General features: G+C 32.1%; 1 protein-coding gene across 3 annotated transcripts; it reads right to left on the reverse strand.

Annotated features, from left to right (window-relative positions):
- Nucleotides 1-35,991: 35,991 nt before the first annotated feature.
- LOC143058975 (E3 ubiquitin-protein ligase DZIP3-like) lies at nt 35,992-115,921 on the reverse strand. Of its 3 annotated transcripts, XR_012973312.1 has the most exons (8): nt 115,791-115,921; nt 108,252-108,838; nt 107,370-107,599; nt 103,563-103,659; nt 78,537-78,610; nt 63,427-64,116; nt 39,576-39,691; nt 35,992-36,286 (listed from the first exon to the last, which is right to left on the reverse strand). XR_012973312.1 is itself a non-coding variant. In XM_076232458.1 (6 exons), the coding sequence occupies exons 2-6, from the start codon at nt 108,487-108,489 to the stop codon at nt 55,497-55,499; spliced, it is 747 nt and encodes a 248-aa protein (XP_076088573.1). In that variant the 5' UTR covers nt 108,490-108,838; nt 115,791-115,921; the 3' UTR covers nt 54,049-55,496. The 3 variants fall into 3 exon arrangements, 2 of the variants coding, with proteins under 2 accessions (XP_076088573.1, XP_076088574.1); XM_076232458.1 differs by lacking the exons at nt 35,992-36,286; nt 39,576-39,691; nt 63,427-64,116 and adding an exon at nt 54,049-55,604; XM_076232459.1 differs by lacking the exons at nt 35,992-36,286; nt 39,576-39,691 and having other exon boundaries at nt 62,991-64,116.
- Between the last annotated feature and the right edge of the window lie 28,258 nt (nt 115,922-144,179).

The raw sequence follows: 144,179 nt of genomic DNA on the forward strand, positions 1-144,179 counted from the left end.
AGATGGAGAGTTGTCTCATTGGCACTCACACCACATCTTCCTATATTTATTAACCCCGCCGCATTTTTGCGCCTGTCTCAAATCAGGAGCCTCTGGCCTTTGTTAGTCTGTTATTAATTTTAATTTTAGTTTCTTATGTATAATTTGGAGTTTAGTATGGCGTTCATTATCACTGAACTTGTATATATTTGTTTAGGGGCCAGCTGAAGAACGCCTCCGGGTGCGAGAATTTCTCGCTACTGAAGACCTGTTGGTGACCTTCTGCTGTTGTCTTTTCTATGGTCGGGTTGTTGTCTCTTTGACACATTTCCGATTTCCATTCTCAATTTTATTATGGATACATGTAAGACAGAGTAACACTCTGATCGATTTTTACCTATAATTCGATATAAATATAAATCACTTTACACTGCAATTGTGATATTGTAAATTCAGATATTCTTGCGTGCATTTATTATGCCGATTTTGTCATTTGAGACTAACATTTGATTTTAATGTTTGCGATGTTCAGAAAAATCCCGTTCAATTCATATAAAAAATATCAAAATGCGAATTTAAGTTATTGCGATTTTTACCCTGTCACAATAATAAAAACCTCGCAATAACCTCTGAATTTGCAGTATTTGTTAAGTCAAATTGTTTATCATATATGTATCCATTGGTATAACTGACCGTTTATTGCCCTCTCTCTGACATTGTTTTTTTTCTCCAATTTAAACTAAACGTTGACTTTTTTTCTTCAAAATACCATTTGGAACCCTCTTAAGCGTTTCAATCTAACGTAAAACAACCATTGCTACGGTATCCCCGAATTTAGTTTTTTTTTCTCGGCTACAAAACACCTACAAATTGCATGAGTCTGAAAAGATGAGGATCGAAATGCTCTGCAAGTATACGATTTGTTTCTAGGCATTAAACACACACATTTGATAATTTGGAAATTGTATACTTATTCTAAATAACCTATATTTGAGTAAGTTTGTTGGGGATTACAGATATGTTCCAATCATGTCACAACCATTAGATGTGCTTGTCCCAAGTAAGGAGCTTATGATTCAGTACTTAACTACATTGGCCTAGTATGACTTTGTTTTTCTTATATAAGGCAAGACAATGATTATTCTATTTTTTTATGATTATGTGCGGTCTTTGTTCTGTATTACAGTTGATGGTGCTGATTATTGGCCTACTAGTTTTCCATCAATCTTCTTAGTATTATGATTGCCTGCAATATTTATTCATTGCTTTGCTAATTGATTCAACTGAAGTTACATGTACCTACTTTCCCTATTTGCAGGACATCATTAACTACACAGGGCACAAATCCATGTATCTTTCTTACGTCCTCCACTGATAAAGAAACGCCTAAGTAAATAGCTATAGGTACTGACAGAATACCTGTAATAAAAAAAACGGGTTAAAATGTCAAAGGGTTCAAAGGGAACAGTTCAAAAGTTTCATTAGGCTAACGATTTCGTTAAAGTGTCGTGAAATTTAACACAATCGTTATGTATTGCTTAAAATATTTAATGCTCAAAGCAGGGCACAGGACATTTTAGCGAAAATTTTTAAACTACTAAAGAACATTTTATCGCCAACTTTAGAGCCCATTTTAGCGCGGGATTTGTCCGTTCACCTGTATTTTCGATAGCTAATTTTAGCGAAGACTTACCTGGTTGAACAATGCTCCCCTTACTATACCATGAACATTAAATTATACTGGTATAATGCTAGTACATCTGTATTAAACCTACAGTGGAGATCGCTTCTAACCTCTCATTAGAACTGTCAGAATATCTGTCATAGAACTATTGTAACCTGTCCTAGAACAGTTCTACCTAGAACAGTTATACCCTAGAACTGTTCTAAGTAGAACTGTCAGAATCAGTTCTGGGTAGAACTGACTAGAACAGTTCTAAATGACGTCACTGCAGTAAGGGCACTTTAGAATTTAGAAGAAATAAATCACTTCTAATTACTTTGCTGTAGAATATTTTCTATATTTTTTACTGATCAAACGTTACATGTACAAATATCGAAGTGAATAGGAGGTTATCCAACTCGTCGGAGAAATATTTTTATAAGATTGCATAGGAAACATCATTGTTTACGTTTCTTTGTTCCCCGTTTTTAACAGTCTCTTCATAAATATAACTCTGCATTTAATTCATGGCATTTTAATCGTAATTTACCTTGTTTGCCTTGGATTTACATTCATCTGTTTTGACAAATGTTCAAACGAAAATTGTACAGTGGATGAATTATGGGATATTAATGAAAAAAGTGTTGTATTATAACGTAAAAAAACTATATACATTTGCACCATCTCGTCAATTTAGCCAGACTTATCCATAACGATTATAAATGATATCATGGAGTCTGGAACTCAGGAAAATATACTCATCTGAACATGAATGAAACATTTGCCCCTGGACGTTCGGCTACAAACAAAATCATGCATTTTTCTTTGCCTTCTTCAAATTATATTAGCAGTATACTATTCCAAGAAGAGAACTTCCCATAAATGTACTTTTTTATTTTAAAATAAAGTATATGAATCAGTCATGTGATTGTTGGATGATGCTGTAAAATAGTTTTGTTTAAAAAAAACATTACAAACCTGACACTACTATATACTACTATATAGTAGTCTCTGCACAAGCTAACGGACTTAAAAAGTCACTTTAGTGACGGTTCATTATTATGGATACAGAGAGGAAATAAATACACCTTATCGCTACAAAAATGTATTTGTCTGCCATTACTGGATATCACACAGGTTCCCGTAAAAATTTGACGTCTTAAAACAAAATATCTGACGCCACAATGGAAAAGAGATTGTTGTATGCTTCAAAAGTTCAAGAGGCCATATATATTTACATGATAAGTGTAAATAAGTTCAGTTTTGGTTGATGTGGTCAAATAATTTTGTTAAAACGACTCGGTCTGATACATGTATCTCGAAACTACTGAAATTTGTTTACAATTCAATAATTTGAATAAAAAGAGGACTTGCAGAAAATTGCTGGTACTCTAAATTGATGTGTTAATTTTTTTGTAGCCAATGTGTTACAATATTGCTGTCATTTGAATTATACAATCCATCGTGATATGTAACTTTAAAAGATTTACTATGCGGCTATATATATATATATATTATATTAAGATTTACATTATAAAGTGTAAATATGGTCAGTTTTGGTTGATGCTGTCACATATGGTCAGTTTTTTTTTTATGCTGTCACATATGGTCAGTTTTGGTTGATGCTGTCACATATGGTCAGTTATGGTTGATGCTGTCAAATATGGTCAGTTTTCATGGTTTTGGTTGATGCGGACAAATAATTTTGTTTCATCCATGAGTCAGTCTGAGATATCAAAACTACTGAAATTAGTTTACGATTCAAAATTTTGATTAAAAAGAGGACATGCTGGCACTATAAACTGATGCGAGCATAATTTTGTTTTCTAATATTGCTTTCATTTATATTAAACAATCCATCCTGCTATAAAAATATAAGCTCGTGCAATATAATATTCAGTTTTGTTTGATGTGGTCAAATATGGTCAGTTTTGGTTGATGCTGTCAAATATGGTCAGTTTTGATTGATGCAGACAAATAATTTTGTTACATGAGTCAGTCTGAGGTATGAAAACTACTGATATTTGTTTCTGATGCGATATTAAGAATAAAAATAGGAAATGCTGGCACCCTCAATTGATGCGGAAAAAAATGTGTGGTCATTGATTTCTAATATTGCAGTTATTTATATACTACAGTCCCTCTCGACCTAAAATTATAACTGAATTGCTGTGCAGCTACATAGATTTACATAATAAAAAGCAAATATGGTAAGTTTTGGTTGATGCAGTCAAAAGATTTTATTACACGACTCAGTCTGAAGTATAAAAACTACTGATATTTGTTGAATAAAACGAGGACATGCTCATTGGAGGATCAAGCGGAGGGGGTCCAGGGGTTGGAACCCCACTTTTTTTTTTAACATCAATGCATTTGAATGGGAGCATATATACCTTCCCCCCCCCCCCCCCCGCCTTTTAAAAATAGCTGGATCTACCCCTGCATGCTGGCACTATAAATTGATGCGAACAATTTTTTTTTCTCCAAAATTGCTGTAACTTGTATATTGCAGTCCCTCTAGACCTAAAATTAAAACTGAAGTACTGTGCAGCCATATAGATTTGCAGAAAGAAAAAGCAAATAATGGCAGTTCAGATTGATGCTGTCAAAAGATTTTAGTTAAACAGGTCGTCCGAGGTATGGAAACTACTCGTAAACTGATATTATATTGGTTAATGAGGTCCAATAATTTTGTTATGTGATAACGAGCCATTTTGACTCCCGGGAAAACAAATGTAAAACAATTTAAATAATAATGCCCCCCCCCCCCCTTTCTAATACTATCGGCCTAATTCGTGTGCAAAAAATGAAAGAAAAACAAATAATTTGTGTAACACATCAACAAAAGAAAATCACTGAATTACATGCTCCTGACTTGGAACAAGCACATACATGAAGAATATGGCGGGGTTAACAGGTTAAATATGTTCTCTTGTCGATTATAAATCTGAAATAAAACCGGCAAAATAGCAAATTAAACTCTATATAATTTAAATTGCTGTTTTACCCAAGCCTTTATATTAAGGCAAAGAGTTCTTAAAACTTATAAATCAACTCTAGCCGTAGAATTTATAAATCAATTTTATCGGATTTTGTCAAATGTGTTGACGTCTTTTCTATTATATTTATGTGTTATGGTAAAGAAAATTAATCACCGCCTTCATTTACTAGATTTGATTTCGTTCAACGTAATCAGCACGATATTTTACGTTTGAAGTTAGATTCAAAACAAACCGGACATAGTTTTATAATATAGTTAATTGCTACCTTAGTTTGATATTAATAAGTATTAAAATGTGCTTTGTTATTAAATGCAATATCAGTATTTAGTTCAAATATATAATCTTAAATCAATCCTAATTCTATCTTATTTATTCTTATGTGACGTCATTTTTCATTTTTTGATGATCTGTTTTACAAATTCAAATGACGTCATTTTTTTGTCATATTTCAGTTTCAAATAGGACGTCACTTGGCGTAGAGGTTTAAACTTATTCGGATGTGTCTACTTTTATGTTTCAAATGTCTGGTTATGTAAATGTATTTCAGTTGTTTCCTGTAATTAGTTAATACTTTAGTTTTATCATGTACATCTTTTGAATATTCATTTTATAAAATTTACTGTTTGCAAAAGTATAAATTATTCTAAATTATAGGGATTTTCAGGTAACTAACAGAAAACCCTTGCCGTTTTTGGCACAACCTTTTTGATCTTTTGGTCCTCGATGCGGTTCAACTTTGTACTCGTTTCGGCTTTCAAACTTTTGTATCTGGGCCTTGTGTAGACAAAATACACTTCTGGTGTATTAAAATTTTTGAACTTGTTGCCTTTTGTTGGCTGTTGTTCGTGTGATTCTTTGTCAATTGTGTTCTCCAATTTATTTATATTGTAGTCCTGTGTTGTCATTTTGATGTTATATCTCACATGGCCATAAAAGTGCGAGGTTTGGCATGCCACAAAACCAGGTTCAACCCTTCATTTTTTCCTTTAAAAATGCCCTGTACCAAGTCAGAAATATGGCCATTGTTATATTATAGTTAGTTTCTGTGTGTATTACATTATAACGTCGTGTCGTTTGTTTTCTCTTATTTTTTAGTGTAAATTCACATTGCGATTAGACGTGTCACGGTACTTGTCTATCCCAAATTCATGTATTTGGTTTTGATGTTATATATATATGTTAAATTTGTTATTCTCGTGGGATTTTGTCTATGTGTGTTACATTTTAGTGTTATGTCGTTGTTCTCCTCTTATATTTAATGCGTTTCCCTCGGTTTTAGTTTGTTACCCCGATTTTGTTTTTTGTCCATGGATTTATGAGTTTTGAACAGCGGTATACTACTGTTGCCTTTATTTAGCCGTAAAATTTATAAATCAATTTTAGCCGTAGAATTTATAAATCAATTCTGGTCGTAGAATTTATAAAAATCAATTCTAGCCGTAGAATTAGAAATCAATTCTAACCGTAGAACTGTTCTAAAAGTAGAACTGTCTAAAACTGTTTTAGGGTAGAACTGTCAGGATCAGTTCTAGGTAGAACTATCCAAATCAGTTCTAGGTAGAACTGACCAAATCAGTTCTAGCTAGAACAGTTCTAACCTAGAACTGACTAAAAGGTGTCAGGCTGACAGTTCTACGTACTGTTTTAGAACAGTTCTCCTGACAGATTTAATGAGAGGTTAGAAGTGATCTCCACTGTATCTTCTTTTATACTTCGATTTAATCCCTAAGACAGCTTTGAAGATGGCAGCCTCTGTTTGGTTTCATGTAGCAATTTAAAGAAAAGAAAGAACTTCTTCTAAGCAAAGAAGAACCTACCCTAGACTACAATGACACAGAACTTGGAGCACGCTACAAATTTTGCTTGTTAAACTATAAATCATTAGGACAATAATATTAGACCTCTTTACAGTACAATACATGTATATCAATTTATCTGATCGGTTACTTATAGATTTTGTCATGTATCAATCTCCTTATAGTTCAAGGTCTCATTACATGGTACGAACATTATAAATTACATGTCTATCAGTGTTTTCGTAGCGTTAATGGGATCAATCAAAGCTATTCTGTTATAAGTGCTTTTCAAACAAGAACGCTAGTGCTTTATGCTGATTTGTTATTTAAAATAACAATTTAATGATGAATAGCTCAGTTAGATCAATGAGTTAGTAGATATATGTTGTCACAGATTTTGTTAGAAGTTTGCATCAACTTTGGCTTGTTGAACTATAACAATGTATAATTCAAAAGGACAGTAATATTAGATCACATTACAGGGAAAATCTTTAAAATGTATCAGACAGGTTCCTAATGGTTTGAAGTGAACAATATATTGTTTTGCACAAAAACAAATATTCTTATAAGGCTTTGTTTTACTTATATAAAGAACCTTCTGATATTCTGAAAACTACAAACAAGGTTATTTATTTTAAAATGAGAGATAATTTTTCTAATCAGGATTGTCATTCCTTGATGGAAAATTGTATGTTCTAGACTATATTTTCCATTAGTGAAATAAAGCTTCTATTAACAATCATAATATGCCTTATCTCTGCATGCTTAACATGTCATTGTCATGTCAGTCTCCATTATAATATGTAAGTGAAATTGAAATATCTCCACTTCATGTTTTTCGTCAGAAAAAAATATGCATGTTAGACATTATCAATTGAAAATCTGATTATGTTTTTGATTGTTAAACAGTAATATAAGACAACTTCACAAGGACATTTCAAATTTATCTGACCGGCTACGAACAATTTTCGTCATGTCTCAATCCCATCATAGTTCAAGGTATAATTACATGTTATGAATATTGGAGAGTTAGAACATTGGATATCAGAAATTATAACTTTTGATAGCCAATCAGCATATATTACGAGATGTTTGTTAGAAATGCACTTCTTTTTGTAATATTAGAGTGTAAATGGAATCAATGTAAGCTCTTCTATAATGAAATGAAGTGTCTTTCTAATTAGTAAATTGGTGCTTCATGCTGATTGGCTAGTAAAAAGTAAGAATATTTGATCTGATGAATTGTTAAATATGGTCAATTTCTAAGTTGATATGGTTAGTCACAGATTTTGGTACTATTTTACATGCAAGCTTTGCTTGAACAACTAAAATTCGAAAGGCTAGTATTATTAGACTAATTTGTAGGAAAATGTATCAATGTATCTGACCACTTACTAATAGTTTGTGTCGGGTATCAACCTCCTTAGAGTTCAAGGACAATATAGAGGTCATTTCTATATGTGTAGAGTAGAGAATATGGAATCAACTTAAGTTCTTTAAGTATGAAAAGAAGTGTGGGATTTTTTCTGATGGTGCTCTATGCTGACTGGTTATTGAAATCAAAAATGTACAATTCGATGAATTGTAATGTAATAAGTGTAAATTTGCTGTTACAAAATGTTAGAAGTGATTATAAATTAAGGAATGTATCTCCCTTATGCAAAGCTCTGATTCCTTTCACGGATTTGGCTATACTTTTTGGAACTTTTGGATTATAGCTCTTCATCTTTCATTTAAGCTTTGGATTTCAAATATTTTGGCCAAGAGCATCACTGAATATACATGGATTGTCGAAATGCGCATCTGGTGCAGAAAAATTGGTACCGTTATTGTTATTACTATCACTGGGTCGATGCCTCTGCTGGTGGACTGTTAGTCCCCGAGGGTATCAATAGCCCAGTAGCCAGTACTCCGGTACTGGTATGAAAATACGGATTTTTTGTTTTATTAAAATTTGCTGTTAAAAAATGTTAGAAATTATTACAAATTAAGGAATGTATCTCCCTCATGCAAAGCTCTGATTCCTTTTACGGATTTGGCTATACTTTTTGGAACTTTTGGATTATAGCTCTTCATCTTTTATTTAAGCTTTGAATTTCAAATATTTTGGCCACGAGCATCACTGAAGATACATGGATTGTCGAAATGCGCATCTGGTGCAGAAAAATTGGTACCGTTATTGTTATTACTACCACTGGGTCGATGCCTCTGCTGGTGGACTGTTAGTCCCCGATGGTATCACCAGCCCAGTAGCCAGTACTCCGGTACTGGCATGAAAATACGGATTTTTTGGTTTATTAAAATTTGCTGTTACAAAATGTTAGAAATTATTATAAATTAAGGAATGTATCTCTTTCATGCAAAGCTCTGATTCCTTTCACGGATTTGGCTATACTTTTTGGAACTTTTGGATTATAGCTCTTCATCTTTTATTTAAGCTTTGGATTTCAAATATTTTGGCCACGAGCATCACTGAAGATACATGGATTGTCGAAATGCGCTTCTGGTGCAGAAAAATTTATACCGTTATTGTTATTGTAAGATATGTTATGATACTATTTATGTAAAATGATGCATGTAACTTTGGCTTGTTAAAATACGAGTCAAAAGGACAATAAAATATACCTCTTTACAGCAAAATATATCGATTTATTTGACCTGTCAATGATGGTTTTTGTCAAGGACTTTTTTGCACCAATCTCCGTATAGTTCAATGTCTAACTACCTCGCATAAACATTTTAGAGTTTTTTATAATGGTTTAGTTTTACAAAATGTGACTTAATTAGAGAGTTGCCTCATTGGCACTCAAACCACATCTTTTTATATCTATTTATCTCTACTATTATGGCAGTAGCGCAGATGGAATCAAGTTAGGCTCTTCCAGTATAATAGAAGTGCCTTTCTAGTAAGTAAGCTGGTGCTTTATACTGCTTAGCTATTAACAAATTAACAAATTACGTTTCGATGAATTTTCTATTACGGTCAATGTCTTTGAAGATATTCTATGTAACATATTTTTGATAAAAGGACAGTAATGTTACACCACTTTATATAATAAATCTATCAAATTCATCGGACAAGTTACTTATAGTGTTGGTCATGTATCAATCTTCCTATAGCATGTATAGTTCAAGGTCAATGACAAAGTATTTACATTGGAGAGTTTACTGTTATCATTGTTTCTATAGCGTTAATGGGATCAATTAAATGTTTCCATTATGAAAAGAAGTGCCTTTAAAACTAATAAGCTGGTGCGTTATCCTGATTTGTTATTAAAAATAAACAATTTAAACTTATGAATTATTTAGTGAGGTCAATGAGTTAGTAGATATATGTTGTCACAGATTTGGGAAAAGTTTGCATGCCACTTTGGCTTGGTGAACTATAATTCAAAAGGACAGTAATATTAAATCACATTACAGGAAACTATATCATATTTCTATGACCGGTAACTAATGGTTTTTGTCATATATCAATTTCTATATAGTTCAAGGGATAAAAACATGGTTTAAACATAGACAGTTCACTTCTATTTATGCCGCAGTAGGGTGAGTGGCATTAATCAAAAGTTTGCTTTTATGAAGAAAGAATTCTTCCTAACAAGTAAGCTAAATCTGATTGGTTATTATAACGATTGATTGATTATTGAATGATTTTTTAATAACGGTCATTATGAAGTAAAACAAATTTAACAACACTATCGAACTCCAAGGTATATTCAAAAGGGGAAGTCTATCAAAGCTGACGACAATAAACGTTAATCATCATCAGGAAAGAGGAAAAACAATTGGCATATGCCTTACTTGGTATCGGTAGTTTACAAAATTGGGCAGAGTTTGGTATATTTCTTGCATACAACTTTGACTTATTTAACTAAAAATGCAAATAGAAACAGTAGTGCATTAACTTCTTTTATTTTCTTAAATATCAATGAATCCATTCTCAAAAAGTAGGGGGATATCTGTAAAAATAAAAATTACTCAAAATCGTCAAAAAACGTTCTTACATATGTCTTAAAATTTTCAACTTCATATATATGCGTATATATTGTTGTTAAAGAGCTTGCTTATAAACAAGATATGTTTTGTTTTGTGAGACCACCTACGAAACAAGCAGTTACCGTATACTTAATCATTGAAAGAATATATTTAGTAAACATATGCTTTAATGAAACAGCAATCATATGAATAACCAAAATCAATTAAAGAGATACACTGAATGAAACATAATATGACACACTTTAAACTTGATAGATAATAATGGTTTCAAACTAAAACATACATGAACATGATCAAAGAATTCAGAAGATTTGTAAGTTATAATTGCAAATTCATCTTTCAGTATTGTATTCCTCAAACTACAAACTTGAATTAAATTAAGAGGTTTGGACAACAGACTTGATCTTTACAAATTATTCCCACTCAAATTGATTTGACTAATCTAATACTATGTATTATGATTTAGATAGTTTATTGATCGTTCATTGTTGCATTCAGTCAGCGGGGAAGGCAACTACCTGTTTATGACTATTTAATTATGTGTGCATATATTATGGTTATTATTGATGAACTCGTGCCAGATCGCTTCTTTGAATAATAATATTCAGCTTTATTTCAAAGAAAACATGAAGGTTAAGATTTAAACAAAATGTTGTATAGTAATGATGAAAGAGCAAACTCATGTGCTGACTTATGTCCATATGTTGTATAGTAATGATGAAAGAGCAAACACATGTGCTGGCTTATGTCCATATGTTGTATAGTCATGATGAAAGAGCAAGCTCATGTGCTGGCTTATGTCCATATGTTGTATAGTAATGATGAAAGAGCACACGCATGTGCTGGCTTATGTCCATATGTTTTATAGTAATGATGAAAGAGCAAACTCATGTGCTGGCTTATGTCCATATGTTGTATAGTAATGATGAAAGAGCACACGCATGTGCTGGCTTATGTCCGTATGTTGTATAGTAATGATGAAAGAGCAAACGCATGTGCTGGCTTATGTCCATATGTGGTATAGTCATGATGAAAGAGCAAGCTCATGTGCTGGCTTATGTCCGTATGTTGTATAGTAATGATGAAAGAGCACACGCATGTGCTGGCTTATGTCCATATGTTGTATAGTAATGATGAAAGAGCAAACTCATGTGCTGGCTTATGTCCATATGTTGTATAGTAATGATGAAAGAGCAAACTCATGTGCTGACTTATGTCCATATGTTGTATAGTAATGATGAAAGAGCAAACGCATGTGCTGGCTTATGTCCATATGTTGTAAAGTAATGATGAAAGAGCTAACTCATGTGCTGGCTTATGTCCGTATGTTGTATAGTAATGATGAAAGAGCAAGCTCATGTGCTGACTTATGTCCATATGTTGTATAGTATTGATGAAAGAGCAAACTCATTTGCTGGCTTATGTCCATATGTTGTAAAGTAATGATGAAAAAGCAAACTCAAGTGCTGGCTTATGTCCGTATGTTGTATAGTAATGATGAAAGAGCAAGCTCATGTGCTGACCTATGTCCATATGTTGTATAGTAATGATAAAAGAGCAAACTCATGTGCTGGCTTATGTCCATATGTGGTATAGTAATGATGAAAAAGCAAACTCATGTGCTGGCTTATGTCCATATGTTGTATAGCAATGATGAAAGAGCAAACACATGTGCTGGCTTATGTCCGTATGTTGTATAGTAATGATGAAAGAGCAAACTCATGTGCTGGCTTATGTCCATATGTGGTATAGTAATGATGAAAGAGCAAACTCATGTGCTGGCTTATGTCCGTATGTTGTATAGTAATGATGAAAGAGGAAACTCATGTGCTGGCTTATGTCCGTATGTTGTAAAGTAATAAAGAATGAAACAACTGCATCACTATAGAAAACGACAGCACATTATTTTTTAATTAGATATCCGAATGTAATGATGAAAGAGCAAACTCATGTGCTGGCTTATGTCCATATGTGGTATAGTAATGATGAAAGAGCAAACTCATGTGCTGGCTTATGTCCAAATGTTGTATAGTAATGATGAAAGAGCAAACGCATGTGCTGGCTTTGTCAATATGTTGTATAGTAATGATGAAAGAGCAAGCTCATGTGCTGGCTTATGTCCATATGTTGTATAGTAATGATGAAAGAGCAAACTCATGTGCTGCCTTATGTCCATATGTGGTATAGTAATGATGAAAGAGCAAACTCATGTGCTGGTTTATGTCCATATGTTGTATAGTAATGATGAAAGAGCTAACACATGTGCTGGCTTATGTCCATATGTTGTATAGTAATGATGAAAGATCAAGCTCATGTGCTGGCTTATGTCCAAATGTTGTATAGTAATGATGAAAGAGCAAACGCAGGTGCTGGCTTATGTCCATATGTTGTATAGTAATGATGAAAGAGTAAACGCATGTGCTGGCTTATGTCCATATGTTGTATAGTAATGATGAAACCGCAAACTCATGGGCTGACTTATGTCCGTATGCTGTATAGTCATGATGAAAGAGCAAGCTCATGTGCTGGCTTATGTCCGTATGTTGTATGATAATGATGAAAGAATTAACTCATGTGCTGGCTTATGTCCAAATGTTGTAAAGTAATGATGAAAGTGCAAACTCATGTGCTGGCTTATGTCTATATGTTGTATAGTAATGATGAAAGAGCAAACACATGTGCTTGCTTATGTCCGTATGTTGTATAGTAATGATGAAAGAGCACACGCATGTGCTGGCTTATGTCCGTATGTTGTATAGTAATGATGAAAGAGCAAACACATGTGCTGGCTTATGTCCATATGTGGTATAGTCATGATGAAAGAGCAAGCTCATGTGCTGGCTTATGTCCGTATGTTGTATAGTAATGATGAAAGAGCACACGCATGTGCTTGCTTATGTCCGTATGTTGTATAGTAATGATGAAAGAGCAAACGCATGTGCTGGATTATGTCCGTATGTTGTATAGTAATGATGAAAGAGCACACGCATGTGCTGGCTTATGTCCGTATGTTGTATAGTAATGATGAAAGAGCAAACGCATGTGTTGGATTATGTCCGTATGTTGTATAGTAATGATGACAGAGCACACGCATGTGCTGGCTTATGTCCGTATGTTGTATAGTAATGATGAAAGAGCAAACACATGTGCTGGCTTATGTCCGTATGTTGTATAGTAATGATGAAAGAGCAAGCTCATGTGCTGGCTTATGTCCGTATGTTGTATAGTAATGATGAAAGAGCAAACACATGTGCTGGCTTATGTCCGTATGTTGTATAGTAATGATGAAAGAGCAAGCTCATGTGCTGGCTTATGTCCGTATGTTGTATAGTAATGATGAAAGAGCAAACACATGTGCTGGCTTATGTCCGTATGTTGTATAGTAATGATGAAAGAGCAAGTTCATATGCTCGCTTATGTCCGTATGTTGTATAGTAATGATGAAAGAGCAAACACATGTGCTGGCTTATGTCCGTATGTTGTATAGTAATGATGAAAGAGCAAGCTCATGTGCTGGCTTATGTCCAAATGTTGTATAGTAATGATGAAAGAGCAAACTCATGTGCTGGATTATGTCCGTATGTTGTATAGTAATGATGAAAGAGGAAACGCATGTGCTGGATTATGTCCGTATGTTGTATAGTCATGATGAAGGAGCAAGCTCATGTGCTGGCTTATGTCCATATGTTGTAAAGTAATAATGAAAGAACTAACTTATGTTCTGGCTTATGTCCATATGTTGTAAAGTAATAATGAAAGAACTAACTCATGTGCTGGCTTATGTCGGTAAGTTGTATAGTTATGCTGGAAGAGCAAACTCATGTGCTGTCATCTGTTTATTTGTCGTATAATGAATTAGCAACTCGTTTGACCATTTGTTGATATGTGGTATAGTAATAGGTAAAGAACGATTTAGAACTAGGCAGGAGCCTGTAATTCAGTAGTTGCCTTTTTAGCTGTGTTAAATATTTGTCTTTTGTTCATATTTTCAACATAAGTTATGCCGTTATTGTCTCGTTTGAATTGTTTGAGATTTGTAATTTCGGGGCCTTTATATTTGACTATGCGGTATGGGCATTGTTCATTGTTGAAGTCCGTTTGGCGACCTTGTAGTTAATTTTTAGTTTCATATTGAAGATTTGTCTCATTAGCAATCATACCACATCTTTTTTATAATCACCTGCTGACAATTGGTTTGTAAAGTAATAACGAAAGTTCAAAGTTGCATGCTGACCAGTTGTTTATTTGATTAATATACATTCCCTCACAACGTATTTCAGTTATATGCTGACTGTGTTTATCAACCATTGCACTGTCTTATTTGATTACAGACTTGTTAAGACCAGCTTTGGGAATAAGATGTCCTTTAATCGTTATTTGTATAATTACATTGTCTCTTGTCATAACATGTTATTACTTATTGTGAAGTCTAGGGTTGACAAGAAAAATAAGCAAGGGAAATCAGTCTTGAAAACCCATTCGATATGTAGAGATAATTGAGTAGTATGATGAACCAAGGGGGCAACCAAAAACCGAAATTTTGGAAAATGATATGGAATAGTTCATATTAGTTCTATTATTACAGGCAGACGGTTTAAAGCAAATAAGTGTTTTTTAACCAACAGATATTTGCATATAAACAAAAATTGAAGTTACATTATACATAATAAAACTTTAAAACAAATCACGGTATCGATATCATTACTTTAAAAATCATTGCATATTTAATTGTATATCCAATACATGCGGAACCCATGTAAAGTTCACATTAATTTGTCTTTCATATTACTTTTATCAGGGATTTATCTAAAAATATTAAGTTAAAACAACTTTCTTTAAAAGAAAAGTTGTCAAAACGTCAATGTTCGTATACAGTTTCTTTGCAGAGGTAACTGTTAACTAGACAACAAAAATACGAATAAGAAATGTCACGACAGATGCAACGTGGGTATAATAATCAGACGCTTACCCTTCCGGAGCACCTGATATCTCCCCCAGTTTGTGATGGGGTTCGTGTTATTCAGTCTTTCGTTTTATATGTTGTTGTTTGTGTACTACTGTTTGTCTGTTGGTCTATTTTTTTATGCCTTAGCGTTGTCAGTTTATTTTCGACTTGTCAGTTTGAATGTCCTATTGGTATCTTTTACACCCTTTTTACTTCAAGGTTCTTTTAGCATGTATTGTTTAACAAAGATATTAATCAAACAAACATTACCTCGAGATGTAAACCGTCAGGACTGTGTCCTTATTTGTCGACCAGTCACTGAATTAACTAGTAATGCAATTATCAATTATAAGAGTGATTCACCTTCTAGCTGTAAATGTCGGTCCAATTTATCCCGTGCATCATAAATAACTTCACATCATCTTCTATAATAAAGTATAAATACGAAAATAATTGTTGTAACAACTGTTAAATAATTACCATAACTTTCTTTACAAGCTAGTACAAATACGAAACTAATTATTGTAATAACTGTTATATCAATATTATAATTGTTCTATTCTTTGACATGTGCTCTCTTATGACGGAGTGCATTATCCCGAAAGGCAGGGTGAAAGGGTTCTTTTTTAAATCATTCATTTCAAGGATAGTTCTTTACCCGGTGCTTCATTTTATTGGCAATTTGTACATTTCTTTCTTTGTAATAACGGTCCATATCATGGACAGGACCTGATGCTTTAAAATATTAGGCAACATAACACATAACAGTGCAATGTCAGTATATCAATGAAATGCACACGACTTAATTCAAACAACTATCACAACGTTTCGTACGATAAACATAAATGTTGCTATCACATGTAATTCATTTCATATCCTCTACAAAACATTCGTTTACTCAAAATATTTTGCAGAATGAAAAAAAAACAGTGCTCGCACAAAAGCGCTCGTTTTATATTCTTTTTGATAAAATCAATGTCAAAAACAAAATTGCCATTGTTTTGCATTGTATCTTCTAACCGCTGTAAATATTTTTTTAGATCTTATGGTAGGGATCTTTCTGGTACTAACTGTTATCTCGAAGATAAATATCACTTAAGAGACCTCTGATCCCGGATGTAAGATTGTCAAGTTTATATAGGCTTTTTCGAAATACGCATCAGCATTCTCACTAGTCGCATTGAGTACTGATCGACTCAGTGTGGTAATTCGTCCACTAAATAGAGCAGGAAGTGGTAGGTATCATAGATAAGGGTCTATTTTTATATACTATTTTTATGGTCGAAAAATTGTGATTGGAAATGGGAAATGTGTCAAAGAGACAGCAACCAAATCAAAGAGCTAAGACAATCAATGGCCACCAATGGGTCTTCAAATAGAGAGAAAATCCCGCACCCGAAGGTTTGCTACAGCTGGCCCCTAAATATAGGTTAGTGACATTAAGAATGGAAATTGGGAATGTGTCAAAGAGACAACAACCCGATCACAGAGCAATGAGAACCGAAGGTCACCAATTGGTCTTCCACATGGCGAGACAATCCCGCATTCGAAGGCTTGCTAGAGCTTACCCCTTAATATACATTAGTAAAATTTTGAATGGAAAAGCGGAATGTGTCAAAAAGACAACAATCCGATTGAAAAGCAAAAAAACAAGCTAAAGACCACCGATTGGTTTTCATTACAGAAAATCCTACAAACAAAAGGCTTGCCACAGTTGGCCCCTCTAAACAACAGTTAGTTATATTGAGAATAGAAATGGGGAATGTGTCAAAGATACAGAAACCTGACCAAAAAGCAAAGCACAACCAAAGACCACCAATGGGTCTTCAAGACAGCGAGAAAATCCTGCATCCGAAGGCGTGTTTCAGCTTCTCCCTTAATAAAGATAGTACTTATTTTTTCTCTAATTTTTATTTTTGTATGCAAATTATTCTTCATCTGTTTACTAATATTTTTCTATTTATTATCTTCAGACCCGCATAGAATCTTAAACCTGCTAATGATCACTTTCACAAGTGACCTAAATACTCTAGGAGATTCATAAATATTCAGTTGAGAGAAATGTCACTGTACAGTAGTTGTTCACCCTGTCTGATTTTAATTATGTCATCTTCCTTCCGGGTATATACTTTTGATATTATGTCATTTTGTCTAGGTTATTGTAAATGCAGATACATAATTAGACTAGAAGCAGTTAATATATATTAAATGTCTTTTCATCTGCTGTCTCTCTCAAGTATTGGATATTTAAGTTGTGTAACCGAGTGGTCAGTAACCTTAAACTCATCAATGGAATCGGTAAAAAGTAAAATCACAAAAATACTGAACTCAGAGGTCAATCTAATCAGAAAGTCCATAACCACATGGCAAATCAAATGACTAAACACATCAAAAACGAATGGACAAGAACTGTCATATTCCTGACTTGGTACAGGCATTTTCAAATGTAGAAAGTGGTGGATTGTCTGGTTTTATAGCGCTAAACATCTCACTTTGATGACAGTCTCATCAAATTCCGTTATATTTACAATGATGCGTAAACTAAACAGACTTAATAAATAAAATAGTAAAAATATGGGTTCAGCAGACATCATCGTGTTGTTTTTATCATGTTAAAAACTTTGATTTTTTTTATTTTACTTTTATTGATGGATTAATATGTGATTTAAACCTTTAATTTCTGCATTAATAAATGAAAGACGTTAAATGTGTACTGACTTAAGCATACAACCTAAACGATTGTTTTGTCGTCAAACTATAATTCATCTACAATGTATCTTCTTTTATTTTATATTTCTAAAAATAGTTTTCTCGTTTAAATTGTTTTACATTGTCTTATCGGGGCCTATTATAGCTGACTATGCGGTATGGGCTTTGCTCATTGTTGAAGGCTGTACGTTGACCTATAGTTGTTAATGTCTGTGTCACTTCGGTCTTTTTGTGGATAGTTGTCTCATTGGCAATCATACCACATTTCAGACGAATTGTGCACATCCTCCTATAAGCTACAAAGGCTAGTATTTGAAAAGGTGTTATAATCATGCTACAACCATAATATTTGGTACAAATCTTTGTTTTGTACTAATTTTGGATATGTTATATTGTTTAGATGTCTGCAAAAATCCTACTTCCGATAAATTCCAACATGGCAGACATTGTACTAAAATAAGCTTATTTTTTAGGGAGGGTAATTGAAATGTGTTTAAACGTATTGCTACTATCATTACATTGTGCAGGAACCTTTCTTTGGTGCTTCTAATGAATACATTGTATAAAAAATCTGTCTTTAAAACCCCTACTTCCGGTAATATTCAAAATGGCGGACATAACAATATCAATTCATTATTTAAATATTCAACTTTTTTTCAAAATGTAAAGAAAATGTTGTTTTTGTGCTAGTTATTAATAGTTTGGCTTTCAGTTATCCTCAAAACCACTTATTCTATTCTGTTGTAAATGTTTAAATACAAAATTGACACTTCCAGTAAAAAATATGGCGTAAATTTCATTGATAAGTACTCAATCCATTTCTTCGATGTAGAGTTTTGGATAGATTGATTAAAAAAAAAATCAGTATAATACTAAAACATTTTTAAAATTACTTCTATTTGGCCAAAAATACATGTTTCTTCATAGTCCCTTCCACATGCACACAAAGCAGTGCACTGGAGACCCGATTTTCCACATTAACAACTAACGAGACATCCTTTCTTACATCCACAATGTACAAGCTTTTGACAAAATGATCAGGCCTCAGAAAGAGTTTTTTTTAAAGGGATCATCTTTGTCCCTTCGCCATCCATTAGCGCCTGGACTGGGTAGCATAAGAGCCAATCCAATGTTCGTCCCCCTAAACACCTTCGCTAGTATACTGCACGTTTTACATGCTGGAAAAGAGTAGACCAGTTGATTAAATAGCCTCAATTAGACTTCGCTTTTGTGCAAATAGTTTTTTTATTGCTTCGTTAACCATGTTAGCCCCATTCGATAAGTTTGTGCGATCTTAAAGTAAAACCCCGGTAATTTCGGTTGATAAATGATCATTCTTTATGTTAAAGTCACATCTTCAAATGCAATCAATAACTCCCACGCAGTCTTTTTTTCTTTCCAAACAAAGAGAGCACCGTATCATAACCGGTAAAGGCATTGAACACAATGAGTGTGTGTGATCACTTATTGCCTAGTACATTTGATAGACCATTGATAGATATTAATCCAAAGTGTTTTGCCTTCCCAAACACAATCCATAGTCCCCTATGTCACGGAATAGAGAAACAGTAATGACAGCATCATAAGTAACGACTGTTCGAATCATGACTCGTTTCAGTTCGTGTTTCACTGTATCAGACACATTCACCATGATTCTAGTGTCTGCCTCTTAATGTGAACATGGTGCTATATTTGAAATACATCACTTGGTGGATAACAGTGAAAATCCTGAGCATTTGTTGCTACAACTACCATACTCATCAAAAATTTCATCCACTCTTGTAAGAGTTTCAAGGTATTTCATTAAGGTAAGGACATAATAATCAGCATACTCGTTAGGAAACAGCTTGAAACTGTAACAATAGTGGATGTAGTCTCGGATGCGTACATAGACAATACTGGTAGTTTGAAAGCTGCTACAAGAAGCAAGAGCTACATTTTGGGAAAAGAGAATCCACACTCAGACGAATCCAGGGTCAAAAACAAATTCCTCAAAATTGGCAAAGTGTTCTGAGAGATGACGACAATAGGAAAGATAATTTTTAGTTTTCATTCACAGCAGCTTGCTCAATAAAATTTTGAGGAAAAGATAGTTGTAGCAACAAACGCTCAGGATGTTCAGTTATATCCACCACTTGATGATGTTTCAAGTCTAGCACCATCGAACAGTCGATACTGATGTCATTGCTGTTTTGCTATTCCGTGACATATGGGGCAGACGAACTTTGGTTTGCATTTTGAAGTGGGAAAAACTTTAGATATATATCTATACATGACCTTTTAAATGCATTAGGCATTGAGAGAGTACACGTTTGCTGAAAAAGGAACTGCGTTGGTGACATGGATGGCGTTTGAAGACGTGACTTTAGCATTTAGAATGAGTATAAGGCACGAAAACACGCGTGTTTGGGAGAGGAAAGACTTATTGAGGCTATTCCCACGACTCGGTCTAGTCTTTTGCAGCATGGAAAGCGTGCAGTATACCGTGGCGGCTATGAATGAGTAACAAGCTTGGAATTGGTTCCTATGCTACATTTTTGTAACTAGTCCAGACGCTTATGAATGGCGAAGGAACAAATATGATCCATGGGAACCCTTTTGAACTCTTAGTGAGGCCTATTCATCTTATCAGGAGCTTGTACATTATGGATGTAAGAAACAATATCAGTCTTTGTAAATGTGGAAAATTAGCTCCCCGATTGTGAATAAACATGTATCTGCGGGCTAACGAGTATGCTGATTGGGTATTATGTCCTTACCTCAATAAAATACCTTGAAATAAACTCATCATAGATACCAGGACTTAATTTTATATATACGCCAGACGCGCGTTTCGTCTACAAAAGACTCATCAGTGACGCTCGAATCCAAAAAAGTTATAAAAAAAAAAAAAAAAAAAAAAAAAAAAAAAAAAAAAGGCAAATAAAGTAGGAAGTTGCAGAGCATTGAGAACCAAAATTCCTAAAAGTGTTGCAAATACATCCAAGGTAATCTATGCCTGAGGTAGAAAAGCCTTAGTATTTCAAAAAATTCATAAGTTTTTAAACAATTTATTTATAAATATAACAATATCAATGATGACTGTAACACGAGTGGATGAATTCTCGGATGCGTATGGTAGTTGTAGCAACAAATGTTCAGGATATTCTATCTTATCTACCACGTTATGTATTTCAAGTTTAGCACTATGTTCACATTAAGAGGCAGACACTGGAATCATGGTGCATGCATCTGATGCAGTGAAACACGAGCTTAAACGAGTCATGATTTGAACAGTCGTTACTGATGATGCTGTCCTTACTGTTTCGATTCTCTGTGACATAGGGGTAGACGAACTATGTTTGGGAGGTCATAAAACTTTTAATTAATATCTAACAATGACCTTTCAAATGCACTAGGCAATGAGTGATCACACACACTTATTGTGATCCATGCATTAACCAGTTGTGATACAGTTCTATCTTTGCTTGAAAAGAAAAAAGACTGCGTGTGAGACATTGATGGCATGTGAAAATGTGACGTTAACATAAAGAATGATGATTGATCAACCTTAATCACCGGGGTTTTACTATAAGATCGCACCACAAATTTAACAGATTGTGTTTACATGGTTAATGAAGTAAGAAAATAACTATTTGCGCAAAAGGGAAGGCTAATGGAGGCTATTCCCTCAAGTTGATCTAGCATGTAAAACGTGCAATATACTAAGGCAGGTATTTAGGGGGACGAGTGTTGAATTGGCTCTTATGCTACCCAGTCCTTGTGCTAATGGGTGGCGAAGGGACAAAGAGGGTCCCTTTTAAAAAAAACTCTTTCTGAGGCCTCATCATTTTGTCAGAAGCTTGTACATGTGAATGTAATAAATGATGATGTGAAAAATCGTGTCTCCCGTAGACTGCCTTGTGTGCATGAGGTGGTATCGTAAATGAACATGTCTTTTTGTCCGAATTGTAGTAGCAGTTTTAAAAATGTTTTAGTACTTTAGTAATTTTATTTCGTTTTAATCAATCTATCCAAAACTCTACATCGAAGATATAGATTGAGGACTCATCTTTGAAATTGACGCCAGATTGGTTTTTTTTACCGGAAGTGATAACTTAGTAAACTTTTACAGCAGAATAGAATAAGTGGTTTTGATGATAACTTAAAGCCAGTACAATAAACAACATTGTCTTTACATTTTGAAAAAGTTGAATATATAAAATTAGAAATTGATATTTCTATGTCCGGCTTTTTGGATATTACCGGAAGTAAGGGTTTTAAAGAAATATGTCTATTGTATCCATGAGAAGCACCAAAGAAATGGTTCCTGCACAATGTAATAATAGTAGCAATATGTTTAAACATATTTCAATTACCCTCCCTAAAAAATAAGCTTATTTTAGTACAATGTCTGCCATATTAGATTTTACCGGAAGTAGGGTTTTTCAAGACATCTTATCTTTATAATATATCCAAAAGTATTACAAAACATAGTGTGTACCAAATATTATGATAGTAGCATGATTATAACACCTTTTCACATACTAGCTTTCGATATTGGGCTGATTTAAGTTTGAAGTCCGCCATTTTGGATTTTACCGGAAGTGCGACATTTTTTTCAAATGCTTCCCTATCTGAAATAAAAGAGTAATAGATGAGGAAGGTCTATGCCAAATTTCGTGCTTGTAGCAGGATGTGCACAATTTTTCACAAAGCCGCCGTACTAACATCTTCTTTTTTATATTTACGTTGATTTAATAAAACAAAAAAAACTCACTATATCATAGGTATTATTATACTTTACATCAGCAATCGCTAATAAAATAATTAAGACATTACTTTATGCTTTTATTCCTTCAAGGAGAATGGCCCCTTTCTCGCGGTAATTTTTTTTAATCCTCAGCCCTATTTCTTTTTCTTTTTTGAAAGAACCATTTAAAACTGAATGATTATTAATTGTATCATCGTTATATGATCAAACCCAACTATATCAGAAAGATACAGATCATGGTGTATAATTATCTGTATCATTTAATTTTCTAGGCCCTTTTTCTCTATTACTTATATTCTTGGTGCACATTCTCTCTTTTATTTAATATATCTGAATATACTAGCATCTTATTATTTTCTATTTTTTATTTATTCTATCCATTTTTCTCAATACTTTTTAGTTTCCCCAATTATTTCCTAGCCTGTAAATCCTAACCAAATTCCTCAGGAATGCTTGAGGGGATGGCATATCATTTTTTAGCTTTTTGTTTCTTCTTACCCCTTGTATTTGCCAAAAATATTTGTGAAAATAAGAAGACGTGGTATGATTGCCAATAAGAAAACTATCCACAAGATAAGTGATGGTAAGCAATTATGAACAACTGTTTGGCTTTCAACAATGAGGAAAAGCCATACCGTATAGTCAGCTTTATAAGGCCCCGACATGAAAAACGTTAAACATTTCAAAAATGAAAGCTAAAGGATTTATTTGTAACAAAACAATTTACAAAAAAAATTATACCCGGGTTTTTGTTTTGAAAATGCTCATTCAAAACAACATATTTCTATTCATTTCTTTCAAGTTTAACAAATGAATATTCTAGTTTATGTTTATGTTTTTTGCAGGTAAAAGCTGGACGTTAAATGGGCACTTGCTGTCAAATTCATGGTCACCGATTTGACTCAAATTATTATATTTTATGTATAACAATATAAAGCATTTATCCAAACTATCAAAAGTATAATGTGAACAATTTACAGAGCATATGGTCGATAATATGTAGTTTGGTTTCGGTTGTATTTTAGTCCTTACGCCATCTAATAAAATATCGAGTTGACCTCAGATGACCATATAAGCGACATAAATATAGATATAAATAGATTAGGTCAACTCGTGCCATTCGATTGTTATAGGTCTGTTTAATTATATTTTATAGATTAAAAATATATGTTTCTCATCGTTTTTACCTGTATAAGAAAAACAAATTGTGGATCGTATCAGTCATCAAATGATTTACCTCGGTTTCACTTTCAATGTTGACATTTTTTTCCTTTAAATAACCAGTACACGTAAAATGCATGCGTTGTCCATATTTAGTTAAGGGGTTAAATTGAAGTTCACATGAATACGAATTTAATAAGGTCGACTTATTTACTTGCAAGTGAATAATTCATTTTCCATGTTATTAAGCTTAATTTTACAAAATAGAACCATTTTGGCTGCTTAAAGCGAATAATTATTTCACTTTTTCACATTCATTATTGATTGAACAAAAACAAATCATACTTTAGATTTATTATATATATCTCGTAGCTAGTGTCCTTTTTATAGCCTTTTCCTGGATATTTGCTGTTTTTTTGCATTTTTAATTTGACTCCCCAATCAATCTTCTATTTCTTATATAAGAGATAAACTTTGTTTTTCTGCTAGATTCACGATAGTTAATACGTATTAACTATCGGGAATTAAGCTTTAACAAATAGTTCTTTTATATAGGAAGTATATCATGATAGCATTTGGGTTACGTTAACTCTGAGCAAGGGAAGGAGCTGTTTTTGCTTTTTTTATATTAGTTTTACTATAGCTGTAAAGTTAAATCTTTCGAAAATTTAACGAGCTATTTGCCCTGCATGCACAAGGGCACATTACTGTAACCGTAAAAAGAAAAGTGTGAGGTATTCGTCAGTTCGACCACAAGCAAACAAAAAAAATATAATACCGAGAGGTCAACATATGGTCTATTAGTTAAGATAGAAGGATGTGCAGATGGCACTAAATTAAATAACAATAATACGAGATGATGCTTTTTGTTGGTTCAGATGGCAGAAACAATAATAAGACGACAACATAACTTGTATTTCCATATCACGTAGCTACAGTAACATCTGGGGACTATTTTGACTCGTAGTTAATTATATCACATACCTTTATCACGGTAAATCATGGTGTCAAATGGAGTACAACTTCCTATATATCTTTATGTTTACATATGAATACGATAGATAATTGATCAACATAACATATATAATTTAGATATAGGTTCAATTATATTTGTTCAGTGTCAATTGTGTTTTAATATTGTTACAAAAAATATAATATTGTCATCCTTATTTGAAAACCTATAGTAGAACACAAATAATAGGATCCCAATGGGGATACAAAAACCTTTTAATCGGTGATGTATTCCGGATATGTCTCTGATATGTCATCTGGAGTTAGGCATCTGTTTTTTATACTTAAAATTGTATATAGCTATAATACTGACCAATGGAACGTGTCCATCAGAAACGTGTCAGTGTTTCATGTTTTGTTTTAAAGTGTTTATTCAATGTCCATTTATAAGTATGCTGACACATAGGACATTATATTGTCATCTTCATTTGAAAAGTTGCAAATTGTTAGATGCCAACGAAGCTTCAAAATCCTTCATGTATTCTGGGTGTATATTTGTGGTGTTATCTTGGGTACATCTACATTTGTGTGTGTGTGTATTTCTAAGATAATGTAGTCCTATATCTGACCAATTGGGACGTGTCAATCGTCATCAGGATTTCACGTTGTGTTTGTAAAGTCACACAATGTCTACATGGTATATAAGATTATGTTTAACACATTGTACATTTTCATAATAGACACAAGAAGTACCTTCTACATTGAAATATTATTTTAAGTAATGACTAGCATGAATGACAAAGGAGAACGATAACTTTAAATTAAATTAATTTCCTTTTTTGGTATAAGATATATCTGTAATGGTTTGGTTTTATTTTTACAACAAAAAATGGAATATTCATGAGACAACAGCTTAAAGACATGAAAGACATAGAAAACGATAAAATGATCAGCATAGTATTCATAGCATACTACATCTCCTTTTTATATTTATATAGATTCTTTTAAGCTACACAATCAGTTGTGTCGCTATTAAAACAATTATTCGTCAAAACCCTAAATATACAATATAGGTCAATGTCAGGAAAATATAGCCTTTTTCGTATTAGGCTGAGAGGTTCTACCGAGCCCTTCTCCAGTTTTTCGCAGAGTACAAAAAAGTTTATATTTTAATGTCATTGACCTAATATTGTTTTTATACTGCAACTTAAATGTACACGTTGATAGCTTTTTAAATCGAAACACAAATGTCAAACTTATTTTCATCCCTTAATGTACCCCTGATTGTGGAAAAAGTTCCATGATCAAATTGATATCATACAAAGCTATGTTACTATATTTAGGGAATAAACAATTTTAGTTGCAGTATAAATATAAGGATGTTAACAACGGCATTTAATAAAAGTCCATATCGTATTTAAATGAGCTGTATAAGTTCCGGGTCATCAAAATATCTACAAATACTGTAATATCATCAGATTGGAAAGAAACTCTAAGTACAATATTACCATATTTGAAATTATTAAGCATCCTTGTTTTGTTGTTTTTATGTGTTTAATTTCTTAATTTATGTTTGTTTTTTTATTGTTTCTCATTTTATATAAATTTCAAATTGAGAGTTTTTATGTGTAAAGTGAGTAAATACATAAGTAATTCATTTTGTACTACATATATACCTTCCTTTAAATGCTGCTGCCTTTTTCATAATACCAGCTGTTATTATTGCCTTATGTTATAATGTCATAGTAACGGTTTTATTTCAAAAGTTCATAATTGTTTCTTGTTTATCGTATTTTGTATAGATTAGACAATTCGTTGACCTGTATATTGTTTTTCACTAGTCATTTTGGGAACCTTTATAGCTTTCTGTTCGGTGTGAGCCAACATGATAGTTACTTTTGGATTGAGAGTTGTCTCATTTGCACTCATATCAAATCTTGTAATTCAGTAGTTATCGTGTGTAAAATACTATGAAATTTATTTTGTTATTGACAAACGCTACATGCTCTTTAGTGGGGAAATAAAAGTTTAAAAAACCCAAATAATGAAGCACGGTCTGGAAGTCTCAAAAATGGGTTATTTCTCCATAGAATTTAAACGGACGTAAAGGAACTATCCAAACTGTGTTTTCATTGTAGCGAAGTACAACGAATACTGCTTGGGGTCTAATCTTTTTGGGTGACATGTCTTACTTAAAGAGAAATTCACTTATTCAGCTTAGTGTGTTGCGTTACATCAATTTGTTTGTCGTTTATTTGCGTTAATAAAAAATGTCGAGCCGATTATCGTACCCAGAATTAGAAATCAACAGATCAAAATACTGTGATTTAGTGTTTGATATATTATCAATTTTCCAGTGTATTTATTTCAGCCTTTGTTATGGTATTAGGTAAGCAACCTTATTGGAATAGCTAGCAGTTCTATAGGTATCATCCCTAAAGGTTAAATCAAAATAAACAAAATGATCTTCGTTATTGTATAAGTTAGCAATAAAATTGAGAATAGAAATGGGGAATATGTCAAATTTAAAGATACAACAACCCAACAAAAGATAAGAAGACAGTCTTGAGCCAACAATGGGTCTTTATCACAGCGAGAAAATTTCACAGCTTAAATAGGGCTCCAGCTGACCCCTTAACAAAATGTGTACTAGTTCAGTGAAAATGGACGTGACACTAAATTCTGATACTATTAAATGAATTGAAATTAAGAAAACAAACAAGATTTACAAATGCCAGAGGATCCTGACTTGGCACCTGTAACCGCAAACATGTGGCGGGGATAAACATGTCTTTTGAAATCGCAATCCTCCCTCTATACATCAAAGAAAAATAAAAACAAACAGCAATATGCAGAGTTAAACTCAATTAAAACTTAGAGATCGAAAACAAACCGACAGCGCCATGGCTAAAAAAAGAAAAAGACAAACAGAGAGATTATAGTACACAAGATATAAAGAAAATGAAAACACAACACATTCCGTATCCAGAACAGATAAAATTAGCTCTTTTAGAAAAAAAATCAAAAGAAAGAGTATAAATAACAATGTCATTGTCAACATGAATTTATTTCAATCATCTAACGCGTCAGTTACTTTTGGTTCTTACATTCAAATTATTATCTTGTTTCAAACTTCGGTAAACACAACTTACAGCCACAAGTATTACTTTCGTTTGTTGCTAAACCACTGAAGCGATATAATACTCTCAGGTCTTTCTTGTAGTCTTTTTTGGTTGATAGGGATACGGGATTGATATATAACATGCCGCATTCTGTCTATGTTTTATTTGATGTGTTTTTCTTTGTTTCGATCTTCAAATTAAATTGATTGTTTTGTCTTATGTTGTGTTACATGTAGACATGTAGACGAAATCAGGAGCCTGTAGTTCAGTTTGGGTTTTGTTTTTTGTAAATGGTTTTGTTATAAATTATACAGTTAGTTTTCTCAAGTGATTCAGTTGATTTTAATCATGTCGGTGTCATTTACCGACTTTATATACGGTATGCGTTTTTTCTTATGAATTGTTTAAAGCCGAACGGTAATGGATTTGGGTATAGTTGTTTCCTTTTTTTATATAGTTAACGATTCAACAAAGATACAGTTTCTGTATTATTACGTATTGTTTCTAGTACACAAACGATAAAATTGATATACCAGTTATATGTTTGGGAAACATGTATGAAATAAATTTGACTTTTTTTTGGGTCTTACTTTATTTCGAATAATTGATAAGAAGATATTATCATATACAAGGTTTCTTCAAGCAGAGTATTGACCTCTACCTAATGGATTTTACTGGTTCAAGATACATGGCCCCTGTCATGCCTGTCTTTAAAATGTTTAATTTTGCAGGTTTTCCATTTCCATTTAAAAAAATTAATACAATATGATAGTTATTCATTAGTTAAACTGTAATATCTAAATTTTGTTTGATTTATTCTGTGTTGCTGCGTTACGTCTTTTAACTGATAAAGATGTTTTCATATATATAAATGAATAGATAGTCAGCTTATGTGTTAGTTTCATCTCATCAAATGAGTTAAAAAGAGAAAAATATCGATTTAGAATACCAAAAATAATTGAAATGTATAGCCTCTAGTGAAGGAGACTCGAAGTATTATAGATGAACTTTCTCAAAAATAGAAATCAATGACGCTTTGTAATTATTACGGAGAACTTTTATATCATCAGCTTAGTGGTCAGTACTTCGGAACCTTTTTTATTGATAACAAGCCTCCCTAAAATTGTCCGTTTATAAATTTTCAACTTATAAAACATAAAGGTTTCAACTCTCTAAGGCAAAGTTGATCTTAGATGAATTTTGGTGTTTAATGTCCTTTATCGCATAGTTCCTTATTAGGATAGTAAAATCATTTCTGATCTGTGTCTTTGGCATATGTATTATACTGAAGAACTTTAAATACTAAACTTTGTATCTCGGGATTCACTATATGTAGCCCTTTTGTGTAGACAAACTGACATTCATGCAATAGATATTAAGCAATGAAAAACGTTTGAAGCATTTACAACAAAATTAAAAGGTATGCAAACAAAAAAATTAAAGCCAGAGCAACATAAAAATGTTCTACAGCTCATTGAGATCTGCATGATGAACACTGGCAGGGACTGATCTTCTAATCAACAAACAAACTTTTAAACTGACCAAAAGGCATTTCTACCGTCAACTTATACGTTTGGCTCCTGTATATCTGAATGAGTGCAGCCTATGGATAATTATCCTTATCTTATGAATATTCGTGTTCTCTTTTTTATTTAAACACGTCTATAGTATAAATGTTTTTGAAATAGCTGATCCGGTTTTTTTAATCTGCTCTTAGACTAGTTTTTCTGTTCTTTTATCGTGTTTATTGCCGGTGAATTCGTTGTTTTGTGTGTTGTTATCATTTTGGTAAATATGACGAAGTTTTTCACAGAACATTCAAGGCATTTAAATTAGCAAACATTATATCGTTTAACATTGTTTCAAGCCTGCAACATAGTTTGGCATCATTAGAATTCAAATACGTACAATAATTCAGCAAAATATTGAACATTGTCAATAGCTAGCTGGCAATGTCAGTATTGGTGACACATTTGTATTAAAGTGTAATATAACCAATCTAATATTGAAACTTTTCCCGTCTTTGTGATATGACGGATGTTCTAAATGGCGTTAATAAAAATGTATCAGAAAATCTTGTTGAGATCAACTTCAGTTAATGATACCTTTGCAATTATCACAGGCTACTGATGCGGAAGTTCTGGTCAATGAACGTTAAAGAACGTACAGGATAAATACTACCATAGAGAGTATTTGATATGGTAAGCGTCTAGACTGTCAACCAAACGTTAAAGTAGAAACAGCAATGAATATAACGACCCGATGCTTTATTGTAGAATCTCTGTTCCAGGTTTTGCCAATGATGAATCAATGATCATTGAAGTAAATTATTTTTTCACAGAACTACCCTGAGTTTTTTTCTTTGTACAGAACCTAACATTCATAATATGCGATAACGAAACATTAAGAACTAAAAGTGCATCTTTATTTTAGTTTTATTTCAATATGAAATAATACGATGTAATATGTTGGCTAATATCACAACTATTCGACTGGATCCAACATACTTTGATGTAAGCAACAATAAATCAGTATACCCGGCCTCCAATTATAGAAAAAAAACTATTATGTTGTATAGTCAACAGAAATGAACCCCTATTTGATAAGATATGAATCAATTCAAACGAGTGCAAATTTCTTTATTACTGTTATTGCGGAATATCCTCAAAAATGTTTTCTTCAGTTTCAAAACCAGAATTATATGTTGATAGTGTTTCTCCTCGCTCCTGAATTGTATGTTAGTATAAGCCTTCGTTGTCCGAATGCTAGGAGCATGTTAGGACAATGTGTAATTATTTTTCTCCTCATTTTAGTTCAAGTTTTTTAAGACCTTTTATGTTTTAATGTTAAGGGTATGTTATAAACATGTGTCAATATATTTGATATCATTTTAGTTTACATATTAAAAGCATTTAAGAACAATGTGTCACTCTTTCTATGTTAAAATATGTGTCCCCTTTTGTTCCTTTTGAAACTTGAACATATAAATTTAAGAATCATTTGGTGCTTGTTCTACCCCTTTCAAGTCCAAAATATAGAAACGTGAATGTGTCTTTATTTATATCCTTTTAATCAAAATAAATGGAGGATGTGTCACTATTTATATCTAAAAGTTCAAATGTTAGAACTCATTAATTTGTAATGAGCATGTGTCACTATAAGTCCTGTCCCTTTCAAGTGTTAGGAGCACGTTATGCACTACTTCATCTACTGCTATAAGATTATCTAAACGTTTCTTTGTATTAATTATTGTTTCATAATCATAATATTCCTATTTTTATATAAGAAAACATTTAAACATAAACCAATTGTAATGCACCAATCTACAATTCATGCAGATAACTTTATGGACGAAATTCTGCAAGCACGAACTAAACTTGTCAGACTACTTTATTCTTAACTAATTTAGTAGTATTTTATTAGGACAAAACAAAACTATACTTTACTAAATACCACAGTTCAGTGACTTCCTACCGCAAATTAATCTAATAAACCACAGTAAAAGACGACAAACCGAACAACAAGACCCTTTATCATATGGTTTAGAGCTATCAATCAAATGAAGGTCTTTTGTTAGCAGGCAATAATACAATAATCAAATGTATGTCTAAATTGACACAGCGAAGACAATGTTTTGTTAAACACAGATATTGAGAAGCCGTCAAACTTTTATAATTCTTAATGAAGACCCGATTATGTTCTCAACACGAGAAGATTGAAGACGTCCCGTTAATAAGATTGTCATAATGTGAGGAAACTCTCATTCTGTCAAAGAAATTCTACAAAGTACCAATCAGTCATAGACAATCTAATAAAACCGTATTTTTTATCTCTGTTATACTTTTTAAATGTTTTGACGTGTCTTGGAGGCTAATAAACTAACTTGACATGCGAACTATGATAGAAAAACGAAATGCACTTCTCTGGGGTTTTTTTGGTCGTTTCAAAATTAAAAGGATTGTGGGTAGTTTCGTTGTTCGTATCCGAAAGTAAAAACCAAGTCACGTCATTGGTTAGATTTTCATAGTTAAGCACGGTGTAAATAATTATCAAAGGTAACAGGATTATAATTTAGTACGCCAGAAGCGCGCTTCGTGTACATAAGACCAATAACATCACTTAGGTGTACCCTTGTGAACACTACCCCGAACACAGAACAATCCGAAACGGCGAATTCTTGTCTATTTCGTAATAGAATAAAGACATCAGGTTTAGTCTTCTGTCTGAGTTGTATAGTGAACAAACCTTTGTTTTCGTTATCGATGACGAACATAAATTGTGGTATACAATTCATATAAAGTCTTAATATATTGATTATATATAAACTTTTATATCATATTTATTCTTTTAAGAAGAGCTGTAGTGGAACTGAATAAACTCATCAGATATACCAGGATTCCATATGTACGAAAGACTCACCAGTGACGCTCGAATCCAACAAAGTTTAAAAGGCACAAAAAAGTATTAATTTGAAGAGCATTGACTGACTTATCGTGCACTTAAATGTATATGACGAATTAAACAAACATGTATATGGGAAGAAATTGGGGAATGCTGAAAAAGTATGTCGCGCATTCCTTAAAAACATCTTTCCAGCAGTGACCACACGCCGAAAAAGTAAGCAACTGAAGCTGACCGTCCGCTCTTCATCATTGAACACAACCAATACCACATATTATACCATTATATAAGAAGAATCAATAAAAATTTCAAACGACAAAATTAACAACCTTATTGATACACAAAACTAAACACGAAAACCTGTAAGATGAACACCAACAAACTAAGCTGAAGGGCGGAAGTTCTATAAAAAATTACAATATTACTGAAGAGTACAAAACAGTATTAATTACACATATAGCAGTAATCACTAGCAATATAATTTTATAGATATGTTGTATTTTAGTAAATATGTCACTCGATCCGCTCCTTTGTGTTACTTAAAATAATCATACAGGGTCATTGACCATAAAATGATTTACAGTCTTCATGTGATTCTTAAAAGTGTTTTTATTTTGTCTTAAAAACCTCATACGATATTTTTACACTTCCGTTTGAAAACATACAGTGCTACCGAAGCTGTCTAAATTGTCCATTACTATTCCTAGAATACTTTCGATGTACTGCTTTGTAACGCCTATAATGGATTCTTTATTGGTTATCAGTAATTATGTTTATGATGTTATTGCAGATGTTACGTTTTATTTCTTCGATGGTTAACTATATGTTAACCGAGGAATATAAAATTCTCTTCAATTTACAATTATAGTTTTGAATCTTATTAGAAGATCATTTCAAAAGTCAATTAACGTATTTGTACTTTGAATAAAGGCAACAGTAGTATGCCGCGGTTTGAAATTCATAAAGCGAAAATCACAAATCCGGGTTACAAACTTAAACTGAGGAAAACGCATCAAATATAGGAGAAACACTATGACACCAGGGAAACACAACATAAAAATGTAGCACACACAGACACGAACTGTATTATAACAATGGCTATTTTTCTGACTTGACACAGGACATTTTGAGAAAAAAATGATGGGTTGAACTTGGTTTTGTGGCATGTCACACACTATGTCTAGTCAGAGCTTTTTATGATACATATAGATAATCAGATCTTTTACACATTGATGTCGTAGATCTGCAGCTAAGAGTCACAATATAAGCGTTTAACGGTCTCTCTATGCATAGTAACCAAATAATATGTTTATCGTTCTCTTGACAGTATGTCTCCCCCTTTTAAACCAGTCTTCACTTGACAAAATTAAGCTTTATAATGTCTGCCCGCAGGTTGTGATCTTGCTGATACATTAAAGTTATAGAGCGATTAATCAGTGTTATATAAGTCGGAGGCAAGGACGATTTTGTGAAATATTGTTATCTTTTGTTCCTTTGGGGATATGCAAGTATAATAATTATACTTACAATAATGGTCACACTTTAAGGTAAAACGGAATATCATGCCGTTCTAATTGTTTGTATCCCAATATTGTCTTTCAAATTTATGCCTTGCGGTTATAAAAATTTAGGTTGAGAATCATTCCAAGCGTGTACATATTGTGTTGTTTATTTATTAATTGGACGCATAATGTCCTGGAGGAAGTATATAAGAACATCAGTAGAAAGAAGTACCGAGTTAATTGTAATATTCAGAAGGAATAATATGAGAAAGAAAGTAGAAAGTAGTGCCAAGTAACTTGTAATATCCAGGAGGAATAATGTGAGAAAAAGTAGTAGAACAGCAAACGATGTAGAGCTTTTAATAGATCATGTTCAATTTTTGATATAAGTTTTCAAAAAAAGAAAATAGCAAGGAAGGACAAATAGAGGTAGAGTGTTTAAAATTATGATGCGTTCCAAATAAAAATGAATACCTAATAAATTACAACGACTATGTAAAGGCATCAAAAGAAAAAAAAACATTTGATTTTGTAATCCTGTCGGAGCAAACGAATTCACCCATGGTTTTTGGTGAGGTTTGTGTTGCTCAGTCTTTACTTTTCTAAGTTGTACTTTGTAGACCATTGTTGTTCTTTTTATTTTTGCCATGTCGTTGTCAGTTTATTTTCGACTATGAGTGTGAATGGTCCTTTTGATATATGTCACCTCTCTTTCGATACAAACGGGCAATTACGAAAAAGAAAAGAAAGATAGAAAACATTATGATCTTACGGAAAAATTGACGATAAGTCATATTTTCATACACTTTGATGAAATGTTAAGAATGTCGCACGAACATTAAAAACAACGTTTATTTTTATCACTAGTAATTCTCTATTCTTTTATATGTAAATATCGATATTATTACTATCGATGTAATTCCAGATGTTACAAACAATATTTATTTTTATATTATCATCAAATTAGTAGAGGTTGTGAAAGCAAATTTCAACATCATTGCTAAAAATATGCACAATCAAAAAGCATTCGCAGAATGAAATCCAATAAGTAAGATTGACAGTAAAAGAATCGTAACTCCAAAACTGCACAATAGTTTTTTTCCATACATATTTCATAGAAACAAATTATGAATTCTATATGTAAATGATGTATTTGATACAACTATTTGCTATTATTGATTTCGAATGTGTTTAATACAAAAGGTTTATACATATTCAAAATGTCATTTACATGAATGATTGTGTAATATCCATTTATGATGATAGTTATCAAAGGTACCAAGATTATAAATTTAGAAAGCTTTCCCAAAAATATCCTTATATTATTGCAAAGCTTAATCTTTCAAATAGTTTTTGTCTATAATGTACGTAGATACAGATATTGTTTTCATTATCTTGTATGTTGCAAGCGACAGTACGTATCATTTATATCTGACAATAAAAATAATCAGAAATATTGTGCAAAATGTTTATAATTTCCTAATTTTTTTTTTTAAATCCCCTTTTGACCCTGAAGCATTTTCGCACTCTAAGATATGCTTAAATCAAAGGCTACCATATTTATCTACACATTAAGATAAAAAAAAAAAAAAAAAAGTAAGTTATATTAGACAATTAAATTTTCAAATTTCCCTTATTTGTTACCGTACTATAGTTGTCTGTGTAAGAAAAAAAAACTATACATACTATTTTTTGAAGTGGTTTACTTTCACAACATTTTACTTGGATGGAGTGTTGTCTCATTAGCACTCATACCACATTTTCTTATATAGATCAAGCCTTATTGATATAATATACTAGGAGATAAATTCAAAAAGGGGAAGTCCAACTAAACTGTCACGATCAAACGTTATTAACAATATAATCCAGGGGGAAACAGCTGTAATATATCTGAATCTCTATAGGCATTATCTGGAGAAAAGAGTTGATTCAATTGGCATAAAAAATAAAACATTTAATATATTCAATATGTTTATTATAATTATCTAATACATAACTATTTGCCAATTCATAGGTAACAACAAAATAATTGTGAAAGAACATTTATATGTATCGATTTGAATTACTAGATGAACATACATACACACTTATTTATTGAAGATCAGACAAAAGTTTATCGTTACTTAAATCCGCATTAGACATGCAATGTGTGTGATAATCGTCTAGTTTCGTGGCCGTTGGCATCAATTCGACGATGTAAACGTCTAGATATCCTTGCATCGCTGAATTTTTTTATTGGTCCCGAAGAAGACGTCAGTCGGCGGACAACCTACTTTGTGTTCGTAATAAATATATCCAATCGTCTGCAATAGAAGTAAACTTTCAAAATAATAAAGATATATATAGATTATTACATTGATACAAGTGGATTATCGGATTTATCCAATCGAGATAGTTAAATTATCAATTTTAAAGTCTGGGTCTCGTCGAGGACTTTTAAATTGATAATTTAACTATCGAGATGGGATAAATCCGATAATCCACGTGTTACTATGTAATAATCTGTTTCTCTAATGATTAAAAGAAAAATTTCCTTTTTTTCTAAACCAAAATCCCCTTCGAGTGCCTTCCATTTTCCACGAGGTTGTCAATTTCATGAACACCTGTTAGAACATTTTGGTCATTTCAGGGAGCTGAGAAAGGTTATGAACCTTTGACTCAGCCAATCATCTTCTGAGATCACCGGTGGTTACGTTGATTAAAAAAAATTATACAATGGGTTCGGAAAGGGATATATTTCCATAGAATTAGAGAAATTTATAGATATTATAGAATAACACTTAAATTACTGTAAGCCTATAATTTATTTTCAATTTCATTAGTTATTGACAACACATATATTGCCTTCATCATGTTCATCTAAAACACATGCGTGTATGAACAATGCATTTTATTTCAGAAAATACGAAAGTTTCGTTTATTGATAATATTTAATAAGCAATTATTACACAGTGATAACTTGTTGAAATTGTATTTGCTCTTTCTGTTTCGTCTTTTTCTATGTATATTATGAAACTCACGTCACCGTTATCACCTGATCCGTTAGTTTTTGCACGCTTAATTCAATGACAAATTGAAAGCGATTGTTTAATGAAACGACAGACCGGTCGCGGTATTGTTACGTCATCTGCTAGTTTAAACACATTCTATTTTTCAAAATAACAAATGGATCAGACACAAGTTTTACAACTTAGTAATGTCATATGCTGCTTATCAAAACGGATAGTTTTTATATAATTATCATTTGGAAACGTTGTAAGCGGTTTGACAGTATTTAGCAGATATCGAAACTTTCTGTTTTGTGTGTCACATATGTGGTAAATAGCGTATTTTGAAAACATAAAACTTGTTGTTGGTTTTGTTTTTTGAATCAATTTACTCGGGGTTTTTTTATGACTGACTATATAGTAGGTTTTGTGTTGGGGTTTTTTTTTTGGAGAGGAAGGGAAATATCTCATAAACCGTGCAGAGTTAAATATTATATGCTTACGACATTTAGATAAAAAAAAAACTATTTGAAAAAGTATTTCAGACTAAATTTATTATTTGTCTTGATTTAAGGTATAAATATTTCATCAAATTTAAAAGTGTTCCTTTATGGTGTTTTCATGGTTTTACTTATTCATATAACATGTATAATAGTATGTGTTTTTAGGGGGGATTTTTGAAACCGTGCCGTGCATAGTGAAATTTTATATGCTTACGACATTTAGATAACTAATTTGAGAGATTATTTCAGACTATATTCTCTATTTGTTTTAATTGTAGGAGTATAAACAGTTCATCAAATATCAATATCCGGTTTTACTATTTCTTATAAGAATAAGAATAAGAATACGAATACTTTATTAATCCAATTATGGACCCTTGTGGGTTTTAAATTTCATACAATGATTACAATGATTTGTGTTATAACAATGAAATAATAAAATAAAATACATCACAATAGAACACTGAACAGTTATTGCATGCACATGGAACAGAAAGTAATATGGGAGACAAGCAATTTCTGTAAGGATTATTCCCTTTTAAACATATATGGTGTTTTGAGCTGCATAAAAATGAAATGCAGCCCCGACTGATTAGATATAAGGGTAGTTTTCTCCCATGTACACACAACAACCAATTTCTAGATATTTATGTATATAATTATGTTTTTTTTACAATTACAAGAATATGATAAGCAACTTAAAGATTTGCCTGCAGTTTTTTTTTAAATGCTTATATAAGCATTTACATATTAATAGATGAAATATGCATACACATAGATAGGGAAATATGTATTTAAATTTAATTTTTTTAATTTAAAATATATATGGATACTCTAAAAGAGATTTAACCATTTACAGAATTTGTGGATCTCAATTCAAAACTCTGGATAAGAAAATACTTTTTAAGTATATGTTTATCTTCAGTGGTCATTAACCATAAACATTTTGATTTGAAGTCTAAGTTCTTAACATTTTGACAGTCCTCAGTCCTGAGCTTGTGCAAACAATGATTCCCGACATTGATTATACAATGGACAGTTTATTAATAAATGAAACTCATCTTCTATATCATTATGAGAACAAAAATTACAAGTCCTCTGTGACCTATCTATAGGTTTGTTCTTATGTCGCTCTTTTTCTACTCGTAATTGGTGGGCACTGATGCGAAATTTACATAATATTTGTCTTGATTGAAAACTTTGAATATCAAGATATTTTTCCATTTGGAAATTTCTTTTGTGAGAAAAATATATATCTAGCTTTCCAGTAACATTATCTTTATCATTGTACCATGCTTTTAAAAACAATGTACTTTATTTGGCTTTTTTAACTTTTTTGGATTCGAGCGTCACTGATGAGTCTTTTGGAGACGAAACGCGCGTCTGGCGTGTATATAAAATTTAGGCCTGGTATCTATGATGAGTTTATTTATAACTTTTTCATAATAAGTTGTTTTAATCTATTAATTGAATAATCAATACAATATGTTTCTTTCAATTCAAGCTTTTGTAAAATAAATTAAACAGAGGAATACCATGTCATAGTGTTTTTTTCATGCATATTTTTGTTACATAAAAACACTTCTTTCAAAAAATTTGAGAAACAATGATGTAATCTATGCAGATTGCTTATCATAGATATAACAATATTAAAATATATAGGAAATCTATCTAATTCTGATTGTACAGCATTATTTAAGCCTAAAATGTGCTTACAGAACTTTAAGTTCATTTTATCAGCAACATTATTCTGGTATATTTTTTCAAGTAAATTTGTATATATATATTTGGAAACGCTTTTTATCTATTTTCATCTATTTTGTTTTATTCTTTTAATAATTATCGTGATTCAAAATTTAACATTGTTAAAGATGGACGACTTTTTTTCAAAATGTTTGAAGTAGATGATAACGCATTCAAAGATGTAACTTTGAGGAATATTATTATTGATTCTTTGAAGTTATTATTTGTAGAATCTTTGTCTATCACAGTAGATATTGCTAAGTTATTTGCCTAATTTTCTTAAGTTGTGCTTTTATGTAATTACTTGCTTGCAGCATTCAATCATTATTCTTTTATCTGATAAAATTATAGGGACTTACTTTCAATATTTCGAAAACGCCATTTATTACACAGGACACAAAGCCATTGATCTTTCTGACTTCTTCCACTGATAAAGAAACACCAAGGTAAATTGCTACGGCTAATGACATAAGACCTGCAATTATATAATAATATATATTTTGAATGAAATTAGTTCATTTTATAAATATAGGAAAATGTGGAATGAGTGCCAATAAGACAACTCTCCATCCAATTGTATAATTATCTTAAATGGTTGTTTATTTGATGACACAAACGGTTTTAGATTTAATAAATCAATTATTTTATAATTTAGATCATTCATCATTCTTTTTTTCTTTTTTTTTTTATCTTTTACTGGTTTTTCAATAGTCAGGTTTGTACATACTTCTTGATAAGGGCATGAAGGGTTTTATATATATATATATATATATAAGTACGTCTGAGTCAGTGACAACCCTACAACAGATGTATCCATCGGATCGCCATCAATGATGGTGATACATGGCTGTGTACATAATGTATATACAACTCGTCTAAACATCAACCCAACAATGTTAGATCTGTAAATTTGCTTTCGCAAATTTTTGGTTCTTCCCTCGCCGGGATTCGAACCCATGCTACTGTGATATCGTGACACCAAATCGCCTGCACTGCAGCCGTCCCGCTAGACCACACGACCACCTGGGCTCTCAAAAAAAGAGCTTTCGGTGGGCATGTGTTACCTTTCCACGTCAGTTTTAATCTAGCGGCGTACTACAGTACATGATATATAAGGCATGAAGATGTTATTGTTACAGATCAGCTAAATTATCTATAGTAAAGGATCCTACAAATTAATGTAAGATACAGTCACAGAAAATAATTATATTCATAAGTACGTCTGAGTCAGTGACAACCCTACAACAGATGTATCCATCGGATCGCCATCAATGATGGTGATACATGGCTGTGTACATAATGTATATACAACTCGTCTAAACATCAACCCAACAATGTTAGATCTGTAAATTTGCTTTCGCAAATTTTTGGTTCTTCCCTCGCCGGGATTCGAACCCATGCTACTGTGATATCGTGACACCAAATCGCCTGCACTGCAGCCGTCCCGCTAGACCATACGACCACCTGGGCTCTCAAAAAAAGAGCTTTCGGTGGGCATGTGTTACCTTTCCACGTCAGTTTTAATCTAGCGGCGTACTACAGTACATGATATATAAGGCATGAAGATGTTATTGTTACAGATCTGTAACAATAACATCTTCATGCCTTATATATCATGTACTGTATATAAATGCAGTATACAATATATATTCCTGACAAACCTACATACAACCTACAGATTACACCATACACCATTTTGTTCTACACCATCCAAAATTATCCATAATGCAATTTAATTACAAAGAAAGCGTGCGACTCGATTGTTTTCAATTTAGTAAAAAAAAGGATTTTTTTATCACAATATTTAAAGTAAATGTATAAAATTAAAAATCCGTTTTTATCAATATTTTGCATAGGTTTAAATTTTGATATAATTTGTTCAAACCATTTCCGATCTCACGTTACACAATCACACCATTCCTCATACACCAATGCATCATATACCAAACACCATAACCCCATACACTTTTGAGAAGATTACACTATCCAAGGGCTTTAAAACCAGGTTGAACCCATCATTTCTACATAAGGCAATGCCTCTAGTGATTTATGTATATAAGAGTTGGTTTCCCTTCTATTGATGTTTTTGAGCTCTTGCTGCGAGTTTTCCAATTTATAAAGGTAATTCCGCTTTGAAATTTCCATGGAACTCGGAATTTCTGTTATTTAATTTCCGATCTCACGTTACACAATCACACCATTCCTCATACACCAATGCATCATATACCAAACACCATAACCCCATACACTTTTTGAGAAGATTACACCATCCAAGGGCTTTAAAACCAGGTTTAATCCATCATTTCTACATAATGCCACCTTCCTGACTTGGTACAGGGCATTTTAAGAAAAAAATTGTGGTTTGAACGCTTAAATGGAAATGTTTATTATTACATTAAAATGACAAAATTACATGACAGGACTACAATACAAATAAATTGGAGAAAACATAGGGGAGAGAAACAAACGAATAATAGCCATAAAAAGATACCAGGTTAACGTGCGTTACGTCCACACAAGACTAACCAGCTACGCTCAGTTGAAAGGACAAAGCTGAAGAGCACTGCTGATCAAACGTTCAAAACGATTAGGGTTATCCGCCTTGGACAAGAACTATTACTTAGAATAATTCATACTTTTGCCAAACTTACCCTTATTCTATGTGTTTATTTTTTCTATTTGTTTGTTGTCATTTCAACTAGCGCTAACACAGTACATTACTTTAGGAAAATATATTTTTGTTTAAATGATATGTAAATATCAATAAATTGCTGTTTATCGCAAATGTTACCAGCAACGAATTATAGAATTTTATCGAAATTATGCAGACGGATCTTAAAAATTGCGTATTTGTATCACGTTTAACATAAGTTATGCATATATCTTAATATACCACTTTCGAGTTCATCCGTCATCGGAAAAGACTTGTCAATTATGCCCGCCTTGATGACGTCATTTACCAGATAGAGGGATCGCCTGAATACATGTACTATAAACGTTCATGAAGCGTTTTAGTTATCGTCAGCAGGATAAACTAATAATAAGGTTTGTTTTGTAAGTACTTAATTACAATTCCCAAATGACAGCAGTGCTTATTGTCAATTATATAAATGACATTATTAATAAATATTAGAATTTAATTTGCCGAATTGTTCGTGCAATATAACTTTATAGTTATCCAGGCCACTCGCTCAACATTGGAACGGAAGTGACAATGCCCCTAAACGCACGCATGATATTCATTGAAACCAGAACTTTTTGACGGAAATGCATCGAACTCGAAAGTTGTCTTTTGAATTAATAAATTCTCAAATAGGTGCATCTCTGAAATTATAAATTAAACAGATATCCTTCTTTTCTATAGTCGCATACATATGTTCAAAGTCTTTAAGATCATTTTTAGTACCAATAAACAAAAGAACTATGTCAATTGGACATGCTGAGATCTCATGAACATATTTAACCCCGCCGCATTTTTGGGCCTGTCCGAAGTCAGGCGCATCTGGCCTTTGTTAGTCTTGTAGTATTTGAAATTTTAGTTTTGTGTGTACAATTTGGAGTTTAGTATGGCGTTCATTATCTCTGAACAAGTATATATATATATATGTTTATGGCCAGCTGAAGAACGCCTCCGAGTGCGGGCATTTCTCGCTGCATTGAAGACCTGTTAGTGACCGTCTCACTACACTAGTAACCCGAATTTAACTTGATCGGACAAAAACGCATTAACGCTGTTTAAATGAGATTAATCGTCATTTGATAAAGATTGACAAAAATTAAAAATCATTTTTAATTTGTTTCAATGCATATCAAATCATTTTAATGCCAGTCAAATAGATTCGCTTGCAGTCGTTCAATTTAATTCAAGTTGGCGGTAAGTTACGTCAAACAAATAGGCCACGCCCCCGTTAAACTATTTCAAACTGGTATTAATTCGTTTTAAAGCGTGTTGAGACCCGAGCTTTTACCAGGTAAATCACTCAAGCAAAACAACATCGATGTATCTTTCGTTTATTTGTTTCAAACTTTATCGACTTATATATATATAAGTGCGTGTATTCTTATTAAAGTCATATACTTCACAATTTAAACAAATAAATGATCAATACACGTAACATATAAGGAATTTAAATAAAACAATAAAATATTGATGCACGGTTTAAAAGATTCAAAACTTGTGAATCTGTTAAAAATAAAATATTTAGATGTTTAACATATTTTTAATTTGCCCAAATGCAGTAGATCTTTATCTCACATATTCGTTTCAAAACTTGCTGAGTGCTATGAAAAATTGTGACATGTAAGTAATGTATGGTCCATTGCAATGACTTGCGAAACTTTAGGTATTCCTGTATATTTCCGTTTCTCTTTTTCTGTTTTACTATAGTGTACTCGTAAATTAAATATAGACACGGAAATTAAAGTAACTTCCAAAAATTATTTATTTTTCACATAGTTTAAATCGATGTATCTTATATTTTCGGTCAACAACAAATATTCCCTAGCTGTATATTGATATATGAAATAGCTTGTAATAAAAACAATGTTGTGTTAAATAATAAAATTAATGAAGATACTGCTGACATTTGTTGAATTTAATAAACAGTTAAGTCTTGCACAACATTGTAAATGAAGGAACAGCTCAATAAACTTTTAAAACTGTGTCAAATTGTAATATCGGTCACTGACACGAAACGGGCGTAAATTGTGGAAAACAGCACAATACGAAATTGTGAATTGGGGTTCCGATTTTGTACAGTGATTAGTGTGCTGTCGTGCACCGTGACGTACACAAAGTCTTGCTATGAACATATATTCTGTTTATATGAGATAAATTTTAGTCTGCGATAACGATGGATTGGTTGATTTAAGTTTTACATTAACTATATTTGAGCGGTAATGTCTTAATAAAAACTAATTGTCGTATACATAAAATATTTCATCTAGGTGCTTTCGTTGAAGTTCGCGTTACATATCAAAATGAATTTCATTGGTTGGAACGTTTGCAAACCTTCAATCCAGGTGTTCTCATCGAGGTCCGCGTTCATGTTTCAATTCAATACACAATATTTCATCTAGGTGCTTTCGTTTAAGTTCGCGTTACATAGTAAAATGAATTTCATTGGTCCGAATATTTGCAAACTTTCAATCCAGGTGTTCTCATCGAGGTCCGCGTTCGTGTTTCAATTCAATACACAATATGAAGTCCAATATGGTAAAAAAAGAAGAATTTTAAACTCTACGATGTCCGAGTAAATAAATAGAATTTAGAAAATAAAACACTTTTACGATTCTTCCAACACAATAAAGATACTATCCTTTTCGCCGATGAATAATTATTACTATAATATAAGAACTAGGATGTGTATACTATTCAATTTGGGAACAGTATACCTAACAATATATATGTTCCTGATTTGATTTATTCCTCGAGAAAATAAATTTGATTTATTCACTTAAATCAATAATTGATCAACTTGAACTTTGAAAAAGTTACATTAATATATCTTTTCGCATCCTTTAATTTAAGGACTAGTCCGCATATTTCGTCTGTTCTCGCTTCAAACCAAGCCATCATAAATACATCAGAGATTACTAAAATTAAAGCATTTATTTAAAAACAATCCCCATCTAACTTCAAAGTATGAGGTAAATCGATTATTTTACGCTAGCCAAGCAACCAACAGACAAAATAAATCTTGTCTCCCGGATCGAGACTATATATAGACACGGAATAAAAAATATGGAAATAATAGCATGTTAGCTATAGATTGGTTACAAACACATTTATGCAAACATGAAGCAGCTGTTTCTTTACTGAACTGGTCAGTGGTAATACAAAACCAGGGTTTCAAAAAGATGAAGAAAAAAAGAAAAAGACATTTAAAATTTATAAAAAAGAAATCAGAAATAGTGTTTAACTGAAATTGAACAAAAAAGAAATTATAAAAAATATAATCTATAATATGTGAATATTTATTTAAGAATGCTAACAATAAAATGAAAGAAAAATATGTGATGCTTAAGAACATTGACCTGGGCCGTAACAGCCTTATGTTGGAAATTTTAAAACAAAGTTGAAACAAAGGCTTGTCTTCATATCAAATTGTTTTCACGGCGAATGTCATGCAAGAATCAAACTCCCATTACTCCGGTGTCGCCCCTGCATGTTTTTGCGTGATCCATGCATGTTTCTGATTTACTTGTCTTTTGTTGTTCATTTACTGTCCTACTGTGTGACTATAGTCTAAGTGTAAATTGTCATTTGAAATACTTGAAACTTGCTTATACTGGTTGGTTACACGTGAAACTTATGATAATGGTTCATGCATAAATCACCGAAATTTGGTAGACGTTAAATGCACGTTAATTTTAAAAATAACATTATTAAAATAATATCTTTTTTCTAAAATTTAATTAAAATCATGAAAAATACCTTCATATTTTTGACCAATGAAATTCATTTTACTATGTAACGCGAACTTCAACGAAAGCACCTAGTAGATGAAATATTGTGTATTGAATTGAAACATGAACGCGGACCTCGATGAGAACACCTTGATTGAAAGTTTGCAAACATTTTAACCAATGAAATTCATTTTGATATGTAACGCGAACTTCAACGAAAGCATCTAGATGAAATATTTTATGTTTACGATAATCAGTTTTTATTAAGACATTACCGCTCAAATATAGTTAATAAAAATTATATCAGAGCAACAATGCATAATTGTTTCTTTCCCATTCTTGTTTATTTTAATAATGTTATGTTGATTTTAATTTGGTAGGTAGACTTATATTAAATGTCCTAAACGTAAATATACGTTTTTTTTTAAATGCATTAGACGTAAGATAATGTCGACTTAGAGTCAAGGTCGTAAAACTTAAATCAACCAACCCATCGTTATCGCAGACTAAAATTTATCTCATATAAACAGAATATATGTTCATTTATAGCAAGACGTTTTGTACGTCACGGTGCATGACAGCACAATAATCCCTTTACAGAATCGGAACCACAATTGACAATTTTCGTATTGTGCTGCTTTTCCACAATGAACGCCTGTTTCGCGTCAGTGACCGATATTACAATTTGAAACACAGTTTTAAAAGTTTATTGAGCTGTTCCTTCATTTACAAAGTTGTGCAAGACTTAACTGTTTATTAAATTCAACAAATGTCAACATTATCTTCATTAATTTTATTATTTAACACAACATTGCTTTTATTACAAGCTATTTCATATATCAATATACAGCTAGGGAATATTTGTTGTTGACCGAAAATATAAGATACATCGATTTAAACTATTATTAACTAACTAAGTAACTTTAATTTCCGTGTCTATATTTAATTTACGAGTACACTATAGTAAGACAGAAAAAGAGATACGGAAATATACAAGAACACCTAAAGTTTCGTAAGTCATTGCAATGGACCATACATTACTGACTTGTCACAAGTTTTCATAGCACTCAGCAAGTTTTGAAACGAATATGTGAGATAAAGATCTACTGCATTTGGGCAAATTAAAAATATGTTAAACATCTAACTATTTTATTTTTAACAGATTCACAAGTTTTAAATTTTTTAAACCGTACATCAATATTTTATTTTTTTATTTAAATTCCTTATATGTTACGTGTATTGATCATTCATTTGTTTAAATTGTGATAGGTATATGACTTTAATAAGAATACACGCATTTATATATATATATAAGTCGATAAAGTTTGAAACAAATAAACGAAAGATACATCGATGTTGTTTTGCTTGAGTGATTTACCTGTTAAAAGCTCGGGTCTCAACACGGTTTAAAACGAATTAATACCAGTTTGAATTAGTTTAACGGGGGCGTGGCCTATTTGTTTGACGTAACTTACCGCCAACTTGAATTAAATTGAACGACTGCAAGCGAATCTATTTGACTGGCATTAAAATGATTTGATATGCATTGAAATCAATTAAAAATGATTTTTAATTTTTGTCAATCTTTATCAAATGACGGTTAATCTCATTTAAACAGCGTTAATGCGTTTTTTTCCGATCAAGTTAAATTCGGGTTACTAGTGCTAGTAGCCCGAATTTAGCTTGAACGGACAAAAACGTGTTAATATAAAAAAAAAAAGAAGATGTGGTATGATTGCCAATAAGACAACTATCCACAAAAGACCAAATTGACACAAACATTAACAAATATAGGTCACCGTACGGCGTTCAACAATGAGCAAAAACCATACCGCATAGTCAGCTAAAATAGGCCCCAATAAGACAATGTAAAACAATTCAAACGAGAAAACTAACGGCCTTATTTATGTAAAAAAATGAATTATTTAAATGAGATTATCATCATTTGATAAAGAATGACAAAAATTAAAAATTATATATAATTCATTTCAATTCATAACAATTCATTTTAACGCCAGTCAAATAGATTTAGCTGCGATCAATCAATTGAAATACCAAGGATTTGTATAGTTAGAAGGATTGGAATCTCGCGGTTTATCGTAATCTCTTCCGCGGCGAGACTTCGCACTACTCGCCACTACTTCTACATTTTGTACTCGTCACTTACGATATCGGAACGTAATTTTTGTACACATGTATCGAGTTGTTTTCTTATTTTTGTCACGTATAGATAATATTGTTATGGTTACGGACTTTATTCATTCTTAAATGTAATTATTATTGATTACCACTTAATTTTCAATTGACAAAAAGCGTAATTTAAGTGCTTTATTTGATGGACATTGTAACGCAATGTGTATTACGACAGTTGACAATGTGTTTGTATGAAACTTCTGTAAATTTTTATTTTCAGTCAATTGCCAAAGAAATGAAAACAAAATCTCGTTCTTGTAAATGATGTCATTATAGCTATTTTCAATTTCGGAAACTATCCCTCTGTGGGAAACAGGTGCAAAACCATATTTGTGGCAAAAAAGAATTGACCACACATTACAGGACGATTCACTGCATAATTTGCGTTTTATATACATGTCAGTGGCTGATCGTTTTCATAAGGTTGGGACAAGTACTGTTAATGAGGGGGCCCAGTGCTAAACCCTATCAAACTGCCTCGATCTGCATGTTACTCTTTATGTAGCTAGCCGGTTCCAATCATCATAACCATGATAAAAGGCATTAAAGACATGTTAGCCAGTGTGTACTGCAAGCAATGTTTTTAATTGTACTATTAAATAAATAACATTACATCTTTAAATGAACTTTTCTTTCTTGTCAGAGTACTTAACTCAATTTGTGCATGAATTAAATAGGACAACCTTATAGTGTCAGCTCTCTGTCATAACGGCCACTCAAGTAGTCAATCATGAAATTATTCCTGTTATGTATTATACAGAAGTTAACTTGAAAAGAGCGACTTGTCATATATCAAAGAAGACTTCTTTCATCTTTTTCTGACTGTACATAGGAGGTAAGTAACAGCAGATTACATCAAGAATTAAAATAAAAGTCTTACTTTTCTGTTAGTAACTTTAATGCTTGCTAGGTCTTAACTGTGGCGACTAGATATTTATCAATAACTGTCTTTGTAAACATGACAAAAATGTTTAATGTCTAACAGTAGATACTTTTTGTACAATTTTGGCTTGTATTGACTTTATAGCGCACAATTACAAATATACATGTAAAACAATAACCTTTGTCTATCAAGATAAGAAATAAAGATTGATTGAATAATTGCTTACCGGGACATCAACATCATTTGAACTTTGGTGAACTGAGCTGTCTCATTCGATTGACAATCATACCACACCTCTAAACTTTTATGTCTTAACTTTAAATTTGGTATACAAACTATTTTTTTTTTACATGTTTTATGTATGGACTGTTGGTTTCATTCATCTATTATACATGTAGACAACTAGTTTTTAAAATCTTCATTTGATATTAGATGGATAGTTGTCTCATTTCAATCATATCCTATGTGTCCTTGCTTATCTTACTACACATCCTCATAGACATTAATCACACAGATTTATATGAAAAACTGGATAAATAAAGTCTGTGACAAGAAAGAGAATAGTCAATATACCCTCAACACCAAGCAGATTAGGCAAATATTAAATGATTCTGGCATGTAAAGGAATTTAAAATATTCTATGATTTATTTTTACGTTAAAATATAGATATAATCTAGTTCAGCTGGTATCACGTGCACATGATTATCTATCAAGTCACTATCAAATTCCCCTACACACAAAGTGTAGCTCTCCATGTTTTGCTAAAAGAGATTGAATGTTAATGATCCAATGAAATACTGTTGGTATATCTTTCCATAGGTGATATTCGGAGGAACGTTCTAGTCAATAGTCGCATTAAGTTGTACCAATACTATTTCTATTTGAAGACCTGCCATATGTCAGTCCACATGATTAGTGCATGAATGGTCAACTGCTTAAGACTTTTTTGGGGACTTTTCTTGTGCCTGGCCTTTTCTTCTTAACATTCACCAGTTTGGGCATTTTGGAAAATACTGGAAAAAAAATGTGTAATATAGTTACATGTGGCACTAACAATACAATAGCATATGGCTTAAATAATTCCAATATCAAATCTGTCTTAACAATAGTAATATTCCCTCAAGATCTCTGCTCGAACAATTATATTTGCAAGATTTATGTTAGTTTTCTAATCTATGGGTTTATGCTACATATATGCCAGCTTGTGCAAATTCAGGAATTATCTACATGTAGCAATGTTTCTAATTTTTTTTTATATTTTCAATATTGTAGGATCATTTGATGTCGCAACCAAAAAAAATCATACTTTAATTTAATGGTGCTTGCTTAACTACAAACCTACATGTATGTATTTACACATTTACATATTATAATAGGTAATGCAGGACCTAAATGAATCATTAATTATGTAGCACATTGTCATAACATGCATGTGAGTGTTCAAACGACAAATTGAAATTTTCAAATCTTCACAATATTGAAATTAAACAATAAAAAAATATGAGAAAATTTAATATTGAGTGATTGAGGAAAAAAACTGGAACTATTTGGGTCTTTCTAAAAATATATATATATAAAATAACTGAATAATAGCCGACGATTTATCTTATGGGGTAATGGATCATAAAATTAAGATACAGTACACTACAAAATATAATAAATAACCAGTCTAAAAGGGTACAATATTTTTTTGCTTGACGGCTATGCATGAAGATACCTTGCAAGGCTATTTTTCTTTTTTTCTTTGACACCGTTGCAAAAAACATCTTGCAAGGCCTTTTTAATGTTTAATTTGACGCCGTTGAAGGTAAAAAATAATGTAGCCTTGTATAAAATGTTTAACTTGTAATGAGGGGGGATAGGACCTTTATCGGGACTCCGGGATCGGGTGTTTTTAAGCTCGGGATTTTGTGATTGACACTTTCGGGATCCGGGAATCCTTTTTTTCGGATTTCGGGACGATGGGATTTACTTTATTTAAATTCGGGACCTCGGGACTACGTTTTTTTAAGTCCGGGAGTTCGGGATCAGGACCCCTCCTATCCCCCCTCTGTAATGCATGTGATCTGTGGTATAAACAGATAGAGATGAAGGGAGTCCATAACAATACCATGCATAATAAAGCTGGGTGGTAATGATTTATAATGAAGACAAAAACAGCACTACCTATGCATTATTTAGGCAGATGAGCTGTGTTGGTGTATTAACGTCAGTAAAAAAGTACATTCATTTGTACAGAACGACAACGTGATTTACTAAGAAGGTCAGTTGCCGGCATTGGGATGGACATTTGAAAAGCTTACCATCCATGCAACTATGGTGTTTTCTATGGAACATGGCTTGTTAAAATTGACGTTCAACTACTTCAAAACACATGGTTTAATGGTTTCATTTCGGTTGAAACAGGAAGGAAGTATCAGCTGATTATGACAACTGGATCCCCTCCTGGTAAATTGCGATTCATCTGAGAACCACATTGATATTTCAAGACAGAAAAGTATCACAATTACCTTATTTAGCGATTTGAGCTTTCTTCTATACACTTTATCACTTATGTTTTACGTTTAGAAACAAGTTTGAACATCAATCTAGGCCAATTGAAGAACTTTATTCAATTTTCCTAAGCCACCCCCATTTTCGCTCCAGAACGCCATTTTTGTTGTAATCAGCTCAAAGAAACGGAAAAATTAGGAAAACGAATGCATCAATCACTACGAAATTTACTCAATACACGAAGAAATCATAGACCTTTCAGAAAATATAAATTTTATCACTCATCTCCGTATTTTGAGGAAGGAGTAAAAAAATAGAAAATGATGTTAGGACCGCCCAATAGGCGGGATAGGGTGAGGTCACTTCGGTCATTATGCAAATTCATTCTATGGAGCCGTGTACTCTTACTGCGATCGTAAAAGTTATTTATTACACCAGAACCATTTTAAACTTCTTATTTCAAGCATAAAATTTGATAAATATGGATTGTAATACTTACATATCGGGTGTCAGTTTGTTTAGGTGATGCAAATGTCCGCCATTAATCAAGGTACGTTTAGCATTTTCCAGATGCATCACGGGTAATCTCACAAAATCTCGCGCCGCATAAGATATTATACTACAGTCTATGCAAAAGCCCACGAGATTCCAATCCTTCTAACTATACAAATCCTTGGAAATACAGATGGTGGTAAGATGCGTCAAAATAATAGGCCACGCCCCCGTTAAACTATTTCAAAAATGCGTTAATTCGTTTTAAACATTGATGAGACCCGAGCTTTGTACAGGTAAATCACACAAGTAAAACTACCTCGATGTATCTATCGTTTTTTTTTTGTTTCAAACTTTATCGACTTGAGTTAAATGCGTATAGTCCTGTTAGTAAAGCCACATACTTCAGAATTTAAACAAACGAATGAATAATACACGAGACATGTACATATATATATATATATAAATATATATAGATTGCCTAACAATGTAATTTTAACACACTATTTAGTATGTAAATATAAGAATGTTTAAAATATTTATAAAATGATGAAAATAAACGCAATATTTCGCTAGACCAACTAGCTTTATCAAGCGTGCATCTATCCAGGTGAAATCGGAGATGATAAGAAACTTTTGCAGCTCAATGTATATGTTGCACTTGGCTGCCTTGAAAATAAGAAAAATTTGCAGCTCAATGTCTATGAGCACGTGCATTTAGCTGCTTTGAAAATAAAAACATTTTGCAGCTCAATGTATATGTTGCACTTGGATTTAGCTACCTTGAAAATAAATAATTGGTAGGTAAAGTTAGCAACGTCCATTGGCCAATATTACGGGATTAACAGGACGATGCTTTGTTTTAAATTATTCTTTATCTTTCCTGTATCTTTTTTCGTCTTTTTCGTTAAGACCATCAGGTTCTAAAGTGTGGAGTTGGTGGATCCAAAAGTTTTCTCTTCTCCTTCTCGCCGTGGTTTCCCACTCGGTGTTGACTTCTATAATTTGGAAAGTAACATTATCAAAAGGATGTTTCGTTGAACGAAGATGTCTTGTGAGAGGACAGTTTTTGTTGGTTTTGTACGATGAACGATGGTTATTGAGCCGAATATTAAATTTGTCCATTGTTTCTCCCACATACTGAATGCCACAAGTGTCACATGTTAATATATAAATTGAGTTCTCCGTTTTACAGTTGGAATTAGAGTAGATGGTATAATTTTGTTTAGTAACGGAGCTGATGAAAGAACTGCTTGTATTGGCAGCTTTACAACACAAACAATTCCTTCGACCACATTGTCATGTGCTGCTATTTAAACGCACTTATAAATATATATATATAAACTTAATATTTTATATCAAATCAAATGTAGCTATACATGTATAATAATGTTTTAAAATGACAGTGCTTCGTAAGCCTATAAGGCTGGCTGAAATAACAATGTTCATATCATATGTATTATATAATGGCAATTCAGGTTGCACTTTAATAAATTATTTATTCATTCATTCATATATATATATATATATATATATATATATGTCTAAGAATATAACTTAAACACACTAATTAATACATTAAAAAGTTCTATTAGATGTTAAATAGAAATACGCAATATTTCGCTAAGCAAATAAGCTTCATCAGGCGTGTGCATCTCTCAAGGTGAAATCGGATGCATGACAAAAAAATATTTTTGTAGCTTAACCTATACAAGAGTTGAAGAAAAGTGTAACATATTGATTGATGTTGCATAAAATATGTTTGTAGCTACAACTACATGAAGTTGGAATAAAAGTTTAACACATTTATAGATGTTCGATTAATTGTATGAATTTCAATAAATTAATTTGTATGATTTCAAGATAATTATGGTTTTGATTTGTTTTTAAATCTTTTTTCGTCTCTCTCATTGAGTCCATCAGGTTCAAGAGTTCGTAACTGGTGCATCCAAAATCTCTCTCTTTTTTTGTCTTCCTCGTGTATCCCAATTTTGATTTTTCTCAATAATTTGAAATGTGACGTTTTCAAAATCATGTCCTGCTCTTAAAAGGTGTCTTGTAATTGTGCAGTTCCTTTCTTTTGTATAAAATGACCGATGGTTATTTAGTCGGATGTTAAATGGTGTTTCTGTTTCACCAACATATTGTATTTTGCAAGTTCCACACGTTAGAACATAAATGCAATTTTGCGTTTTGCAATTTGATGTTATGAATATGTTGTATTTTTTCTTTGTGACTGTGCTGACGAATTGGGTTTCGATAGTGGCGACTCTGCAGCACTTACAATTGCCCCTTCCGCATGGTGTATAACCTCCGATTGTTGTTCTCCTGGTATAAACCACCAATCAATGTAGACATAAAACCAATACTTGCACCAAATAACCAAGTATAATCAATACTTGTACCAAATATCCAAGTATAACCAATACTTGTACCAAATATCCAAGTATACAAATACACTCTGAATATACACGCCATAAAAGGCTATAATAAATACTAAAGACTTTGTAAAGTGGATAGTCGCACGACAACGCCGATGCTCTATATTTAATAAGAAATAAACACAATTCATACATATATATCTACACATATAATATATAATTCAAACATCAGTGTCAAACAAAAAGTCTCCAAATACAAAGCTTAATAAACTTCAACCAGAATTAAAATTTTACCAAGAAAATTCGACTGCTCAGATTGACGATGTCGTGCTGAATGATTACATAGGCAATAAAATACCGCGAAAATAATTTTGAAGCAGGAAAACATTACGCCCTCTATGCTACATATGATGAAACACCCAGGAGAAATTAATTTCATTCTAATGCACTGTCCGTTTAAACGAATGAAATTATAATTCTCCTGGTATAAACCACCCATCAATGTAGACATAAAACCAATACTTGCACCAAATAACCAAGTATAATCAATACTTGTACCAAATATCCAAGTATAACCAATACTTGTACCAAATATCCAAGTATACAAATACACTCTGAATATACACGCCATAAAAGGCTATAATAAATACTAAAGACTTTGTAAAGTGGATAGTCGCACGACAACGCCGATGCTGAACCCAAAGAATGGGAAGCTATTTATTACTATGTATGGAAAATTATATAGTCCAAAATGTAAATAAAACAAAAAAGATATTCATTTACCAAATTCTAATTAACAATCCGACGTTCTGATAAATCGTCTTTCACATAGCCATCCTTTGAAGTGTCCGACTTCCAACGTCCATGACGTTTAAAAAGTCTCTCTGAAAAATCAAACCTTGCAGCGGTAATAGCACCACAAGATACTATATAATCCCTATGTTTTTATATCGGGAACAAATGGAGAAATTGCATCAAAGAAAGTTCCCTCATCCTTGTATAGCTTAAAGGCTTATTTGTTGAACGCAAAACACAATATTCTTCACTTGTGACAAATTCCCGAATGAATACAAATTTTAATCAGATTAAATGCTACTGCATGCATATATAATTCCAAATTAGGACTGGACGCAAAGTTGTGACGTTCTTCACAATAATAAACCAGTTTCCATCTCTGTAAATATCCGTTTTTTCGATAAAAATTGAAATGTGTGTTGACTTGCAATTAATTTAATAATAACGCAAATTCAACAATTCTGATACACGCATAAAGCCTAGATATCTCAATATACACGCACAAATGGTACGTTGTGTAAAACGATTATATGCACAAAATAACTTATTATACGCATCCTGTAATAACTCATCGGCTCTTCCTTCCACATGTGTGAGCCTAATTTCTTTTTAACATCCTCAAACACATATTTCTCTAATTGAGAATCTGTTGGAGAATCTTCACCAATAATCGAGTGCGCCCCTTTATACTATAGTATGCATCACATACAGGACAAGATAAAGCAATATCGTTTCTGAACACCTGTAAAAAACATACATGTATTTAATAACATAATTTTAAATTGATATGTGGTTCCTTCCACGTTTTGACATAGTTCATCAATACAATACATAATATACCAATAAAATGACAAAATACAATATAGCACATGCAATAAAAAAGACCCCAATATATGAAAACTATCACCAAGTTAATACTAGTTAATTTCAACATGAAAACTATCACCAAGTTAATACTAGTTAATGTAATGTCACCCTAAACTCCATTATAATAGCCAACACCCTAAATGGTAAATCAATATACCAAAGGCCGATTTGTTCCCTCTACCAGGTAAAAAATTAGCTTTGTTAGTAGGTAGGTATGTAAACCCAACACCTGATCAATAAATATATCTCTTTTTGGACATAAAAATGGCTAGTAAAACGCCGATCTCCACAAAGGTAAAATAATAGTACTATATGCTTTGTACATGTATACATAAGGACTTTCAATTATAGGCAAACTGGGGGAACATACCACCCATTTATACCTTCTGATCAATTAATCTATCTCCTTTAGTATATAAAAACGGCTAGTAATACGCCGATCTCCACAAAGGTAAAATAATAGTAAAATATGCCTTAAACTGCTGCATGTATACATAAGGACTTCCAATAATAGGCAAACTGGGGGAACATACCACCCATTTAAACGTTGCCAAAAGACTGTGAACGCATCAATACACATTGAATGTACATTCCAATACCTGGATTAAAATACAGGTAATTGATGGTTATGATCACTAACAAACCAATTAATTTCATGAGGACCCAAACAGGGAATCCAAATATTCAAAAATATGTACTGCATAACGGCAGTCATCAGTATTTATGATAAGACTTATATAGTCTGCAATTTCATTCTTTGCCCTAGGTATCCATTCAACCTCTAATAACAAGTGTGCTTCAAACAAGTCACAAAAATGGCATATGCAATATCTTGCAAATAAGGCTTCATACTGCCCTTATATGAACAATGGAAACAAAGTTTTGGTTATCCGTAAACCATTAATTGTTTATCTCATAAATATGTCAAAGAAGCCATATACATTTAACTGCCGTAAGTTCTTTCCAAGTAGAAGTATGGTGTACATCGTATTCACGACACATACCATGAGCAATATTCTTAGGATTTTCTACTGAACATCCACCATATCAAGTTCCACTGGTATCACTAAAAACATAGTGTGACACAAAAAATTGGATACAAAATGTTAGAATTAACACATTTAAGATTTACCAGCCAGAGTATAAGCTGCTCTTTACTTTGAAATGAAAGTCCAATATTAGATTCAAAGAATAGGCTGGATTTAACACCAAACGGAAGCTACAGTTCTCCCATAAAATAACCTAAATATCCCGAAGATACTATAACTTGTTTTATGGTATCAAACAGTTATGACAGTCTCTCAACTGGTATGCTTAGGATAGCCTTGTCTGTATCAATAAAATAACCAAATATATCAATGTATAACTGGGAGACCAAATGGACACAACCACTTTGGTCAATAAGGTCTTGTTTAACTCATGTGGCAATATCTGTACACACGCTAATATCAAAATCGGTGCCAAATCCATAATCTATATATATAAAAATTTCTTTTCATTCACCTCAATTAATAGTGGTCAAGTAACTTTAGTAAATATATAATAAGCAGAACTTTATCCAAAAAGGGGGAACGAGAATAAAAATATATGAATTTTCATCCAAGGATTTGTAGTCTCAACTATTATACCTTGTCATACATGTATGTCCAGTAAAGATAATCAGAATGCAGATCGTATATCTATATGGTGATAAGCTGAATGTCAAACTTATATCAATAAAATTCTGTTTAATTAGATTGCATAGCTACCAAGATATTTTCAAATTATACAAAGGTGTTTTCCATAGATGTAAATTGACATGACCTATATCTAAAATTAAAACTTTCATTGCCATTGTTTAGAACAGAGGTAGCAAGTGAATTAGCAAACCAATGGTTTTTCATCAGTACATTCAATAATAATGTCCTCTAAACAAAAAATCTTCAAAATCACTGTATGTTGTTTTGTAAACAAAACATACAGCCGTGTAGTATAAAATGTATTTTATAAGCGTGTAAAATGGTATCGGTAATGAAATCATGACAACCAATGTTATACCAAAAATCAATATGTCTCTATAATCTATCTCTGACGATAATTTTAGACTGACCTCGTTCATATTCAAAATAGTCGTGTGTGAGAAAGTGTGCACTCGATTGACTATCAATAGAAATATTTAAATACTCATCTTATAAAAATCATGAATTCCGTATTTGGCCTATCGACTGCTTTCCGGTTGAATAGGCATCTATTCCTCAAATATTGGTTATCCATAACCATAGCAGGCTCCTTCCTGAAACTTAGACTGACTTCCGCTCGTGCTGGACATGTTGCAATAAAACGGGAAAAGGCATATACAACCGGGATGAGGTTCTCGAAAGGGCTGCTGTTGAAATTTTAATTGTTGTTTACTAGTGCTGAAAATTTCCTGTTGTGAAACACCATGCAGGAGTAATGTAATCAAGTAATGGAAAATTACTTTAAAACGGATTTGTTCATCGGAATCAAAATTAAAACATCGTTTGGGGCAACTCAGACAGCAACTTAAATCAAGAGGTTATAAGAACAAAAATATTTCAGAAGCTTTCGGTAAAGCAAAAGAAAAAGACCGAACAAACCTACTTGAATACAAAGAAAAGACGGCCCAGACAAATAAAATCCCGTTTGTTGTTAGCTTTCATCCTGACCTGACAAATCTTTCATCAATTTTCCACAAACACTGGCGTCTTATTGAAAATGATCCTTCCTTAAAAGAGATTTTTCCATCACCTCCCGTTATGTCTTACCGCAGACCCAAAAACCTCAAAGATATTCTAGTAACATCCAAAGTATCTAAACAGGAGATATCAACAATCGGAGGTTATACACCATGGGGAAGGGGCAATTGTAAGTGCTGCAGAGTCGCCACTATCGAAACCCAATTCGTCAGCACAGTCACAAAGAAAAAATACAACATATTCATAACATCAAATTGCAAAACGCAAAATTGCATTTATGTTCTAACGTGTGGAACTTGCAAAATACAATATGTTGGTGAAACAGAAACACCATTTAACATCCGACTAAATAACAATCGATCATTTTATACAAAAGAAAGGAACTGCCCAATTACAAGACACCTTTTAAGAGCAGGACATGATTTTGAAAACGTCACATTTCAAATCATTGAGAAAAATCAAAATTGGGATACACGAGGAAGACAAAAAGAGAGAGATTTTGGATGCACCAGTTGCGAACTCTAGAACCTGATGGACTCAATGAGAGAGACGAAAAAAGATTTAAAAACAAATCAAAACCATACTTATCTTGAAATCATACAAATTAATTTATAGAAATTCATACAATTAATCGAACGAACATCTATAAATGTGTTAAACTTTTATTCCTACTTCATGTAGTTGTAGCTACAAACATATTTTATGCAACATCAATCAATATGTTACATTTTCTTCAACTCTTGTATAGATTAAGCTACAAAAATATTTTTTGTCATGCATCCGATTTCACCTTGAGATATGCACACGCCTGATGAAGCTAATTTGTTTAGCGAAATATTGCGTATTTCTATTTAGCATCTAATAGAACTTTTTAATGTATTAATTAGTGTGTTTAAGTTATATTCTTAGACATTTATATAATTTTAATTCAGTAACTGCATCAGTTTATTTTCACAAACTGATCCACGCTTAAATAGATTGAATGTTGATTGTTGCTATTTTTAGACATTATATATATATATATATATATATATATCACTCTTAGATCCAGTGGACATGTATATTGTATGGTTTGTCACTTGTTTAAACTTGTTTGTATGATATACTTATTTCTAGTGACTGTATAATGAAATGAATCATGATCCTATATGATATATAAAAATTGTTGAGTTAGATTGCTGATAAATAATAAATACATTGTGTATGAAAATAATAATATAACATCTACACACGCTTAAAAAACACGTGTCTCATGTCTATCTCTAGATTCACCTTCCGTGACAAGGTATCACTACGACGATTGAAGTTATATTTTTATATAGCGGATGTGGTCGAGTGGTCTAGAGCGCTGGACATGAGGCTAAGCGATTGGTGCTGTAGTGTATCAAAGGTGTGAGTTCGAATCCCGCTGAGGGACGAACAAAAATTTGTCAGCAGAAAATCTAACTCTAACACTGTTTGGTGTAATTTCAGACTTATATATATATTTGCATTAACCTTGTATCTATATCACTCTTAGATCCAGTGGACATGTATATTGTATGGTTTGTCACTTGTTTAGACTTGTTTGTATGATATACTTATTTCTAGTGACTGTATAATGAAATGAATCATGATCCTATATGATATATAAAAATTGTTGAGTTAGATTGCTGATTAATAATAAATACATTGTGTATGAAAATAATAATATAACATCTACACACGCTTAAAAAACACGTGTCTCATGTCTATCTCTAGATTCACCTTCCGTGACAAGGTATCACTACGACGATTGAAGTTATATTTTTATATAGCGGATGTGGTCGAGTGGTCAAGAGCGCTGGACATGAGGCTAAGCGATTGGTGCTGTAGTGTATCAAGAGTGTGAGTTCGAATCCCGCTGAGGGACGAACAAAAATTTGTCAGTAGAAAATCTAACTCTAACACTGTTTGGTGTAATTTTCAGACTTATATATATATATATAAACGAGTCTAAATTGAAACCTACGTTCAAACCTATGATTGCGTTGGATAAAAACCGCAATTTTTAGACGTGTGCATGTAAAACAAATTTCGTTGTAGAAGGATCTAAAAACAGCACAAACAACATTTTCCAAAAGACCAAAAAAGTGAAAAAGTATATTTAAACAACGCATTTGACTAACAGTTCGAACAACTGATGTTCTTTAACCCTGCTGACTGCCATTGGCGATTGCCAAATAAAAAATGCAAAACTTGTGAATCTGCTGAAAATAAAACAGTTAGATCAGAGACATATATATGTCTCTGGTTAGATGTATAACACAATTTGTTTTTTTGCTCAAATGCACTAGATCTTTATCGCATATATATATGCGTTTCAATAATTGCCAAGTGCTATGAAAACTCGTGGCATGTAAGTAACATGTGGTCCCTGCAACTATTTACGAAACTTTATGTATTCCTGTATAGGAACGGTTTCTCTATTTTCTGTTTATATGTACTCGTTAATTAAGTGTAGACACGGAAAACTACACAGAAATTATTTATTGTGTACATAATTTAAATCGATTATATTTTCGGTAAACAACAAATATATTGATATATGGAAAAGCTTGAATGAAAAACAATGTTTTGTTGAATAATAAAATTGATGAAGATAATGTTGACGTTTGTTAAATTTGATAAACAATTAGTCTTGCTCAAAATTCTAAATGAAGTAGAAGCTCAATGAACTTTTAAAACTGTGTTAAATTGTAATACCGGTCACTGGCGTAAAACGGGCGTTAATTGTGGAAGAGAAGCATATCAAACAAAAATATTGTGCTGACGATTCTGTAAAGGGATTATTGTGCTGTCATGCACCTTGATGTACTCTCAATAAATGAACATGTATTCTGTATATTTGAGATAGATTTTAGTCAGCGATAACGATGGGTATGTTGATTTAAGTTTAACGACCTAGACTGGCTATTAGACGGCATTCTCTCACGTCTTTTAATGCAGTTAAAAGAAAACATATATTTACGTTTGGGGCATTTAGTACAAGTCTACTTACAAATTGAAATGGACATAAACATTGTGAAAAAAACAAAAATGGAAAAGAAACAATTCTGCATTGATGCTCTCACATAGTTTTATTAAGTATATGTGAGCGGAAATTTCTAAGTTAAAACTAATTGTCGTATAAATAAAATATTACATCTGAGGGCTCTCGTTGAAGTTCGTTACTCATTAAATTGAATTTCATTCACGGGAACGTTTGCAAACTTTCATTCCAGGTGTTATCATCGAAGTCCGCGTTCATGTTTTAATTCAATACACAATATCAAGGATTTGTATATTTACTCTTACTACACAACTCTTGACAATATGAAGTCTAGTACGGTAAAAGAATCAAACTTAGACTCTACGATGTCCGATTTAACAAATAGAATTTAGAAAAATAACACGTTATCGACTCTTCCAACACATCAAAAGTATCTATCTGTTTCGCCGATGAAAATTTATATTAGAATTGAGGCTTCTATAACATGATTTATAGTCGTCTTAGATAAGAACAAGGATTTGTATACTATGCAATGTATTGAAACAGTTACATTGATATATATTTTCGCACCCTTTTATATAAGGTAACTTTATCCAAATAACTAAATAAAATTAATTGTATATTTAAATATTTAATAAGATAAACTAAAAGAATTGCTTCGATATTTCTATTAATCAATCAATATATACGTAAGATTCAGATTACAGAACGTCAAGAACTCTTTTGTACATGAAGGTACATAAGTCGTGTGACGTCGGGGCAACTATTTGTTTACATTGACGACAATGGACTCTGATTTTAAGAATAAAAACGTCCCGGAAATCAAACAAAACAAAATTAAAAAAACATTTGTAACTGGACAAATGAACGTTCGAAAGGCTATAAAATGACAACAGTTACCGTCTTCATTCTAATGGACATATCCGTGATGTTAGGCAGTCTAAATTTCACAGCGATATACACAATGTAAAAGCAGCATGTGTACAAGAAGATAGACAGACTGCTGACCCGGTACGAAGTTTGGATAGTGGTCCTATTTGAAGGGTCAATACATACAGCAGAATGTACATGTGTGGCGTAAGTTTTTACATGAATAATCCGAGTCCGAGGGTGTGGGTGCCGATGGGGTTACAGAATAAAGAATAATGGGGTGTTAAAATATAAAGAATAACTCAAGAAAATAATGAATAGATTGGTTAAAAAGTATGATGATAACAGAACAGAATAATAGGATCAAGAATACAGTCATCAAGTACATGTAATTGTAGAATTCTGATTAGCCATTTTCTTTTTAAGATAAAAATGAAAATAACGAGCGAAAAAAAAATAAAGATTAAAAAAAATGAATAATCCCATCAAGAATTGCCAAAAAAATTGTATTTTTATTATGTCATCTGTTTTTTTATTTTTAACCTAAATGCAATACCATATTATCAGTTCATTTAAAATTAACTGTAAAGGGCACATAAAATTAATTTCCAGGTTTTTTTTCTCAGAATAATCACCTTCAAAAAAAGAGATGCAAACAAGCGGGGGGGGTGGAGTCAATGTTGATTTTTCAGAGACAAAAGATTTTTTTTTCAAGCAACATAAATTTGTTTTTATTTTTTAAATATAGGTAAACATTGTTTTTTGGAAAATGTTTAAACCCTCGAGCACTTCTAAAAAATGTATACTCGAGTGTATATAATTATTTTACAGTGGTGATGGAACATGTAAGCACGTGGCAGCACTCCTGTTCGGGATGCAAAGATTTTGTCAGGATTTGTCCGATAGATCGGTTATTTCTGTTACTGACAAGGCTGCTAAATGGGTTAACCCAATCAGAACATCAGCTCCAGTAAAAATAACCTCTTTAGACATGAGGAGTAAGCCTACAGGACAACCACCAATCAAACCAACAAGTGACCATTATAGGCCTTCTTGTCATAACATGTCACCACATGCTGTAGAAAAAGAAATGCTTCGGTTAATAAAATCAGAAAACTTACCAGCATGTGCAGCATCTGTTCTGTCAGATAGCTCTGGTTCGGAGTATGATTTTGAGTATCTGCCTGTCAACATACTTGATCTAGCAACACAATTTAGTAATGATGATTCGTCAGATGATTCACTTGAATCTTTTATTGAGCACATACATAGAAATATCCCAGATAATTATTTCACTGATATATTCGAAAAGACTATCAGTCAGAGTGATGGAGATTTGTGGTTTTATCAGAGACATGGCAGAATAACAGCTTCCATTTTATATAGTTGTCTTCATTTTTCAGGAAGAAACCCTGATGGTCATCTAGTCAAACTCATTTTAGGTCTTGCAAACAGTGTTAATTCAGACTTTCCTGCTTTAAGACATGGAAAAAAATTTGAACATGTTGCTAGAGAGTCTTATCTTCATGACAGAAAAAACTTGCATGACAGTTTAGAATGTAAAATATTTGGGTTTGTAATTGACAACAACAGTCCTTACTTAGGTTGCTCTCCTGATGGTTTACTAGAGTGTAAATGATGTGGACAAGGTTGTTTGTAAATAAAATGTCCATATAAATTTTCAGAAGAAACTCCAATCAATGCTGCTTGTTTAGACAAAACAAACTTTCACATAGAAAATAATGCTCCACTTATGAAGAGAAATGACACATCTCCGTATTACTGTCAAATTCAATGTCAGCTTGCAGTTACTAAAAGAAAAAGGTGTGATTTTGTATTATTTATTTTTAAAGGTGTACATCATGAGAGAATACCATTTGATGAACAATTTTGGTTTAATATTTTACCAAAACTTGCATCATTCTACAGTTCATATGTTCTACCAAACATTCTGCTATAGAGGTCAGAATTACACATGTACCAGTTGAATACTTTGTTTGAAGTTCATTACAATTCACAATATAAAACAGTGATAAGGTTTGGTTATATAATGTAATTGGATTAAACATAACTAAAATAAGAAATATTAAACATAATAAATATCATCTTTTATTTTAAGACAACTTATGGTATATGTCGCTTTCATTATTTAAAACATTATCAGCTGATAATGTAAATAGTCTCTATAGTTTCTAAATTTATTAAAGACAACTCTTTCAAATGGGAGATAACTTACTATTTTGATAGACGTGTACATCTGTTAGTTTTGACAAAATTTTAATTTTGAATACATGATAATAAAATTGAGAATGGAAATGGGGAATGTGTCAAAGAGACAACAACCCGACCAAATAAAAAACAACAGCAGAAGGTCACCAACAGGTCTTCAATGTAGCGAGAAATTCCCGCACCCGGAGGCGTCCTTCAGCTGGCCCCTAAACAAATATATACTAGTTCAGTGATAATGAACGCCATACTAATTTCCAAATTGTACACAAGAAACTAAAATTAAAATAATACAAGACTAACAAAGGTCAGAGGCTCCTGACTTGGGACAGGCGCAAAAATGCGGCGGGGTTAAACATGTTTGTGAGATCTCAACCCTCCCCCTATACCTCTAACCAATGTAGAAAAGTAAACGCATAACAATACGCACATTAAAATTCAGTTCAAGAGAAGTCCGAGTCTGATGTCAGAAGATGTAACCAAAGAAAATAAACAAAATGACAATAATACATAAATAACAACAGACTACTAGCAGTTAACTGACATGCCAGCTCCAGACTTCAATTAAACTGACTGAAAGATTATGATTTCATCATATGTACATCAGGCACAATCCTTCCCGTTAGGGGTTTAGTATCATACCATCATAACTTATATGAGAAGAACATAACCCGTGTCATGCCAACAACTGTTTTTAGAATAAATGTGTTTAGTTCCGATAAAGCCATATTTCCACTACTTATCAGTTTTTGAAAGAAAATTTTAGAACAGAATAATTCTCTTATTAAGCTGTTGATTTTCTTTTAATCAAGGAATATAATTTGTAGTATTAACATGAATAATAAAAGAAAATAAGAAACACTGTAAAAAATTGCCAATCATTGCTCCTTTAATTAATATATATGTCAAATAAATTTCAATTGATTTATAAAACGTTTTATAACTTTTGAACTAATGGTTTCATCAGGTTACAAAAGAATGCTGCAACCTTAAGAGCCTGATTAGCAACAGAAAGTGAATTTATTTACACCGCTTAAGAATTTATAAGATTTCAGTCTCTGGATTGATCTTTCTACATGTAATCTCAAAGAGGCTATGGATTGTGATTACTTAATCTCATTTGCCGTAAGACATCGTCCTTTTCCATGTTTACATGGTCTGGTAAATGGCCATTGATAATGATAAGTCTTTGATTGAAAAACCTCTGTCAGCCATTACATGATCCACCTTTTCAATCAGATCAAGGAATCCACTTCTTTCAGTAATGCTCATATCAGAAATGTTACCTGTCCATAAGTAAGATAGAAACGAAAAAGCACCATTTGGTGTTATACCTATAAGCGTTTTAAAAGTGTTTTTTGACTGTGCTGTTGGGTTGCTTGGTCTCTGCACATAAAATTCAGTAGCATCGATGAATACACGAGTGTTAGGATATTTTCTACGAAATGATAGAGGCATGTGTTTTTTAATCTTTTCCTTAGATGGCCATTTAATAAGTGGTCCTAAACATTGTGCCATTAAAGATATCCAAGTCGTGAAAACCCTGCTAATTGTTGACTGTGAAACACCAAATAAAAGAGACAACACATATGTGTTTCGTCCTAGTCTCAACAAATTCTTCAAAAAAGTCAACTTCCTTGAACCACCAGGTTTTTTCTTATTATTTACTTGAAGCATGTCCTTCCAATAATTTAAAAAGTCCAAAAAGCATTGAAATACTTGGCAGTCCAAGAAAACATTTAACATTACTTATTGATTTAGTCAACTTTTCAACAAGTTTGTCCTTTAGAAATTCATCTGTATTATTAAACTTCTCATTTAAAACTTTATTTTCCTCTTGGGTAGCATGTTGTTCAACTTGTAGCAATTTAACTTGCTTCCGTAGCTGCTTATTATCTGTCTCATATCTTTGACATTTTTGCTGTGAATAAATATAATCAATGCAAACAATTTTCGAAATTGTTTTTTGTATTTTTTGTTTACTTAAGTCAATTTGGTAACAATAAAACAATACAGTTGTATGATTGATTGGTTTTTAGTTGCTAAACATTCAGTGGCAAATATTTCATGCATGTTCAGAATGAAATACAGTTATATGGTAAAATAACTAAAAAAAAAAACTTTACATGTAATACTATATTTCAACATGTTCAAGTTGGAACGGATGTCAAGTTGGTTCAATATTCAACATTCAACATTCAACATTCAAATTTTTTTTTTTTTTTCTTTTTTTTTTTTCACGTATCCATTTTCAACATTCAACATTCGATTTCAACATTCAACATTCGATTTCAATATTCAACATTCAACATTCAAATGTTTTTTTTTTTTTTTTTTTTTTTTCTCGTATCCATTTTCAACATTCAACATTCGATTTCAACATTCAACATTTGATTTCAATATTCAACATACAACATTCAAATTTTTGCTTTTTCTTTTTTTCTTCTCGTATCCATTTTCAACATTCAACATTCGATTTCAACATTCAACATTCGATTTCAACATTCGATTTTCAACTTTCAACATTCGTTTTCAACATTCAACATTCGTTTTCAACATTCGATTTTCAACTTTCAACATTCGTTTTTAACATTCAACATTCGTTTTCAACATTCGATTTTCAACTTTCAACATTCTTTTTCAACATTCAACATTCGTTTTCAATATTCAACATTCGTTTTCAACATTCAACATTCAACATTCGATTTTCAACTTTCAACATTCGATTTCAACATTCAACATTCGTTTTCAACATTCAACATTCGTTTTCAACATTCGATTTTCAACTTTCAACATTCGTTTTCAACATTCAACATTCGTTTTCAATATTCAACATTCGTTTTCAACATTCAACATTCGTTTTCAACATTCAACATTCGTTTTCAACATTCAACATTCGTTTTCAACATTCGATTTTTAACTTTCAATATTCGTTTCCAACATTCAACATTCGTTTTCAATATTCAACATTCGTTTTCAACATTCAACATTCGATTTCAACATTCAACATTCCTTTTCAACATTCAACATTCGTTTTCAACATTCGATTTTCAACTTTCAACATTCGTTTTCAACATTCAACATTCGTTTTCAATATTCAACATTCGTTTTCAATATTCAACATTCGATTTACAACTGTCAACATTCGTTTTCAACATTCAACATTCGTTTTCAATATTCAACATTCGTTTTTAACATTCAACATTCGTTTTCAACATTCAACATTCGTTTTCAACATTCAACAATTTGTTTTCAACATTCGACATTCGTTTTCAACATTCAACATTCGTTTTCAACATTCGATTACTTCTATGAATATTAAGAGACACATATCTGCTTCAACAGGGAACTTTATTTATTTCGGTAGGGGGTCTCCTGGCATAATTTTAGGGGTCGAATTTTCATGGATCATTCCAGAACATCAAAGTTAAATTTATTCTAGACACATTTAATGGTATATGATGGTATATAATTATGGAGAGGACAATTTCAACAGCAGTTTGACTTTTGGAATTTTCAAAATGGCTGCCGTTAACATGGAAACAGCAAAAATATGAAAAATTTCGATATGATTCAAATTTTATGAAACTTATAACAAAAGTCGCCTAGCTTATGTAGACTTGACTTCTGAGTTTGGAATTTTCAAAATGGCTGCCGTTGCCATGGAAACAGCAAAAATGTTCAAAATTTCAAAATGCTTCAAAATTAATGAAACTTAGAATAAATGTTGCCTAGGATATCTTGAGTTGACTTTTGAGTTTTGAATTTTTAAAATGGCTGCCGTTACCATGGAAATGGCTCAATTGTAAAAAAAATCAAAATTCTTCATATTCAATAAAACTTTAAACACACATTATCTGGCATCGTGGATACCGCAGAATGATATTGGATCCGTTTTGGTGACTTTTGTGTTAGCACCCTAACACAGGATTACTTGTTATTTTTATTATTCTTCTTCCTCTTCCTCTTTAAAAAATGAACTTGTCCGCAGCGTTTCTCCGCTTGTCAGATTGACTTAGGATTTCATAAAATAGTAGACTAATATGTCTAGGTGAGCCATCAATCTTTCGTTTGTGCATTGCGTTCATTTAAGGGGTATTTTGGGAAGTAGGGAGGTGTTTACTATAGAACCCTATGTGATTTTATATTCCAAAATGTTCAAATGAATATAACTTGAAAACTGTAAGTGATAGATACAAACAGTTTTCAGAAATGATTATAGGACAATAACACAAATCACATGAAATATAGGGGAAGTCTCTGGGAGGTGGGTCACCCCTTAAATTTGAGAATATGCTTTTATCTTGTAAATGGTCCAGATCCCCACCCCTAAACCATATATATTGATGAATGGAATGATAAAACAAATCAAATCAAATTAAAGGGAGGTCCCCGGGGGTCATCCCCACCCCGTTCAATTTGAGAATGTGCTATTATCTTGTAAACGGTCCAGATCCCCACCCTAAACCATATATATTCTTGTAGGGGACAAACACAAATGAAATGAAATGAAATAAAAGGGAAGTCCCTTGGGGGACACCCAACCCCCTCTTGTTCAAAAACTTGTAAACGGTCAACATCCCCACCCCTAAACCATATATATTCTTGAATGGGACGATAAAACAAAGCACATGAAATTAAAGGGAGGTCCCGGGGGTTATCCCCACCCGTTCAGTTTGAGAATGTGCTATTATCTTGTAAATGGTACAGATCTCTACCCCTAAACCATATATATTCTTGTAGGGGACAATAAAACAAATGAAATCATATAAAAGGGAAGTCCCTAGGGGGTCACCCCACCCCCTTGTGTTTGAAAACTTGTAAACGGTCAACATCCGCACCCCTAAACCATATATAGTCTGGTAGGGGACAATAAAACAAATCAAATGAATTGTAGGTCAAGTCCCTGTGGGTCACCACCACCCCCTCCTGTTTGAAAACTTGTAAATGGTGGAGATCCCTACTCGTAAGCTATATATATTCTTGTATGGGACAAAAAATCAAATCAAATGAACATGAGACCATATGAATGGGGAGTTATGGGAGCTTTGTTTGGGAGACTTTGTAACAGCATCCTGTTACAATTACTTCTTTTTTTTTTTTTTAAATACTACTTTGAAAGTAATTTAATTTGGGTATTAATTTTCGTGGTTTGAGCAATATTTATTTACATGTTCGTGGGTTTTTAAATTCGTGGAGTTTTGTTTTATGCAACAAAAAAATTTAAAGCATTGGGAAACGAAGGTTACAAATAGTCTGGGTTGAATGGAATTGCAAAGTAAACATTGACCCGTGTAAATTATAGTTAGCAGTATAAATTTTAATGCTTTTATCGACAACTGGTCAAGTCGTTGATGGTCGAGTAATGACGTTTTGATAGTGAAAAGATTTCATCAAATGAACAAGAGATGAAAAAGATAAAACTAGCAAAATAATCAGACAATTCAGGACAAGTAAAAAGCTATATATGACATATTTTCATTATTATTTTAATAAGAGTAAAATTTGATGAAATCATATTGGCATTTTCATCACTGAAAAGAAGTACTGATAGCATTGCTAGTGATACTAGAAGCCATTAACAATCTTTCCCATAAGAATCCAATGTAATTGCAAATTTTGTTTTGTTTAAACTATGGACAAATTCAATTGATGTTCTAATGTGTACAACTGGAACCAATATACATGATTGTTTTTCAAACAATGTATTTTGTATTTCAGGCTGACATTAAGAGATTCAGGACCGATGTCCAGAAAGATATTGTTGGAGGGTCTATATTTTTTACATAGTTATTAAACTACATTTCTATTAGAACAATTTAGAAATGAAATTGGCAATATATATAAGATCTGCGAATCATGTGTTCTTTATTGCTTTAATTTGGAACTGTGTTTCATGCAAATCACCGTCTAGGTCTGTTCAACTCTGGAATATGTATTTATCTATGTTTTAGGTCATGATAAGTTGAAACCTAAGATGTGTGTGAATAATCATCTTCATCACCTAGCTTTTCAATTTTTGACATGTACCTTTTGATTGTTAACTTTAAAACATCTGATAGTTTGTCTACTTTCATTTGATAGTTATTTTAAGCTTTATACAAATCAAATGAATTCAAACATGAATTATACTAAATCAATTTCAGTTGTTACTTGTTATTACACATTTCATTTTTGTCGAGTCAGTGTCTTTTGTCACAGAAATGTTGACATAGGGATAGTGATCCTGCGTAGGTGGCAGCGGAGGTATTAATTTTCATGGTTCAGTGACTACTTGAAAATAAAGTTTTTTTGTAATGTTGATTTCTCTTTCATTATGAGAAATAGGATACTTAATTTGGTATGTGTGTATGCAAGGTCCTCGTACCTCTCAGACAGTTTTCACTTGACCTTAAATCCATTTCTAGCTTAAGGAAAAAGGTTTAGTTTTTGTATCTCACAAACTGTAAGCAGTAGGTCTGGTATATTTGGTGTATGGAACAATTGTTAGGTATACATTTCAAACTGGCAGGTGCCATCTGACCTTAACTCATTTTCATAGGTCAGCTAAGTTTTTGAGTTTTGGTCTGTTTTTCTTATACTGTATCCAATATGTCATCTATATTTGGTGTATGGAATAATAAATATTGAAGGACTAAAGAGAGAAAACAAAAGCAAGGGAATATTCATATTGTATATGTCAGGATATTTCTTTATGTTTTCTATATTAATGATTGTTTATTCTGGACCTTGTCAATTATTGTCAAGTGCTGCGCTACAATAATGAAGTTTACTCGCGAAATCAATCACAATATTCGTCAAAGCAAACCTTTGATTAGATAAAGTAGTGTATAGCTGGGTGTGAAACTGCTGTGAACAATCAGAATATATTATATAATGCATAGAGCTGTGACCTATTAGAGGCTGATTAAATTAAAAAAAATGACATGCAAATAGTGACACGCCAATTTTATTTTAAACTATACAACTGGTATCTTAAAATGCAATGAAATCTTGCATGACAAAAGTACTAACGATGCTTAGACATTGTATGATGTAAACGTAGAACATCAGAAGGCAGTACAAAGAGAGCACATCAAAATCTTTGACAAAGGCCTATGGTGGTAAGGTTCAGTTAGTTTTGTCATTTTTTCTCTCCATGAACAAATGTATGTCGTTTTATCGTTATCTTGTTCCTCACTTCAGCAGCAATATCCAAAACTCATCCAATTATGGAGTGTACATTTTCCAACTTATACGATGTTCAATAACTTGCAGCCGCTACTTTGAACTTGTAAAACGTTTTTAGAGTCGGATGAAGAAATAAATGGACCAATTAAGGAAACAGAATTATAGTGTAGTTTGAAAATCTGTAATTGACTTAGAAAAAAAATAATCCGGTTTAAAAACCAAATTGTGTGAAACACATCAAATAAAAGGGTAAAACAACAAAAAAACAGAAACACTGAAGTGCAACCAAAAAATGACACTGAAACACCCACAGAAACAAACTATAAGATAACAACTGACATTTTTCTGACTTGGTACAGGACATTTTGAAAAAAAATTGGGTTGAATCTGGTTTTGTGGCTAGTCAAGTATTGCACTTTTATGGCAATACCAAAAATAACACTAAAATAACAACATTACATATCTGGGATAAAGTACATAAAAGTACAAGAATAGAAAGGAACTAGAAATAAACATTACAATCGTAAACCATAATTTCAGACTGAACAAATTCGTGATGGTGTCATAAAATTACAGAGTCTCAAAGAACATATTGTCATTTTTCTCAAAAATTTCATACAGTAGTACCACGACTGACCTAATAAATAAATCGTATGTATTTACTTCACAAAAACTACAAGATGATCTTGAGTTATAGATTCTCTTGCTGAATTTATGTTCTGTTTTATTTTACGTTAGTTCCTAATTATTTGTCATCGTGTTATATGTTGAAAACGAATGTTAAATGTGGAAAACGAATATTGAATATTAAAAACGAATGTTGAATGTTAAAAACGAATATTGAATATTGAAAACGAATGTTGAATGTTGAAAACGAATGTTGAAAGTTGAAAGTCGAATGTTGAAATCGAATGTTGAATGTTGAAATCGAATGTTGAATGGATACGAGAAGAAAAAAAGAAAAAACAAAAATTTTAATGTTGAATGTTGAATGTTGAATGTTGAAATCGAATGTTGAATGTTGAAAACGGATACAAGAAAAAAAAATTGAATGTTGAATGTTGAATATTGAAATCGAATGTTGAATGTTGAATGTTGAATGTTGAAAACGAATGTTGAAAGTTGAAAGTCGAATGTTGAAATCGAATGTTGAATGTTGAAATCGAATGTTGAATGGATACGAGAAGAAAAAAAGAAAAAACAAAAATTTTAATGTTGAATGTTGAATGTTGAATGTTGAAATCGAATGTTGAATGTTGAAAACGGATACAAGAAAAAAAAATTGAATGTTGAATGTTGAATATTGAAATCGAATGTTGAATGTTGAAATCGAATGTTGAATGTTGAAAATGGATAAGAGAAAAAAAAAATTTGAATGTTGAATGTTGAATATTAAATTTGAATGTTGAATGTTGAATATTGAAATCGAATGTTGAATGTTGAAATCGAATGTTGAATGTTGAAAATGGATACGAGAAAAAAAAATTGAATGTTGAATGTTGAATATTGAAATCGAATGTTGAATGTTGAAATCGAATGTTGAATGTTGAAAATGGATAAGAGAAAAAAAAAATTTGAATGTTGAATGTTGAATATTAAAATTGAATGCTGAATGTTGAAATCGAATGTTGAATGTTGAAAATGGATACGAGAAAAAAAAATTGAATGTTGAATGTTGAATATTGAAATCGAATGTTGAATGTTGAAATCGAATGTTGAATGTTGAAAATGGATACCAGAAAAAAAAAAAAAAATTTGAATGTTGAATGTTGAATATTGAACCAACTTGACATCCGTGTTTTACGATGTCAAGTTGGTTCAATATTCAACATTCAACATTCAACATTCAAATTTTTTTTTATTTTTTTTTTCTTTTTATCGTTTCCATTTTCAACTTTCAATATTCAACATTCAACATTCATTTTTTTTTTTTTTTTTTTTTTTTTTTTGTATCCATTTTCAACATTCAACATTCGATTTCAACATTCAACATTTGTTTTCAACATTAGGTATTCAACTTTCAACATTCGTTTTTAACGTTCAACATTCGTTTTCAATATTCAACATTCGTTTTCAACATTCGATTTTCAACTTTCAACATTCGTTTTCAAGTTTCAACATTCGATTTTCAATTTTCAACTTTCGTTTTCAACATTCAACATTCGTTTTTAACATTCAACATTCGTTTTCAACATTCGATTTTCAACTTTCAACATTCGTTTTCAACATTCAACATTCGTTTTCAACATTCAACATTCGTTTTCAACATTCAACATTCGTTTTCAACATTCGATTTTCAACTTTCAACATTCGTTTTCAACATTCAACATTCGTTTTCAACTTTCAACATTCGTTTTCAACATTCGTTTTCAACATTCAACATTCGTTTTCAAAATTCAACATTCGTTTTCAACATTCGATTTTTAACTTTCAACATTCGATTTTCAACTTTCAACATTCGTTTTCAACATTCGATTTTCAACATTCAACATTCGTTTTCAACATTCAACATTCGTTTTCAACATTCGATTTTCAATTTTCAACATTCGTTTTTAATATTCAACATTCGTTTTCAATTTTCAACTTTCAACATTCGTTTTCAACATTCAACATTCGTTTGCAACATTCAACATTCGATTTTCAACTTTCATCATTCGTTTTCAACATTCAACATTCGTTTTCAACATTCAACATTCGTTTTCAACATTCGATTTTCAACTTTCAACATTCGATTTTCAACTTTCAACATTCGTTTTCAACTTTCAACATTCGTTTTGAACATTCAACATTCGATTTCAACATTCGATTTTCAACTTTCAACATTCGTTTTCAACATTCAACATTCGTTTTCAACATTCGATTTTCAACTTTCAACTTTCGTTTTCAACATTCAACAATCGTTTTCAACATTCGATTTTCAACTTTCAACATTCGTTTATAACTTTCAACATTCGTTTTGAACATTCAACATTCGTTTTCAACATTCAACATTCGTTTTCAACATTCGATTTTCAACTTTCAACATTCGTTTATAACTTTCAACATTCGTTTTGAACATTCAACATTCGTTTTCAACATTCAACATTCGTTTTCAACATTCAACATTCGTTTTCAACATTCAACATTCGTTTTCAACATTGTTGAAAGTTGAAAATCGAATGTTGAATGTTGCAAACGAATGTTGAATGTTGAAAACGAATGTTGAAAGTTGAAAATTGAAAACTAATGTTGATTATTGAAAACGAATGTTGAAAGTTGAAAATCGAATGTTGAAAACGAATGTTGAATGTTGAAAACGAATGTTGAAAATTGAAAATCGAATGTTGAAAACGAATGTTGAATGTTGAAAACGAATGTTGAATGTTGAAAACGAATGTTGAATGTTGAAAATCGAATGTTGAAAACGAATGTTGAATGTTGAAAACGAATGTTGAATGTTGAAAACGAATGTTGAATGTTGAAAATCGAATGTTGAAAACGAATGTTGAACGTTGAAAACGAATGTTAAATGTTGAAAACGAATGTTGAAAGTTGAAAATCGAATGTTGAAATCGAATGTTGAATGTTTAAAACGAATGTTGAATGGTGAAAACGAATGTTGAAAGTTGACAACGAAGTCGAAAATCGAATGTTAAATGTTGAAAACGAATGTTGAAAGTTGAAATCGAATGTTGAAAACGAATGTTGAATGTTCAAAACGAATGTTGAAAGTTGAAAATCGAATGTTGAAAACGAATGTTGAATGTTGAAAACGAATGTTGAATGTTCAAAACGAATGTTGAAAGTTATAAACGAATGTTGAAAGTTGAAAATCGAATGTTGAAAACGAATGTTGAATGTTGAAAACGAAAGTTGAAAGTTGAAAATCGAATGTTGAAAACGAATGTTGAATGTTGAAAACGAATGTTGAAAGTTGAAAATCGAATGTTGAAAACGAATGTTGAATGTTCAAAACGAATGTTGAATGTTGAAAACGAATGTTGAAAGTTGAAAATCGAATGTTTAAAGTTGAAAATCGAATGTTGAAAACGAATGTTGAATTTTGAAAACGAATGTTGAATGTTGAAAACGAATGTTGAAAGTTGAAAACGAATGTTGAATGTTGAAAACGAATGTTGAAAGTTGAAAATCGAATGTTGAAAACGAATGTTGAATGTTGAAATCGAATGTTGAATGTTAAAAACGAATGTTGAATGTTGAAAACGAATGTTGAATGTTGAAAACGAATGTTGAAAGTTGAAAATCGAATGTTGAAAACGAATGTTGAATGTTAAAAACAAATGTTGAATGTTGAAAACAAATGTTGAAAATTGAAAATCGAATGTTGAAACTTGAAAACGAATGTTGAATCTTGAAAATCGAATGTTGAAAACGAATGTTGAATGTTAAAACCAAATGTTAAAAGTTGAATACCTAATGTTGAAAACAAATGTTGAATGTTGAAATCGAATGTTGAATGTTGAAAATGGATACAAAAAAAAAAAAAAAAAATTGAATGTTGAATGTTGAATATTGAAAATGAATGTTGAATGTTGAAAATGGAAACGAGAAGAAAAAAATAAAAAAAAAATTGAATGTTGAATGTTGAATGTTGAATATTGAACCAACTTGACATCCGTCAAGTTGGATTACAAATTTTAAAAGTAAATATATATTCAGTAAAATAATTGAATAGATCATATTTAATTTTGATGTATTATTTTGAATATAAAAACACCTTGCTTCTTACATTATATCATTTTTGATGTAAAAAACTGCTATGTAATAAATTAAAACAAATCCGTTTTTGATTGAAATACATATTATTTCTATAGTTCATAAGATTAAAAAATATCTTTTACATGGCTTTTGACTCTTATATCCAATGGAGGAATTTTAAATATCAAATAGAATCCCAATTAATTTCGTACCTCTAAGGTGTTGCTATTTTCAATTAATATCACACATTTTTCCTCAATGGAGACATCTTCACTAACTTCAGTGCTAATGCAATAAGTGTGATCTAATTAGTTATCAAAGGTACCAGGATTATAATTTAATACGCCAGACGCGGGTTTCGTCTACATAAGACTCATCATTGACGCTCATATCAAAGTATTTATAAAGCCAAACAAGTACAAAGTTGAAGAGCATTGAGGATCCAAAATTCCAAAAAGTTGGGCCAAATACGGCTAAGGTAATCTGTGCCTGGGATAAGAAAATCCTTAGTTTTTCGAAAAAGTTAAAGTTTTGTAAACAGGAAATTTATAAAAATGACCACATTATTGATATTCGTGTCAACACCGAAATGTTGACTACTGGGCTGGTGATACCCTCGGGGACGAAACGTCCTCCAGCAGTGGCATCGACCCAGTGGCGTAAATAGTTATCAAAGGTACCAGTATTATAATTTAATACGCCAGACGTGCGTTTCGTCTTCAAAAGACTCATCAGTGACGCTCATATTAAAATATTTATAAAGCCAAACAAGTACAAAGTTGAAGAGCAATGAGGATTCAAAATTTCAAAAAGTTGTGCTAAATACGGCTAAGGTAATCTATATATAAAAAAGAAGATGTGGTATGATTGCCAATGAGACAACTATCCACAAAAGACCAAAATGACAGACATTAACAACTATAGGTCACCGTACGGCCTTCAACAATGAGCAAAGCCCATATAGCATAGTCAGCTATAAAAGGCCCCGATAAGACCATGTAAATCAATTCAAACGAGAAAACTAACGGCCTTATTTATATTAAAAAATGAACGAATAACAAATATGTAACACATAAACAAACGACAACCACTGAATTACAGGCTCCTGACTTGGGACAGGCACATACATAAATAATGTGGCGGGGTTAAACATGTATGCCTGGGAAAAGAAAATCCTTAGTTTTTCGAAAAATTTAAAGTTTTGTGAACAGGAAATTTATAAAAATGACCACATTATTGACATTCATGTCAACACCGAAATGGTGACTACTGGGCTGGTGATTACCTCGGGGACGAAACGTCCACCGGCATTGGCATCGACCCAGTGGTGTAAATAGTTATCAAAGGTACCAGGATTATAATTTAATACGCCAGACGTAAACTTGGCTTTTCAATGTAGAAAATTACTGAAAGTAAATATGCATCATTTAAATAAGAATTATTCGACTACAATGTACATCAGTCAGGATCATAGACTGGTTGATTTTAAAGAATTAAACGTACAAAATGTGTATGTAATTTAGAAAGTTGAAGTAAGTAATCAATTTATGGGAACTAGAACCATTTGTTTAAGAACCATAACTCTCAGAACACAGATCTTTTCTACTGGACATATGCATTTGTAAGACACTCCACCAGTATACCAGTTGATGGCGTACATGTAGTGGGCAGACAAAATTAATATGTGACTCATACATGTATATCTATCTTTGCAAAATACTTTTTACATTTCGTTTTTGAAGTTAAGTTAATTTTATAATAAAATAATATTGGCAATTATTTAATTATCTTGAAATTGTGAAGATAAATTGTTTAAAATTTGATATATGACTTTTATATTTGTATTTTAATTAGAATAATATTATAATTGTTATTTAGCATTGTTTAATAATTGATTTTATGTCGTCATTGACTGATTAATCACAATTGTTATTGTTAAATTAAATTATGAAAACCGTCCATGCATTTGAACTATATATGTAACTATATGCCTATCAGAACATGCAGTCATACAATAGACTGACCCCTAAGTTCCTTGGTTCAGTTACATGTAGCTCCCTCTGATTTAGCAGTACCATGGTGGCACACTGACTATTCAGTCATGACATCATTCTTTATTAATTTTACTTAAAATTACCTGGAATATCTGGTATATATTTCTTTTGTCTTGATACTTTTGGCAGTTGTGAAACTGTAACAATGTTTGCTGGCCTGTAATATAACAAATTAAATATATATCTTCATGTGCATACAGTCCAACATTTAAAAAACACTGTTCATGAACATGAAAACATTTTTTTTAAGTTGTCAAAGCTTATTATCTTGGAGCCTCGTGGACATAAGAGGGGTAATTTTCGCCTCTTATAAACAGATAAAAGGGACAAACATCTGTTTTCTCCCCCCTCCCCCCCCCCCCCCCACACACACACAACTTTTCTTTTACTGTTTCATTATAATAGACAAACAAGAGAAAAATATATTGAAGAATGAAAAAGAAAGAGGACACCAATTTCAACAATTTGTTACTTACTGTGTTGTCAATATCAATTGTTCAATGGGACGTAAAGTACTGTTCTTGGTGTCTCTTAAGTGCATATCTGCAGTGGTTTATTTGATATGCAAATTATCACAAAACTAAAAGTATAAGAACGATGAATTGATAGCTGATCGTTTAACTTCCAGTGTCATATATTATAGATTCATCAATAGGTAGACAACAATAGTCATGATATAATTATGAACATTGGCATTCATACCACATCTTCTTTTTTATGAGGATGTACATGTGTATATTTTCGTCTTTTACTTTAAACAACATAATCCTAGGAGTCAAAGCCGAAATTAAACTCGTGTAAATTTCTGAACCTAACATTTTATTATTTAACCAAATGAATGTAAAGCAAAACAAGTAATTCCGTTTTGAGCTATAAAACCAAGGCAATCCTTTCTACTAGTGAAAATTTGTTGGTAGGGTGGTTCATTAAATTTGAAAAAAAGTTGGATTGGTCACTCCACTAAATGGGGCTGAATTGTGGTTACGATTCTGTAAATGGCTTATTGTGCTGTCATGCACCGTGAGGTATAAAATTCTTAACATGTATTCTGTTTATATGAGATAAATTTTAGTCTGCAATAACGATGGGTAGGTTTCAGTTTACCTATCTTGACTGGCTCTTAGTCGGCATTCTCTTACGCCTTTTTATGCATTTCAAAAAACATATATTTACGTTTTGGGCATTTAATATAAGTCTACCTATCAAATTAAAATGAACATAAACTTTGTTAAAAAAAACTAATATGTATAAATAAAATATTTCATCTAGGTGCTATCGTTGAAGTTCGCGTTAGATATTATAATGAATTTCATTAGTCGGAACGTTTGTAAATTTCAATCCAGGTGTTCTCATCTAAGTCCGCGTTCATGTTTCAATTCAATACACAATATGAAGTCCAGTACGGCAAAAAAAATCCAATTTATACTCTACGATGTCCGATTTCACATATAGAAGTTAGAAAAATAACACGTTTACGATTCTTCCAACCACAACAAAAATATCTATCTTTTTCTCCAATGAAAATTATTACTATTTATATTAGAACAAGTCAAAAGTTGCTGGAGCTTGATTTATGATGCATACGAAACTTAATTATCATTTGTATTTTTCAATTCTTAAAAATGGAAAAAAAATCTATCGAATAAAAACTACCGATTTTCTATGAGACAAAATTTATCCTTATTGGAGTCAAATTTGTAATATGGATCCATAAAGAACCAAACCATATCCTCGGTAACGAAACAAAGAATACACAATGGTCAAAATAAAATCCGATATTCTTTGAGAATAGTCTGAGAAGCTTATTATATGCGACGTCAAAGACGTTATATCTGCCTCTGTATATAACGTTCAAAATATGAAAAAATAACTTTCTTAAAACTGCCGAATAAATGTTTTGGAGGCAGACAAGTCAAATTAAAATTAGATATCTATGAAGCGAAAATTGTATTTCGTTTCAAGCTGTAATATATGTGCACCAAACAAAATCACCTTCATTAACGGTATTTTCGATTACGAAAGCGTGTTGATCGCGACGTTTGGGAAAGAAGGCAATCTTTTAGCAGCACTATTTCGTCTGTTCTCGCTTCAAACCAAGCCATCATAAATAAAACAGGGATTACTAAAATGAAAGTCTTTTAGCTCATTGAGATTTTTAGGTAGGTATAAAGCTTCAATTCGACCATTAACTACAGTAAATTTTCGATTTTTTTCAGAATTAAGAAATATATGTTAAAATCCCTGACCTTCCCGAAGCTTCACAAACATATTGGAGACCACATATAGGACACACAAGAACATAAATCGCGTTTGAGCTTTTGCAGTTGACATTGCAGAAGATCTTGTATGTCTTTTCTGTGGTCTTACTGTGAAATGTTGACGAATGCTGCAATTGGTTGCAACATTTGCAGCGCTTATCCTCACAAGGCTGGCAATTACCTACAGTATGGTTAGGTTTGGAAAGGTCAGAACGGACAAGTATATTTCTCAGGCTGTTAGGTTGTTTGAAGGCAATCATGGAATATATATATATATAACAAGTCAAAAAGGGTACAACATCACCATTAAATAACTATAAAATGAACAAATATTAGATATTTCGGATAACAGATATCCTGCTTCGGTAATAGCACGATGTCAAATGAATCATGTCAATATATTCAAATTGAGACACTATCAAAATCTTGAAAGTTTATACAATTTAAGCGGACACCACAGACGCTGGAACAATTTTGAAATTTCTAAACACGGCGCAAAGATTACAAAGATATGCCAAATAAAAATAGTTATTTGCGATGTGAACTGGCACAAATCTAAACTTCCAAAGGTTGTGACAGTTTAGATGTTATAACTGCATGGAGGGCAGAAGAAGAATATCTGTTATCCGAAATATCTAATATTTGTTCATTTTATAGTTATTTAATGGTGATGTTGAACCCTATTGTTATCTTAGAAAGTCTTACTGATTAAAATACTACAATAGGTAACAATTTGACAATTTATTAGTGTCAACCCTGTGATTATGACCCGTGTATATAGCATATTAATCCTGAATACACCGTTTGTTGGTGCGCCTGTCAGATGCAGGACGTACAGATAAGGTAATAGGTAACAAGTGAATATACTATTGGTATCGGTATCGGACTCGACCCGGAACTTCTCAATTATTGGCAATATTAATTACGTGGAAAACACAAGGGCTTGGAGTGGTGTAATTTTTAATCTACACCTTTATTCTATAAGTTATATATAAAGTTGAATTCTTTGAAATACTACAATAGCTAACAATTTGACAATTTAGTAGTGTCAACCCTGTGATTATAAACCGTGTATATAGCATATTAATCCTGAATACACCGTTTGTTGGTGCGCCTGTCAGATGCGGGACGAACAGATAAGGTAATAGGTAACAGGTGAATATACTATTGGTATCGGTATCGGACTCGATCCGGAACTCTTTTATCATTGGCAATATTAATTTCGTGGAAAACAAAATGGCCTGGAGTGGTGTAATTTTTAATCTACACCTTTGTACTATATTAGTTATATGAATTTTTTGATTCGTCGTTTTTACGTGATGACGGCTGACAAATTGGACCTCGTAATTTTAGTATTATATATATATATGTCCTATATGTGGTGATATATATATATATATATATATATATATATATATATATATATATATATATATATAAACATAAGTCCAAAAGATTCATGAGCCGTTGGAATGAAATTCTGTTTAACTGTTCAATCCAGCTTCTTCAACTGTGACTCTGTACTTTAAAAGATCCCGTCAGTATGATATTGTTCTATTATATGTCATTCTGTAATCTGTAATCTGTATAATAAATTCTGCCAGTCAAGGCAGACCTCCAATTATAGCTGGAGTGACATCCACCACCACGAATATATATATAATTATCACACAAATAATGGTTCCATCCACCGGAATATTATATACACAAATGTCAATTTATACTATACGCAATAGGCAATATATAGCATATTAATCCTGAATACACCGTTTGTTGGTGCGTCTGTCAGATGCGGGACGTACAGATAAGGTAATAGGTAACAGGTGAATATACTATTGGTATCGGTATCGGACTCGACCCGGAACTTCTTAATTATTGGCAATATTAATTACGTGGAAAACACAAGGGCCTGGAGTGGTGTAATTTTTAATCTAAACCTTTATTCTATAAGTTATATATAAAGTTGAATTCTTTGAAATACTACAATAGCTAACAACGTGAGGTCTAATATAAAGTCTTGTTTAACAAATACTAGAAATTGTAATTTATCCAAGTCAGAAAGTATAGCTTTGAAAGCGTTAAAAGATCAAGAGGATATTGTAATAAATCCTGCCGACAAAGGGGGCGCAGTGGTTGTCATGAATAAAACAGATTATATAGCATAGGGGAATCGCCAACTTTCAAACTCCATTTTTTATAAACAATTAACCACAAATCCAACGCTAAATACTATTCGAAGGATCAACGCCATCCTTCAAGAGATGTTCGACAAAAAGCATATAGACAATGACACCTTTGATTATCTCCGACCTCTTGAGAACGAAGCAAAGGCCGGAAGATTATATATGTTGCCTAAAATACATAAAACGGGCAATCCAGGTCGACCAATTGTGTCAGCGAATAGTCATCCAACTGAAAAGATATCAGAATTTGTAGACCATTATCTAAGACCTCATGTGAAAGAACTTCCCTCATCCATTCAAGATACAACTAATTATCTAAAGAATATGGAAAGCCTCAATCCTTTACCAAGCAATACTATACTTGCATCCATGGACGTGTCTTCTTTATATACCAACATTCCACAAGACGAAGGAATTGCAGCATGTGAAAAGGCATGGCACACTCGTAGTGAAAAAAATCCTTCTACTGAGTGCCTTGTTACACTTCTGAAACTAGTACTGGAGAATAACAACTTCTCTTTCAATGAAAAACACTATCTCCAGATAGACGGTACTAGTATGGGCACGAAAATGGTCCCGTCATATGCAAACATATACATGGACCAACTTGAAAAACGCCTCTTGGCCAGTACGCCATACCAGCCCTTTTTATGGTTTCGATACATTAACGATATTAATTTCAAATTGATAGATTCACAAGAACATCTTAATGAACAAACACAAACTTTTAGCTACTCCTTTACAAGCAGAACCAATTACAATGAAAGTCCCAACTATGTACTGGCTTCCGACGCTACACAAAAAAAACTTACAAATATAGATTTATTTCATCTTCAAGCCATTGTTCCACTACTAAATTGTCTGTTTTACTTACTAGTACACTTGGTACAATAAAAAAAAACTAATAATAAATTGTTCAAATAAAGCCTTTGAAAATAGTAGAATTAATTATTTTTTGAGTTTCAAAAACTCGTTGGAATAACTTGATAAATTGAATGCATATATTGGTGATTTTGAATCTGTTCAAAGCTTTGATTTTTCTACCCTTTATACCACTTTGCCTCATGTTGTAATGAAGCAAAAATTCACATCCCTTATTAACTGGGCATTTGAAAAGTCAGAATGCGAGTATATATGTTCAAACTCTTTTAGGTCACTTTTTAGTAGCAATAAACAAAAGAACTATGTCAATTGGACATGCTTTGGTACTATATATGTGCTTGCATTTTCACTTGATAACATTTTTGTTCGCTTTGGAGATTCCGTATATTGTCAAGTAATTGGAATTGGGGACTAACTGTGCACCACTTATTGCGGACCTGTTTTTGTATTTTTATGAGTTACAATATATGACTAAAATTAACAGAGACCCATCGAAACAACATTTGATACAAAAATTTAACAATACTTTTAGATACATTTTTGTATTTGGATGATATATTGGCTTTCAATAATGACGACTTCAGTATGTATACTAAAGAAATTTATCCTGTTGAACTTACTTTAAATAAAGCCAATACTAACAATGACCACTGCCCTTTCCTCGATCTTGATATCTTTATCATTAACGGGAAGCTTAATACAAAAATTTATGATAAAAGAGATGATTTTTCATTTTCTATCGTTAATTATCTATTTTTAGATGGTGACGTTCCCTTGGCACCATCTTATGGTGTTAATACATCTCAACTTGCACGATTCGCTCGTGTATGTAACAACGTATTAGATTTTAGCGAGAGAAATTAATGTATTACCGAAAAATAATTACACCAGGGTTTTCGATATCACAAACTGGTAAAAACATTTACTAAATTTTATCACCGGTATAAGGAAATAATTCGTAAATGTAACTCAACATGCAGACATCTTATACGTTCAGGTATTTCACATCCAATCTTTTATGATAATATTCTTTACAAAGCACAAAAATGTCAGAATTCACCTCAAAAGCTTACAAAACCTTAAACAGACTTATTAAGAAGGGATATAGTTACGATACTGTTGTCAGGTCATTCAAGATTGCATATTTTGGCTTTAATATTGATTCACTTATTGGGTCTTTGCATCGGAACTAAACACATTTTTTTTTAAACAGTTATTGGCATGACACGGGTTATGTTCTACTCATATATCTTATGATAGTATGATACTAAACCCCTAACGGGAGGGATTGTGCCTGATATTCATATGATGAAGACATAATCTTTCAATCAGTTTAATTAAGGTCTGGAACTGGCATGTCAGTTAACTGCTAGTAGTCTGTTGTTATTTATGTATTATTGTCATTTTAGTTATTTTCTTTTGTTACATCTTTTGACATCGGACTAGGACTTCTCTTGAACTGAATTTTAATGTGCGTATTGTTATGCGTTTACTTTTCTACATTGGCTAGAGGTATAGGGGAGGGTTGAGATCTCATAAACATGTTTAACTCCGCCGCAATTTTGAGCTTGTTCCAAGTCAGTAGTTTCTGGCCTTTGTTCATCTTGTATGCTTTTTAATTTTAGTTTCTTGTGTATAATTCGTAGTTTAGTATGACGTCCATTATCACTGTACTAGTATATATATTTTTAGGGGCCAGCTAAAGGACACCTACGGGTGCGGGAATTCTCGCTACATTGAAGACCCATTGGTGGCCTTCGGCTGTTGACTGCTCTGTGGTCGGGTTGTTGTCGCTTTGACACATTGCCCATTTCCTTTCTCCATTTTGTTTTCTAGAACACTGTAACTCTTTCCACCATTCAATAAAATTTACATATGAATCATCTATGGAGAATACACTTCCTCGATACTACGAGTTGCATCAAGAACGGAACCATTATAACGGACCGTCATACCATTCAAACGGACTAACATCAATTCATTTCTCCTAAAAGTTGCCATCCTAAACACTGCGCCCTTGGTATCCAATTCAGCCAGGCATTGCAAATCAAGAGAATATGCTCTACTGAAAATACGAAAAATGCTAGACTTTGACAACTACGTAAACATCTAGTTGTTCGAGGATACAATAACAACATCATTGATAGCGCTTTCGAAAGAGCAAACAGAACTAGTCGCCAATAACTTCTAGAGTACAAAGATAAGTATAAGTAGCTAACAGAACACCCCATGTACTCACTTACCATCGCGTTTTTTTTTTAAATGTGTCATCCATTGTTCAGAAGCATTGGAAAATTATAGAAAATGATTCATATCTAAAAAAAAAAAAAGGTATTTGCATCACTACCAGTCATGGCCTTCAGAAGACCTAAAAACATCCGTGACAAATTAGTGACATCTGTATTAGTAAAGCAGCCTACTCCATCTCCTTGTTGCTACAAACAATGTGGTCGGAGGAATTGTTTGTGTTGTAAAGCTGTCAATGCAGGCAGATCTTTCATCAGGTCCGTTACTAAATAAAATTATACCATCTACTCAAATTCCAACTGTAAAACGGAGAACTCAATTTATATATTAACATGTGACATTGTGGCATTCAGTATGTGGGAGAAACAATGGACAAATTTAATATTGATGCTCAATAACCATCGTTCATGGTACAAAACCAACAAAAACTGTCCTCTCACAAGACATCTTCGTTCAACGAAACATCATTTTAATAATGTTACTTTCCAAATCATAGAAGTCAACACCGAGTGGGACACCACGGCGAGAAGGAGAAGAGAACACTTTTGGATCCACCAACTCCACTCTTTAGAACCTGATGGTCTTAATGAAAAAGACGAGAAAAGATACAGGAAAGATAAAGAATAATTTAATACACAGCATCGTCCTTTTTATACCGTAATATTGGCCAATGGACGATGCTATCTTCAACTACCAATTATGTAAAAATTTTGAACTTCATCCAAATTATGTATTATTTTCAAGGCAGCTAAATCCAAGTGCATCATACACATTGAGCTGCAAGAGTTTTTTTTATTTTCAAGGCAGCTAAATTCAATTGCACCATAAACATTGAGCTGCAAAAGTTTTTTATCATTTCTTATTTTTAAATGCAATCTTAATAATGTCATACAAGAATATCTTGAAACATTTTTTGATAGGTGGTACAATATTTTGTATCTCCTGTTACCATGTTCAAAAGCAATTTCGAGTTATTAAGAAAAAGTTTAGATAAAATTTGAAGCTTGTTTTTCGTAGTCAATTAGATGGTTTTCCAGAGTATAAACTTCTACATATATCTATTCTGTGAAATAATAAATGTTTAGCTTATTTTCTAGTTTGTACTGAAAAATGCATCCAAAATTTTTTTTTAAAAAGGTTATAAAAATTAACTCCAGTAATGCGAGTCTGAGAAAGCAATTCATATTGTTCATGATCAGCATTTTGTTTATCTTTCCAATAAACTTAACTTCAAGTAAACCCCTCACATGTTTTTTAACTTTTGTCTTTATTTCATTGGTAACAGGAACGTACGTTAATGATAAAAGAGGGACGAAAGATACCAAAGGGACAGTCAAACTCATAAATTTAAATCAAACTGACAACGCCATGGCTAAAAAAGAAAAAGACAAACAGTAAAACAATAGTACACATGACACAACATAGAAAACTAAAGAATAAACAACAAGAACTCCACCAAAAACTAGGGGTGATCTCAGGTGCTCCGGAAGCTAGGGTAAGCAGATTCTGCTCCACATGCGGCACCCGTCGTGTTGCTTATGTGATAAATTATCTCTTTTGGATAAATTACCATACAAAGTTGTTTAACTTTTGTCTTTATTTCATTGGTAACAGGAACGTACGTTAATGATAAACGAGGGACGAAAGATACCAAAGGGACAGTCAAACTCATAAATCTAAATCAAACTGACAACGCCATGGCTAAAAATGAAAAAAGACAAACAGAAAAAGATTAGTACACATGACACAACATAGAAAACTAAAGAATAAACAACAAGAACCCCACCAAAAACTAGGGGTGATCTCAGGTGCTCCGGAAGGGTAAGCAGATCCTGCTCCACATGCGGCACCCGTCGTGTTGCTTATGTGATAAATTATCTCTTTTGGATAAATTACCATACAAAGTTCTATCCTGTTACCTTTTTGTATATCCTGTTACCGATATCAGTATTGAACCTGCAAATGCTAAATTTGGAAAATTAAGACGTTACAACCTTAAGATAAGTTCAAACAATGAAATATTTCATTATGTTTGAAATTATATGTTATGATAAACTTTTTTAAGACGTTTCTGTCTACAATTGTCTATCCTGTTACTGTAACAATAGAAACCATAGTAACAGGACGAATATAACAGAATAGACAAATTTCTTTATTTTTGAATGCTGTTGTGAAATAACTACTCCCTTTGGTGAAGTGATAATGATTTCAAACACGTTATTTCACTTTTCACAAGTATACTTTTGGTGTAATAAATCAAAATGTTGGTAACATCATAGACATGAAAAAAATACCCTCTATTTCATATCACTAAATGTCTTCAAATTGTTTTTTTCTACACTGTCGTTCAAGAAATGTGCTGTGTTAAATGTTAAGGTTACTTTGCACTTTTGAAATCAACACTGACTAATTCAATATTCATAGGGAGAGCAATTTAAAGGCTGATTTAAGTGGCGGTATCAGGATGGTCATGAATTTCATGTACGCTGATTGTATTTAGTTTGTAGATAAAATGTTTTATATAATAATAAAGAAGCTACGTTTTTCGTTAGAGTTATTTCTTACGTTCTTAAAAAGTCTCTTTTGTAGATATGAAGGCGATCAGATAATCGGATAACATCATTTGAAATGTGTTACTATGACACTGAATACACACAAATCACCTATACATTGGACTTAAATACATTTAAATCATATCAACATAGATGTAAATCGTGATTATTATTAATGTTCTGAATCAAAAAAACTTACAAGCTTTTCATGTTTAGTTAAGCAATTACAACTGACATTTCCATTCGAAATAGAACTTTTAGCATTGGTGTACTGAAAATTCGACATTTTTCAAAAATGACCCATATAATTTATTAATAAATCCAATTTTTCCGGTATCAATAGTTTTATTTCACAAGTACTTTGAATTCATGATTTTACATAACAATTTTATATTTAACAAAACAGGAGAAACTATACATAACTATGTACCGGTAGGTATGTAACGTAATAGTTGTCTTTGGGTTTATAAAAGGAGACAAATCGTGTTTCATTATTGTATATTGAAGTACATGAAGTACGGAACGTCATGATCACACAATATAAAATGCAGACTTTGCTTTCAATCGTGATTTGCATTTTGTAATAAAATATTTTTCCTTTACTTCCCGTGTAATGTCACAACCCATATTACAAGTATTGTTATATATAACATAAGAATATTGAAAAATAATCCTCCGCCACATTCGTCTTAATGTTTGCTAAGGGGCATATATCTTATGTCTAACTTTCAAAATAAGTTAATTTAGAAATTAATCTCAATTTTCAAAATCGATTTTTCGAAATAAAACTACAAATGTTTTGCCTAAATGTACACGGACATTTATAAAAAAATATTGAAGCAAAAATAAAATTTTCAGTACAGATGGGTGCAGTCCTAACCTGTACAGCAAGTTAACTTGATAACCAGTTATTTGGACTGGTCAAAGTTAACCTGTGACCAAATTTAGGACTGCTTTGACCAGTCCTAGGACCAAAATCTAGTTAACTTGAAAAGCGGACTTGGTCCTAGGACTGTTTTTATGTCTGCCAAAAAGTTAACTTCGAAACAGGTCCGCTATTGATATAAGTTAACTTCGAACCAGTCCTGCTGTAAAGTTAACATAAGTTAACTACGAAACCAGTCCTGCCATAAAGTTAACATAAGTTAACTTCGAGACCAGTCCTGCCACAAAGTTAACTTTTGCTTTGACAAATCCGATCGAAACCAGACCTGTTCCCAAGTTAACTTTTGACTGGTGTGCTCAACACTAAGCTTAACTTGTAACCAGGACCGCTCTACATCGATTTTTAAAAAATATTTTTTAATATCTTTGTTTCGTAGTATAAACATCGAAAATAAAGTAAAACTAATACTTCCGTTATATAAACAGGATTTAATACAAATATTTGAAGATAAAGTTCGCATAAAACGTTGCTTGAAACACAAATTTATCTGTGATCTGCCAATGTATAAATTAAAAAACGATCTTGGTTACAATGATAACGGGAACTGAATATATATTCCAATACCTATCAAATTCAACCATATTTGCACTTTATTTATATGTATATCTATGAAAGGACGTATTTTAGAGGAAAGCATCATTTAACACATGACTACAAATTTTTGTTCGCATAAATTTAGGGTGCCAGCATGTCCTCCTTTTATTCAAAATATTGATGCATAAAAAAATTTAGTTACGTTTTGATACCTCATGCTGACTTTACAACAAAATTATTTGACCGTGTTGACCAAAACTGACCATGTGTGCACTTTTATTTATAAATCTATATACCTGCATAGTAAATCAGCCATATTTTTTTCAAATTTTTGTTCGCATAAATTTAGGGTACCAGCATGTCCTCCTTTTATTCAAAATTTTGATACGTAACAAAATTTCAGTAGTTTTGATACCTCATACTGACTTGTACAACAAAATTATTTGACTGCATCAACTAAAACTGACCATATGTGCACTTTAATTTGTAAATCTATATACCAGCATAGTAAATCAGCCATATTTGTTATGTCAGGATTCAATGGACATTGTATATTACAATGGACAACAATATTCCTATACAATAACAACAATTTTTTGTTTGCATAAATTTAGGGTGCCAGCATATGTCCTCCTTTTATTCAAAATATTGATACGTAACAAAATTTCAGTAGTTTTGATACCTCTTGCTGACTTGTGCAACAAAATTATTTGACTGTGTTGACCAAAACTGACCATGTGAGCACTTTTATTCATAAATCTATATACCAGCATAATAAATCAGCCATTTTTTTCAAATTTTTGTTTGCATAAATTTAGGGTGCCTTCATGTCCTCCTTTTATTCAAAATTTTGATACGTAACAAAATTTCAGTAGTTTTGATACCTCATACTGACTTGTACAACAAAATTATTTGACTGCATCAAACAAAACTGACCATATGTGCACTTTAATTTGTAAATCTATATACCAGCATAGTAAATCAGCCATATTTGTTATGTCAGGATTCAATGTATATTACAACATGTACAATGGACAGCAATATTGCTATACAATAACAACAATTTTTTGTTTGCATAAATTTAGGGTGCCAGCATGTGTCCTCCTTTTATTCAAAATATTGATACGTAACAAAATTTCAGTAGTTTTGATACCTCTTGCTGACTTGTGCAACAAAATTATTTGACCGTGTTGACCAAAACTGACCATGTGTGCACTTTTATTCATAAATCTATATACCAGCATACTAAATCAGCCATTTTTTTCAAATTTTTGTTTGTATAAATTTAGGGTGCCTTCATGTCCTCCTTTTATTCAAAATTTTGATACGTAACAAAATTTCAGTAGTTTTGATACCTCATACTGACTTGTACAACAAAATTATTTGACTGCATCAACTAAAACTGACCACATGTGCACTTTAATTTGTAAATCTATATACCAGCATAGTAAATCAGCCATATTTGTTATGTCAGGATTCAATGTATATTACAACATGTACAATGGACAGCAATATTGCTATACAATAACAACAATTTTTTGTTTGCATAAATTTAGGGTGCCAGCATGTGTCCTCCTTTTATTCAAAATATTGATACGTAACAAAATTTCAGTAGTTTTGATACCTCTTGCTGACTTGTGCAACAAAATTATTTGACCGTGTTGACCAAAACTGACCATGTGTGCACTTTTTTTTATAAATCTATATACCCGCATAGTAAATCAGCCATATTTTTTCAAATTTTTGTTCGCATGAATTAAGGGTACCAGCATGTCCTCCTTTTATTCAAAATTTTGATACGTAACAAAATATCAGTAGTTTTGATACCTCATACTGACTTGTACAACAAAATTATTTGACTGAATCAACTAAAACTGACCATATGCATGATATGTGCACTTTAATTTCTAAATCTATATACCAGCATAGTTATTCAGCCATATTTTTTATGTCAGGATTCAATGTATAATACAATGGACAGCAATATTGTAATACAATAACAACAAATTTTTGTTCGCATAAATTAAGGGTGACAGCATGTCATCCTTTTATTCAAAATATTAATACCTAACAAAATTACAGTAGTTTTGATACCTCATGCTGACCATGCTGACATGTACAACAAAATTATTTGACCGCATCAACTAAAACTGACCATATGTACACTTTACATGTAATTTGTAAAATTATATACCTGTATAGTAAATCAGCCATATTTTTGGTGTTAGGATTCAATGTACAATACAATGGACAGCAATATTGCAATACAATAACAAAAAATTTGTGTTCACATACATTTAGGGTGCTAGAATGTCCTTCCTTTTATTCAAAATATTGATACGTATCAAAATTAGTGTTTGGATACCTCATGCTGACTTGTACAACAAAATATTTTGAGCGCTTCCACCAAAACTGACCATATGTGCACTTAAATTTGTAAATCTTTATACCATATATACCCGCATAGTAATTCAGCCATATTTTTTATGTCAGGATTCAATGTATATCATATAATGGATTGCAATATTGCAATATATTGCAATACAATAACCAGCTGATAACAACAAATTTTTGTTTCGCATAAATGTAGGGTGCCAGCATGTCCTCCTTATATTCAAAATATTGATACGTAACAAAATTTCAATAGTTTTGATACCTCATGCTGACTTGTACAATAAAATAATTTGACCGCATTGACCAAGACCAAAACTGACCATATGTGCACTCTAATTTGTAAATCTATATGCCAGCATAGTAAATCAGCCATATTTTTTTTATGTCAGGATTCAATGTATATAATACAATGGACAGCTATATTGCAATACAATTACAAAATGAACAACAAATTTTTGTTCGCATAAATTTAGGGTGCCAGCATGTCCTCCTTTTATTCAAAATATTGATACGTAACAAAATTTCAGTAGTTTTGATACCTGATGCTGACTTGTACAACAAAATGATTTGACCGCATCGACCAAAACTGACCATATGTGCACTTTAATTTGTAAATCTATATACCATGTATACCCGCATAGTAAATAAGCCATATTTTTTATGCCAGGATTCATGCAATGTATAATACAATGGGCAGTAATATTGCAATATAAAATAACAACAAATTTTTGTTCGCATTAATTTTGGATGTCAGCATGTCCTCCTTTTATTCAAAATATTGATACGTAACAAAATTTCAGTAGGTTTGATACCTCATGCTGACTTATACAACAAAATTATTTGACTGCTTCGACCAAAAACTGACCTGCTTATGTGCACTTTAATTTAAAAATCTATATATGTCATATATATCCGCATAGTAAATCAACCATATTTTTGATGTCTGGATTCAATGTATAAAATAAATGACCGCTGTTGGGATGGCGCCTAATTATGTCTGCTCCTGTGAACATGTTAGTAGGACGGCAAATGTAAGCAATAAGGAAAACAATTAATGCTATTTTTTTTCCGCATACATTGAGAATGTCAGCGTTTCATCTCTGTATTCATAATATTGAACAGTCACTAGGGTGTGTAAAACGAAACTATTAGGACGCATCATCCAAGTACATGTACCAACACTGACATGTCTGAATTCATTTGTGATTTTTAATAAAAAATGTATTTGAGGTTCTCTTCTGGTAATAGTATACTGTTAATCTATTATGTCGGTTGATTGATTTTGTTTGTCAAGTGACAACTATTTCATTCATGTGCACAAATCTCTCGACAAATCTGACGAATTTGACGAGATTGTTGGTAGTTTTACCACATCGTACATATCCGGACACTGTACAACTGTACAATTTTCGTTAGAATATTCTGCGGAAAAAGAATAGTAAATCCAATCCAAATAAGTAGAATAACAATGAAATATCCATGCATGTATAAATGCGTAAAGTAAAAATTATAAAGGGACAGGTAAAAAACGGGGAACGAAGTAACGTCGACAAAGATGTTGATATCCCATGATATACGAATGTTGTTCCGATGCGTTGGATAACCCTAATTTCTATCCGCCTTCTAATTAAAAAAATATGATAGCTCTATGTAATTGACTAATGTTTATAAGAATATATGAAAATAAAAAAAGAAAGAATTGTGTTGTTATTAATAATGTCTAGTAGAGTATAGCGAGTAAAGAAATTTGCTATCAGAGGCCTTCTTGGGAAGAACAATGCGAATGTTGTTTATACATATTTTAATAAAGCTCAAGTCTGATATGAAAAGTCGCAAAAACGATAACATTTCATAGGCAGACATGTCCCCAGGTCTGGTCAATAGCAGACTTGTCCACAGGTCTGGTCAGAAGCAGACCTGTCCACAGGTCTGGTCAGAAGCAGACCTGTCCACAGGTCTGGTCAGGAGCAGACCTGTCCACAGGTCTGGTCTAGGGCAGACCTGTCCTCAGGACTGGTCAAAAGCAGACTTGTCCACAGGTCTGGTCTGGAACAGACCCGTCGATAGGTCTGCAGCAGTCATAAAAAAGCGGACCGTAGGTCTGGTCCACCGTAGACGAAGTTAACTTGCTGGTCTGCTTAAAAATTCTCAAGTTAACTTAAAAAGCAGTCAACAAGTTAACTCTAAGTTAACTTCTGTCAAGGTTAGGACCGCACCCATCTGTATTTGTTCTGAATTAAAATTGTGTATTGAAAGTCTTGTGTTGTGGGTTTTTCTTTATAGTACGGTGACCAAGTAAGGAAAAGTCGATTATTTAAGGAGTTTAATCGTCATTCTGACTATATGGCTACAAATCACAGTATTCGTAGTTCAAAGGTTAAACTTTACATTTTGACTTGTCGTCAAAAAATCGTACGGTGCAATTTTTGTAAAATGTGCTTTTAAGTAAGTTAATTTACTTGAAAGAAAAATCGACTTTGAAAAGTTCTGAGGTTCACATCCGTGATATGGTTTCTGTTATTATATACATTGTTGTTACACCTTTTTTAACGATTTCAAACAAAGTTTAGCAAAAGTAATCCGTTATTACAGAGTTTTTGTAAAAGTTTGACACTACGAATATTGGGCATTTACTAGAGTACGTTTCAACTTAATTTCATCATTTGTTTTTACGCAAAATGTAAAATAATCAACATTTATATGATATTTCATACCTTTAATAATCAATAATATCAAATTCATTTATCTCAGAAGCATTATTTCAGCAATTCAAGCCAGGCACAAGTCCTAACGCTAATATTAGGGAGCTATTCGAAGCCCATATACAGCCTCTTATAGATACATATAAGCCATTTGATTGTGTTGTATCACTTATATTCGAATACTGAAATGTGTTCCTTGAAGCAGTAAACAGTTTGCTGTCAAATGTTAGAGCAGAATAAGAGCAACAGTAGTATACCGATGTTCAAAACTCATAAATCGATAGAAAAAAAAACAATTCCGGGTCACAAACAAAAACCGAGGGAAACGCATTAAATATAAGAGAATGACGACACAACAATAAAATGTAACACACACAGAAACGAACTAAGCATTAGAGAAAATCCGATGAGAATAACAAATATAACGAGAGGGTACCTGGACACTTGTTTGAGATCGTCATTTCAAATGTTACCGTATTTTTTTGTAACGAACCGTACCAATTACTGAAGGTGTATGCTAGTTTAAATACTCGATATGCTTCAACTTTCTTAGAATATTAAGCACCTTTTATAGATGGTGACTTTGCTATTATACAGACTCCTAGACATTTCAACGGTATATGGACCGACATGGCAACAAAACAGACCGTTATAATAGCCTCAAGGGGATCCGGTGGCGATGTATAGGCATAACAAATCAAAGGTCTGCGCTTGTTAGATGGACCATTACTAGACATTTCCTTAATCCCTTAGTTGTCTAATGCTGGAAAGATGCAAATTCACACGAGGAAACAAAACCAACAGCAATGAAAGGAGATGAAGATAGATATAGGACAATGTGGTATGAGTGCCAATGAGGAAACTATCTATCCATGTAACAATTTATAAAAGTAAAGCATTATAGGTCAAGGTATGGCCGTTAACACGGAGCCTTGGCTCACACCGAACAGCAAGTTACAAAGGCCCACAAAAGTTACTAGTATAAAAACCATTCAAACGGGAAGACCAATTGCTTATCTATATACAAACGAGAAACGAGAAACACTCATGAACCACATAAACAGACGACAACCACTGAACATCAGATTCCTGACTTAGGACAGGTGCAAATAGTTGCAGCAGGATTTAACGTTTTAATGGTACTAAACTTTCTCCCTTTTCCGAAGAACATGTTATTGCCATTTTAAACCATCTGAATGAACCATGACTGATCCCTTTGAAGTGGTGTCTCATCCTCCATGTCGTATCAATATCTCTTCTGGAATGCATGCTACGATAGATATTCAAGAGTTTTTGCTCACAGCTTGTGCACTTTCTCGACCTTCTTTTGTACCATCACTCAAACTTACCTCAGAGATGGTATATGCAATTGGTTCAATGTATTGATGTTAAGAAAAGTAAAACATTCGGTGACCTTGCAGCTGACAATCACAAAAATATGTCCCAATACTTTTCTATAGCGCACACACTAGCAGATGTTTTTGACCGCTACGAAATGAACAACTCTATAAAGTCTGCTGAAAACTACGAATAAAGACTACAGCTTCCACCAAAGTGTATCAGATTACTAGTATTTAAGGGAGAAGTATTCCTGATTGGAAGAAGTTTCTTTCTGTTAAAGAACACTAGCAGGCTCTTTTTAATTTCTTTGGTATTTTTATTCGTCAAAACTTTAACAAATCCCTTATGATTCTACTTGATTGTGAGCTTTACTTAGCCGGAACGTTTGTAAGTCCCGAAATTGTCAAAAGTTATTTAAATCAACACTGTTCATGACTGTCGAAACTTGTTTAGCACCCACGAGGAGGACGATTCGCGTATGATACTCAATGACTTAAACTTTGCCAACAAGTTTAAGGAATGGGAAAGAGCAGAAGAACAATCATACGAACGAATGTGATTGTTTTGTGCGTTCACTACTACAAACATATGACAAATACAAACGAGCTATGGGCGCAGATGGGGAACATAAGCAGAGTAAAGGGTGGGGGAATATTTTTCTCATATTCCAACTAAGTGACTTTCCCCAACCATTTGTAAACTATTGCCTCCTGTATATGCACTTACAGGATGCCACACAGGTTAGTCTCTGTTTTGAGTAGGTAAACAAACGGTCTACAAGACGTTGAAGAACACGCACGACTATTTCAGAGGTTTGCAGAGCTTCGTTAATATTGACAGAGATGAAGCCTTTGTTTGGGCTTGAAAGTTAATTTCAAAGCTTTATTATCAGAAAAATCTCTTTAAATCATTCCATCATGATATTTATACAATGTGCGTCAAACTTGCCACCAGTGAAGATGTAAGTTTAGTCAGGTAACCTCCCTGTGAAGCGGAACTGAAACAGCATGTTTTACGTGCTTCGTTTCAAACTAATATTTGGACCGCATTACCCATTGCTGAACCCCCTATCCCGTCACGCTCAGAATATATACGATGGGCGCAAGTTATATGATTCATTACACCCTGTGTATTTTAAAGGGCAGGTGTCACCAGAATTCTTGCATGTTAGGGAAAATCTATATGCAAAAGTCATTAGTTGGTTCACAACAAAACCTTATATGTTCAGAGCTTCGCTCCTGTAAAGGATTAGAATAATGTAGAAATAATTTCCAATCATGTTACTTGACAGACGAACCAGAGCATACTACGGTTTAATTTTGTTGTGTTGATCTCTTTGATTGGATTTTTAAATTGTAACTTTTCGAGGTATGGAGTGGTTTTTAGTTTGAATGAACTACATTAATGAGCTTTTGCAAAATACGCCTTCATGATAATAGGCTTCAGGTAAACATAATATTTATTATCGATTGCTGATGTTGAATATCAGCCATCAAGGTAACAACTGTAACTTTATTAGAATATGTGTTGATCTTTTATAATAAAACAAGTGTTTGAAAAACGTCAATTTTCAGAATAAATCAACGTCCTTATTTCTTTTTTTTTTTACATTTTCGAGATAATTCATTGCTAATTGATTTGAAAAAAATGTCTGAAATTTAACCTAAATTGTTGTAGAAATCTTCAAATTTTGAAAATATGGAGAAAAAAAATAATAACAGCATTTGATCTTTGACCTTTTTTTATGCAAAACTGTTACCACATTTCCTTTTGACGACATCGATATTTCAAAAGTACTCATTTTACCGAATCCAATGATATATAATATAGCCATATAGTATGTTTGACGATTAAATCTAAAAAATATTGTGTCTGGTCACCGTACTATTATTTGTCTCTGTTCATTCCATGTACACCTTAAAATTTTGATCAGGAGTAAATTAAAGCTTGACATAGCAAATGCACAGTTTTCTGAGGAAGATAAATTGACCTCTAGATGCAGTAAGTCCAAGTCACACTTTATGCACACATAGAATGTATTTACAAAGTGTGTGCATTAAGTGTGAATACTGTCCTTAATTTCAACAATGACAATGAAAGTTTCAAATAATATTCCAGCAAATAACGTATTTAGGCCACACAAATTTAATTTCTTGTTCTACGGATTTTTGGACTCCAAAATTTGGGGCGAGCGAGCGATTTGAAAATTTTAATAAAAAAATATTTAATTTGCAAAATTGTTTAGGCGAAGCTTGAAAGTAAAGGCGAGCGATTACAATATTTATTTATCACTTGTACTTTGACATTTCTTTAATTTCTACAGTATTTTTTCTCTGTTCACCAAGAAATAATTAAATCTGGTCTCTGTATGTGTGACTGACAATGAGACAATTCTCCATCCAAGTCATAATCAGTTTGGGGGCAACCCATTAATGTTATAAATATCCCTTTTACATGTTTTATGAGGGATCAATATAAGTTATAATATATTTGTTTGTACAAAAGGGCTCATATTTTCTCAAAGAACTATATATCTATCTCGTATTAAATGATCAAAACATGTCCAAGAATTTTGTAATATTCCTGGACTTTAACCATGTTAACACATTTTCTTTAACAGTTTAATATTATTCAATATAAGTGGACCCCTTTTTTAGAAAAAGTTGTTGAAAATATGATGTAACTCTCCTCTTTTTGAGTACAAAATTCTAAGTTTTCAAAAGTTTTGTATAGAAGAACTATACAAATCCTTGGTATTTCTATTTTCTTTTCTACATCAGTAAGATGACCTCTTGTCTGAGGGAGGGTTGTTCTCAACCTGATAATAACAAACACAGGTCAAAGAACGGCCTTTTACACATGGCTTTGATACAGACCAAACAGCAAGCTATAAAGGACCACAATTCGAACAGGAAAATCAACGATCTAATTTATATATCCAAACGGGAAAATACCAATGAACAACATTAACAAACGATGACTGCTGAACGAATGACCTCTGAATCAATCAGGACAGGTGCATAAACATGAAGCGGCTATGGATATTTTTGTTTCGCCAGCATGCAATATAATTGAAGTTGAAGGCAAATCCTTTAGAAGTTCTTTGTACTTTATTCTAACGTTGAACGAACATTTTTTTGATAGGGAATATAAGTAAGGGGGAAAGACACCAATTTTTTGTTCTTTACTGGTATTTCCGCTGTTATAAATTTATATCGGAGCACTCCCACTTTTGATAAATAGGTTTCATGCTGAAACAAATATTCTCACAGATATTTACACAGTGTGGTGAGATGCTTTTATGTTTAAAATCGTTATATACAGGTAAGAGTGTGATTTTAAAAACAAATGTGGATATCTTTTTATAATATTCACAAAACAAGCGGTGTGGGAAAGGAACATGATTACATTTCCGGATGCGGAAAGCGGGAATATAAAAAAAAAATAAAAAAAATTTGTTCAGAAAAAAATAGGTGCGAGTGGGTCCGTCGAACAACATGAACAAGGAATCAAATTGGTGTAGCCTTATGAATAAATTGCAAAAGTACACTTTACAGAAGAAGGGAGAGAATTTTTTGTATCTATGTAGTTCAGATGTTGAAGACATTAACTCCCCATATTTTTTGGAATATTAATGTTACACATTGGATATCTATGTGTAAATAGTTCACCCCATTTTGCACAATACGTTTAAAAATAAGTGTCATCTCAAAATATAGGTTAACAACAACCTGAATTGAACACGCATCATTAAAACTGTTATCAAGTATTTCAGCTATCCTTCACATCCCTAAGAATGATTGTGACCAAATTCGATCCAGATAACTAGAAAAGCAAAATTCTAAATTTCAAACAAAATTTTAAAAAGGGCTTTTACACAAAGTCTTTGAAAAACAGATGTACAGAGTGCAGTACAAGTAACCTGCTTCTGTATATTTTTTATCTACTATCATTATGCATTATACAACATTTTGAACATGATCATACTATGTATAGAGAGTGGTTTTGAACCTGATCTAAACGCTTGACCAAAGTCTGTTAAGCTAAAAATGTGCCACACTTACATCCTTCAGTCTGAAAATCTCAAGTCAGGAATATGACAGTTGCTTTTCATTTAGTTTAAACATATTTTGATTGGGAAACAAGTTTTTCAATTATTTTGATCCCCTTCCACTTTGCGGGTGCGAGTGCTGCCTTGTAGCGGCATCAGCCTGCTCTTTTTCGAAGTCTACAAAGATGTCTTTAACATGCAAGAAATGTGGCTCTCTCTTAACACGGGCCAGCCATTTATCGTCCCCCTCCGACGGACTATCATCGTTTACTCAAGACCATACTGGCAAATTGCATCAAGGGAGAGCCGAAAATTCAGTCCCATAAATTTTCTCTCAGCAGCCTATCTGTTTCTATTTTGTTGAATAAGCTGAGAAACATGGTTGATGAGTTGTGCACTTGCAAGTTAATAATTGGACCTAATTGAATACATATTCATTTGAGTTTGAAGTGAACCCCTAGCTGGAGATTGGCTTCCAATGTATTCAGCTTTCAGAATTGTAAAGGTTTCTCAAAACCCAGTGTCTCACCTACTTTTGCTGTAAGTCGCAGGCCCAACAAAAATAGGAAAACATTCATTAAAATTTTCCTCTAGATACTATCTTTTGACTAGTTAAGTAAGAAGTTTTTGTCCAAATTTGGTAAAAATTCAGGATGGTTTATGAAATCTAATATTTTTTTTTATATTTAACTACAAAGTGTATGTTATGTTATCTGAATAAAAACTAGTCGTCGATTTATAAGTAATATTAAAAAAAAGGTTTTTTTCACAAATTTTACTTCTGGATATTATCTTATAATCATAAACAAGCTTCTGTCCAAGTTTGGTAGAAATCCAGGTTATTTTGAGAAAGTTATTAAAATCTAACAAACTTTAACCACAGTGTGAATGTAATGTCAGCTGGCATAAAACTCCATTTATAAGTTAAATACGGAAAAACTTGATTTTATTTTTACAATATTTACTTTTTGAAATTTATCTTTTGATCATAAACAAGCTTCTGTTTATGTTTGGTAGAAATTATTCAATCCACAAAAATATCATTCTCATACAGGTAGAAACGATGATAGAATTTGATGCAGGTTTATAAACTTCAATTTGGAGGGTTGGAAAAACTCATAAAAAAAAGAAACACAGAAACACGGAGATATGAATCTTATGAGTTTGACTGTACCTCTGGTATCGATCGTCCCACTCTTTTAACGCCATCAATCGGTATCAATTTGTTTGTGAAGAATGTTTTTTTTAGGGAGTTTCAAAACTTATAAAACAACCAATTTCCACTTTCAATTCACAAACACTAAAGAGTATGCACTTTTAATGTGCCTTATAATCCTCAATCCTGAAGTAAACCCTAAAAATCCTTATGCCTTTTCTTTCGTATTTGATATCTTGAATAATGAATGTCTTTAATTTCTAAACAAAAATATCAAGTTAGTAAATAGCTGTAAAAATTACCAAAAAAAAAACAGTGATCACTGAAACAACTAGTAAATACATGTAATTACTAAATTGACTAGTAATCAAAGTTATTTACTGAAATGCTTAGTAATTACATGTAATTCCTAATTTTACCTGTTTACTGTAGCATATACATTAGGCATTTACATACAAACTTTGAGACATACACGTCAAGTTGTGAATGTCGGAAGAGATGCTTACACAGAAGACAGGCGTACTCTTAACATTAAACTGGATAGAAAATAAATACTTGAAACAAAAAGTATTGAAATATGAAAAGACTAGGATCACTATATTGCCATGTAACATACAAACAAAGAACGAAAGCCGAATGAAGTTCCGATAAAAGAATCCACCTGGCAAGCACATCGTTTATAATCTGAAAGTGTCTTATAAAATGCTGCATAGATAAAACTCAGCTGAAATAAGTAGTTGATAGTAATGTTAAAATGATTCCATATCCTTTGAAACGAATATCATCACTCAAAGACCGAGATTTACAAATGATTTATGGTAGTCAAAATAAATAAAAAAAAGTGGAATGATAATTGCAATAATTATAAAAATCAAACTTGACTTGGATGGTATGGTCAGCTGTAAAGCATATGTGATTAAATATCATCCAAAGTAAACTTAATTTAAAGATATTTTTCCATTTTAAGATAAATAGATCCTCAATGCTTAATTTGCTGATTATGTTGAAAGCATCTCTCCCATCGAAGTAGAGATAAAGGATATAACAGATACAGTTCAGTCGGCCTCATATCTTGACTTACATCAAATTGACAATGAGGGTCGGTTGAAAATAAAACTTTACGACAAAAGAGATGATTTCAACTTTCTATCTCTAAGTAGCAACATTCAAGCAGCACCTGTTTACGGGTATATATAGCTCCCAATTGATACGATATTCCCGTGCTTGTATTTCCTATCTTAATTTTCTTGATAGAGGGTTGCTGCTCACAAGAAAGCTATTAAACCAAGAATTCTATCTGGATTTATATAATTAAACCTAGATTTTAGTGGGATTCGTATATGTTATTCTTTAGTTTTCTATGTTGTGGCATGTGTACTTTTGTTTGTCTGTTTGTCTTTTTAATTTTAAGCCATGGCGTTGTCAGTTTATTTTCGATTTATGAATTTCACTGTCCCACTGGTATGCTACGAAGATAAAACTCAAATGTGTCTCAATTTTTGCAGTACATTCAAAGCAATCAAACGCTATAACTTATAATGTTATTGCTACAAACTGATATCATCTTAGCCGACTAACATGTTATCTTTTTTTGCATATACTAGTACTATCAAACAGTATTAACCGTGTAAAAGGATAACGTGATTGGTAATATTGTTACATTTTATCAGGTAATCTAAGTTTTCGAAATTTTGAAATGATTTTGCAATAAAGTTGAAAAAAACTTATAAAATAACCTGTTTCAAATAGTACATGGCTTTCATGGTAACGAGTTATGTTGCAAAGTTTGGTTCTTGTTTTCTACCTGCAATCAGGGTGTACTGGACGTCTCAATTAGAACATTAAAATAAATTAAGGCCTTACCTCTAATGTTCCAAGGTACTGTTGACTGGTCTAAATGTTTCATTCTCAGATCTTTACACTCCTTATCCATCTCTGAACCACCGAGTCTTCTTACAGCCTATACAAAATAAAAAGGAAAACGAACTAGTAATCTTTATTTAAACACAACTGTGTGTACACATTTAAATGCTACACTATAAAATATGGAATGTTTGAATACCATTTAAAGTCAATGAAAAATAATTATGCATCTATTTCCAGTTATTTGCATGTATATTTCTTTTTTCTTATGTTATATTCATTATGTTTCATAGCTACCTATAAAGTATTTTTGTTTCTCATTGTTGGAGTCCTTATGATGACCTACAATTGCGAATATTCACCTACGTTTAATTCTGTTGGATAGTTATGTGTACCTTTGTCAATCATATCACGTCTCCTTTTTATATTGAGGAAAAGCACGTATTAAACCAATGAGAGATATCAAGGCAGCAATATAAAATGCGCTAACCATAGGAAACAAACGAGCAGACAATTAACAGTCATCATATCGGAGATGTATTCTACATTTACATATACTGCTTGAATGTTTCTTCATAAAGTGTAATAGTTTAAAATGGGAAGTGTGGAAGAATCAGCAGTTATCTTGTTTGAGTTATAGGGGAAATCCGATCAGTTTCTAAAATATATAAAAAAAAATGGTATTAAGAAAACTGGAGTATACGAACTAGATTTTTTAAATATCAAAGTAATATAAGCGTTGATTACTTTTACATTTAAATCAATAAATCTACTCCACATTTAGTTTTGTTTAATAAAATTTAACATAAAAAAAAAATTGTCAGAAAACAATTGCTGAACTGACCTGAAAAAAGGACGATTTACCTGTGTACATTCAATACCGTTTAAAACCAACACTCACTGTTATTATCTTTAATTCAATCCACATACGAAGAACACAAAACATTATTTATCATATATATAGTATATTTCGGTAGAAGTTTCATTAAAAAGAGATGCTACATTGTATGAACATACCGTTAGTTTTCTTTTTTCAATTGTTTTACATTGTCATATCGGGGCCTTTTATAGCTGACTATGCGGTATGAGCTTTGCTCATTGTTGAAGGCCATACGGTGACCTATAGTTGTTAAAGTCTGTGTCATTTTGGTCTTTTGTGGATAGTTGTCTCATTGGCAATCATACCACATCTTCTTTTTTATATAGTCTACACACGCTCCTTTTTTTCCCTCCCCTTGACTAGCGAAGTAACGTGGTTTTACAAAAACAAACGGACAGCAATCAGCCATTTTGTCATCAAAATATTGCGCTATCACTTTAAAAATTGACCTAAATTTCCTGTTTTGGTATCTTTTTGGTTAATATCAAATTAACAACAATGTTATATTGTGTTTCTTAAAATGAAATTTAGTATTAAATATGTATTTTCAAAAGTTAAATTTACTGTTTGACCGCCATGATAGTTAAACTTAGTGAAATGATACAGCTGATTATTGAAATTCCGGCGATTGATTAGTTTTGTTTTTATAATGAAACATCACAACTACAGTAATAATGCTGTTGTCAGATTTGTAACCATGCTAACGCATTACTGTTCTGGTCAGACCACCATGTATATCAAAAAAGTTTAAAAACGCAACTCAGCAGACAAATACTTGCGATTGATAGGTTTTGCAGTTAATGAATACTAATTCTATCGTAATAATCTGGTTGATCTTTTGTTAAATATTTATTGAAACAATTTGGGGTAACAACGCCCATCCCCTTCCAAAACAAAAACAACTACCGACCCGATCCGATAAATTGAAAGATAATTGAAAATTGATAGACTGCAGTAAAGTTTTTCAAATGTGTACGGAAGTTCATAATGTATTTCATTTGGCCTATAGTATTTCCTGTCCTGTCGTGTTGCTTTTATCTTAAAAGTTATAAACATTAATTGATTGGGTTTTTTTTCTCATCACTTTGCGTCCGTCGTCCGTTGTCATCGTCGTCGTCCTCCTCGTCCGGCGTCGTCTGTTAACTTTTACAAAAATCTTCTCCTCTGAAACTACTGGGTCAAATTTAACCAAACTTATCTAGTATCTAGTTTTAAAAATGTGTCCAGTGATCCGGCCAACCAACCAAGATGGCCGCCATGGCTAAAAATAGAACATAGGGGTAAAATGTAGATTTTGGCTTATATCTCTGAAACCAAAGCATTTAGAGCAAATCTGTCATGCGGTAAAATTGTTTATCAGGTAAATATCTACCTGCTGTAATACTTTCAGATGAATTGGACAACCCGTTGTTGGGTTGATGACCCTGAATTGGTAATTTTAAGGAAATTTTGCTGTTTTGGGTTATTATCTTGAATATTATTATAGATAGAGATAAACTGTAAACAGCAATAATGTTCATCAAAGTAAGATTTACAAATAAGTCAAAATGACCGAAATGATCAAGTGACCCCTTAAGGAGTTATTGTCCTTTATAGTCAATTTTTAACAATTTTCATAAAATTTGTAAATTTTTACTATCATTTTCCTCAAAAACTACTGGGACAAGTTCATTATAGATAGAGATAATTATAAGCAGCAAGAATGTTCAGTACAAACATATCACCATCACCAAAACACAATTTTGTCTTGAATCCATCTGCGTCCTTTGTTTAATATTCACATAGACCAAGGTGAGCGACACAGGCTATTTAGAGCCTCTAGTTTAATGTTCCTCAATAAAGTCCATTTTCAAAGTGGAAATATTTTCTGAATACTGCAAGACCAATTAATGTTAGATATAACAAAATTGAATATAAGATCGATGAACGTGGAACAACAAGAATTGATTGTTGTTTGGTAAATAATAATTCCCAAATATGTACATGAAGTATGAATACTCAGCACAATATATCAAAAACATTCCCGTTATACAATCGATCTTTTTTCATACCCCGCAAGCATTGAATTATGTTTTTGTTAGTCGCCCACAGTGCGAAAATGTTATTAAAGAACTTAACATTAAATTTAATGGCATAAACTCTCAAACAGAATCCTACCATGATCAAAGTATTTTACTCTTTGAGGTGAAAAACATAATTATATGTTGATAAGAAATAAAACTACAGATACCAATTAAAATAAAATTGAAAAAAATTGAAAAAAAACACATTTTTGTTATCTTACTTTAAGACGACAATGAAACCAGCACTATTGATAAGTGAAAGGAATTAACAAGGCATTTGTTGTCATCAACTGATAGTTACGAAACTGAGTTATCTAGCATACGGATACATCAGACACTACACACTTTAATCTAATGTGACAAGGTTTCGATGCGAACATGAGTGACCATGCTCTTGTGTCCCCAAAGGTAGCACCAACCCGGTAGTCAAAACTTCTGTATTCACCAGTTAACATGAAATAGCTTAGATTTGTTTTACTGTTCCTATTCATAAACGGTTAAATCCTTCCAACACGTACGGGTTTTTATCCGGAATGTATACATAACCTTTGACAATTGTGGCACACATTTTCAATTTTTGTGATAGTTAAATGGTCTTAAATTCAGCTGAATATATTTGACAATGTTAAGGTCCTTCCGTTCGAATTTTGACATAACTTGTTCATATTAATTTAGAATTCGCAAAGTACCATCATGAAATTTATGCTACCGAACGTCAATATTGAGACCATGCACTTGTGTTAAAAGTATAAGACATGATCGCAATGGATTAATCTATGAAATGGAAATGATTTTGTTTTCCGATTCGACTTATTTTGAATGAAAATGCTTTTATCAAGATTATTGAAGGGGACAATGTTTTACCCCGTTGATGTCCTCCCATGCAGTGCTGAATAATTCAGACTGGATCTTTCCATCTTTAAGATGAGCTAACTGGTTTCTGTAGTGTTTGATTCTTGCTACGTCAGCCATTGGTGTTTTATCAGTACTCGACGGTAGTTGGTCATATCCAGTTGTAGGTTCAGGTAAATCAGCCATATTTCTGAGTAATGCCACCATTAATGTCACATCAAATGTCTCAGAATTTGGTTCACCTTTAAATATACAACTTTTATTTACTATCAATTGGTTTGTTTCGGGAAGCAAATCGACTATGTATTTAAAAGGTTAAATGTTATCTATATATTCTCACTTGAACAAACTTATTCAGAAATGACATAAAATTGCTACTGAAGAGGTTCCTGACTAAGGACACACCATAATACAATAAATTTTAATATAACATTGAGAATGGAAATGGGGAATGTGTCAAAGAGACAACAACTCGAACATAGAACAAACAACAGCAGAAGGTCACAAACAGGTCTTTAATGCAGCGAGAATTCACGCATTCGAACAAACCTTTCCTTTTCTTATTTAAATGTATATGGTTGGCGATAAATTACACATAAACTTAAATTTGCACGGGAACGAAAAAAAGTTTTTTTTATTGTCATCTGTGTAAACATGGTAAATCTTATGTGAAGATATCATTTGTATTAAGTTGCTTCAAACATTTTGAAAATACAAAGATTATAAAGAAGTACAGAAGTGGTATAATACTTAGTTACACTATTCACTGTTCTTGGTTGATTCGTTGTTAGAAAGCTCTTTCTAGCATAATACCCTACTTCTCCTTGTTTTTAATCAGAAAAAATTATGAAAATTTGCAAACAAGAACAATTGGATTATACAATGTCTACCTACCACCATGGGGAAAGAGTAAATTCCACTGAGCAGCGTTAATGACACGCTTTATCTTCAAGTCACACAGTTTTCCATATGCCTTTTTGATGACGTCCTCTAAGCAGGACGGATGAAATTCTTTATCAAACAATTTACGCACAGCTCTCGAGGAAGTTTTAGTCAATAACAAATGCATTCTTAAACCATTTTCTTCTTCTTCTGAAACATGTGATACACACGTTTCATGTTCAGTTTCCATCCTGTGCGTCTTCGTCCTATATCATGAAGCAGATCCGTAAAAATAGCCTCTCTTGCAGGCAGTTCTGAGCATAATTTGCTAAAATGTAGTATTATCCCCCTCGCTTACTGTAAATGCGAGCATATAGTTTATGCCTATAGATGTCTTCATTGGTAAAGGCAAGTACAATATTCATTGTTAACCAGGATTTTATTTCGTGCTAACTTGTAATGCAAATTTTAACGTTTAAGTTATCTTTCTTGTTGCCTGTTAATTCACATAAATCTTGAGACTCAATTATCGTCCTACTGTAGTCTTAGCCATCTTTAACCTTCACATCTTACCAATATTCTTGACTTTCGTTCTAGACCTATGGAAATTAAATATTCAAATATATGTATGGTTCCAGTTTCCCGGTTGTCCCTATTTTTACACATATTTGTTTTTCGTTCATTTTTACATAAATAAGGCCGTTAGTTTTCTCGATTGAATTGTTTTACATTGTCATTTCGTGGTCTTTTAAAGCTGACTATGCGGTATGGGCTTTGCTCATTGTTGAAAGCTGTACGGTGACGTATAGTTGTTAATTTCTGTGTCATTTTGGTTTCTTGTGAACCGTTGTCTCACTGGCAAGTATACTACATCTTCTTTTTTATAAGGTAAGAGAAAAGAAACGAAAATTTCTGCATTTTTTTCATTTATAAAGGTGCATAACTCAGAACGGTAATGTGACGCCACCAAAATTCGAACTTGATCTATTTTTTTGGTGGAAATTGGCACCGTATAAAAGTTTCATAATATTTTGGTTAGTCAAACTTATTTTACAGAAGGGAAACGAAATACCCAGCAAATTATCTCTGTGGCATACCTCTAAAACAGTTAAATGGAGGCAACCAAATTTGAAACTTGATCTGTGTTTTGTGATAATTTGGACTGTGCATAAGTTTCAATAAAGTGGCAAACTAAGGCATGTAAGGTGAGAAAACAGAAACGAAATTTCTATATTTTTTTCATTTGTAAACGGTCATAACTAGAACGGTTAAAGTGACGCAACCAACATTCTAAATTGGTGTGTGTTTTGATGTTATATACATTGTGTATAAGATTCATATTATTAGGCGGAGGCAAACTAAAGTGAAACAGAAATGATTTTTTTTTTTCAACTTCAGATGCTTTTTTTTTCAATAAGTGTTGTTTACAAAGCCCTGTAATGTTACAACAATGGCACTAAGGTTCTTCCCTGTATTGTTAATTACCAATAAAACCAGGGGATTTCATTGGCAAATTTTTTATAAATCTACATAGTATTACGTGATAGTTACCATTTAAAGAGAAATATCTGTCTGCAAGCATGTATATAAAATGAAAAAGAAACCGTAACCTTAACCGTCTTTTGTTTAGCTTTTAGTTCCGGATTATAAAAGCGAAAGTAAAAGAGCATGGTTTCTGATTTATCAGATCAAAAGGTCAGTATAATTGAATATCGATTGTTTGAAAGATATATTATCATTCAAATACACCAAACATTGAATAATATAACATATCTGATTTTCAAACAAAATAAGGAGCACTTTTTCTTCTTTTAATTCTAATGATATTTTTGTGATCCTAGGTCAATCAAATGGAAACAAAACAGACAGAGAATAAACCTTCAAAGATTTTTCTTTGAAATTGTTTCAAAAAGTAATTTTCCGGATGATATAAAATTTGTGTATCAATTTATTTTTTTAGGACTGACACCATATTCACATATTCAGTTCTTTTTTTAGATAAATAAAAGCATTTATAAATCACAAAGCAACAGTTGTTATAGTATGATTAAGTACATACTATTTAACATCTTCAATTTTGTATCCTATTATAAGATTTTTAAGAAGAAAAAAATGTTGACCAATATTAAGATACATACATATTTTGTATAGTAATTTCCAATAATTATTTACCCATGTGCATTCAAAGAAAAAATGATTATAGCTACCTGCAGATTTGAAACATAGCTCACAAATTTTCAAATTGACTTATAATTTCACTGCTTATATTTATATCAAAGAAGCAACCTATGTTCATGATTTTATATTGGGAATAACAAGTGTTTTAATTATAGTTGTTTCTCATTCTTTTTTGTTAAGGCCGAAATAAATACCAAGACTTGTCACTGTATCTTTCTTATTGATACTTTCAAATTTGTCTTTGCAGTGGTTAAGTTTGCCTAGCGATATACATTCTATTTTGTTTCTATTGGGTTTAAGTCCTGAAAAAGATCCCAAAGTTTCTATTAAATTCAGTTATTTCGTCTTTAGATCTTAAAAAGAGAGTTGTATCATCTGCTAGCTGTGAGATTTTTAGGCTATGAGTTTTTTAGTCGATTTTTATTTGCATCCCTTTCAGATCATCATTATCTCTTACACTACAAGCCAGTACTTCAACAGAAAAAAAACAATAACGCGCTTAAAATACATCCTTGTCTAATTTCCCGTTGAATCCCGAAGGTTTCAGAAATCCACCCGTTATTTGAAATACATCCTTTTATATTGTGACCCACTTTTGAAAAGACTTAGTAAATCCGAATCTTTTTAACGATTCCAGCATGAAGTCCCATTCTATTGAGTCGAACGCTTTAGAAAAAGTCAAATAGTATAGCTCCAACAATATGTAAATTTTCATCATAATCTATAAAATCTTAAATTTGATGTAAGTTGAATCCTATACATCGATTTTTTTAACACAACAAATTTGATCTCTGTGTATAATAAGGGTAAGATATTTTTAAGTCCTTTTGCTAAGGTATATGTAATTAATTTTACATCAGTATTCAACACGGTAAATGGGCGGTAGTTATCTAAGGACAAAGGGTCATTTTTGGAGGAAAATCAATGATGTTATTCCACTATTTTTGTTGTCAGATAAAGTGTTTTTATTTTTTATCATGTGTTAGAAACATTCAATACAATTTACTATAATTTTGGCCAAAATTGTCAATAAAACTCAACTGTTAAACCATCTTTGCCTGGAGTTTTGTTTAGTTTCATATTATAAATAGAAGATTTCAACTCGTCAAAGGTTAATTTGCCGTACACTTGTTTGCTTTCACACGGATTTAAAGAGTGATCAATGAGTGTTCAATCTAAATATGTCTTTAAAATTTCAGTTTTATGACATGTGCATTTGAACAGAGATTTTTGATATTATACTTTTTACTTACATCTAAAATTTCACTTCGATCAACAGTAACCTCACCGTTTTTTGTCAATCACTTATAAATATATAGCCTGTCTATTCTTTTTTAAGGATAAAATGTACCTTCCTCTACCCATTATATTCTTGGGCTTCTTTGGTCTTAAAAGAGTATATAGCTTCTAATTCTTTTTCTAAATGTTTTATTTTATTAAAAACATAATTATTTTTTTCTATCAGGTAATTTGTCTAATCTTTCATTGAACAGATTTAGTTTGTTTTCAATAACTACTAAAATATCATTTTTCCTTTCTTTGGGTTTAGATTATCAGAATTGGATACTAGACTCTCTTATGTAAGTTTCAACAGGTCTCATTAAATTTGGGAGATTTGTACGATTTAAATTTTTCTCATACTTTTCAATTAACTTATTAGTTTATCATACTGAGTATCAGTCAATATACTATAATTCGTTTAAAAGTGTCCCTTACCAAGATTGTTTGCATAAATGTCTAATTTAAGCGAAATGGATAGATAGTCTATAAATGAAAGTTGTGTAGGCCTGATACCAGCAGATACAGTGTTTATGCATGCTTGTGTGCATATTATAAAAAACGTCTATTCTACAAGCTTCATTTGTAGAATTTTTCCTTTTCCATGAGTATTGGTTTTTTATCTTAATTTTATTGTCTCCAAATGTCTATCAATTTATGTGTCTTATTTAATTGTTTTAAACCATTCACTGGCTTTTAAACTATTTATGTAGTTTATCATTATTTGCATCTAAAGTTGAGAGTAGATCATTCATATCTCCCCTACTATATAATCACCAAAAGTGTGTTCTTCAATTAATTGACTGTCTTTTTTTATAAAACTAGTTTCTTGCATGAACTTCATTACATACAAGTTTAATAAAGTGAGAATCTTATCTTGAATTTCCATATTGATTATGATCATTCTTTCTCCTTTATCACAAAATGCGTTCATTGATTTAAAATCAAGTGATTTGTTAATAAAGAAAGATACTCCCTCGAATTAGTTGTGCCTAAGCAGTAAAATTGTTTGCCATGGAATTTATTGGTAATTTGCTTTCTCATATCTTTTGACAAATGAGTTTCTTGTGCCATTACAATGTCGCATTTCATTTGTTGAAACCAAGAGAATAACCTAAAGAGGTTTTCCTTTTCTCGCTAAAAATTGACAATTAAGTGAGCAAAGTTTTTTTGTTTCCATTATAATATTATTCAGCATTTCAGTTGTTAATCTTATAAACGATCTATTTAAATCTATCAAAATGTAAAAACCTGTTCTGTGTATCGTGACCCAGGTAAACACAGAGTTATTTTTAGATAGCATAGGTAACGTTAATTTCTATTGTGAGCTTCATTACTGACTTTTCGAAAACATCTTGTATTTTGTAAACATTTAAGTTGTCACATACTGTAATTTTAATAGCGTGGGTGGTTCATGTGTATTTACAACTTCTATTTTCTTTTTCAGATATAGAATAAATCTTACCACAGAATGTTATTAACCAAAAGACTTTACTTACAGTGCTAAATTCTTGAAATATATGTACAACGAAAAAGTGTGTGATATTTAAGTTCAAGAATAGGAGGATTTGTTTTGCTGTTTTCCTGATGTTAAACATAAATTACAGTGAAGATATATGTTTAAATTCTGAAGAAAAGAACATCTGAAGATTGTCGTTTACCGAAATTGTACTCTTATAATTTTTTACTTGATATCAAGAATCTCGTTTGGCAAAGGATAAATGTGCGCCTATGAACAAATTATAGATGACTATGTGAGGTAAATGTGATTTTTGTTTGCCAAGGTGATCCTTCATTTCGTACGTTTAGGTATCAAACCATGAATCAAAATTTCATTTGTTTTAAATGTGCATGGAACAAATTTGTTTATCCAAGCTGTTTTACCAACTTTAAATTCATAATCTATACATTTTTCATCTACAAATAATTTCATATAAAAAAATATGCCATATTAACTACATGACATCGAATAAACAAATATTTTGATCATTTTCTTTTGAAAATTACAATTTTGGTCACTTGATATTTTATGATACAAGGTAAACAAATATATATATATACAATATAAAAAAAGAATCTTTTGTAAAAGTCTAAATCTACTATGAATTCTTCGTACTTTTCTTATATTTAAAGCAATTCACTATCTGCTCAGATTCGATATGCTGTTTGTATTTTTGTCGAACCTGTTATTTAATTCCCAAAAGCGAGACAAAGCGGCGTCAATATTTAGGTTCCGAATGTCGATAAAGTCTTTTGAATGACTCTCCGTGAAATTTACGAAAGTTGGACAGAAACTGTTTATGATCAAAAGAGTATTCAGAGCAATATAATAATGCAATTATATCTTTAATTTTCCCGCATTTTAAGGACAAAATGTATTTCTTTCTGCAATTAATGAGTGGTTGCAGTTTTGGCTTACATTGTTTTAATTCTCAATTACATTAACTACTTGTCGAACCTTCATCGAATTTTACGAAAATGCCGAAGAAGCTTTTTCTATTACTTATGTCTAAAGCTAAAATTCTTCTTTGCGCAATTAATTGTTTTACATGCTGAATTTATAAATCTTCATAAATTGTCGTGAAATATTCCAGATCAAGAAAAAAATGTCAAAGAAAATTTTAGATTTTTTTTAATCCCCTTAAAGGAATGACAAATTGATTCACTTTTGTGGGAAGAAATCCTAGGTGTTCCAGATTTTTTTTTTATATTGCACCTCTTATAAATACTTTCCTTTCCGTGTTCATTAAAAGGTGCTTTTGTCGATTGTATGCTCATTCACGGCACCTTTTAAACGTATTTAAAAGTAATATTGGTTTGGACATTTTCTCTAAAACCAATGGCAATTAGGCTAGCTTCCAGTTTAACACGATGAATAAGTTAACATATTACAAAATTTAACCAAAACAACTAAACCATTTAGATTCAAAAGTATGTTGCTATCAATGATTTTTTACTGACAGGAATCGTTATGGTATATCATTCTCGATAGCTTTCGGGGGCTTCGTCCCTTTCGAACCCACTACCAGCAGGTGCTTTAACATTGAGCGGTTGGCACCCCTCATATCCCTCGCCAAGGTTCGGGCGTACACGTAAAAATGACCCAGCTACGCCACTGACTTTGAGAAAATATATATTTATCAGTCTAGTATAAAATAGGAAGGAGCACAATACCATTTTCGTTTTTAATAATTCTTTCATATGATAAAACGTTACCTGATGATAGCGTTTCTTTGTTTACATTGCATATGATGTCATAATTTAAATAACGTCACAACTAATATCCCTAACAACAGGAACAAAATCGGAAACGTTCCGGTAATTTCCGTTTTGAAATTGAAATAGGTTTGAAGAAAAAAAAATCATAGACTTCGTCCCCTTTCTTAGGTAATGCCTGCCTCATATTAGTTATAGCTGATATCTTAGATAAGCTTAGGATTTAGTTTTTTTCACAGGTTCTTCTCTCTTGTGAAGCTCATCAGTAGGAGTACTTGCTGTTTGTTTAGTACGTGTTTTTTGCTCTTGATTGGTAATATTTGATTGAGTTCTTAAGGCTTCTGTTAGAAAACGTTCAATGCTCGACTGATCCTTACTTAAATTTTGTTTGTCCTTTTTTTTTTTTGCTCGTTTATTAAATTTTTTTTACACGTCGTTTTGCTTTTTTCTCACTTAGGTTTGAATGATCATCAAAATGGTTCATCATGTTCATGTCATGAAATGAAAAATTCAGCAATTGTTCTATTTGTAAAGGGTAATAACTCGAGAACGGTAAAAGTGTAGATAGAAAAAGAGTGAAACAGGTATCATTTAGAATTATACACCAAGATATAATATCATAAAGTTAAAAGCAACAACAAAACAAAACATCCGTTCCTTAGCAACCGACTCCTTAGCTTATTTTCATGAAATTGGATTCACACATGTTTGATTTGGCCTTATTTGTAGTTAAGACAACACATACTAGTGTGTATGTATTGATATTGGCAAGTGATTTCTGTACAAAAAAAGTGATCAAATCCTGTGCATGACAAATCGAAACCTAAAATAGAAATGAATTATTTTGACATCATTAATCATAATATCATTAGTGTTTACCGCTTTAAAATATCTTTACGTTCTTACTCTACGTTCTTCTTTTTTTCGATTTACCTGTAACAAACGTTACATATTCTTGAAGAGTATTTGGTCAAACTCACCGGACCGCATTGCTTGGTTTATTATCTCCCTTTCATCTCATAAACAAAGGGAGATAATATTGTTCAAACGTAAGCTTACTTAAAAAGCTTGTCTCACGCCATTGAATGTCAAAGCAACACCTGACATACAAGAAGAAATAGTTCTTTTTTGGAGGATAAGGCGTTAAACCTGAACAATCGATATGTAAAATCTAAATTTAAATATTTAGATATGCATGTTTTATTGGGGATAATTATAGTAAATTATGGTTTCGTGAACTCTATCAAGCACAACTTTTTGGAACTTTAGGTCCTCAATGCTCTTCAACTTCGTACTTGTTTTTGCTTTCAAACTTTTTTATCTACGCCTCTTTAATTAGTCTTATGTAGACGAAACGCGCGTCTGACGTGTTACATTATAAGCTTGACACCTTTTGATAGCTATTTTTATGTGTTTCTCTGTCCAGTATGTTCTCCCATTTATTTGTATGGTAGTCCTGTCATGTAATGTTGTCATTTTAATGTAACAGTTATATCTAACATAGCCACAAAACCATGTTTAACCCACCATTTTTTTAAATGTCCTGTTCCAAGTCATTGTTATATTATAGGCCGTTTCTGTGTGTGTTCCATTCTAGTGTTGTGTTTCTGATGTGTCGTAACAGTTGTTCTCCTCTAATATTTGATGCGGTTCCCTCAGTTTTAGTTTGTAACTTGGATCTGGTTGTTTTCCCTCAATCGAGTTATGAATGTCGAACAGCGGTATATTAACTGGTGCCTTCATTTGACATAATCAATTATATAGTCATTTTTATAAATTTACTGTCTGCAAAAGTAAGAATTATTTCAAATTCTCAGGATTTTCTTATCCCAGTCATACATAACCTTATTCGTCTTTGCACAACTTTTTAGAATTCTGGAATTCATCAATACTTTTCAACTTTGTACTTGTTTTGCTTTGAACGTCACTGGTGAGTCTTATGTAGTTGAATTATAAGCATAATAATATTCTTGAGGAAAATTAAGCTGTTGGTTTGCCAAGGCCTTTTAAAATGGACTATATAGTATGAGTTTTCTCGGTGTTGAAAGCGGAACAGTGACCTATAATTTCTTGTATGCAAGTCATTTGTTTTCTGGAGGACAGCTGTATCAAACACCTTATTGCTATTTGGAAATCTGACCCGCTTGAACTTTTTACATTAGCATACATCATACATACAACAATTACTTTTCCATTGTGGTGTCAGATATTTTTTATTATGACGTCAACATTTTACGAGAAAATTTGTGATGCTCAGTATAATATTGGACAAAAACTGATAAGAAGATTGGCATTCAAACACACAAACAACACCTCCTTGTTTTTATATCAATGAACAAATTCAGAATGGTGTACTTACATGTAGATGCTAGAACAGTGGCGGATTTATTGATGATGTCCTATCATTGAATAACCCATATTTCAGCCAATAATTGCATCTCATATATCCCAGTGAACTTGTAATTAAATATACTACTGATACTAGAAGGACTGCTTCATACCTTGATTTTTTCCTCAATATTGACACAGAAGGACGACTTCACACGAAAATCTATGATTAACAGGACGATTTCAACTTTCCAATTATCAATTTCCCATCAGAAACATACCCTCTACGGCTTCGTATGGTGTTTACATATCTCCAATGATACGTTATTCTCGTGCATGTTCACTACGAAATTTACACTAAATATTTGGTTTACAGTTTGATTCAAATGAACACCGACATAGCTAAATAATACAATTGATTATCTAATTACTACTACACAAATGTACAATTTGATATTAATTAGCATTGTATTTTTCACTGGTAACAATACGCGTTAGATAAGTCATACAAATCTAATCTAGAACTTCATCTAAATTCTTCCTTAATTTTTGGAACTCGTGTTAGAAATTCAAATGTGACGTCACTTTAACACTGGTTATGGCTAACAAGGCTGTGAATTTTTGTAATTTATCCGTTTTTGTCTTGTCGCTAGTCACCACTTCTGTTTAATCATGTGTATCTATTATACAGTCATTTTATAAAATTTACTGTTTGCAAAAGTATGTATTATTATTAATTCTTAATAATATTAAAGGATGTTCTTGTCCAAGGTGGATAACCCTGGCCGTATTGGTCATAACTTTTTGGAACTTTTGGTCCTCAGTGCTTTTCAGCTTTGTACTTGTTTTGGCTTTCGAACTTTTTACATCTGGACGTCGCTGGTAAGTCTTGTGTGGACTTGGCGCGCGTCTTGCGTAATACATTTATAACTATGTACCTTTTGTTGGATATTAATCGTTTGGTTTTCCGTCCTATATTTTCTCCAATTTATTTGTATAGCAGTCCTGTCATGTAATGTTGTCATTTTAATATTAAAATAAACATTGTCATTAAAGCAGGAGGTTTGGCATGCTAGAAAAACAGGTTCAACCCACAATTGTTATCTTAAAATGCCCTGTACCAAGTTAGGGAAATGGCCATTGTTATATTAAAGTTCGTTTCTGTATGTTACATTTTAATGTTGTGTTTCTGTTGTGTCGAAGTTGTCTTATATTTGATGTGCATCTATGAGATGCAACAAACAAATCAGAACTGGGAAACCAGTATTTTAACAAAATTAATTTTTTATGAGTATTCTAGATCTCCCCAAAAGAGGCGTGGTTTGAGAGAAAGTTTTATTTACAAAGTGCAACCTAAAGCTACATTTAAGATAAATGCATGAACTGTTTACAGTCCTTGGATGGTGTAAACTTCCCACTAACACCATACACCATTACACCATACACCATACACCTTGTACCATTACACTATACACCATACACGTTAACCTTTGCACCATACACCTTACACATTACACTATACACCATTTCCCATACTATCTAAATGTTCCGAAATTACCCATAATGCAATTAAATTTCAAAGAAAGCGTGCGACTATAAAATTATTTATTTGTTTTAAAAAACGAATTTTTATCACAATATTGCAAATTAATATATGAAATTAAGACTTCCGTGATCATGGTTATATAAACAATACATATGCAATATATAAACATGTATTTATAAATAAAGTACGCATAAAACTTTGCTTGTAATATGAATTAATCCGTTATCTGCCTTTCTGAAGAGGCAGTGTCTGCGCGTACACGAGTAGTCGAATTTGCGTCTGTTAATTAACAACGATATAGGTTTCACTGCTTTTATTATTATGGTCTGATCTAATTTAAGATTATAGCGTAAATTTTAAAAAACTTGGTTTTCAGATCATTTGCAGATAAAATTGACAAACAATGCCAAAAACGAATAGTACTTAGATCATATAAAATATTTATATAATCATGATAATTGAAAGCGATATTGGTGTACAGTTAACAGGTCAGGGCGATCTCTGAAAATCGAGTATCCCGTCATGCAACAACTAATCGTGCTTAAAGTCAGTGTAATATGAATAATAATTCTTTTTCTTAACCAATCAACAGTACAAACATGCATGTCCTTTTTATTCAAATAATTGAATCATCCCCAAAAATCAATAGCTTTCATATCTCATCTTCAATAAAAACAAAAATGAGCGAACTTAAAAAGATACTGGTAATTTTTTTCAATTTTTTGTTTCCTCCCTTAAAATGTCGAGATTGAAAACGCATTTTTGTTTCTTTAGAGTAAGATATGATGTATTATTGTAAAATGAAACTCGATTTTTTTTTCTTCAAATTTTTGCAAAAAATGTCAACTGTTTTTTAAAGTAATAATCCTTATACGTTCAACATTGAAAGTGTTCGTTTTATGTTAATAAATGTGTGTATATTTCACTCAGTGAGGACATTGGTCAGCAGAAATTCAAGGTTGGTCAGGTTTGAGTGTTCACGTTTCTCGGACCAACATATTTTTGGTTATGCCAAATAATCCTTGCTCACAACTCTGTTGGACCTCCTACGGCATCCATTAATAATTAAAAAGATTAAATTAAAGAATATATAAACCTTTCAAATGTACCGTTTATGAAATAAAAATTTGCCAGTGGAAAACCCCAACCTTCTTTTTTTTTGCGCTTTCAATTTTCAACCCTCGAATTAAGCTTTCCAATCTCACTCAAAAGCACATCAGCCTTGTCCTTTTTTTCAATGGATTGTAATTTTGAATAAAAAGAGAGTAAATTTTCTCAAATAGATCATTTAATATGTTTGTTCGAATCTTTTGTAAAAGTCTAAATCTACTATGAATTCTTCGTACTTTTCCTATATTCAAAGCAATTCACTATCTGCTCAGATTCGATATGCTGTTTGTATTTTTGTCGAGCATGTGATTTATGTCTCAAAAGCGAGACAAAGCGGCGTCAATATTTAAGTTCCGAATGTCGATAAAGTCTTTTGAATGACTCTCCGTGAAATTTTACGAAAGTTGGACAGAAACTGTTTATGATCAAAAGAGCATTCAGAGCAATATAATAATGCAATTATATCTTTAATTTACCCGCATGTTAAGGACAAAATGTATTTCTTTCTGCAATTGATAAGTGGTCGCAGTTTTGACTTACATTTTTTTAATTCTCAATTACATTAACTACTTGTCGAACCTTGATCGAATTTTATGAAAATGCCGAAGAAGCTTTTTCTATGACTAATGTCTAAAGCTAAAATTTTGAAAGCATTTGTATTCGTTCATTTTTTTTTCTGTTCTGATAGACAGACAGCCGGACTCTTCTTTACGCAATTACTTGTTTTACATGCTGAATTTATAAATCTTCATAGATTGTCGTGAAATATTCCAGATCGAGAAAAAAATATCAAAAGAAAATTATAGATTTTTTTTAATCCCTTTAAAGGAATGATAAATTGATTAACTTTTGTTGGAAGAAATCCTAGGTGTTCCAGATTTTTTGTTATTGCACCTCTTAGAAATACTTTTCTTTCCGTGTTCATTAAAATGTGCTTTTGTCGATTGTATGCTCACTCACGGAACCCTTTAAATTCAATTAAAAGTAATATTGGTTTGGATATTTTCTCTAAAACCAATGACCATTAGGCTAGCTTCCAGTTTAATACGATGAATAAGTTAACATATTACAAAATTTAACCAAAACAACTAAACCATTTATATTCAAAAGTATGTTGCGATCAATGATTTTTTACTGACAAGAATCATTATGGTATATCATTCTCGATAGCTTTCTGGGGCTTCGTCCCTTTCGAACCCACTACCAGCAGGTGCTTTAACATTGAGCGGTTGGCACCCCTCATATCCCTCGCCAAAGTTCGGGCGTACACGTAAAAATGACCCAGCTACGCCACTGGTCGCAGTTTGGGCTTACATCTTGTTAATTCGCAATCGCCTGCTGACAATTTGTTTATGAAATGTAAAGTAATAAGGAAAATCCAAAGTTATTTGCTGACTAGTTGTTTATTTGATTAAAATATTCCCTCCCTTCGTATGTCAGTTATATGTTGACTGTGTTTATAACCATTGCACTGTATCATTTGATTACTTAGACTTGTTATGACCAGCTTTGGGAATAAGATGTCCTTTAATCGTTATTTGTATAATTACAGTGTCTCTTGTCATAACATGTTATTACTTATTCTGAAATCTATGGTTGACAAGAAAAATAAGCAAGGGAAATCAGTCTTTGAAATCCAATTGATATGAAGACATTATTGAGATATGTGGTAATCCAAGGGTCAACCAAAAACCACAATTTGAGAAAATGATACGGTATAGTTCATATGAGCTCTAGTATTACAGGCAGACGGTTTAAGGTAAATAAGTTTTTCTTTACCAACTGATATTTGCATATAAATAAATAATGAAGTTGTATTATACATAATAAAACTTTTAAAACAACTAACGATATCGAAATCATTACTGCTACAGGCATTTTTAAAAAGCATAGAGGGAGGTTTGGCATGCCACCATTTTTTCTTTAAAAAATGTCCTGTACCAAGTCAGGAATATGGTCATTGTTATATTACAGTTCGTTTCTGTGTGTTACATTTTAACGCTGTGTTTCTTTTGTGTTGTTTGTTTCCTCTTATATTTGAGAGTGAATTCACATTATTATAAGACATATCATGGTACTTTTCTAAAACCATAAACGAATTAAAAGTATTTTGTAAAACCCAAATTATACACATTCTACAACATGTCATTTTACATTGTTTTCAATACTCTTTTCCAGGTGTATAGAAGAATTTGCTATAATCTCACTAGCATACGACATAGATTAAATGATTTTCAAAAAAAAAAGGAAATGACTGTACCACGTTAGGAGTATAACAGTTGTTTCCACTCGTTTGATGTAATTGTGCATTTAAATTTTAGCTAAATTAAAAACTTTTAAACTTACTTGGCTTTTGGTACTTTTATTATTTTTCTTTGTACTAATGTATTCCCTTTTTGGATGTTACTGTATATAAACAATAGTCAATAGTCATAAATCGATAAGCCGAAAACGAGTACGGGTCACAAAACAAAAACGAGGAAAACACATCAACTATAAGTTGAAAACAATAGAACAACACACAAACCCGGAACTGCTATACAAATACGCCAACATATAACATACTAGTCAATAACAATGGCCATATTCCTGAATAGGTACAAGACATTTGAGAAAAACGTGGTTAGCTGAACCTGGGTTTATGGCTAGCCAAACCCCCGCTTATATAGTCATGTTATATACAAATAAACACAAGAACACTGAGGACAGAGAAATACATTAAGACATAATATGATAGTACATTACAACATATTAACAACAGGAAAAAAAACACAGAAAAACTTCCATTAATCTACGACGGTACACCAGTACACCACAATATAAATATGAACTGTGCGGCACACGAATGTAACAACTCCATAAAAAGTGATGTCACATGTACATTTCTAAACAAAAGTCTAGAAAATTGGGACCACGTTTGTAAAGTTGTTATTTAATATATTTTCTAAATTTTAATTACAAGAATATTAATATAAAACTATGTTAAAAATTGTGAAGCTGAGACACAGACAAATCGTATATATCATATAAACCAATTCGTGATGGTGTCCTTAAAATTTACGGAGTACCATTTGTAATCTTTTCTTCTCATAACTATGCTATAGCAGTTTCTGCGTAAGGAGCACACTTCTGTATATGAAGTCCGTATAGTTTGAACATGAACGACCATAACGTTTGACCATAATTCTAACATACAATGCTTATACATGTACACTTGTTTTCTTAACCTGTAATCATCAAGGAGAGATGCTAAGGATAGAAAATGGACATTCGGGTTCACGAGTCGACAAAACAGAAAACATTATGACAAAAATTGTTCAGAGATTAGTTTTCAAATAAAGAAGATACCAGGGGGGGGGCCAGTTGGCGGTAAAAAAGCTTAACTTGATGATGCGTTGCAAAAATTATAAAATATCTAATAATAACAGCGTCTTTAGATGGGTTTTCAAAGAATGAAGAAACCATGGATTTGTTCACCCTGTCTGAGCTACTAAAGTCATCCCCGGTTTTTGTTGGGGTACGTGTTGCTCAGTCTTTACTTTTTTGTGTTTTGTAGACTGTTGTTTTTCTTTTTCTTTGTCTTTTCATTTTTTTTTTGTCATGTCAGCAAACAATATACATTTGTATATTCAAAACGCATTCGTCAGAATGAAAAACTAATAAGTAAGAGATTTACAGTTAAAGAAACGTAACTGTAAATCTGCACAATAGTTTTTCTACGATACATATTTCTAAGAAACGAAGTTATGAATTCAATATCTACAGTTGGGTGCAGACCAAGCATTACATAAAGTAAACGCAAGTTAACGCCGCGTGCACATATTTCGTTAGTTAACTTCAAATCTCCCGTTTACTAGTAAACGCACGTTTACTATAATTACGTTAACGTGGCTGAAATGGAAATTTCTAATGTCTACCTTAGTAAACGGGCGTTTACTATGTGTCCGTTTAGTCAGTAGTAAACGGGCGTTTACTTCAGAATTCTTCAACTTTATTTTTACGTGCACTTAAAAGTAAACGGGCGTTTAGTACAGATTTTACAAGTATATTTTTACGTGCACTTGAAAGTAAACGCCCGTTTACTTTTCGCGTTAACTGATTGGGTAAATTTAGAAATAAACTTCAAGTTCATTTGCACATTTATTTTATAAAAACGACCTTTAGTCTTAATATTTTACGTATATGTGTTTCAAACCAGAACAATTCAAAAACTCTTTTAATTCGAAATATTAAATTACACAAAATCACTTTCATTAAGTCCATTAACTTTACTGATTGGCAGATTTTCTATATTTTTCTTCCAAAAGTTACATGTGCAAATATCGATACGAAAAGAAAGGTTATCCGAGACATCGGGAGAATATTTTAATATGATGGGATATAAACATCATGGTTTATATTGTTTCGTTCCCCATTCATAATTGTCTCTTCGAATTCCTACTATAACTCGGGGTATTTAATACATGATTTTTAATCGAAATTCACCTTGTTTGCCTTGGATTTATATGATAAGATTCTGTTTTGAAAAATGATAAAAAAAAAAAAAAAGACCTAAATTGTACAGTGTATTGAAAGGGATATCGATAAAGGGTAATATAAGTATGTACATTTGTACCGGTCATCTCGTCAATTTAAATGTTCAAATATTGCTATCTTTACATGGATATAATAAACTAATTTACTATGCAGCTATATATAGTGCTAATATGGTCTGTTTTGGTTAAAATTCGAGTCAGTCTGAGGTTAGAAAACTACTGAAATTTGTTTCAATATTCAATATTATGAATAAAAAAAGTACATGCTGGCACTCTAAATTGATGCAAACAAAATTTTTTAGTCATAATATTCAAATTTTGCTACCTTTTTCATTATACAATCAATCCTTACATGAAAATATAACTCATGTACTATGCAGCTATATAGATTTACATAATAGAATGCTTATATGGTCAGTTTTGGTTGTTGCGAACAAATAATCTTATTATATGAGTCAGTCTGAGGTATGAAAACTACTGAATTTTTTTATGATTCAATATTTTGAATAAAAAAGTACATGCTGGCACTCTAAATTAATGCGAACAAAATTTTTTAGTCATAATATTCAAATATTGCTACCTATTTTATTATACAATCAATCCTTACATGAAAATATAACTCATTTACTATGAGGCTATATAGATTTACATAATAAAATGCTTATATGGTCAGTTTTGGTTGTTGCGGACAAATAATTTTATTATATGAGTCAGTCTGAGGTATGAAAACTACTGAATTTGGTTTACGATTCAATATTTTGAATAAAAAAGAGACATGCTGGCCCTCTAAATTGATGTGAACAAAATTTTTTAGTCATAATATTCAAATATTGCTACCTATTTTCTTATACAATCAATCCTTACATGAAAATATAACTCATTTACTATGCAGCTATATAGATTTACATAATAGAATGCTTATATGGTCAGTTTGGTTGTTGCGGACAAATAATGTTATTATATGAGTCAGTCTGAGGTATGAAAACTACTGAAGTTTGTTTACGATTCAATATTTTGAATAAAAAAAGGACATGCTGGCCCTCTAAATTGATGCGAACAAAATTTTTTATTCATAATATTCAAATATTGCCACCTATTTTATTATACAATCAATCATTACATGAAAATATAACTCATTTACTATGCAGCTATATAGATTTAAATACTAGAATGCTTATATGGTCAGTTTTGGTTGTTGCGGACAAATAATTTTATTATATGAGTCAGTCTGAGGTATGAAAACTACTGAATTTTGTTTACGATTCAATATTTTGAATAAAAAAGTACATGCTGGCACTCTAAATTGATGCGAACAAAATTTTTTAGTCATAATATTCAAATATTGCTACCTTTTTTCTTATACAATCAATCCTTACATGAAAATATAACTCACTTACTATGCAGCTATATAGATTTACATAATAGAATGCTTATATAGTCAGTTTTGGTTGTTGCGGACAAATAATTTTATTATATGTGTCAGTCTGAGGTATGAAAACTACTGAATTTTGTTTACGATTCAATATTTTGAATAAAAAAAGGACATGCTGGCCCTTTAAATTGCATACATGTGATTCTTCCGGCGGGAGTTGTAATCTCCCGCTTTTCAGACCCTCTTCCGTCCCTCCCGTTAAAATTTGAAATCTTCCGCTTTTTGAAAATGTCAATCTCGAAAAAATTTCAGTAGACATTTCTGTTTACAAAATAGATACGGACAGGGAAAAAGTCCGAGAAACTTTAAATTGATATGGGAAAAGTCCGAGAAAAACGTAAGTTTCCTGTAATGGAATTTGTGTCAAAATGGTAAATAGGAAAATAGCCTCAAGTAATCAATGAAGGTGTTAAGGATTATAGACTGTATATACAACAATAAAAGATGATTGGCATTTACCTAGTAATCAACTAGCTAGTTAAATATACATGTCTGGATGATTAAAAGTGATACTGACAATGGAACAGTTGTATCATGGAAGTAATATTTAGAAGGAATAACAACGACTAATTAGCATGTATTTATAGCATGCTGAGCTCTGTACTAAAGTCATACAATTTTATCCAATTATAGTCTCAGCGGTAAGACCCCTTTGGTTACTATCTGCGTTACCGCGGTTGTAAACTGGCATCTTGAATTTCTTATCAGTCACGTGGTTTTATCGAGTCCGTTAATTATAAAGTACCTGTGTGACATCCGCGGTTAATTAATAAGAAGGTGGCGCTGTATCATATAAAACATCTACCTTCCAAACGAAGTCGTATGACGTAAAAAACTTGAAAAACGGATGAAAATTGTTCAAACTACAGCAGTTTAACATGGAAAATTGTATTTAATTTAGCTTATTTTTGCTTTTTACCATTTGTTTTAAACTGTTCTAAAAGTGTTTTCCGGTTAAAAGCGGATCCCGAGTTAAACAGGTAAATACCGATGAATCGATCAGGTTTCACATGATGTTTAACAAAATAATGTAGGCAAATGTAGGCATATATTTTTTTACTGTTGAAATGTGCAAAGTTTATCGAGATTGAATAAAATAATATTTACTTTCAAGTATTCTAAATTTATGTATATGTCATAAATGTCATTGATTGCATTATTGAAACTGGACAACTAAAACGGGGATAATATTTTCGTAAATATATATTTAAAAAGTGTTTATTGTGGAATGCTTGTATTAATATAATAAGCTATACAGCAAAACACATAACAAGCCGACGAAATGGGCTTGAATCTATCTGTCTTACGGTAAATTCATTTTTACACAAATTAGTTTATGTATCAAGAACTTAAATTGAAGGATAGAACCGTTAAGAATTGTGAATATTTTAATTGATAATAAAGGGGGTCCAAACGTATTTTTGTACAATCATCTTCTTAACTTTATACGGAAATGGTTTTTTAATTGTCTGTTAATATTAAAATTGAAATGACACAACTTTGTTCTCCAATTTCGTATGTGAAAGCTGTCGGTTTTAACTATTAGGATCAAACTAACAAAAAATATGGAAAAATTGGACTAAAATAAAAATTGAACGAATGACTTTTTTCGGCAGCGTACATCAACGGAATGTAACGATTGACTATTCGGGTTACTTCGCAAGTATATTCGACAAAAACTTGTCTGTTCGTAGTTCTCCGTGAACACGAAAATGACCGATAAGTGTCAGTGATTTGATCGATCACATGCGGAGACTAAACTTCCATGCTAGATATTGAACCAATTAACAAGTTATTGAAAGATGGGCGGTAACGCAGATGAAACCTTTGAAGTGAAGTCGTTGTTATTCCTTCTAAATATTACTTCCATGGTTGTATAAACATCGACTTTAATAAATTTTGATGCTGTTGAAAACATGGAACAGACTTAGTTTATATTGAACCTCAAAGACAATAAAATCAACTCAAATATGATATTTATGTCTTGTCTTCTATCTAGGCCAATGGAATACCTATATAAGTGTGTTTGTCTTATAATTTGACAAAATACAAACTGTATCTTGTTATCACCAAATACAATGTACATGTACCCCAACATAATATTAAAGAAGACACAGTATCTAGCCAAATTTAAAAATTGTGCAAGTCCAGTGCCAAGGGTCAAGACAATGCTTACTACACTTCATGCAAAGCTGACTATGGGGCCTTAATTACATGAATTACTTGACCAAAAATATGGAGACAGCTACCCACCAGAAAGCCAACAACTCTCTATCAATTCAACACCTTCTTTTACAAACATGTTCAGTAGTGGTACTAAAATTGACAATGTGGCTAAAGCAGAGCTACTTTTTGCCAACTATGTATGATGGCTGATCACTTTATCTTTGAACTATATATGATGAATAAATATTTAACCCCCCCTCCCCTCCTCCTTTATCTTCTATTTTACTAAGTAAAAATGGCTATACAGGTGCTTGAAGGTATGAAATCATTGGGTTTTTTTTAACAAAAAAGGAAGATATGCAGTTTAAACACACACGAAAAAACCATTCCGTACGTCGACAAAAAATCTCCAGTTATGAGGCCCAAACTCCAGCTGAAAATTTCCAAATCTCCAGTTGTGGCTTGACAACTCTGTCACATGTATGAAATTGATGCGAACAAACAATTTTATTCATAATATTCAAATATTGCTACCTTTTTCATTATACAATCAATCCTTACATGAAAATATAACTCATTTACTATGCAGCTATATAGATTTACAAGATAAAATGCTTATATGGTCAGTTTTGGTTGTTGCGAACAAATAATTTTATTATATGTGTCAGTCTGAGGTATGAAAACTACTGAATTTTGTTTACGATTCAATATTTTGAATAAAAAAAGGACATGCTGGCCCTCTAAATTGATGCGAACAAACAATTTTATTCATAATATTCAAATATTGCTACCTATTTTATTATACAATCAATCATTACATGAAAATATAACTCATTTACTATGGGGCTATATAGATTTAAATACTAGAATGCTTATATGGTCAGTTTTGGTTGTTGCGGACACATAATTTATATAATCATGATTATATGAGTCAGTCTGAGGTATGAAAACTACTGAATTTTGTTTACGATTCAATATTTTGAATAAAAAAGGGACATGCTGGCCCTTTAAATTGATGCGAACAAAATTTTTTTATTCATAATATTCAAATATTGCTACCTATTTTATTATACAATCAATCCTTACATGAAAATATAACTCATTTACTATGCGGATATATAGATTTACATAATTAAATGCTTATATAGTCAGTTTTGGTTGTTGCGGACAAATAATTTTATTATATGAGTCAGTCTGAGGTATGAAAACTACTGAATTTTGTTTACGATTCAATATTTTGAATATAAAAAGGACATGCTGGCCCTCTTAATTTATGCGAACAAAATTTTTTATTCATAATATTCAAATATTGCTACCTATTTTATTATACAATCAATCATTACATGAAAATATAACTCATTTACTATGCGGCTATATAGATTTAAATACTAGAATGCTTATATGGTCAGTTTTGGTTGTTGCAGACAAATAATTTTATTATATGAGTCAGTCTGAGGTATGAAACTACTGAATTTTGTTTACGATTCAATATTTTGAATAAAAAAGTACATGCTGGCACTCTAAATTGATGCGAACAAAATTTTTTAGTCATAATATTCAAATATTGCTACCTATTTTCTTATACAATCAATTCTTACATGAAAATATATCTCATTTACTGTGCTGCTATATAGATTTACATAACGAAATGCTTATATGGTCAGTTTTGAGTGTTGCGGACAAATAATTTTATTATACGAGTCAGTCTAAGGTAAGAAAACTATTGAATTTTGTTTGCGATTCAATATTTTGAATGAAAAAGGACATGCTGTCACTCTAAATTGATACAAAAAAAAAATTTATGTCATAATATTTAAATATTGCTTCCTTTTTTATTATACAATCAATCTTTATATCAAAATATAACTCATTTACTATGCCGGCTATATAGATTTACATAATAAATTGCTTATATGGTCAGTTTTGGTGTTGCAAACAAATAATTATATATTACGAGTTAGTCTGATGTATGAAAACTACTGAATTTTGTTTACTATTCAATATTTTAAATAAAAAGAGGTCATGTCCGTCAGGCTGGTACAAAAATTGCTGTCAATTGTTACGTATTATATGGTCAATTATGGCATGAAAATATAACTGAATTACTTCTATATAGAATAAGATAACTTGTTAAGAGGTAAATATTGTCAGTTTTGGTTAATGATATCAAATAATTTTGTTTTACGAGTCAGTCTGTCTAAGATGAGAAAACTATTATTTGCGAAGAACAAGAAATTTACTATAATTATTGTTCAATTAAATACAAATGTGTGACATTTTTAAATAACTTTAATCGTCAATATGTCAAGCAGAAATGACCGGTTGGTCAAATAATTTTGATGTTCCTTATCATTTCATATTTTAGGTCAGTGTATCCAGGTTACGATGACAATCTGCGTTAACGGCCGTTTACTACAAACAGTAAACGCGCGTTTACTTATTAGGAAAATAGAAGACGCGCATTTTTCCACGTTAACGCGGAGGTAAACGGGAAAGTAAACGCCCGTTTACTCTTTACAAAATTAGAAGACGCGCCGTTTTTGCGTTAACGCGGAGGTAAACGCGAAAGTAAACGCCCGTTTACTTTTAATGTCTACTGCAATTTCGGAGTTAACGCACAGTTAACGCGGCGTTTACATGAAGTGCACGCGAGTAAACGCCGCGTTAACTTTTTCGGCCCGTCTACATGTAATGCTTGGTCTGCACCCAACTGTATATTATACAACTATTTGTCAGTAGTAATTTCTTCTGTGTTGATAACAAAGGGTTTATGCAAATTAAGAATTTCATTCGCATAACTGTCTTTCTTTTAATCTCATCTGCTTTTGCTGATGAATGGCATCCGTCGTTCTTTCTTCTTTTTTTTTTTTGTTGCTTTACCTCCAGTTAAATACTTCATTTATGTTGATGACGAGAACAAATGAACAATAAATAGAATAGGCAGAGTCTGCAAAATAGGTAAAATATAAAGGTTTAATAATTTGGACTGCCACTCGGAAATGCTAAAAATGCAACAAAAAATTGCCAAATACCCATTGCAAGGTTTCTTAACATTCAAAAAATTGTCAGAACATGACTCCAAATGGAAACATGTTTCCAAAGCATTCTTCTCCCTTTTTGATTTAGAGAATTTATTTATGAGCAGATGTGAATTTGAGTTTTTAAATTTAAAAGCACCTCTTTTCTATATAGTGTTATCCGCCTGGAAACGTTTCAAGGGTATTTTCATCCCGTTAAATGCATTTCATGTTAGAAAAGAATTTATTTGGTTCAATCCGTTTATCAAAGTTGACAGAACGAGTATTTTTTTTACAGATCTTGGTACATGAAAGGCATACGGTTCATCAATGATATTGTAGATGATAAAGGCGATTTTTTGTCTCATGATGCTATTAATAAAAAATATAACCTGAATGTTACTTTTGATACTACAGATACAGTTAAGTCGGCTTCATATCTTGACTTACATCTAGAAATTGACAATGAGGGTCGGTTGAAAACAAAACTTTACGACAAAAGAGATGATTTCAGCTTTCCAATTGTGAACTTTCCATTTCTAAGTAGCAACATTCCAGCAGCACCTGCATACGGGGTATATATCTCCCAATTGATACGATATTCCCGTGCTTGCATTTCCTATCATGATTTTCTTGATAGAGGTTTGCTGCTCACAAGGAAGCTATTAAACCAAGAGTTCCAAATGGTGAAGTTGAAATCATCCCTTCGTAAATTTTACGGACGCCATCACGAGTTGGTTGACCGTTATGGAATAACCGTTTCACTAATGATATCGGATATGTTCCTTACGTCGTAACTACAATCCCCTTCCCTTTCATGAATATGCCCTACCGAATTAGACTATTTACCGGATTTGTAATCACTTAAGCTACACGACGGGTGCCACATGTGGAGCAGGATCTGCTTACCCTTCCGGAGCACCTGAGATCACCCCTAGTTTTGGTGGGGTTCGTGTTGTTTATTCTTTAGTTTTCTATGTTGTGTCGTGTGTACTATTGTTTTTCTGTTTGTCTTTTTTTTATTTTTAGCCATGGCGTTGTCAGTTTGTTTTAGATTTATGAGTTTGACTGTCCCTTTGGTATCTTTCGTCCCTCTTTGTAGACATTCTATCTATTAAACTTGCTATACCACGTGACTGAAAAGATTTGTTATTACAACAACACATGTCACCTAACAGCAACTCATTTGGATTCGTTTTTGAGCATGAGAACAAAAAAATGCCTATCAGTAAATTATTTGCTAAAGATGTATATTCACTTTTTATCGATCGGGGAAGTGTTTCTCCTATTTCACAAAAAAAGGTGGGAAGAAAGTTTTAATATATAAATTAGTGACAAAAAGTGGAAAAATATTTATTCACTAGCTTTTAATTGTACTATAGAAAGCAAACTACAAGCTTTCCAATATAAAATGTTACACAGAATAGTCTCACATAATTATCTTCTTGAAAAATATAAACTTTCCTTAACTAATGAATGTGCCAGTTGTAAAGACATAGAAACCATAGAGCATACTTTTTTTGAATGTACAGAAATGAAACAATTTTGGAGAGAATTTTCTAATTGGTGGTATTTAGTTTTTGGAGTAAAAATATTTTTGAATAAAGACAGTGTAATTTTCGGTGTATTGAATTAGTTTTAAATTATTGTATTCTACAAGCAAAGTATTACATCAACTGTGCTAAGAACAAACAATTAGACAGACTGTTAATATCTGTGCAAGCGTTTCTTAAAATTTTGAAAAGAAGGCTGGAGATATTAGAATATTTATATCTTTCTAAAGACAAACATGAGTCATTTGTCGACAGATGCGGGGGGGGTGGGGCGGATATATGGAAGTCATTTAATTAAATTTAGTTTTGATATGATCATATATGTTTAATGTATTCCAAAGAATCCTAAGAGGAATCATATACTGAGTATTCACATCATTTACTTGTAAATTTTTGCTTTGTCTTATTCGTAAAATATCAATAGTATAAAAATGCCAGAAAAATATCATGTTATTCACTTATGTATTGTAAAAATGTATGTATGCACTGTAGTTTGAACACCAAAAAGATCAATAAAAAAATATTATATAGTCATTTTATATAAATTTATTGTTTGCAAAAGTATGAATTATTTTAAGTAATAACGAAGTTCTTATCCCAGGCAGAAAACCCTAGCTGTATTTGGCACGACGTTTTGGGACTTTTGATGCTCAGTGCTCTTCAACTTTGTACTTGCTGTGGCTTTCGAACTTGTTTCATCTGAGCGTCACTGGTTGGTCTTGTGTGGTCGAATCACGCGTCTGGCGTATTAGATTTTAAACCTGATACCTTTCCTTAGCTTTTACTCGTGTATTTTTCTGTCCTATATGTTTTCCTATTTATTTGTATTGTAGTCCTGTCATGTAATGTTGTCATTGTAATGTTATATTTAACATTGCCATCAAAGTGGGAGGTTTGGTATGCCATAAAACCAGGTTACACCCACCATTTTTTTTTCTTAAAATGTCCGGTCCCAAGCCGTTGTTATATTACAGTTCGTTTATGTGTTTGTTTTATTTTAATGTTTTGTTCCTAATGTGTCGTATACGTCGTTCTCCTCTTATTTGTGATGCGTTTCCCTCAGGTTTAGTTTATTACCCTGATTTTTTTTTTAAATCGAAATATGAATTTTGAACACTCGTATACTACGGTTACCTTTATCTTCCTACATTCATATATATTTAGGACTCTAAATTGAGATGAGGTCGCTAAAGTACGATGGTCACTCTAAAGTGCGCTAGTATACGCTTAGTGCGATGCCTCTATAGGCTAAAGTCCGAAGGTCCGCGAAAATATAGACGTTAGAAACGCAGTTGAATTATGGCGTTAACAGTCGTTTATACAAACCAAAAATATACATGCCGTAAGATAAATTAAGAGTATTTGATCAACATCTTTTTTAAACCAAATGTCTATAAAAAAACTCATCATAGATACCAGGACTAAATTTAGTATACGCCAGACGCGCGTTTCGTCTACAAAAGACTCATAAGTGACGCTCGAATCCAAAAAAGTTTAAAAAAAAAAAAAAAAAAAAAAAAAAAAAAAAATAAAGTACCAAGTTGAAGAGCATTGAGGACCAAAACTCCTAAAAGTTTTGCGAAAAATAGCTACGGTAAACTTTGCCTGAGGTAGAAAAGCCTTAGTATTTCAAAAAATTCAAAAATTTATAAACAGTAAATTTATAAATATAACCATATCAATGACAATTCATGTCAGCACAAAAAACATTATTTTAAACCTAACTGAGATTTTTCGGCTCAAGCATATTTGGTTCTGGAAGAAGGATCTGTGTCCTGCATTCGACCTGGCATTTTGTTATAAAGATAAAAAAAAAAACGCATAGGTTTCCTGTGTCCTGTTTCTTTTAGAATTGAACATATCCAATAATATCATTGTATACGTTGCAATTTATTTTTCGGTCCCCTTTAAAATTTTGCCGATTATATAAATAAATTGGCGCCTAAAACATAGTTTGTACATTGTAGGAAAATATAACATGTATTTGTACTCGTTACGAAAAGGGAAAAAGCTTGGCGAATATTGCCTTTTTTCTAGTATTTAGATTAAAGCTTGTAAAAATAAATATAACGTATTGCGACCTTTTGTATTGTTAAAAAAATATTTAACAGGAAATACAGAATGTTGTCACACCAAAATTATCTTTATTAGCAATTATTACGTGGTTGGTCTTCTATGAACAATCACTTATTCCTACAGTAGAGTATATTATAAAGCCTACATGTATCACATATGTTATACCCTAGCATACTAACTTTTTTTTAATCCATGTTCTTTAACATTTAAATCCCTCGAACCTTACCCTAATGGTGCATTGCACTTTATTGTGATATATGATCGGACTTTAGCAAACAAACAACCATCGCACTTTAGCGTGAGACACCGTCGTACTTTAGCAAACAAACAATCATCGCACTTCAGCGTGAGACACCATCGTACATCGTACGGGTGCCACATGTAGAGCATGATCTGCTTACCCTTCCGGAACACCTGAGATCACCCCTAGTTTTTTGGTGTGGTTCGTGTTGTTTATTCTTTAGCGTTCTATGTTGTATCATGTGTGCTGTTGTTTGTTTGTCTTTTTCATTTTTAGCCATGGCGTTGTCAGTTTGTTTTAGATTTATGAGTTTGACTGTCCCTTTGGTATCTTTCGTCCCTCTTTTAAGCGTAGACTATCGCACTAATGCGTGACCATCGCACTTTAGTGTACCATCGCACTTTACAGTCCTACATATATATCAATGTTTGCAAGAAGGCGAAAACTTGATACATGCATAGCATTATTTCTTTTTTTTTAAACTATACACCTGGAAAAAAGCCTTGCAACACTTACATTGAAAACAATGTAAAATGACATGATTGTAGAATGTTTATAATTTGGATTTTACCAAATACTTTTAATTCGTTTATGGTTTAAAATTTAATTTGTAACTTACATTTCAGGCAAACGTATGACTAAAGAAACGCATTATTAGATCTCATTGCAGAACCAATGTTTTTGCAAAATGAGTCCTGCAAAAAATGCATTTCTTGTGAAAAGTGCGAAAAGTGTCCTGTCCTATACATGTAGGATTAATATTAGATGAAAAGAAATTTAAAATACCATGAATTCAATTTAAAACCATAAACGAATTAAAAGTATTTTGTAAAACCCAAATTATACACATTTTACAACATGTCATTTTACATTGTTTTCAATACTTTTTTCCAGGTGTATAGAAGAATTTGCTATAATCTCACTATCATACGACATAGATTAAATGATTTTCAAAAAAAAAAGGAAATGACTGTACCACGTTAGGAGTATAACAGTTGTTTCCACTCGTTTGATGTAATTGTGCATTAAATTTTAGCTAAATTAAAAACTTTTAAACTTACTTGGCTTTTGGTACTATTTTTCTTTGTACTAATGTATTCCCTTTTTGGATGTTACTGTATATAAAGGCCGCTGTTCAATAGTCATAAATCGATAAGCCGAAAACGAGTACGGGTCACAAAACAAAAACAAGGAAAACACATCAACTATAAGTTGAATACAATAGAACAACACAAAAACCCTGAACTGCTATAAAAATACGCCAACATACAACATACTAGTCAATAACAATGGCCATATTCCTGAATAGGTACAAGACATTTGAGAAAAACGTGGTTAGCTGAACCTGGGTTTATGGCTAGCCAAACACCCGCTTATATAGTCATGTTAACAACACTCTAAAAGACAACATTTAGTGACAGGAATACCGTACAAATAAACACAAGAACACTGAGGACAAAGAAATACATTAAGAAATAATATGATAGTACATTACAACATATTAACAACAGAAAAAAACCACAGAAAAACTTCCATTAATCTACGACGGTACACCAGTACACCACAATATAAATATGAACTGTGCGGCACACGAATGTAACAACTCCATAAAAAGTGATGTCACATGTACATTTCTAAACAGAAGTCTAGAAAATTGGGACCACGTTTGTAAAGTTGTTATTTAATATATTTTTTTCTAAATTTTAATTACAAGAATATTAAAATAAAACTATGTTAAAAATTGTGAAGCTGAGACACAGACAAATCGTATAGATCATATAAACCAATTCGTGATGGTGTCCTTAAAATTTACGGAGTACCATTTGTAATCTTTTCTTCTCATAACTATGCTATAGCAGTTTCTGCGTAAGGAGCACACTTCTGTATATGAAGTCCGTATAGTTTGAACATGAACGACCATAACGTTTGACCATAATTCTAACATACAATGCTTATACATGTACACTTGTTTTCTTAACCTGTAATCATCAAGGAGAGATGCTAAAGATAGAAAATGGACATTCGGGTTCACGAGTCGACAAAACAGAAAACATTATGACAAAAATTGTTCAGAGATTAGTTTTCAAATAAAGAAGATACCAGGGGGGGCATTTGGCGGTAAAAAGGCTTAACTTGATGATGCGTTACAAAAAAAATTATAAAATATCTAATAATAACAGCGTCTTTAGATGGGTTTTCAAAGAACCATTTGTCCACCCTGTCTGAGTTACTAAAGTCATCCCCGGTTTTTGTTGGGGTACGTGTTGCTCAGTCTTTACTTTTTTTGTGTTTTGTAGACTGTTGTTTTTCTTTGTCTTTTCATTTTTTTTTTGTCATGTCAGCAAACAATATACATTTGTATATTCAAAACGCATTCGTCAGAATGAAAAACTAATAAGTAAGAGATTTACAGTTAAAGAAACGTAACTGTAAAACTGCACAATAGTTTTTCTACGATACATATTTCTAAGAAACGAAGTTATGAATTCAATATCTATATTATACAACTATTTGTCAGTAGCAATTTCTTCTGTGTTGATAACAAAGGGTTTATGCAAATTAAGAATTTCATTCGCATAACTGTCTTTCTTTTAATCTCATCTGCTTTTGCTGATGAATGGCATCCGTCGTTCTTTCTTCTTTTTTTTTGTTGTTGCTTTACCTCCAGTTAAATACTTCATTTATGTTGATGACGAGAACAAATGAACAATAAATAGAATAGGCAGAGTCTGCAAGATAGGTAAAATATAAAGGTTTAATAATTTGGACTGCCACTCGGAAATTAGGCTATGCTAAAAATGCAACAAAAAATTGCCAAATACCCATTGCAAGGTGTCTTAAGATTGCAAAATCATTTTTATTTCTGTAAAAGAGACACCTTATTTATCTTCCCCATTCAGAATGAACGTAGCCGCGTGTTCTTGCATCCCGCACATCCAAACAAGAAGTGGTAAAGTAATAATCATATTTCTATACCCTCAATATTCAGATTTAAGTTTGTTAATATTTTTCCACATGACCGAGAAAAATGTCTTAAAAGACGCCTAAGAATATTTTTTAATTTACTTATCAGACAGGACACTCTTCTTGATTTGTATCACAGTTTAAGAAATTTGTTGTGACGGTACTATTTATGGCGTTGACACATTCGGGTGACAGACACACTGTTCGAACATCTATTCTGCTATTTTTGTGTACTTTCCTAATTTATTTCTAGTAATTGTTTTTATTCTGTGGTTAACATGTCGAAATGTACTATCATATTATTGTTTTGGTTTATTTCTCTGGCATGAGTGTTCTTGCATATATTTGAACTGTATTCCAGTGATGTAATGTTGTCATCTTAGCGGTATTGAAATATGGCAGTTGTTGTTTAAAAGTCCGTTTCTACGTATTTTGCAGTGTTGTTTGTTTTTTGTTGCACTTCAGTGTTCTGATGTTTCGTTGTTTTCCTCTCATAATCATGTTTCGCTTAGTTTTAGTTTGTAACCAGGATTTGATTTTTTTCTCAATCGATTTATGAATTTCGAACAGCGGTATACTATTGTTGACAAGGTTATGTGTGTGTTCCTTTTAAATTTCAAATGTTAAGGCTATAGCGTTCCATACGATTTATATGAAATTCATCAGGAATTATTTAAGTATTACATCCTTTTGTGCTGTCTTATTGTTAAAATTTGCCTTGTTTTCTGAATTTCTTATTACCATGCATTAGTTAGTATTTCTTGACTGTGTGAAACCTAAACAAAGGGACAGTTTTTTTTCTGCAATCTAGCGTTACTAAAATAAAAGTTGATTTGAGATATTTCACCTAACTCACCAAGAGTCTAAAAATCCTTATTACTTAAAACTATTCGCAAAAAAAAGTAATAATACAAGTTGTACTCTCTGTCGTTCTCCCACTAGTTGTTTTGACTAGGCCTTAGCACTTTCTATACTTATCATTTATTTATCGAAGTATGTTTAGCAACAACAAATATACTACTTAATAACACTGTATTACCGTTTTTGTCTGTGCTCAAATGTTGTTTCGTTAATGAAAAAATTCGTGCTCGAAAGTACTGTTGGTCACCATCGTTATAAAAACAGATTACAAAAGACATTTAGTTTTATTAGTAAATAAAGACAACAGTCAAACACTGTTGTTGAAATACTTTTTTATTTTTTCTTATAGTTTCCATCCGCTGAAACTTGTACGCATATCATCTTGACTCCTGATAACTCCTTGTATACCATCAGTGGGGTGAGAACGAATGTAGACAACATCACCCTGGCTTAATTCTGCTACTACACTTCCCGTTACTGTGTGGTATTCGGCAATTTCGTCACTGTCTGTTAAAATGGCCCCGAATGGATCTGAATTAACAACAAGCTGAGAATATATATAACTATGTGAACCAGAAGAAATTGTCCACATAAACACGTATACTCCGGTAACTGGTGCAGTGAACGTTCCGGTGTGTTTGTTGTAGGCAAGTCCAACGTTTGTTTTTACGACATCAAACACTAGTATTTGATGTTTTCCTGGTTGAGATTCGCCGTTACTCATATAGCCATAAAATGCTACAATATTTTCATTCAAACCTATAAAAATCAATGTAAAACAATATTGATAGTTATTTTGTACATTGTACATATCATTAGTATAAACAAGCAACAGTAGTATACCGCTGTTCGAAAATCATAAACCAATTGAGAGAAAACAAATCCTGACCTGGTACAGGACATTTCAAGAAAAAAACATGGTGGGTTGAACCTGGTTTTCTGGCATGTCAAACCTCCCGCTTTAATGTTAATGTTAAATATAACATTAACATAACAACATTACATGACAGGACTACAATACAAATAAATGGGAGAAAATATAGGACAGAGAAACACGCGAATAATAACTTACAAAAGGTACCAGGTTAGAAATTTAATACGTTCAAACAAGACTAACCAGTGACGCTCAGATAAAACAAGTTTGGAAGCATAAACAAGTACAAATTTGAAAAGCACCGAGAATCGAAAGATCCAAAAAGTTGTGACCAATTCGGCTAGGGTTTTCTGCCTGGGATAGAACATCCTTATTACAATTAGAATAGTTAATACTTTTGCAAGCAATAAATGTTATAAAATGACTATATGATAGATAAACATGATAAAACCGAAGTGGTGACTAACTACAGAACACAAACGGATATATTACATAAAACAATCTAAATGACAATTATTCATGTGAATGATTTGCAATTATATATGCTTATATTGCAATTTTTTCTATTTGTGATTGACTAACAATTAGTTGGATTATATTATAATTTATAAATGTCTGTTTTACAGACAAATTAAACTAACAAGTACTAACAAAATTTACTATATACTACTAACGGTTAACGAGGTACACTGTACCGGTATTTAATGTATCCACTAACAAATGTGAAAAACTATCAATAAAACATGATTAATCTTTATAAGAAAAAAAAATCTAAAAACCAGCACATAAAAATACACAAACGAGTTAGCCAAAGCCAGTTCAACTTACAAAGTGACGTCACATTTGAAATTCTCAAACGATTTCCCAAAAATAAGTTAGAATTAAGATAGAATTCAAGATTAGATTCGCAAGACTGATTCTTAATAATTTATAAATATTATCAAATTGTGGTAGTAATTAGATAGTCAATTGTTTTTTTCTAGCTATTTCGGTGTTTTTCTGAATCAAACTGTAAACCAAATATATTGTATAAATTTCGTTGATCCAAACTAAATGCTAATAAATGAACTGGATGATTAATTATCTTTACCATAAAACACGAATACAACAGAAAAAATAAGATTAACGGCTAAAAACGTTAATAGTTATAGGTCAAAGTAGGGCCTTCAACACGCAGACTTGTTCTACACAAAACAGCAAGCTAAAAAAGTCTTTAGAATGACTAGTGAAAAACTATTCATACAGGAAAACCAACGGTCTTATCTTTATAAAAACGTGAAACGAGAAACAAATATGACACAAGCAATCGACGATCACTGAAGCACAGGCACATACCTCACTTCTACATAAAAGACTTTTCATAAAATATCAATTATAATGACTTAACTGATTAAAAAGACATTGAAACAAAAACAGTAAACATACACTTAACGGATATCGTGGATCTATGATACAATAAAAATTCAATATGTAAACGTATGTGCTTAAATAACACATACGTTTCAGGTAGAAAAAAAATATAGATTGTAAAAGAGTGTTTACACTACAAACTGCTCGGAGTCTGAATTGACCAGTGTTTGTGCTCGACCAGTAAAATTGTCTCGACTGTACTTAACTGTACTTAAGTGTACTCGACTAGGTCTCGACTTTACTTAATAAATCTGATTCAGTACTTGATGATCTTGGTGTAGTCTGAAATGGTCTTGACCCAGGCTCGACCTGTCTCGACTAGTCTTGACTCAGTCTCAACCAGTCTCGACCTGTCGAATAATAGTCTTGACCTGCAAATTTAGTTTTGACTATGGTAGAGCAGCCCATTTAACTAAATTAACCAGTCAAAACTTAATGTGAAGGTCGAGACTAGTCGAGACAGTTTGAGACTGGTTGAGACTGAGTCGAGCCTTGGTCAAGACCATTTCAGACTACACCAAGATCAAGTACTGAATCAGACTAAGTAAGTAAAGTCGAGACAATGTCGAGTACACTTAAGTACAGTTAGGTACAGTCGAGACAATGTCGAGACTAGTCGAGTAAAATGTATGCTCGATTTTACTGGTCGAGCACAAAAACTGGTCAATTCAGACTCTGAGCAGTTTGTAGTGTTAGAAGTATGAAAGAATTAGTAAGAAACCTAGAAGTCTTTTTAACCTGTTTGATAATATACCTAAACGTTTTGTAAAAGATGATCTTTCATTTCTGTCTCTGGTTTTCTCATTTGGCTGGGGCTTAATCGACTGGCGTGGTGCATAGTCTATAAAAGAACGGCTTCTGTTATTTCCAAAGTCACTTGGTTCTGTATGTTGCAATTGTTTGATTGTATAGCCTCCCACTGATTGTTTCTGGTTCATTTTATTGATGGCTTTTCCTTCCAGCATAGGAATATGTTTAACCGCCTCGTTTATCTGTTTTTCGTGGTTTTGAATTTGCATTTCCTGAAACTCTATGCGTCTCTGTTGCTCTTTGATTAGTGTCTTTTGACTTTGAATGTGCTCTTCCTGACTATTAAGCTGCTATTCATTTTCCTGACCATCGATTCCAATTCTAAAATCTTTGGGCCGTGAATCTTCTGTATGTCTTCATGCACTAGGTCACGAATCTTATCATATTCAATACATTGAGTTTCACTTTTCACAGAGAATGCAAGAAAACACACAAGAAATCCAAATAAAATCAACTGCATTATGATAGTTCTGTTAATCTGATTTCAATAGCATTACATATACGTAGGTGTAAGAGATAATACAAGGTTATCTCAGGGTTCAGTTCATGACATCATATACATTTCACAATAAAGTGGTATTTATATTTATGACATTAAATGGCTCATCATATGGAATTGGTTTGAGATAAGAAAATGGCGGACTTAGAAATAAGGAATAATATAAAATGATATGATGAAGGAAACGATGCAGAACCATTGTTAAAACAAATCACAAATAGATGTAAATACTACGACAACGTACCGATTGTTTTCTCCGGGAAGTTAACAATGTATTGATATCTTTACTACCATTTAAAACAACAAAGGCATAGAACATGTAGAAAGAATTTTTTATTTTAAGATGATAAGTACTACTTAAGTACTTCGCTTTTAGTCTCCATTCTCGTTCTACCTGAGAAAATAGCTTAAATTCAAAAGTGACAATTTTCTTTTTGTAATAGTTGTGGTATATCTGTAATTCGTTATTCAATATGGTATGAGTTTGTGTTTCTATTTATCAATTTTAGATTTTTAGCTGTTGATCGACACGAAATATATCAATAACTATTATATTAAATTGTTTTTCGTGGTCATTAATTCGTATTTCCTGATTCTCTATGCGCCGTTATTGCTCTTTGATTAATGTCTTCCGATTCCGAATTTGCTCATCTTGTCCATTAAGCTGTTCTTTCATTGTCATGACCGTTTATTCCAATTTTAAATCTTTCGATCGTGCCCGTTTTGTATTTTTTTCACGCACTAGTTCACCAATCTTATTATACTCAAAGCTTAGCTTTTCACAGAGAATGCAAGAACACAAACAAGGAATCCGAATAAAAATCAACTTCATGATGATAGTTAATTTGTTAATCGTATTTAAGTAGTTTTTCAAAGACGTATGTGTTTGTAAGTAGTTAGAAAAGATGAGACATTGTTATCCATGGGTTCAGCTCATGGCAGCATATATAACGAACTTGTCCTCAATAAAATGATTTTTGCACTCTATTTTGATATATGTGGAACTGTAAATGACACAAATGGGATAGGTTTACGATCTAAAAAAGGAGAAATTGCTTCATTACTTATCCTTTTTTCGGTAAATAATTTTTTCATACAAACTCAGAAGGTAAATTGCCAGATTATGTACATATAATCAAGTCTTCAAAGACAAGCAGAGAAGGAAGGAGAGTATAGATTTGTAACTTCAATTCATCAGGTCTGCAAAAAGAGAAATCACAAAAATACTGAACTATGAGCAGAATTCAAAACGTAAAGTCCCTAATCAAATGGCAAAATCAAAAGTTCAAACACATCAAACGAATGGAAGACAACTGTCATATTCCTAATTTGGTACGAGCATTTTCTTAAGTAGAAAATGGTTGATTGAACCTGGTTTTATAGCTAGCTAAACATCTCACTTGTATGACAGTCGCATCAAGTTCCAAAGGTTAACCTGTATTTAAATTATTGTTTTATTCAAGCTTTTTTCTTGCATCACAGTGTTCTCCTTCCTCGAAAATATCTTAATAAGATGAAATAATTAACAGAAATAACAAGACTAGTATTTTTGACCACTCAATTAGAAAACAGAAAATCATATAATCTGCAAAATAGCCCACCACGACTTCATACTTTTGAGTTATTAAACACGTATATTAAAGAGTAACAGTAAAAATAAATACATATTTTCCTTTCATAGATATTCTAGATCTTATGCAACGGCTAATTTATTTTCATGCACTAGAATTAATTCTTCCAAATTTTTTGCATTAGGTCAACGCAGAATGTGTATCATTGTATTTTATAAACAACATCGATCAGATAACTAGTGACCACAACAAATTTCTCGTGGTTAAAAATGATC

The sequence above is a fragment of the Mytilus galloprovincialis genome, chromosome 14 (genome assembly GCF_965363235.1).
Source record: "Mytilus galloprovincialis chromosome 14, xbMytGall1.hap1.1, whole genome shotgun sequence".
Lineage (NCBI taxonomy): Eukaryota > Metazoa > Mollusca > Bivalvia > Mytilida > Mytilidae > Mytilus > Mytilus galloprovincialis.

Bases quoted from the DNA above. Each gene is read 5' to 3' on its own strand.
- LOC143058975 (XM_076232458.1), bottom strand. From the start codon at position 108,489: ATGGAAACTGAACATGAAACGTGTGTATCACATGTTTCAGAAGAAGAA. The intron at 107,600-108,251 runs GTAGGTAGACAT...GTATATTTAAAG, and splicing joins TTTACTCTTTCCCCATGGTG to GTGAACCAAATTCTGAGACA. The intron at 78,611-103,562 runs GTAAGGCCTTAA...GTTATATTACAG, and splicing joins AGTACCTTGGAACATTAGAG to GCCAGCAAACATTGTTACAG.